We start from the raw sequence: 144179 nt of genomic DNA on the forward strand, positions 1-144179 counted from the left end.
GTCCTGAAGAGGGGATCTGAGCAGAGAACTATGGTGTCCATTATGTTCTCTCACAAGTAATTGTTTTACCGGATATAAAAATATGCAAAACCAGGAAGATAAGACTTTGGAGAAAATAAGAATTCAAAGTTGGATAGTAACTTACAAGGAGAAGATTGGAACTTCACGTATAAACTGAATTTTATCTATGTCCTTCTTAAAAACTAAAGTGTCTAAAATGACACTATCCACTATAGTGACAACTAGCCACATGTGTTCATTGAGCCCTTGAAATATGGCAAGTCCAAATTGAGATGTACTACAAGTGTAAGATGCACAAATTTTGGAGACTTAGTAGGAAAAAAATAATGTGAAATATCTTATTAACAATTTTTACATTGATAACATCAATATAATATTTCTGCCATTCAAATTGATTGTTACACCAATATAATCAATAGGACAATATAATATAAATAAAATGTTATTAAAATTGATCTCACCTGTTTAAGTTTTTCAATGCAGCTATTGGCAAATTTTAAAGTAATTTTGTGTATCATATGTGTATTGGACAGAGCTGGTCCAGAATAATCTTAAATCCCGACAAAGTGTCATGATCTCAAGCCACAGCCTAAGACAGAGCAGCACTGGAAAGGGCCACAGAATGGGGAGTGCAGAAACCATCTCCCCCCCTTACCAGAAATTCATTTCCCACAGGCACATAGCACAGGGAGATGAGCTTGTTGCTTTGTGACCACGTAGAGGGGTGGGATACGGAGGGTGGGAGGGAGGGAGATGCAAGAGGGAGGGGATATGGGGATATATGTATATGTATAGCTGATTCACTATATTATACAGCATAAACTAACACCATTGTAAAGCAATTATACTCCGATAAAGATGTTAAAAAAAAAAATAAATAGATAGATAAATAAATAAATAAATAAAAGAAATTCATTTCCCTAGCCTTACTAACACGGGGACCCCAAAGCACCTTATTTAGCTCTTGAGAGACCAAGATAACACCTGGGTCATACAACCAGTTGGGCCTCATTTGTAGAGTGGGAGTGGATGGAGGAAGTAAGCAAGATCCATTGTGCCAGCGTCCTTGGGAACCAGAGCCTCTGGCAAGTAAAAGGTTTTGCTTTATTCACAAATCAACAGATTCTGACTCATTTCAAACCTTTTCCTCAGGACAAAGGAATTGTATCTACCACAGCTCAGTGATCCGTTTGGGTGGACCAGGGAACAGCTGGAGCCCAGTGAGCAAGCTCTTGGATGTTGTGAAACAATTACTCCATATGCCAGGAACATGACCACACGTGGCACTAGATGACGACCAAACAGAACTGAGTCACACTGAGAGCAAAAATAAGGTAATGTAAAGAAGTGACTTGTATTTGTTTCTATCACCAACTGTGCAGTCCTTTTGTACTGATTGTGTTGATTGCCATCGATTCTATGCCAGCCGTGTTTTCCCCAGCTCGTGATTTTATTTCAACATCATCCAGAACCACTCATTTCTCTCACTCTCACTGCCAAAGACCGTGTCCAGATTTTCATCACCTCAGCCCGAATGACTGCAACCAGCTCCTTCCTTAATCTTTTCCTTCCAAGTTTTCTCTCTTCAATGTGATTTAGCTTGTTAACTCCTTGTAGACCATCTTTTCTAAAACACGTCACTCCACTGCGCAAAAAACTAGAATGACTTCATTTGTATTGGTCACCCAGTCAAACCCAAGCTCAGTCTGGCATTCCAATAGATGTGCAAAGCACATTCATTTCTCTTCTTCCTTCTTCCTCATTACCTCCATTTGTAATGTATTTCCTACTCTTTCCCTTTTAAAATTATTTTAAAGAACTATGGACATCTATTATACACAAGGCATTATTCAAATTCCTTATTTACTCTAATTCAGAAGCTTTTCTCAATCCCTGGCTTTTCAGAACTCTACAATACCTATAATTTGTATACCACCCAATTGTTGTATACTCATATTTTTCCTGATAATTTTGTGCCTATAATCTTTGAACTCTCAACCTATTTGTTAACTCCCCAAGGTCAGAGATTACTCCTTATACTTCGTCAGGAAAGGAAATTAATATTTATTGAATGCCTTCTTTGTGTCAGTCACTGTAAAATGTGTTCAACATTTGTTATCTGCAATTTCTCTGTATCCACTTTTCCTTGTATGTGTGCTTTCCCTTCATTGTTTCCGTATTTCCCTGCCAGACTGCCCCAGTGCCTGATGCCAAATAACACCGACTCAAGTAAGAAGCAGATTTACTTGTGTTTTGGGACAATGATGGTAGAATTTCCACCGGTAATTTCTACTTGGGCTGCAGCCTCCTGCCTTGCTCCTGGGATTCCCTCTCTCTTCAACATTTTCTCCCTTCTTCTTTAGCTCCTTCTAAATGATTCTGCTTTATGCAAAACTTTTAAGCTATTTCTTTGACTCATGACCAATGCCGTAAGAAGGTCTCATCTTCAAAAATAAGCACACACTTTAGCGGGGGCTTTCTAAAACCAAGGTAGTTCTCTCTCTCAGAGTTATTCTGTGAGTTTTAGTTACTTAAAAAAATATATCATACACACATTTTCTCGTTTCATCCTCTCAACAACTCATTTCACGGTCTTTCATGTAAGATAGGAATTTGAGGTTCAGTTATTGGTATGATAAAACTGATTGTTTGGGTTCAGAAAATGAAATTATTTAGTGATAAAATACATTCTGTCCTGTTTCTAAATTTTTTGGTTAGAGAATTGGTCAGATGCATTTGAATCATTTCCTATGTGAAATTCAATGCTTATACATAAGAGAACATAGCTGGATATTTGAAAATTATAACTTCTTATGACTAATTCTCTTATTCCTTTAGATATTACTGTATGAGTCTGAGTTCAGTCTAGTTGGAGAAACCACAGAGTAATTTAAACAGGTAAATTTTAATATAAACAATTATTAACTATGATGGGATTGGAGTAACAGAGCATTAGCTAAGAAGAAGTAAAAAGAACCCTAAAGAATATCGAAATAGCAGACATATGAAGCAGCCACTTCCCTTGTGGCTGAGATAGGGCACCCAAGGCTGATTCAGACCTTATTGGATAGGGCAATTGCAGGTTACTGAAAGCAAGGAAGTTGCCATGGTGCCACCAGAACTTGCCAGAAGTCTGTCTACCTTTTGGAGCATACTGGAAATGTGCTCTCTGGGGACCAGGGAAAGCTGTTAAAGGGGAGGTGTCTTACTGGAGGTGCTCTACACAGAACTGCCTGGGAATATGCGGTTGCTGGTCACTGAGTGCTGTGGGCTGCCATGCAAGACGCTGGTGCTGGAGAAAGCCATGTGTACTGCAGGAACTGGATGCTAGAGAAGCCACTCAGGCTGCCGAAGCCTGAACCAGGAAACAAAACCGTTTCTTTCTGCACTGCCTCTCCAGCACCCTCTACAGGCAAACTTTAATGTCATGCCAACAGGCAAAGCAAAAATGTTTAAAGGGCCCAGATGCATCTTTAGGGAACAGATAAAAAGGTTGAATTTGGAGATAAAAAGCAACAAATTGATAATTGTCACTGTTATTTTCTGATATTCCAGGGACTAAAAATGTTAGTATGGATATTCACAAAAATACCCCACCTCCCAGTGCACACTTCCAAGGTGGAAAAACCCTTTGTGGTTCAGGCATCCATCAAGCCTAGGATAATGAAGGGAGAAAAAGAAATGAACACAGTAAAACAATACTGATTTACATTAAAAGGAAGAGACTGGGAGAAGGAGTAGGGAAGATAAAAGGTAATACAGGATGATATAGGGAGATAATTTTGAGGAGTTTGGAAAAGAGAAAAAGAGGTGGTGAAGTAGTTCTCATGTATAATGTTTTTGTTCTCATGTATAATGTATAATGTTCTCATGTATAATGTGTTTCTTTGGGAAACAGAGTTTAAAAGATTTGAAGATATTTTTATAATATGCAATTTCCATTTGGATTTTTTTTGCATGCCAGAAAAAAATATTTAAATTAATTTTTAATTAGTCTGGCTGTTGATGTTAGGTTTCTTGTAATACAACTTCATGCTGAGAGAAGCTATAAACAGAACCAGCTATATTTGGGTTACACTGACCATAACATTTTAAAGCTTTGTGAGTCCATCAGATTTTTAAACATTCAGATTTTTTTCCTTTTACGCACCAAGAATAAACATAACAGAACTTAGTCTAACATCCTGCACATAAATATTTATTAAAGTATTATTTCTACATTTATTATTTCCAATTAGGTTAGTCCTGATACTGCGTGGCAATCTTCTTCTCTGTTTCTAATTAGTCAGTTTGCCTTCATCAAAGCATGTTTAAAAATCTTTACTACTTTCTTTATGTCCCCAATGTCCATCCTCAAATCCCAAACCCAACTCATCAGATAGCCTAGTGATTGATTCCAGGGGAATAATTCCATCAGCCTCCTACTTCTGTACCTTTAAGCTGTATCTTTTATGCATATTTATGTTTCTCCTTCTTTAGAAGCAGCAGCAACTATCCTTCCACCAAACTTAGTCTTTCCTGTGCTCTTGGTTTCATCTTCTTCCTTCTTCCCACACATTTTGTTTCAACAATTGTGTCCTCATCTCTCCCTCTTGAATCTTGACTCTCTCCTTGTTTCTTGACTCTAACTCTTTGGCCTGTACACAGGCTTGAAACTTTGGATTCCCTTTCAAAATTTTTCCCCCATCTCGTTCCCTCTTTTGATTAATTTTTTTTACAATTCTCATTTAAAGATCATCTATGCTTATTACATCCATTTCTTCACCTCCCCAAATTCAATCTTTGTTGAAGAATGTCTACCAAGCTCACTTGGTATAGGTCAGTTTTCCTTAGCCCAAACACATAGTGCAGTCAAATTGAGCACTCTTTACAAAGCTTTTTAAAGAACATTTTTTAAGTATCCTAATCATTGGATATTGTGATTAAAGATGTACATGGCATCAACTATCCATCCCTCCATCCATCACCTTGGTTCCAGAGCAAACTATGATTGTCTAGGCATTCTTTTCCTCACACTGCTTATGAGGTAATGACCTTACCTGGGCCAGAAGATGACTCTGCTGGGCCAGTTGCTAAGGCCTTTGTCTTGGAGAACGTTGGAAAAATAGGATTGTGTCTCGAGGCATCTTTTGGACAGGATGGATATGATCAGAGCACAGGCATCTTACAATTTTCCTGCTGTGTCTAGCTTCGTTCAGAGAAGTCCTGACCTCTCCCCATGACTGTTACATCAAAAGTTGGCATCTTCTTTCATCAGTCTAGTCCTTTTTCAAACCGTTACAAAGGAGTTGAATCTTTTAAATGCTATTTTATAATTACTTAGGTAGATAAAATGATGTTTTTAAATTAAATGTTATGTTATCTACAAAACTCTCTGAAAGTTATTATATGTTTTAAACCAAAAATATTTTATTCTAAACATAGCTAGAACAACTTTTCCTTTTCTAATGGGAGGTTATCTAACAATATTTGCTAGTAAAATTCTCTTTTCTAAATTGTTACATGTTCTTTTTTCTTATTGTTGTACTATCCATCCTCGACACACACTCCCCAAGATAGGATAACCCCCAAAAGGACTTTGAGAAATCTCCTGGACACTCCACAATCCAATGCAATCCTCTATCTTCCATCCTTGTTGGAAATAACCTCTCTTTCCCCTCTTTTATGGCACTGAATCACTGTCTTTCATATATTATTGATATTTATGAATGTGGCTAATCTCTACAAGTGAATCTTAAAAGAAAAATCCTTATTCTACTCATTATGGAGTAAAAGATCCTTACTCTTGGGTAAAAGATCTTGTGGGCAAGATCCTTATTTTACTAACTGTTCTCTGTGCCTAAAATACGGTACCTTACAAATAGCAGGACTTAAAAATATTTGATGAAATAAAGATGTTAAAAAATTTGATGAGTAGATAAAGAGATAATTGGCCATTTATTAAAACTATACATATCCCTCAGTAAATTCATGTTTCCTTCTTCCTTTCTCATTTCTTTGTCTACATGTTTTAATGTGGGTGTCTATTTAGCCTCTATGCTTCTGTTTCTATTTTTTTCTTCATTTAGTTTCTATTCCCTTTTTACCTTCATTTTCTCTTCTTTTTCCTCTCCTGCTTGGAAGACATTTTAAATGGAATGAAACATTATTTTTATTTGTTTCTTGCAGTTATTCGAGTTCTGCATTTTACCGCAAAACAAATGAGTGATAAAAATAAAATGCTAAACTAAACTGTTTATTACAAAATTTGGAGAACCTTAACTGATCTTTTCCCATGAAGTTAGTGGCTTTCAATAGAAAAAAATATTTAGTCTAATTAAACACAAGAAACATCAATGTTTTAGAGAAAGATATGGGATTTATTTGTCAAATGTAATAAATGCTTTGAAAGTTATATTAAGCTGCAATTTTGAACTCAACAGATTATTTAGCATGAATTGTGCAAAGTCAAGTCATGAAATTATAAATCTGGGTCAAATGCTAAATTTAGTAGTAGAAACCTTGGTGTGGTACTGAATTGATATTAATCTCAGGTGGGCAACCCTGTCCAAGATAACACTAAATCATTTGTTCTGGTCATTTTAGCGATATAAAAATCCTTACATCTTAGTGAATTAAGATCATTTCCATGCCTGTTAAGAGATTCAGAATGAAAGAACTAACAACCCAACAATCCATTCATCCTATGTGTGTACAGTAAAATACAAGCACTCATTAAAGTGAGCAGAAGGCAGAGTTTGAAGGAAATATTTAAGCTGAAAAAATGCTCATCTTTGGTTCATTATTATTTTATATATATATAACTGAATTAAACATTTAAATTTCTTTCCTAAATGTCAAAATAATGTCCAGTTTTTAAATTAGTATGTAAAAATTAATATATTTCATCAAATATATTCAACTTAAATAGTGGTTGAAATGTATTCTAACAACTGCATGTTTAAATATTACTTCCTATAAACAGTCTGCTGCTCTTCTCACCTAGAGTGTGGGCTTTAATTTGGATTTTAACTTATAAACTAATAGGGCTCAGCACTATCTAATGTCATCCTCAAATGAGATGCTTATGGGATGATTAATTTCCTGTAAAGAGGGACTTGGTAATACTCTGTGTAGAAAATATCTAAAAAATTTAAAGAATATCTGCAATGTTTTCCATATATATTTCATATTTTATAATCTATGATCTGAAAAAAAAAGTTTAGAGATTTAGAAACAAATAAAAAACCACCATCATTTGTGCTGGACATAAATTACTGTTTATATGTTACAGTGGAATCTGTCTCTCTCTCTCTCTCTCTTTTCAGCAATTGCTGGCCTGCTCAGTGCAACATTATTATATTATTATTTTTTAAATTTGTATACAATTTTAAATGTTACTTTCTATTTACAGTTATTACAAAATATTGGCTATATTCCCTGTGTTGTACGATACATCCTTGAACCTCTCTTACACCCAATAGTTTGTACCTCCCACTCCCCCACCCCTATATTCCACCCCCGTCCACTGCTGGTAACCAGTAGTTTGTTCTCTATAGCTGTGAGTCTGCTTCCTTTTTGTTATATGCACTAGTTTGTTGTATATTTTGTATTCCACATATAAGTGATATCATAGTGTATTTGTCATTCTCTGTCTGACTTATTTCATTTAGCATAGTGCCCTCCAAGTCCATCCATGTTTCTGCAAATGGCAAAATTTCATTCTTTTTTATAGCTGAGTAGTATTCCATTGTATATCTATACACCACATCTTCTTTATCCATTCCTCTGTTGATGGACACTTAGGTTGCTTCCATTATTATATTCTTCTTGAAGGTGAAGACAGACTCTAATTAAAATTGTATCTACATGACAGACCTACATAAGTCCTACAGCCACTTAATAAAAAAGTGTTGATCTTTCTATTTATATTGATACCTATCTTCATATTGCAACTATAGAAGATCTGGACATTAAATCTTTCCTCTAGCTACACTGCATAGCATATTGATAGCAATCATGTTTCACCACAGCTACTACTTACTTCTTGAGATAAACCCTCTGGGCTAAACATTGAGTGTTTATAATACTCATAATCAAACATAGGTCTAAAATTCACAATTATTAAGCTATACCCACAGTTGTGCTTCTAATACTGCTTCTGCTTTTCTGGAAACTCTTACTAATATATTCTATACATATATTATATTTGGAAATTATACAAGAAACCAAATGCATTTGACAACTACTGGGTGTGTTTCATATAGTATCCAAAGTCTCATGACAGTTCCTCAAGGCTGTTATTAACTTCCTATAGTCTCAGAGAGATTAAGTAACTTGCTCAAGTCACAAAGCTGGTGGGGATCCAAACCCAAGTTTGTCTCACTTCATGCTCTCCCCATAAAAACAAAGATATAAAATTCTATATCTAGTATGACTAATTAAGGAGAAATTCACAAACTAAAAAAGACAAACATTCACTTCAAATTAACTTCATAACTCTTAGAAGAAAATAAAATAATTTTCTTGTTTTTTCTTTATTGCTATGATTCATGTAATTGTTTACCAGATTTTGGAAATGAGCACTTTGTTATGCTCAGCATGCGTGAACATTACTTTCCAGGGATGTGCTCTCTGTTCTAGTTCTGAAAACATGAACTATGCTAGACGCTGGGAAGTGACACACGGATTTTGTCTTTGAAAAACAAAGGATGTCTGCTGAAGAGGTGGCAAAGAAGGACTTATACCTCTGTGGAAAGGCATCAGGGTGAGAAAGGATCAGGGTGAGCAGAAGATTCTGTAGCAAGAATATTTGGTAGGAAATATCAGTAACACCCAATAAGCAATTTACTTTGGGGCTGAACATTGCTAATTTTCTCACTTCTTGTTGTTCTTTCCCATTAGCACCTAAAAGTGTTCAAGTCTCTCACAGCTTAAAAGCAACAATGACAACAAGAGACACCAAATCAATCCTCTTTGGCTTTAGGTTCAACCAACTGAAAACAATGCCAGAAGCTTTCCTTTCCCTAAGCCTTCCTTTTCCGCTCTGCTATAGGGACTATTAAATCGCAGAGAGGAAAATATTCACCTCTCTTATAGCGTTTTTCACTTTCAACAATTGCTTGTGACTTGCACTGATCATCCTGTGGAAAACCATTTCTTACCCATTTTTGTGTTGCCTCAATGCCTTATATTCAAAATATCTGTATAAACTATAACTTACTGTATTTTAATTTCATATGGTCTGAAATGATTTCAGATTTTTGGTAGTAAGCCTTTACATTTCTTATGCCCAAGGTTGGCCAATGATTTATTGGCTTGGAAATACTTGTTGTTGTAAAATTCCCTGACCCCTTTGGGCCTTTCAAACCTGCCTTAAGGCACATGACTCCATCCAGTGTACCTGTTCTGTGAGACCCCTGCAATGCCCTTCAGCAAATAGGAGCTACCTTCAAATCTGTAACGTATTCAGTAGATATTTAGCCCACAGCTGATATTACCACAAATCACTAAACAGGGTCTCCGTATGAAAGGAGCCAGGGAGCCAGAAGAATGAACTATGAGAATGCTAGCGTTGTAAGGAAACTTTGATACCATTTAATACAATCTCTGATTTTCCAGGAAAGCAAACACAAGCCCTGTGAAGTGAGGTTGCTCAGTCACCCAACTAATAGAAGGTTTTGTGGGTACTGAAACTCAGGCATCTAACAGGGTGTCTACCTGTCATGAGCATATTCTGTTAAATGACCTTAAAATGTCATGAGTATTAAACTGTTCATTAACAATCAAAACTTTAGAATGATTACAATTATTTTTGAATGCATCGTAGTTTGAGTTCTCAAGTACAATTGCATATTAAGTTTTATGCTACTTGAAACATGTATTTCAAACCTTTGCAGTAGAAATAATACCTCTTTATTGAAAAAAATTACTAGAAAACATAGATGAAAAAAACCTGATATTTGCTGACATCTTAAAAACAGTCTACATATGTTACGGTAGTATATTTAGCTATTTTATGCATTTGGTTTCTTGCATAATTTCCAAAATGTTCTAGAAGACAGCAATATTTTAAATGGAGTCAGCTGGAGCTTTAAAAAGTATTTTAAGAAAACCACAATCATCTGTCCTCTTGACAGAATGTTCTAGAAGACAGCAATACTTTAAATGGAGTCAGCTGGATTTTTTAAAAGTATTTTAAGAAAACCACAATCATCTTCTGTCCTCTTGCATTCTGAAGAGCTCTGACTGGTTAATATTCATCTTTGCTTAGGTCTTAATCAAAAGATTCAAAGCTACCGTTAGATTGAATTTAATTAATCCAAAAACCGCAGAAGAATTTACTTTTCACTCCCTCCAACATTTTGTTTCTCCTTAGTCATAGGAGGTAACTATCTGTGGAGCAGACCATCTGTGAGACGGGGTAAGTCTGGGTTAAAATGGTCAGCTGTGGTTCTGTCTTGATCATGTGGTTCTTCCATGACAAAAGAGGCTGTTTATTTGCTGGGAGAAGGTTCTGTTGTACTGGGCCCTGTGTCTATCTCCAAATGATCACACTTAGTTCAGGAACACTGACCATGTCCCAGACACAGAGATGTTACTCTTCTGCTTAGGACTAGGGAGTGGTAGAGGAGGGCATTTTCTATTTATTCTCTAATGACATCCAGCATCTGCTGCCTGCTCAACCCTGTGTGAACCCTGGACATCTCCACTGACACAGGTAATCTTCTGTGTATTCATAACTAGTCTGGATTTAGCCTCCATTCTTGTTAGGTAATTTTTGAGCATAGTGTTATGATCATGGAGGGCAAGCTGTGGAAGTAAGCCTTAACCTGCCTGATGGCTGCTTCTCAATAATACCTTGCCTTTCATGGTGCTTCATGTTTTTCAAAGTGCTTTCATATATACACATATATGACTTAATCACAAAAACTGGGCAAGTGGTGTGGGAAGCAGAATTCTAAGAAGGCCTCCAAGATCTCCGCCTGCAGCGTATATTCCCTGAAAATTCCCCTGACCTTGAGTGTGGGTGGGACCTGTGAGTATGATGGGATTACAGTTAAGACTGCCTTAGCAGACTTGAGACAGTCTCCTGCTGGCCGTGAAGAAGCAAATAGCTGTGAGAGGCCCCGTGAGCAGGCCACGCGGTGAGGGGGCCCTTGGAGCTTAGACTGATCCCCAGTAGACAGCTAGTAAGAAAACAGGAATCCTAGTCTTCAGCTGCAAGGAGGTGACAGCCAGCAACCTGAAAGAGCTTGGAAGTGATTCTTCCCCCAGTGTATCGATGAGAACATCATCTGGCTGACACCTTGATTTCGGCCTTCCGAGACACTGAGCAGAGGACCCTGCCTTGACCTCTGGCCTACAGAACATGTGCAATAATAAACGGGTGTTGTTTTAAGCCACTAAATTTGTGGTAATTTGTTATGGAGCAATAGAAAGCTAATAAAAGCAAAGGCAGATAATACCATAACCATTTCACCAACAAGGAGACTAATTCAGAAAGATGAACTGATTTGCTTAATTTTATTCTGAAAATTAGTGACAGGACTGAGATTAGTACCTCAGATTTATATCCGAGCATTCTTTCCACTGTACTATAATGCTCCACACTAAAGAGTTTTACTGGTAGCTTTTCTTCACCTCTGCCCACTAACAAGGTAGAAATTGAAAGTATAATATATTGTCTTCTTGAATACAGCTCAACACAGAGTAAAGCAATGATTTTTATTAATTCTCACATCAGTTCTGTAGTATAATGAAAACAATCATCAAAACCATGTTAAATGTCAAGTTGATAATATTTTAAAAGAATCTTGAATCAAATGTCAATCTTCATCACTAAACAAACAATATTCTGAATAGTTAAGATCGGGAAATGTCATGGGTAACTCTACCCACTTTTTGTACTGTTTCTTTGGTAAATTGTTTTTGAAAACCACTACAAAATTCTTTATTTTGAGACAAGGCAAATCCAGGCCTTTGTGCACCATCATCGTTCCCCAAGCCTGGAAAACAAAAGAGAGAGAGCAAAAGGAAAAATTAAATGCACATTCATGGGCTTCCCTGGTGGCACAGTGGTTAAGAATCCACCTGCCAGTGCAGGGGACACAGGTTCAATCCCTGGTCTCGGAAGATCCCACATGCCGTGTGAGCCAACTACTGAGCCCGCGAGCCACAACTACTGAAGCCCGCATGCCTAAAGCCCGTGCTCTGCAAGAAGAGAAGCCACCGCAATGAGAAGCCTGCGCACTGCAACGAAGAGTAGCCCCCTCTCGCCGCAGATAGAGAAAGCCCGCGCACAGCAATGAAGACCCAATGCAGCCAAAGATAAATAAATAAATATATATATGTGTATATATATATATATATATATATATATATTTTAAAAAGCACATTCAATTAAGAATTCCTTTTGGCCAAAGTAAAATTAAGCCCACAGCAATTTACTTACTTGGCCACATTCTTTGCAGATTATCTCTCCATTTGTTTGATAGTCAGCAAACTTTGTTTGCAGTGCTTTGTTTCCTCTCACAATGTACAGTTTCCTAAAATTATCAAGGAGTCAGAATCACCCCTGAGAATTCACACAGGACCAGTATGCAGCACATGGTATGCATTGCCACTTGTCCACATGCATGCACCAGCCAGCACCTCATCCCTTCTTCCAGATCAGCAGGCACCTCTCAAGGGGTATGTTGCCTTTTGTAGCTTCTTTCAAGTCTGCTGATTACTTTAACTAGACTTAAGTTGTTCAAGAAGTTGAGAACAAATATGAGCATTCACAAACTGATGTGCCTTGGATGAAAGTGGCTTTCACTTCTCCTTTCCTGCCCCAGTGCATATATTTGAAAACTGTACACAAAATAGGGTTTATAATTTGGGGGCTGAGAAAGGAAAGGTCTGAAAAATAATGTATCTCATTTGTACTATTTTGGAAGTATAGTTACAATACAACCTGCTTCATCCCTTATAAAGAAACTTAAAATTAAGTCTTCCTGGACTTACTTGAACTCTGGTGTCATATTGACATGGTGCATCTTCTCAATTACTTGGATATCTTCTCCAGAGCAGGCTAGCACACTACAGTTTTTACAGAGAAAACTTATTAATGATGGGTTGTCCTTGAACTGCTTTGCAATACTTCTCTTGATTTTCATTTTCTTTTCCAATATACTTTGCATCTGTAATTCCAAAATCTGCATCAAGAAAAGAATATTCAATGTAGTCTTTTTCATAGTTTCACTGAAGTAAGCCTCCTGGAATTCAGAGATCTTAGACAGTTATGAAAATGTACACTTGGCTCATTAAATTCTACACTTGGTCTAGAAATAGAAGTAATGAGGTGATGGCCCCCAAAGAATTTAGTATAGAATCTTCTCCTGTAATCACAGAAATATGGAATCCTCAGGTGTTCAAAATATAGCCCATTCTGTTGTGAGAAAGTCTTTGGCAATATTTACAAAAAAAAAAAAAATCCCTCTAAGCCCCACCTCCATTAGTTTTAATTCTGTCTCATAAAATAAGTCTAATTTTTCTTCCACATGGAGTCTCTTTAAAGAACTAAACACTGTTGTTTCATCACCCTTAGTGGTTTCTTATCCATGATAAGCCCCCGGTTTCTTTCATTTTTCTTCATATGTTGTAATTTCCAGACTCTTAGCTATCTTTATCTCCTCTATACATTTGTGACAGAAAATACTAGTTTCCCACTCAGCAGCCATTCTTCATAGGAACAGAACTATAATTTTATTCTGAGTGGAAATATGCCAGCTAAATGAAGACATTTCCAAGCCAGTGGCCTTTGAGACATAAGAAGATGTTGAGTGAAATTTCCAGGAAAGTCCCTTAAGTATCAGATAGTTGGCATGGGCACTGTTGCCTTTTCCATCTTCCTATTACTTCCTTCTTAGAGTGAACATGCAGCAGCTGAAATTCTAAGAGCTTTGACCTTGAGAATGGAAGCCAAATAATAAAAGGGCAGAGAAGAGAGAGAGAGGAGTTTTGGCTTCCTCATGACGTCATGGAGCGATTTTATGGGTGTAGATTGCCCATTGCCCACATTCTTTATATGAGAGAATAAGTCCTTAAATTTTTATATCCCCCATTCTGTGGCTAGTAGAGAAACTTATCAATATTTCATAACAGAGAAAATATAGTTTATGAGACATATAAAACTTGAGCCAGTTCTCATACCTATACAATTTCACAATAGAAAACATAGTTCTTAAATAATTTACTTCCAAACTAAACCTCTCAGAGATGACAAATTTATATTAAGTTGTGGAGGAAGCCATTGTTTTCCTTAAGATCGAAGGAAAGTTTTCAGTAAAAGTAAAATATCAGTGCTGAGGAGCAAAGCTGAATGGCCCATCTCTGTGGCTCTCGCCTCTGTGTTTTAGACCTTGATTTGAGGCAGTCATATTTAGCAGAGAAAAGAGAAGAAAACCTTGCAAGTGTGCCTGCAGGCTATGACCTAGTTTAATCAGACAAGTATGAAGACTAATTTCCCATGTAAATTATAACAATGTAATGAATTGAAGTATTCTGTTCTTTAAAAGTTTAATTAGGTTGTTCTTGCAAGCTATTTACAGGTCAGGGAGCTGGTGCAAAGATGATTTGGCATACAGGAACAAATACATGTGGGCAATTAAGAAACACCTATGAGCTCGACAGAAAAAAAGACAGCAAAACCAAGGTCAGTGTTTGGATATGTAATCAGGACACCAGAAACCAAAAGAGTAGCTCTAAACTAGTAAAGAATATGAAACAATTAGAGGGGCAAAAAGAGAAAAGAAATCATAACAAATATATGGTAGGCACAGCTATGATCAAAGCCCAAATAAAATGTAAAAATGTGGCAAATGTTGTTGGGTGAAAGCCAGGGAACATGTTTAACATCTTCAACTTGCTCCTAGAAGTCTGATTTGATTGAAGAAGCTATCGGTTATGTATAAACTCAGTATAGGACATGGAAAATAAACCTCCCCTTATGTGTCAACTCTCACCACTAATTAGTGGTTGCCTGAAAGTTGTGTTGAGGAAGTTCTTAAATCAGAAGGAAGAAGTTCTTTGACCTGGTGGCAATGGGTGCTGGGGGCTTTGTACAGAGTAGTGGTGGCATATACCCCACGTCATTGCCATCCCTTCTCTGGGTTTGTCTACCTGGAGTAGTTTCAGGAGAGTAGGTCTCTTAGCCAAAGGAGACCTAAAAATATAGTCCATTCTGGGGCCCCCAAAGGAACTGGGTCTTTTTCTAGAGATTATCTGGAAAAATGTGACTCATAAACTCCAGAGATGGTTCTAGAGTTTATACAAAACAACAGGTCTTGAAACATCAACCTTTGAAAACATCCCGCTTGACTGATTTATTTAGGACTTTAAATGTAAAACAATAACTTTCCAGGGGTATTATATGGCCACAAATGTTTGATCTGACACCGCAAAATGTTTGGTTTGCCTTATATTTAAAGGGGTTTTAAAATATAAATTCATGTAGAAACCTGGCCAGGAAACCTTGGAGTTGGTTATAGCAATGCACACCAATTTGAAAGCATCCCTTTTGTGAAACTCTATTTAGGGTAGAGCCAATTCCAATGTTAAGAAACTAACATTCACACCCATATGCAAGGGTGTGAATTTTCTTCTAAATGGATTGTTTGCTATTATAGTAGTTACAGTCTTTAATTCAGTGGTATGGGGGATTTCCTGAAATATTGTAGAAATACATTCTTCCTTCACTGCATTCCTCTCACAACTCAAATGACTCCATGTTAGTAAACTGAGATGCAGCTAGATGATACATGATGTATTTTCTTACCATTCAGGGCTAGCCTCAATGTCTCTCCCTCTAAGAACCTTTCCCAAACACCTAACCTAAAGTGCCCATCTAGAAGCTTGTTTCACATTGTCCTGTTCTAATTCTCCAGCTCTTCTTTCCATTCGATGTTTTAGTTGCCTTATTTCTGTTTATTGTTTCCCCTCCTCAAATCTCACCATGTACGTACTCGAATATAAGTTTCATACAGCAGAGATCTATCTGCGTTGCTTGCCGCTATGTTCTGTTTCTACAATGTTGCCTGACACACAGTAGGCACTTCAAAGATATTTCTGGAATGAAAAAATTGTACCTGTACAGATTAGACCAGACCAAAATGACCAGGTAGAGTTGAACAAGTGAGCCGCACTAGTCTTTCTGGATTAGGGACAACCTAAATTTATATTATCAAAGTTTATAGAACAGTTCCCTGACAATTTCTGCCCACCATGGATCTTGATTCTTTGTATGTGAATCTGGACTCAGCACAGCTCATCAAACAGGAATTTATAATTCAGCACAATTTCTATCTGGAGACTTAGCCACAGAGATATCAATGGTAACCACAGGCGGCCATTGTAAAGGGAAAACCAAAATTCAGTGTTGGCCCAAAACAATACCTTACGAGCATACTCCTCTGGTTTCATATTTTGAACACGGTCTATAGCTTTATACATCATTTTCTCTCGGAAATCATTAACTGTCTCACGTTCAATAACTCCTGAGCCTCTCTGGGCAACCAGGACATAGGTGCTCTCGTCAGCTCTGGCTCGACCACGGGCCTGAGAACAGAAAGAAATCAAGTCAATGAAGGACTATGCCTTGCTGTGAATGCTCCCATTTTTGTCCTGGAATGATATTCACTGCTCAGTATCCCAGTCCTTAAATGATCCCTCTATTCTCTGTAAAGTTAATTATTTTTCATTCTTTATTAGTCGGCTATTTCAAACTCAAAATGTACCTTAATGCAGAAAAAATGTTCTAGAATGAGGGTGGTTAAATCCCCACACCAGCCTTCAAAAGCCACAATAACACAAGACCGTCCTGTCCTGCCTTTCTCTTCCCCGGGGCACCCCTCTCAAACCCTGTGAACCATCATCAGTGATTTGGGGTGGAAAAGTCCCACTGCCCCCCACCTCGTAGAAGGGATGAATGGGGAGAAGGGCATCTCTGACCTTGCCACCAGAGCTGTGGAGAGTGCTGCTCTGTTCCTGGCATCCTACCTTCAATGTTGAGCACATATTTCCATGAAAACATGCTCAACATGGTGATACATTTCTATAGTCTTCTGTATAAAGTGCTAATATTTAGGTACATTTTCTTTTTTATTTATTTATCTATTTTATTATTATTATTATTATTTTTGCGGTACGCGGGCCTTTCACTGTTGTGGCCTCTCCCGTTGCGGAGCACAGGCTCGGGACGCGCAGGCTCAGCGGCCATGGCTCACGGGCCCAGCTGCTCCACGGCATGTGGGATCTTCCCGGACCGGGGCACGAACCCGTGTCCCCTGCATTGGCAGGTGGACTCTCAACCACTGCGCCACCAGGGAAGCCCTAGGTACATTTTCAGTAACAGAAAATGTTATAGCCTTGCCCAGGAACCTCACTATCAACTATAATATCATCCTCATGAAAAATTCATTCTGAGTAGTGAGGCACTGAATAACACATGGACTCCCGAAATCCAAGTATTTCTTAATGTGGTGGCTGTCTGGTTATCTGGTTGATTTCTCTTTTCGTAGGAAAAGATATATTTTTAAAACTATGTGTGCTGTTTTACTAAAAGAAAACAAAACAAGAACACAAAATCAAAAATTAACATAATCGAGGTATTTGAATGTACCTGGACCATGGCTATTTCGTTAGTGACGAGACCGTAACGGATAACGATATTACATTCTTTAATATCCAGACCTTCTTCTGCCACTGTGGTAGCGATAAGCAGATTTATTTTTCCCGAGCGAAATTTACTAATGACTTCTTTTTGTTCATTCTGAAGAAACATTTTAGTAAATTAAATGTTGTAACACTAAACACATTAAAATCTCCTAATTAGGAAAAGAAATATTAAATTGCAACTGGTCAGTGTAAATTAAAGGATTAAATCATACACGGATTTGCTGCCATCTGTTTTTGGCGTTGAACAAAGACATGATGGTGAGACAACATTTGATTTCCAATCTGGGATTACTACACAATGACAAAAATATTTCCATCCTCCAGTCTGGAGGTGGGAAGGCCATCATTTATGCCAAGGAAACAAATTGATGGGTGACTTGGGAGGAAGAAAGGAGATGCTTTCAGTTGAGAAGAGGATATAGCAACGAGAAACGAAAATAGGCTTTGCTTTTTACTATTGATACATTAATTTCAGACTCTTTAACAGAGGATAAGATGCAGTGACAATTTTAAAGATGTAGTTGAATTTTGAGTCACAGAGAAAATACACACAGTATACTGCATTTGGTCATTTTAAGAGACAGTCAAGCAAAACAAAAAAAAAGAAGGAAATATTCCTGGAAGAAACTGAAAACATTGGCTGCCTCCAGCGAGGGGAGCTGGGAGACTGGAGGACAGTGGTACATCCTGTACCTTATTAATTTTGAAAGAGGTAAATATATTATCTGTTCAAAAGGATATAAATAAAAATGAAAGAATGTTATTAAAAACATAATTAAAACAGCTATATTTGTGAAAAAATCTGAATTTTGAAAGTTAACATAGGTAAAGAAATCAAATATGCACTCTGGCCCTTGCATAGGAGGAATGATTGAGCATAATCCTAGCTTGACGTGGCCAGTGGAGTTTTATTTTCATAACCATTCTTATCAAAGCTGTTGGTCCAGTGGCCTTTGGTGCACATTCACTCTATCTTTTGCCCCCAAACATTAAACAAAAATACACCTGTCAGACAAACGTATGTTCTCCTATTCCCATCCCTTTCTTTTCAGAGGCAGCATGTCAGGTGTCTTTATTTGACTCCTAACTGCTGGAGAATTCTGCAGAAAGATAGCTCTCCAGTCTTCTCTGATAATTTCTCCTTGCACTCATATCCACTGATAAAAAACTTACATGTCTTTGGATTTTAGCAGATGTTTGTGCCTTCATTCACAGGAGAAACTTTAATAAGGAAAATTTCAGACACAGTGTCAGACCCTCAAATCATATCGCATAGATGCCTAAGTCCTCTTCCAGTAAGTCCAGCTCAGTTTACAGGTGAGGATGTGGGGAGTGAGGAAGGGGGCATGTTCTAAATTTTGGCATGCAGCCACCAAGTCTGAAATGGATAAGGAGCAAAAACTAGCTTGAATGCATACCTTCCATTTTTACCCCATCTCTTTTCAAAGAGGAGCTGAGGCCACATAAAATCAGTCTTAACACTAAAGTTAATAGAATAAAAACTTAAAAACAGGACCAAAAGTGAAAGAGTATAGGTGTATTACTTGCAAGGATTAACACATAGGCTGAGAAAATGAACTTCAATTTTGCCTGTGAGTTTCCTGGAAGCTAGGGCAAAAAGGGAAACATATTAAGTAAACCAGCTCTCATCATAAAAAAGGATGTAAACTCCTTATCCAACAAGGAGTTTGTTTTTTGAAAGAAAACAATGCTTTCTCTGGCATAAACTTTAGAGGCAACTTTAACATGAGTACTTGTAGAGAGTATACTGAGAGTTATGGTGGACAATTTCAAGAATGACTTTTTTCATCAAACATTAAAACAGATTTAATTTGCTCCAGTGGACCAAATGATGATGAGCATAACAGAACTGAAGTGTCCCCTTGTCCAGCAAGACTGAGGACCAATATGACTTCAGAAGAACATTTTACTCTAAAAGCTATCCTGGTTTCACCCATGCTTATAATCTCTATGACTGTCTTTTTTCTCTCCCAAGTGTTTTTTTAATACTGTGCACAAAAGTAGTATAATGAATTGAAAACAAAACAAAACAAATCTTAAAAAGGAAAAGAAAATCTCTCATAGTCCCAAATCTCTAACACATCAAATGTCTTAATTTTTCCAAGTTCCCTTAAAGATCTCATTCTATGCAAACATATTTTACATAATTCTAATTATAATGCACACATTTTTGTGGAAATTTGATTTTTCCACTTGATATTATACTGTAATTGTTTTCCCATTTTGTTACTAAGTTTAAATGTTTATACTGTAATTGTTTTCCCATTTTGTTACTAAGTTTAAATGTCAATCATTTTTTGCAAAGGAAACTCAGTCTAGAAAGTTCCTCCAAGAATGTGGAAAAAATGATTCCTAGAACAATGGTTAGCCTATCAAATACCACAGATTGATTGCTATTAAACAATTTTCTTTCAAGAACAAGTGTTTCATTCCATTAAAGTATTGGTGGGTTGGTGGGAAGATTGATGAAAAAAAGACTACAACTAAACTGGGAAGGGAAATAACGGCATAAGGAAAAAAAAAATCCAAAAGGATGTTTTCACCTGTGTCATGGGCTTGAACTCACTGCTGTGTCCGGCTCCAATCAGATGGTGGGCTTTGACTCCTACTTCTGCAAATTTTTCATTTTCAGTAATCCACTGGGAAAGGGCATATGCACTTTGTCGTGTTTTTGTGAAAATTATTCCTCGTGCTGATTCCTCGGCCTTTGTATATTGCTCCATTATGGTGTTTCTCAATTTGGTCAGCTTTTCATTTTCATGTTCTGGGTTTACAGCCAGCTTTTTCAACATTTTCTTATTTTCTTTAAGAAATAATTAGTTTATTTATTTTCTTTGTTATTGAAGTATACTTGATTTACAATGTATTAGTTTTGGGTGTACAGTAAAGTGACTCAGTTATATATATATAAGTATTATATATATATTCTTTTTCAGATTCTTTTCCATTATGGTTTATTACAATATATTGAATACAATATTACAAGATATTGAATATAGCTCCCTGTGCTACACTGTAGGACCTTGTTATTCATCTATTTTATAAATAGTAGTTTGTATCTGCTCATCCCAAACTCCTAATTTATCCCTCTCCCACTACCTTTCCCCTTTAGTAACCATAAGCTTGTTTTCTATGTCTGTGAGTCTGTTTCTCTTTTATAAATAAGTTCCTTTGTATCATATTTGAGATTCCACATATAAGTGGTATCATATAATTATTTGTCTTTCTGACTTACTTCACTTAGTATGATAATCTCTAGGTCCATCCATGTTGCTGCAAATGGAATTTTTTTCATTCTTTTTTATGGCTGAGTAGTATTCCATTATCTATCTATATCTATATCTATCTATTTATCTGTCTATCTATCTATACCACATATTGTATCCATTCATCTATTGATGGATTTTTAGGTTTCTTCCATGTCTTGGCTATTATAAATAGTGCTGCTATGATTGCAGTGTTTGCATCTTTTAGAATTAGAGTTTTCTCTGGATATATGCCCAGGAGTGGGATTGCTGGATCATATAGTAACTCTATTTTTAGATATTTGAGGAGCTTCCATATTGTTCTCCATAGTGTCTGCACCAATTTACATTTCCACCAGCAGTATAGGAGGACTCTCTTTTCTCCACACCCTCTCCAGCATTTACTATTTGTAGACTTTTTAATGATGGCCATTCTGACTGAGTGTGGTGATACCTCATTACAGTTTTGATTTGCAAGAAATAGTTTAAATTAGTAAAATATGTGAATAACTAACTGGAAGATTTTATATAATGAAGTACTAAGATGTTCAACTACAGTTACTCTTGTGCCGTATCTAATAATTAGGCTAGTTTTTAAGATAAATTTATTGCAGTCATCTTGACAATAAAACCAGATGACCAAATGATTAATTATGATCATACAGCTCATGGCTACTTAATCCCATCAATCAGAAATAGCCCCAATATGAGGGGGATTTCTTCTTTCATAATGAAAGATTATTTTAAGAAGGACTTTTGGAGAGCTCTTGAGAAGCAGTGGGTTCATGCCAAAGAGGTAAATGCATGAGACCATGCAAAAATGTTACACTGATTCTTACCCCAAAATAAAGTCATGAGAAATCCATCTGTCTCATCCAGCTTCAAAGGTTTCTTTTCATCACCTGCATCTTCATCATCATCATCACTCTCATCACTGTCATCTCCTAGGACTGCAAACTTCTTTTCTTTCTCATCGTTGTAGAAAGTTTCAAGGTGATTATATGCATCAATCATTCGGATTGTATCATTAATTTGTAGGGCCTCATTGTACTTCCTCAGATGTTCTGCACAAACACGATCTTTGCGATTTCCTTCTCTTGCAGCTATGAAAAATATGTTATGTAGAGTGAAATAATGATAGAACACCCCCTCAACTGTGCTGTGGACTTGAAAATGTTTATGATACTGACTCGAAAATAGGTTTCACCATGTTTTTGAAATGAGCAAATTAAGGCTCAAAACGTGCCATGAGCACTAAAAGGGGGCAAGTTTTTTGACTCCTAGACTTGCTACTTGTATTCTGCGTCAGCAAGAAAACATACTTGACTCGTGCTGACTCAGAGGAATGGCATGAAAAACATATTGTTTGCGTTTGCATTTGGAAACAGAGACACTAATATTTATCTTAATATTTTAAATATACAATAAGTGAAAGGCTCTGGAGATAAAGAGAAAATGAATTGGTGCCTCTTTCCTTAGATAAGGAATTAGAACGTGTTTATCCTTGTCCTACTCAGAACACAGAAATTCCATTGGCTCTTACACTTACTTTCAGTTTGCTTGGGAATATGTGATCTGGAATCATGGCATAAACATGGGATAAATTGTGTTATGTCAAAACCCAAATTACCTTTTTTTTCCATTTGAATGAGCCATTGTTCATAGGGCTGAGTTCCAAAATCTGACATTGGACTAATTTGGCAAAAAGTTTGAATCTTTGTCATTATTTCTAGAAGTTTATCTTTAAATGGATCCTAAAAACAAATTATACACTTATTCTTACATGTTTATATTGCTGAATGAATAACATTATCTTTGTTAAAATGATTTCCATGTTATAACAAATTTGATTCAGAATCTTTGTCTATACAAAGTAACAAGTCACTCTGATCACCTCTTTGTACACTGATTTTTTTTATCAGCTTCTCTTTTACTTCCACCCTCGAGCCACACCACACCAATACCAGGTATCCCTGCTGGAATTTCCAATTTAAAAGTTTGCAAAAATAAAATTAATGAATGATAGACACTTTGAATGCTAATAGTAATTTTTAAAATATATATTAAAGTAATGCCCCAATTATCTAGAAAGCTTGTAATTTAATTTAGAAAACATTCCTTTTTGAAGAATTGGTTTCAGTATTATTTCTATCAAAATAAAAAGTTAAAAGGTAGAGTTTTGAAAAAAGCCAGACACAGAAGAGTACATACTATAGGATTTCATTTATATAAAGTTCAAAAGCAGTCAAAAGCCATCTTTGGTGTTAGAAGTCAGGATAGTAGTCATCCCATGGCGGGTGGGTGACTGGAGGGGAGAATGGGAAGTTTTGAGGGTTGTGGCAGTGTTCTGTCTCTTGATCTGGATTTTTCTTTTTTCTTTTTTTGGCCGCACTGCGCAGCATGTGGGATCTTAGCTCTCCAGGAATCGAACCGGAGCCCCCCTGCATTGGAAGGGCAGATTCTTAACTACTGGACCACCAGGGAAGTCCCTTGATCTGGATTTTGGTTATACAGGTGTGTTCAGTTTATGAAAATACAGCAATCTGTACACTTACGAGTTTGAACTTTTCTGTACGTGTGTTATGCTTCAATAAAAAGTATGACCAAAGTTAATTAAGGTAAAAGGTAAGATAGCAAATTCTTTTAAAATATACCCTAAGGGGACTTCCCTGGTGGTCCAGTAGGTAAAACTCTGCACTCCCAATGCAGGGGCCCCGGGTCTGATCCCTGGTCAGGGAACTAGATCCCACATGCATCCCTCATGCATGCCACAACTAAGAGTCCGCATGCTGCAACTAGGAAGTCCTCATGTCACAACCAAGAAGTCTGCGTGCCACAACTGGGAACCAGCACAGCCAAAATAAATAAATAAATAAATAAATTTAAAAATAAATAAATAAAATAAAATATACTCTGAGGATGTTGTGGATTTTTTTTTAGACTGAAGGTCAAATATATTCATTATCACATACATATAAATGAGATAAATATAGCAATTAAAAGGTAAAATGCTGTGAGATTTAAAACTCAGGTATGTCCTACATACAAGAATCAAACAGTTATAACATTCTCAAAATGAAAAAATTATATACAAGAGATAAATTATATAGGAGAACAGATTAATAACTATTACTTTGCTTTTTTATGGAGATATAACTGACATATAACACTATATTAGGGTTTTTTGACATCACTTTTTTTTTCACACACACACACTGTATTTTATTTTTACGAGATCAATAAACTGACACCAAGCATTGTAAATGGATGACCACAGATGTTGTGGATTTTTTTTAATGATTACAATTAGAAACATGCATTTAAACTTATCAAATAAAACTGAATAAGTAACAAAAAGTGAAGAAAAATAAAGTACATTCAAATGTGCCACTTCAGCTGGAATAGATAGTGCTGTTTTTCAGAATTTCCAAAAAAGAATGACCTATGGCAATTGGTTGCTAATGTTAGTTCAGTTCCTACATTTCAAACACAATGTTATCTGTTCTGCATATTTCATAATTCAACGTCCTTATGAGGTAGATTTGCAAAGATTACACTTATTATCAAGTACACACAGCTAAAATTTATGATGCTTTTTATATTTTACAAAAGAAAGTACTGACATAATGTACTGGTTATAATGTTCAAACTGACTCTCAGTTGGTTTTTATAATCAGTGAAGGTGTTCATCACAAAAATACCATTAAATTAAATATTTCACTGCTTTACTGTAAGTAATTTCATAAGAAAGTAAATGTGTCAGGTAGGTAGGATTCCCATTATCATTGCCAACTGTAATCTGTTGCCTCTGTTCAATGTCAGGAAATCAATTCTGGAATTCATCAAGAAAGTAAAAAGAATAAAAGAAACTATGGTGATCCCTCTAGTTTAGCCTTACAACCCTCCTCATCCCCTCTGCCACCCCTACCCCATTGTGGCTCATATGCAGTCAACCAACTACTGAGCTACTCTTCATATAAACTAGAAAACTGAAAGGAGAATTGAAGAGAGACTTCACAGCAGTGCTTTGCTGCCCAGTATCAATAAAAAAGGAATAAAACTGTAACTTTTTTGCTAAAAATTTAAAATAACATTCTTCAGATGGTCAGTATAAATAATCTTTGCATTGTTCAGTTGTGTACCGTATCATCCATCAAATGAATATAAAAATTTAAGCACATACTTCTTTGGTGTCATCTGCGATTACGAACTTTTTACATGGCTCCTTTATTTGGTCTTTAAGTTGATTAGTATTTTCTTTCACGGTTTTAATGGTAAATGCATCAAGATTGGCACATATCTGAAAAAGAGACATTTTTCGATATTCAAATACTTTTCCCTTTCAATTGATTCAATGTAGAATTCTTTCTCATGTAAGAAATAGGTAGCATGATTTGCTAAACATAGCATTTTAGTATTGCTTTACTGTGGATCTGACTAACCAAAAACATTTATCCTGATAGAGTAAAAAAAGAACTTCTAAATCAAGTTCGTGAAAAATTCCAGAACAAAAAAGTATTTATTTTCATTCCTTACATTCCATTTTCCAGCTGGAGAGTACAGAAAATTGCAGAGATGGGAAGAGAATGGTTATGAGCTAACCATATTACATGAGGCATTTTAAGGCTCATCTTGACATCCATGGATCATATTACCACTTTCTTCTACATATAAAAGAGGGCAGTGCAAAGACAGGAGCAGCCAAAGCCCATGTGCCTGGATTTGGATTGGAGTTAGTCCTAAATGCTAGTAATTAATTATATGTTGGACCCAATAATTGTGCTTTTGTCTACTCTATATGATTTTTACTTACTTCAACTTAAAGGGACTTAAAATACAAATGCAATGCCTTGGTGCCAACATACTTTGTGAGTTACTCTGAATTCATTCAATGCTTGAGATCAACAACAGTACTTTATGTGTTGTTACCATTTGGGGGCAGCTGACAAGAAATACACCTTTAATTAAAGGTTCTCATATCTCCATTTTCCTATTTAATTTGAATTGCCCAGAATCTGAGTATCACACAGAACAAAAAAAAGGCACAGAAGAAAATACAATTTTGAAACTCATGGAATGTGTATAAAAATTAGAAACTTTCATAGTTTATGCATATTTCTATATCAAGTAGATCATTACGTTTAACAATAGGGGTAGATATTTAAAAGAAGGTATTTCATTTGTCCCAATTTTTCACTAATTATGTTTGCTTTCCACAATTTTTGTGATATTTTTCTGTGTCATAGTTATTTATTAAGGCACTTACTGTTTTGTAGAAGATTGAGTGTATTTACTTTGAAGTGTATAGATTTCACTTAAGTGATGATCATGGAATACCATCTTTCATGCATGCCATGGCACTTGGACTTAATCTTACCCAAGAAGCACTGGCATTTTCTTTAACTTTGGTTTTCTTGGTTATGCATAAAGTTAATGACTTACTTACTTTTAAAATGTGTTCTTCAGCTTTGGCTTGCTTTTGGGCTCCTCCAACACCTGGTGATGCTGTCAGTCCCAGTATCTGAGGTAAGGGAATCACTGGTTTGTTTTCTTTCTCAAGTCTGTTATTTTTCAACTTCTGGTTCAAATAACGCCTCATGATGTTATTATAGACTGCTTCTTTGTTGGTGTGATGGCATTCATCAATAATGATGAGAGAAAAGTCTTAAAAGAGAATTCAAATGGTTCATTTGTCCATCTTGGCAAGGTACAGTGTAAAAGTACCTTTAAGCTAGGAAACTGAGCAGCCAAGCACCTTTCACCTTTTAAGGGGAAATGTAATATCCTAGCCACCTGTATATACAGATGTTTGTGTATATTAATCATGAAACTATCCCTGTTAGACACTATCCCCACTTAATAGATGAGTTTTGGAAAATTTATAGATCTAAAAATTGTTATGGGATGGACTTCAAACCCCGGCTTTTTCCTCAAAACTCTCAGGATTACATTTTTGTTCTTTAAAAAATATTTAATTTTAAGTTGGCGAATTTTATTTTCATTCTATCAAATGAAAAACATGATTTAAAAAGGAATAATTTTACCTTGTTTTAACATTGCATTTAATTATTATGATTATATATACTTCTTTCCCTACCTTTTCTTCCCATCCCCCACAAAATAGAAAGGATTGTATTTATTCTATGGAGAAGAAGGCATATCTAACAGGATCCACTAATATGTAAAAAGAACTTGTCAGTAATTAAAAATACAGAGTAAATGAAAAGTCCAGTAAGTGTTTGATTTAATGATGATATTCTTATGCAGAATAAAGTGATCTAATTAAGAACTTATCCAACTTTTTGTTTGCTTCCCTAAGGAAGAAGGGTTTGAATGAAAACTTAAGCAATGGAAGACAATCTAAATCAAAATTAATGAGTGGGATGTTAGGGTTAGCAGATGTAAGCTTGTATACCTAGAATGGATAAACAACAAGATCCTACTGTACAGCACAGAGAACTATATTCAATGTCCTATGATAAATGATAATGGAAAAGAATATAAAAAAGAATGAATTATATGTAGAAATGAATCATTTTTCTGTACAGCAGAAATTAATACATTGTAAATCAAGTATACATCAATTAAAAATTGATAAAAAATAATAAATCAAAATTAATCAACATTTTAAAAAGTATGTAACTAATACAGCCTCTGTTACTTCCTTTAGTATTACTAATTATTTTTACAAAAATAAACATTTCAACCAACCTGACAACTGTACACCATCATCTTCGCCTTCTTCTAAGTTTAAAAGTGAGTTTTCAAGGATTTGAGCTGTACTGATAATAACATCATGAGACTTGACAACTTCTGGAAATGTTATTTTCAATTGGATATCACCACTTAATCTAGTAACATGATACCATTTCTTCAAAAATGGTTCGAACTCTTTGCGGAAGAGCTGTTCAACTAATGGTACCTTTAAAAATGCCAAAGTTAAAAAGAGAGAAAGAGCATTGTCAAACAAAAGGAGTATTGATCAAAGGCCTACTATGTGTCAAGCATTAACAGAGGTGTTTGCATTATCAGTTAATTAGGTGTAACAACCTATCCATCATTCCATTCATTCACGTGTCAATAAGCATTTACTGAATGTCTATTAGGTGTAGACATTGTGTCTGGGACACAAAGATGTTTAAATTATGGTTGACAAATGTCAGGAACTCATTCTAGTTGAGCACATGGACCAAGAATCAACAAAACAAAACAAATTATCACAACGCAATGTGATCATTCTCCCTTGGAAACACATAGAAAGTGACAGCAAAATGGAAGAAGCAACTGACCCCTCAAAAGAGGGGTTTAGGAGGAATTTTAATCATGTAAACCATGGGTCAGTGAAGAGATAAACTGAACTAAGGCTGAATAAGAAATAAATTTTGAGATTGTAAAACAGGGTCAAGCTATAAAGGGCTATGAACACCAAGCAAAGTACTTTAAATTTTGTATAACAGTTCATAGGACTCTTATGAATTGTTCTGTAGAGTTATTTTTTGGGAATCAGGCCAGAGGCAACCTGCCTAAGGAATTGGAGGAAGCAGAAAACCAAAGGTGAAGAGGCAAGACATTGCCTAAGGGAAAGGATGGCAGTGAAGGGATGGACTGCTGGACTAATTTTGGTGGCTGAGAAAGAACAAAATAGTAGGTTCCTTAAAGAATAAAAATTCAGTAACCATATGATTCAGCAATCCCACTCCTGGGTGTATATCTGGAAAAAATGAAAACCCTAATTTGAAAAGACACATGCACCCCAGTGTTCATAGCAGCATTATTTACAATAGCCAAGACATGGAAGCAACCTAAATGTCCATCAGAAGATGAATGGATAAAAAAGATTTGGTATATATACACAATGGAATATTACTTAGCCATAAAAAAGAATTAAATAATGCCACTTGTAGCAACATGGATGGACTTGGAGATTATCCTACTAAGTGAAGTAAGTCAGACTGAGAAAGACAAATAATGATATGATATCACTTATATGAGGAATCTTAAAAAATGATACAAATGAACTTATTTACAAAATAGAAATAGACTCACAGACATAGAAAACAAACTTATGGGAGTTCCCTAGTGACCTAGTGGTTAGGATTCCGGCCTTTCACTGCCATGGCCCAGGTTCAATCCCTGGTCGGGGAACTGAGATCCCCCAAGTTGCGTGGTGCAGTCAAAAAGAAAAAAAAAAAGGAAAACAAAAACAAACTTATGATTACCAAAGGGGAAAGGCGGGGGAGGGATAAATTGGGAATTTGGGATTAACAGATACACACTACTATATATAAAATAGATAAATAATAAGGACCTACTGTATAGAACAGGGAACTATGTTCAATATCTTGTAATAACCTATAGTGGAAAAGAATCTGAAAAAGAGTATTATAATATATATACATATAAAAACCTGAAGCACTGTGTTGTACACCTGAAACACTGTAAATCAATTATACTTCAATTAAAAAACAAAACAAAAACAAAAACACCAAATCAGTGAGAACTCTTTCAGAGAGGCTGTCCAGTGAGTGCGTTGGCACTGAGGTGACTCCACCTGATTGGTGACTCACAGTATTTTCACATTCGCTAACAGGAAAATGCAAATCTCCGTGAAGACCCTGACCTGAAGGACCATCACCCTGGAGGAGAAACCCAGTGATATCGTGGAAAATATAAGTGAAAGCTAAAATCCAGAATAAAGAAGGCATCCCCACTGGCCAGCGGAGCTCATCTCTACAGGCAAGCAGATGGAAGATAGCCTCACTCTATCTGACTACAACTTCCAGAAAACATTGCCCTTGCACCTGCTCCTCTGTCGGAGGGGTGGCTGTCAATTCTTCAGTCTTTCATTCACAATGCCCAAATGATGTCATTACTCTTCGCTCTACCCCAATTTACATTTAGAAATTACCAGCTTTGGTAATAGCTGAACCTGTTCAAAGTGTTAATAAAGATTTTGTTGCATGTAGAGAAAAAAAGAGCTGACTCTCTATATGTTGTAGTGCCTGCTGAAGGTGGCTGAGTTGACACCTCAAGGCTACACATCACTAGTCATTCAGAATAGCTCCTATACTGGGGAAAGGCCACCTTGAAAGTCATATCTTAGGAGAATTTGTACAATGGAAGCCCAGGAGTGTACAGTGTGGCAAATAGAGTTGGCAGGAAGAGTTTCAAGGGCAAACATCAAAGAATGTGCATTATACTCCTCATAATTTAATTACCTGATAATGTGATCAGTGGTTATCTTTCCACTGGTCTGCAAGGTATGCATTATTCTTTCTTTTCTTTTTCTTTTTTTTTTTTTTTTACTTGAGATGAACTCCACTTAAGTGAAAAATAAGGGCTGGCTGATCCTCCTGGCTGGAGAGAACCGTGTAGGAAGAACATGTCTTTGTATTATTATTTAGTCAAAATGTTGAGGGCTTCTAAGAGTGAGTGTGAGGGGAGAAGGGGTTAAATGGAATCCATGAATTCCAAGGAAACAAAGTGAATCAATAACCAAGTTTGGTAAGTGAAAGAGCATAACACAGGGTAGAAAGAGAACTTTTCAGTTAGTGGTTCCTGCCTATCCACCCGCCTCCAACCCCAAAGTGAAGTCTCTGGTCTACTTGCCACAAAATCAACTCAGAGATGTGGAAAATACAGACTCCTGAGCCCCACCCAAGAACTACTTAATCTAGGGACCGACCATCTCTGGGGACTGCGTCTTGAAGCTTGTGCTTTTTTTTTTTTTTTTTAATTTATTTATTTATTTTTGGCTGCATTAGGTTTTCATTGCTGCGTGCGGGCTTTCTCTAGTTGCGGCAAGCAGGGGCTACTCTTTGTTGCGGCGCACAGGCTTCTCATTGCGGTGGCTTCTCTTGTTGCAGAGCACGGTCTATAGGCGTGCGGGCTTCAGTAGTTGTGGCTTGCAGGCTCTAGAGCACAGGCTCAGTAGTTGTGGAGCATGGCTTAGTTGCTCCGCAGCATGTGGGCTTTTCCCGGACCAGGACTCGAACCCATGTACCCTGCATTGGCAGGTGGATTCTTAACCACTGAGCCACCAGGGAAGCGGAAGTCTGCCCTTTTATGAAGCTTCCAATATGACATTTAGGTCTTTTTAAAATTTGAGAACCACAGTTCTTCTCTTTCTTCCACAAAGTCATTTCCAATTCACTTTTCTAGAACTATTCTTTTCCTTCTACTTATAAGAAAGAGGAAATAATCTAAGAAGGAACTCAGCAAAAAAGATTCTGGGGAAGAGAAGGAAAATTAAATTTAGTGGAGATAGGATGCTCCAGAGGAGAGAAAGTGAACTCTGAAAACAACTGCTCCAGCTACTTGCTTATTGTGTGACCTTGGACAAGGTTCTTAATCATCTCGATTTCCACATTAATAAAGTCAGGAAAATATTAACCTGTGGTGGAATTGTTATGAAAATTAAATGAAATAGAGGCTGACATATTGCCAGTACTCAGAAAACTTCCCTGGTATTTCACCATCCTTTTATTCTAGCAGTGGAGAATGACAGAAGGGAGGACCAGTTCATTTCAGAAGAAAAGCATTCAAGTCTCAGCTCTGCTGCTGATTGGCTGGATGACCCCTGACAGGCCAATTAAAGCCTCAAAGCCTCTGTTTCCTGATTGGTAAAATGGAGATAATTATGGTTACTTCAAAGAATAGCTGTGTGGTTTTAATGAGATAATATAAAGTGTAATATAATATTTATTATTATATTAATACATATCTCTCATTTCCTAGACTGTAGATTCCTTGAGGGCAGGATTTGCATTTGATTTGTCTTTAAATACTCTCATGTTGTTGAATGATTTAAGAATCTCTACACTATGGAGTGGCATAAAAACCTGAGGTTCTGCCCATAAAGGGTGGCCCGAGATCTTCCAAGGAAGCAGCATCTTCTGGTCTACAGAACAAAAAGACATTGTCACAGGTGGTAGCAGGTGTTGGAAATCCTGAGACTCACTTTGGGTGGTGTTGACTTCCTACTGAAGGACACAGAGAGAGCCAGATGTAAGCCTGACATGGCCAACTAGGAGGTGTGTGGGCCTCTTGGAGCCTTTTCCTGAGGTGTGACAGAGTGCCTGCCAAGACTAATCAAACCCAACTGCTACCCACTTCTGCTGAATCATATGGGGCTGCATTATAGCATCTGAAGGAACCTGGGACTTCTCTCTCATGATGTTGAAGCCCTAGATAGGAAATAGAAAGTCTGGGAACACAGGTGGTGTTTTCATTTTTCCCTGCATCTAAAGGCGATAACTTTGGAAAGGATGGAGGGAGATAGAAGTAAATGGTGTTAGGAACAGGATTTCTCCTTCCTAGATCAAGGGTTATAACACCTTGCCACTGGGCCAAATACAGAATGCAGGTTATATTGACTTACTGGGCCTGAGATTACCTGACTCAATCAAAAAGAATTAAAGCTGAAATTACTTTAAAATTCAAAGAAATGGGATAATAAAGTAAACGATTATGATATAGATGAAAGATCTAGTGGAGGGATTTCTAATAATTCTTAGGGAAAAACAACAGGGAAACAGATCAGGAATTAGACCCATGTCCTTAAATGTCTACACAACAATGCAATGAATATGAGTAACTAATGAGGATAATTTAACATTTAAACGTGGCTGCAAATGTGCATTTGTAAGTATCACCTCGATCCAATGGGATGAAAGATTCGCAACCAGAATACAGCACTGAGAGGATAAGGAGTTATACAGAAAGGAAGGTGAGTGAGATGCATACAAAAACATGAGACCTGAAAAGATCAATCAAGATGAATAATATGAAAAAGATAAATGTAAGTATTTGCATTCAGGCTCAAAATTAACTGCACAAAAATAACAAGAGAGGCCTAGTTTAACAGATTTTCAAATGAAAAGGAGCTGAGGATTCTTAGGTTATAGAAAACTCCAGATGAGTCTGTGGTGCCAGAACTGGTGACAAAGGCAAACCCAGTCACGGACCAAATGTCACATCTCATCTCTCCTATACTCTGCACTAAGACTATATCTATAGTATTTTGTCCAGCCCTAGACACTGTGTTTTAACAGGGTTTTAGATAATGTCTGGAAAAGTATGAGCTCTCAGGATGATGAAAAGTCTGGAAACCATGTTATATGAAGATTGTATAAAGCAACTGGAAGTATTTATCCCAGGAAACTAAGAGAAAAATCACTTTAGAGTCACATGATGCAAGCCTTCCTTCTCTATGTGAAGGGCTGTCATAAGGCAGAAGAATTAAGACTCAGCTTACTCTGTATAATCACAGAGGAACGAACACTAACCAATGAGTGTGTATTCCAGAGAAACAGATTTTGATGAATGCAGGTAGGGCTTTCCAGAAGTGACAGTTGTTCAAAGAATGAATTGAGCTGTCTTGTTAGAAGGAGGACCTCCTTGATATGAGAAGTTACTCAGCAGAGGTGAGAGAACCACTCAGTAATGGATAAAAACTGGATCTCGAAGGAGTCTTTCAACTCTAATAGTCGATGATGCTGTGACCCGATAAGGGAAGAAAAGGAAGGTGATGAATCAAAAATAATTCATAGGTTTTGAGGTTATGTGCTTCAGAGGAGGTAATATAACCAACAGAGAGACAGACAAGTAGGGAAGGAGAGCTCTTTGGGAGAGTAGATGAAGGGAATGAGTTTGAGGAAATGGCAGAATGTTCAAACGGTATCAAGAGCATCAGCTTAAGTGGTTTCAAATCCAGTTAACTTTGTTCTCTTCTCTGGACCTGGCACTTAAGACCCTGCTCACTGGTTAAGGAATTCCACTTTATTAGTTATAAAGGTGAGGAGAAAGGGACGGAAGAAAGAACTAATATTTACTGAGTCACTCTTAGGCTTTAGATAGATTATCTAATTTAAACTTCCAACCCTGTATAGGGTAGTATTCTTTTATTCACTTTACAGATGAGGAAACTAAAGTAAGAGAAGTTAATGATTTGCCCAAGATCAAATTACTGGTAGGTAGAAATTGTATTAACACCTGGATTTCTTTTATTTCAAAAGATAATGTCCTTCATAAAGGAAATACATGAAAAGCTATGGAAAAAAATTCTAACATATCACCATTACCACACACACACACATACACAAAAACTGTTCTAATAGTGGGCATGTAAGAATAAAGGAGCAGTCTTTAGGCTTAGCATGTACATACAAAGTGCATTTGAAGCTACATGACATAAATCATTAAGATAGTGGATTCTGAGTATGTTTCTTTAGTACTGAAAAGCAGGTTGCAACTAAAACTTTCAGCATAATAGAAATCCAAAAAAATAGAGGAAAGTTACATATATAGTCTATTACTATAATTTCTGTAAAGGAGTAAATGAGAATCTAGTTACCATAAGTAATGGGAAAAAAGACTATTTCTGGTCATGGAAAAGTGTACTCAATTTTACTCCATAAAATGGTAAAGACTAATATCCCCAATTTGCAAATTTATAAAGTAATAAACTCTGATGTATCTGAATAAAGCTCAGATAACTAGATTTTGTTTAAAATGAAGGAGACCTATCCCTGTTTATGAAGATAGGCTTCAAAAATCCTAAGATATAAATACTAAAGAAAATCTCAGTTGCATTGAATGATATATGTGTATATTTACATATACAAAACATCTGAAAATTATTTATCTATTTAATTTGATATAAATCAGCCAAATATTCACTTAATTTTCTCTTCATCTTCAAACCAAATTGCATATATTCTGAATAAAGAGCACTTGCCACTTTTGACTAAGGGTCAGTGGTTAAAGAGATTCTAGAACACAATGCTTAAGCCTAGATTCCAGGGATATTTTGAGGTCATTTATGTTCATATGTAGTGATAAATTAGTACCAGTTCACCTTAAAGAAAATCTGGGTAAAATACTCTTTATACCTCAGTTACAGCTATTTAACTTAATGTTCTGGCTTAAGAGAAAAAAAATCGACTTTAACGGCTAATAACTGAGATATTACATATAGCTAGAAAAGCAAAGATTTAAAATAAATTACTTATTTTGACATTTTTCCTAATTAAACTAAATGTGTGATCCATTGTTACAAATGTCACTATACAAATGCCTCAGAAAAATAAAATGAAAATAAACCATGTTCTATTTATGTGCTGTTTGAATACCTTATTGACAAGGACTATAACTTTTCCAAGTTCAGATGCTTTTTTCTTCTTGTCCAAGTGATCCTTGGCAATGTAAACGGCCACTCTGGTTTTCCCACTCCCTGTAGGGAGGCATATAATGATATTCTTCCCCTCCAAGGCTGGCTGGGCCACTTCCAGTTGGTAAGGCCTGAGATGCATTTCTGGCTCAGGGGATGCTCTTTGTACCGCATTCTCTTCATCTGAAGGAGGTGAAAAGGAAGAAAAATAAGGAAATAGGCAACAAAATAACTAAGGCTAGGAGGTCTGAAACTGAACATAAATATTGTGGCTTAAATTCCCTTTCATGTGTGGTCCAAACCAAATTTCTATCTTCTGTACCAAATGGGTGCCAGCTCTCTGCATCTGCAGGATACAACCCAAGCACTATGGAAGTGGCCTGGGGAGATGGGGGTACAGAGGGAATGAATTAACAGGATGGAGGCTTAGGAGGGGGCAACACAGAAGAGTCTTTTCACAGAGTGGGCAAAGCCAAGTGGAAATGACTGTGGTGCAGACTTGGCAGTTTATGGTTCTTAATGTATCAGACTTGCCATTTCTCTGTGGAACCATTCTGCCCCACTTTTTTCTCTTAGCCTTTCCACCAACAGATCAAGAGGAACTGGGAAAGTAGGACTCATTAGTCCTCCTTGTTCTGTATTTCCCCTCACTTTTTATTGCAAAGAAATATTAGAGCTGATGCTACTTTCCTTCATTTGAAAAACTTTACCTGACAAACCAAATACCAAAGAGCACTTTATCTATCTATCTATCTATCACCTATCTCAAATATCTAAAAATGGTTCTCCCCAAATCCCATTTTTGCCATTTAAGACAAACAGATTAAACAGAATATTTAGGGAAAAGGAAAACCTCCCGTGCTAGCCTTTAATTTTTATGTTTTCACTGAAAGATGAAAAACGATTTTGTTGGTTTTAACTGAATTGTAACTAATTTTGCCATTTGGTTTTGAATGTGATTTTTATCACTTCTTTATAAGTATGTCTCCACATATTCATATTTTCCTGAAACTCAAAGCACAATATATTAAAAATATTTCCAATTAACATAGATTTCTAAATTTAAAGTACTGATAAAATAAGTACTAACATACATTAATTTTATAAACATTAGAATCAAATCATTATAATATATCTTGGTTTAAATATGTTTTGTTTAGAAGTGACCATATTTATCTAATTAGTCAGGGGAAAAGATCTAAAAATGTATAGCTTACCATGTGGAATGCAGTAAAATAAATATTACATCAATTTAAAAGCCCATCTGATGCTTTATGTAATTACAGAAAAAATGAAATGACAGCACTTATCAGTATTTCATTACACGTGAAGTAAGCGTTCTTTCTCTTATCAATGATTGCAATAAAACTAAACTAACATAATCCCATTAACTTCAGAAAAGTTGCTGATTTTTCCATTTCAGGAACTGGATGATTCTATTTAACTGGGTTTTAACTTGTTGTTATAGCACTATCTGAACAGGTAGGAAAATTCACACCAAATACCACTTAGTAAGGGTCATCTACTAACCTGGCAGGAAATTTGCCTTCTATATGGATGAGTAAACACATATGCAATACATTTACATTATCATTGGCTCATCTGCTGATTCATTTACTATGGCTGTCAGGAAAAACTCATTCAAGATCACCAGCTTTTAAAAACATACATTGACAAGTTTTCTTTCCATGCTTGTTTTGAACTCTATAGCAATTATAATTCATCTTTATTATATTTATGTAAGATTCAAGTTGATTTAAGAATATCATTATTTCTCTAAGTGGCTTTTATAGATTATCAAAATTCTAATATTCCACCTATATTTTGAGCATTTGCCACCTAACTTTTACAAAAGAGCCAGAATGTTTGCAAAGGAAGATGTATTTTAAATTGTGTTTTAACACCAAGATCCAGGAATCTACTTTTGCTAAATTGTCATTTGAGGTAGGAAATTTATTAAAAGATATAGCACATTCTCTCTGTTTAATTTCACTCTAGGTACATTTTTTCATAGATTTAAGAAAATAATAAAATTCAGCTTCCCTCAAAATAGTTGCATGTACTTTTTTAAATAATCATTTTCCCCTTTTGTTTTTCATGCTTACTACTACATCCTTGGGTAAAAAAATTAAAAAGAGAAACTGAGACCAATTTTCTAAGTCTCTTTTCCAGGAATCTAAAATGAAGTCAAATGAGTAAGACATCAATATCACTCATGTATATTAGATATTTGTTGTACTAATACACTTAAGAAGAGTTAAGAGCTATCATGTTCAAAATTTAATTCTTGAACCAAATGCATGATGTTTACTGTTATTTATCTAGTCATGTACCACTAATTCATTCCGAAGTAAGCATTTACTGGGTGACTACTAAATGCCAGGCACTCCCAAGAACACAGTCCTTGTTTTCAAGGACTTCAGAGGCTAGGGCACTCCGCTACTGCCACTGAAAATATCTGGCTAGTGGACAGCTCAATATCTTCCATACTTTTTTGAGTCAAGTCCAGGAAACCTGATGGGTGCCCCCAAGTTTAAAAGAGAGGCACAGAGTGAATATGGAAAAATTAGAGCTGGATTCATTGTGAGGATAGCATCCAAAGAAAAAGAGCTGGGTGAGTGCTAAATATTCAGCCTGATTCTTGCCTTATCACATCCTCTGACATAGGGATGGAAGAATGTATCCACATAAGCAACGAAAAGAGAATTTTCTCTTCTCTGCCACCAGAAGGAGAGAATTGGGCTGGTATCAAGGAGCCAGGAGCCAATTTCCTTTATAAAAAAAAAAAAAATGTTTGGGTTTTGTTTGTTTGTTGTTTTTGGCTCTCTTTGAAAAGCAAAATCAATTAAATGCAACAACGAAAATGGTATTTAAAATATGCACAGGCTTTGAATAACACTGTGCCCATCCTCTACGACAAATATTAATCAAAGACCTTAATGTTATACTATACCATACAAAAGGTCAAAAAATGAAATCAAATAGGGCTTAAATAATAACATTCTATTGGAACTACACCATGTGGCAAATTTCATTCTCACATTGATTTTGACAGCTGAGTTATTCTTGGAGAGAAAAGGTCTGTCACTGCATGTGTTTGAAATCGACAAAGTATTCCTTTACCTATAGTATGTAACCCCAGAAAATACACCATTCCAGCTGGAGAAATATTAACAGATATTACCTCGAAATAGTAAGGAAACACTTTCTATATATCAGGCCAATGTGCATTGCCAAAAATATTGCCACTTTGAGAGAAGCAGTATATCTCTCTGAGAATGAGAAACAGAGAAACAAAAAAGCCTCCCACAGTATAATTAGAATATTTAAACTTTAAAAGTGCCACTAATTATGCTTTACTAGGGCATAATAATATTTCTAAGAAGGAACATAATGTCACGTCCATGATCCTTATGGCCCATCATGTAACCTTTGAAGGTGGACAAAGGGCATGTGGAATAGGGTCCCTTTGATGTCAATCTCAAAACATAATCCCAAACACTGCAATGCTTTCAGTGATTCAATATGTGTTTAACAATTCACAGTTTACATAAACCTGTTTTTGAATTGATTTCCACTTCAGCCTATATCATGCACCTGAGGGAAAGGAATTTCAGAATTTTATAATTTCAGAATTTTTCTACCCACTATGCAATTTTATACCCACTAGTCTTTGTTCCTAAACACTGACCATCCAGAGCTTCAATGAGTGCCCTTTAAAAATTTGTTTGTCTTCAAATGTATTTGCCTTTGAAAATGTATTTGCTTTTTAAAAGTAGGTTGCATTCAGATTTATCATGTCTTTCATGCCACATTGAAGACTGAAAATCAGTAAATAGTTACATTTGCTAATAGCTCTAAACTGACAAAATTCCCGGCACACAGAGAATATCCATTAAATATTTATTAAATGAATGAATATTGTTGAAAAGCCCTTACTTAGACAAACAAAAATTAGGATGAGGTTCAGAAGCTTAAAGCAACCATAAAGATGTTAAATATTAGCTAAAGTATATTTTGAGTTCTAGCATCAATAGCATTTAATAAAAATGTTAAATATTAAATTTAACAGTTGTATAACAAGCATAGAAAAAAGAAATACAATCTACAGAAATATGCACATGGCAATAACTTAATAAACACTGACTAAATTGAACAGAAAATTAATTAACCCTTTTTAATTAACATTAAAGTTATGACTGACATTTGGTGAATTGTGTTTCCTCAAACCAACTTGTTCTAAGAGATTCAGGGGTGTTACTAAGAGAAAAGGGCATTTAAATAAAAGAGGTGGTACATTCCAATTGGGAAAGCTTTTAGGGCAGATGGCCATCTTTATGTAAACTGTTTTGCCCCTTTAGGCCTATTGTAGATGTAAATTTCTAGAATCCTTCTGACAATGAAGGATAATGTAAAGTACACAATATTTTCTCCGTGTTTTCTACAACTCAATCACAGAACGAATGAAGAATGAAGTAATTTGTTCTTAATTTGCCATTTTGCTGCTGCTTCTTAGCTGGCCACATTGCAAAACATTGTTTTTTGTTTGCGCTCATTTGTTAAGTTTAATTATAAAATATTTCAAACATATAACCAAATATTAGAAAGTTGTGTAACAGACATCCAAGGACCCATCATCCATTCTTAAAAGATGTTAACATTTTACCTCAGTAATAATAATGGAAGTGCACATTCAAAGAACAGAAAGAAGAGATTTGAAATCGATCAGACTGACAAAAGTTGGGGAGTCTGATAACAGGAAGTCTTGCTAGAGTGTGGGGATTGGGAAGTGGCACTCTTGTTTATTGCTGGCGGGATATTCAACTGATATGAGGAACAATTTTGGGAAATATTTAGTAAATTTCTCATTCAGTGATGAAAATATTTTGCAAACTCAATTAAAGAGGTGTTTATACAAATTGAAATTCTTTTAACTATATGTGTAAATTCTAGCTCTTATTTTAAGAAGGACTCATTAGATGCCATTAACTACAGTCATACTATGACTACAGTCATACTCATCTTATTGATAGTAATTTTTATTTATTTTATTTATACATAATTTTTATTTATAATGTATTTTAATTTTAAAAAATTAGGGGTTGGAAATAAATGTACAAAATTGAGTACATAATTTGAAAGCAGTCAGATTAATTGAAACAGATCACATAAATAACATAGATTACATGATTCTATGGAACGTGGCATATGCCAGACCAAAAAGCTATGTGCTGGATCAAAATTAGAGAGCTTGATTCTAAGACTTTTGTAAGTTGTACTTTTAAAGAAAGTGAATGGCAAAGTTCCAAAACTACTTCAACTGTAGAAAAGAATTGCTTTAATTGCATAAATACATTAGGGAGGGTATGAACAGCCCCCATGCTTTCCACTATATGGTGTCTTATTTCACACTTTTTAAGGTTTACACAACAGTTAGGCAGTACCTGAATCACTTCCCATGGTGCCTGAATCACTGCCCATGTTGCTGTTATGTCCAAGACTTTCATCTAAGCAGCTGACACTTCCTTCTGCCAAACTTGTGTCTGATTCTGCAAAGGAAAACATTTTAAAATATTTTAAAAATATTTCTGAGAATAAACGTATTTTAACTGCACACCTCTACAGCACACAGTACATACAGTTCAATGCAAGTTGAGAAGGCACACCCAGATGACTACGAATAAAAGGTAAGACTTTCTGGCAAGCGACGTTTAAAAATTCCACTATGGATGAGCAGCTGGCGGGGACTGAATCAAATACATATATCTACCTACTTAAAGGACCATTCATCCAATATGAGAGGTCATGTAAATTTGTAAGGGTTTATGACTTTTGTCGTCCCCCATGTGTAAATTTTGTCCAAAGAAAGAAGATCTAGGCCTGATAATGTCATTTAAGCAAAAGTACTATATAGAAACCATTGAGTCATTTCCATGTAAAATGGTAGAGAATTAATGAATTATAGAAAAAATTAATGAAGTACATGGTTCTACTGATAGGTTATGAAAATAGCAGTTCAGTGATACACATAAAATCTCACAAAGAATTTACTCGGGAAGAATATCATCAAAGCCTGGCATTGCAGTGGCACTAGGAGCTTATGTGAAGTTGGAAATAATTTCTTTTCTTTACTGTACTTAAACTAAGCTTCCATCAAAGAATTACAATTAATATGAGGGGCAAGGGTACGTCTTTCACTTATTAATCCTGATTTTTTCTTTTCAGTACTCAGTGTCAATTCCTTTTGAAAACCTTCCTTCCCTCAAGGGAAAACTTCCCTCCTTACAGTTTATTTCCAAGGATTTATGCAATCCCACCCGCAAGGATCAGAACTATTGCTAAACTGGTAAAAATAAATGAAAGATGGTTACAGATGTTGGTTTTGGAATTAGAAAGACTTGTGAAATTTGCTGTTGGCAATGCTGTGAGCCTAACTTCCTTCCCCTTATTCAAAATGGGGCCAGTAGAGGCACAAGCTATTATAAAATACCTTATTACAAAATAAGCTACAGGATATATTGTACAACACAGGGAATATAGCCAATCGTTTACAATAACTATAAACAGGGTATAACCTTTAAAAATTGTGTACTCCTGTAACCTATATAAATATTGTGCATCAACTATACTTCAATAAAATAAATATAAATGAATAAAATAAAAAATAAAATGGAGCTAGCACAATTTATCTCACAGGATTTGACAACCATGGAGTAATATTAGGTACAACAAGCTCTTTGCACTTTAATTGCTGGTGATTGGAAAATGAAATAAAATTCAAGTAGTTGGTGGATTACTAGGGCAATATGTCATTTAAAAATCTCTTGGAAATTCCCTGGCTGTCCAGTGGTTAGGACTCCATGCTTTCACTGCTGGGGCCTGGGTTCAATCCCTGGTTGGGGAACTAAGATCCTGCAAGCCATGTGGTGCGGCTTAAATAAATAAATAAATAAAATATCTTTACAATTAATAATATTTCATAATATTTATATGTGTTAGATAATTATTATTTTATGCTTAAGCTTCAAAATACACTAAATAAATTATATTAAAGAAGGCTTAAGCTATGTAAAACTAGTCTGAGTGTCACATACTTAAACTGGAAATAGAAACGGGTGAAAAACAGACAGATAGTATGTTATCAATAAAATGTCTCTGGAAAGGGACAGCATACAACTCCTTAAAACTACAAGTATCTTCTTTTTCTTTAACTGGTTATTTCTTTTTTTAAGTCAGGTATGTTGAGGTATAATTTTCATACTGTAAAAAATCATTCTTTTTAGGTGGATAGTTTGATGAGTTGACAAATGTATAGTTTTGTAACCACCATCACAATCAAGATTTTTCCATCACCCCAAAATCTCCTCAAGCCCCTTTGTTGTCACTGCCCTCCTGCGGTCCCCTGGCAATCACTGATTTGGTTTCTGTTCCTAGAGTTTTGCCTTTTCCAGAATGTCATATTAATGAATTCAGGCAATAGGTAGCCTTTATGTTTGGCTTTGTTAACTTAGCATAAGACATTCAAGATGCATTCACATTGCTGTTTATATCAGTAATTTGTTCCTTTTTATTGACGACTACTATTCCATTGAGCATCTGTGACGTGTGTCTGTGACATCTCCCTTCCAACTTGGATAAGCCCATTTAGCTTGGGAAATATAATGAAATTACAGCCAATGCCAATTAACTATGTAAGATAGCTTTCTTAAAAGTTAAAAGAAAGCTTATAAGAAATTTGTAAAAAAAAATTGTCAATGGACTTACATACTGTTTAAATATATTAGCACAACACAAATATACTCATGTGAAAATACTGTGCTTATCAGTTGTCGTAGATTAGCTTTGAAACTCAGATTTGAGGAATCCCTTATGATCACACGGGAAAGCCTGTGTATCTCACTGAGAGATTTTAAATATGGCACTCTGCAATTCCCAGAGGTATGCCTTGTTAGGAACTCAGAGGCGAGTGTGGGATAGAACTGTCAAGTAGGAGAGCATTTTGGGCAGATATAATGATGAAAAGAGAATATGAGTTGTAAGGAAAAAGCAAGGTGTAAAATGAGATGGGGAAAATGTCACTGCAAGGATAATTCTAGATCTAGAAAGAGAGACCAAGATTTTTAAGGCAAAAAAAGTGAATTTTGACTTGCTTTTCACTTGTTTTAAATGTGGTATTGAGAACTGAAGACAATGCCAAAAACACTGAAAAACACTAACAAATATTATCTAAAACTGAACACTGTATCTTTAAGTTTTCCACTAAGTATAGTCCAGATGGAAATTATACTTGATTTTCATTTCATTTTCTAATCACTAGCAGTTAAACCACTGTCTTAGACCTCCTCCGTGTATATGTAAAGTCAGGATTTTCCCCAAGCTTTGTACAAACATACATAAGGTTTGGGAGAGCTGCTTAATGCAATGTGCATGAATAATTTATGAATAATAAAGAAAGGTACTACCAAAATAGGGTGTTATTAATTAAGTTCATTATCTGGATTATTTTGATTTAGCAGACAAATCTACAATGTGTCAGAGGACACTGAGCTCAGTGCTTTCACAGATGTAATATAAGTGATATTTTAAGCTCTCAACATCCTATGTGGTAGATACCTATTATCACCTCAGTTTCATAGGTGAGAAACCAAGTCTCAGAGAGGTTAAATGATTTATCCAGGTCACACAGCTAGAATGGAGCAGAACTGGGAGTCACATTTTCTGAATCCAAGTCTAACATTCCAGCGCTTTTTTTTTTCTAAGCAACTTAAAAAGTTTATTTTCAAAGTAATAAATGAAAACTTTTCATGGTTAAGATGAGCAACTCCAGTTTTTCTCTTCCTGTGACTTCTGAGGTTTGTTTTTTTAATAGATGTTTATTGGAGTATAATTGCTTCACAATACTGTGTTAGTTTATGTTGCACAATAAAGCGAATCAGCCATATGCATACACATGTCCCCATATCCCATCCCTCTTGAGTCTCCCTCCCATCCTCCTTATCCCACCCCTCTAGGTCATTGCAAAGCACAGAGCCGATCTCCCTGTGCTATGCTGCTGTTTCCCACCAGTCAGCTATTTTACATTCGGTAGTGTATATATGTCGATGCTACTCTCACTTTGCCCCAGCTTCACCCTCCCACCCCATGTCATCGAGTCCATTCTCTATGCCTACCTCTTTATTCCTGCCCTGCGACTAGAGGCCAAGAGGCACATGAAAAGATGCTCAACATCACTAATCATTAGAGAAATGCAAATCAAAACTACAATGAGGTATCACCTCACGCCAGTCAGAATGGCCATTACCAAAAAATCTAGAAACAATAAATGCTGGAAAGGGTGTGGTGAAAAGGGAACCCTCCTGCACTGTTGGTGGGAATGTAAGTTGATACAACCACTATGGAAAACAGTATGGAGTTTCCTTAAAAAATGACCCAGCAATCCCACTACTGGGCATATACCCTGAGAAAACCATAATTCAAAAAGAGTCATGTACCACAATGTTCATTGCAGCACTATTTAAAATAGCCAGGGGGCTTCCCTGGTGGCGCAGTGGTTGAGAGTCTGCCTGCTAATGCAGGGGACACGGGTTCGAGCCCTGGTCTGGGAGGATCCCACATGCCACGGAGCAACTAGGCCCGTGAGCCACAACTACTGAGCCTGCGCGTCTGGAGCCTGTGCTCCGCAGCAAGAGAGGCCACGATGGTGAGAGGCCCGCGCACCGCGATGAGGAGTGGCCCCCGCTTGCCACAACTAGAGAAAGCCCTCACACAGAAACGAAGACCCAACAGAGCAAAAATAAATAAATAAAATTAAAAATAAAATAAAATAAAATAATAAAAAAATAAAATAGCCAGGACATGGAAGCAACCTAAGTGTCCATCAACAGATGAATGGATAAAGAAGATGTGGCACATATATACAATGGAATATTACTCAGCCATAAAAATAAATGAAGTTCCAGTGCTTTTTGCCCAATGTCTAGCATGGCTGATGATCATTGTAAAGCTTTGTAAACAAGCAAACAGTACTGTATCCATAGTGTTAAGTGAAATGAATGGGTTTTTTTTTTAAGTTTTCATTGTAATGTCAAGTTTTCTATCAATCTTGAAGTAGCTTATCTTTCCAGGAAAAAGTTAGAGATTATTTTATTTTGCTAACTAACATCTCGGATTTCACCCACAAACTTTCATTTACTTTACTTTAAACATCCACAGTTTCTTTTTTAATTTTTATTTTATATTGGAGTATAGTTGATTAAACATCCACACTAAGTTTTAAACTTTTTTCTGCACACAAATAAAAGAAGAGCATTTCTATCTTCCTTAAAAATTAAAATTAATTAAAATTAATTGCAATAATTTGGCTAGAGGTCATTATGAAAATGAACATATAGAGGTCTATTTTTAGTCTTTTTTTTTTTTTTTTTTTTTTTTTTTTGCAGTACGCGGGCCTCTCACTGTTGTGGCCTCTCCTGTTGTGGGGCACAGGCTCCGGACGTGCAGGCTCAGCGGCCATGGCTCACGGACCCAGCCTCTCCGCGGCATGTGGGATCTTCCCGGACCGGGGCACGAACCCGTGTCCCCTGCATCGGCAGGTGGACTCTCAACCACTGCGCCACCAGGGAAGCCCTATTTCTTTGTCATTTTAAGGATATATAAATCTCCAGTTTCTCAACACAAAAATAATTTTGTTTCCTTGGCAGCAAATTCTTATTCGTTTGATTTTTTTTTGATTTCATAGAAATAGAAGTACTAAAGGAAATAACTCTAATAATTAAAGAAAATATATTGTCTCTCCAGCAGCATTGAGAATGGCTTTTCCAGATATTTTCTTCCTGCAATTACCTAAAGAAATCATGTTACACACACACACACACACACACACACACCAAAAAGTCAGATCAAAAATGTGTTATGTGGGGCTTCCCTGGTGGCGCAGTGGTTGAGGGTCTGTCTGCTGATGCGGGGGGCGCGGGTTCATGCCCCGGTCCGGGAAGATTCCACATGCTGTGGAGCGGCTGGACCCATGGGCCGTGGCCGCTGAGCCTGCGCGTCCGGAGCCTGTGCTCCGCAGCGGGAGAGGCCACAACAGTGAGAGGCCCCCATACCGCCAAAAAAAAAAAAAAAGTGTTATGTGATGACAAAATTAAATCAACCTATTGAGTTTATAAGCCAAGAATTCCTACAATTGATTATATAGGATTATCATGTTTCATTCTTTGTATCACTATTTTTCACACTATCAATCTGGACTTATGTCCTAATGAATAGTCATGTGTCTATGATTTTAAAATAGATCAGATAAATAGTCAATTGGAGACTGGGTGTTCCCATGAAAAGAACATGTGCTGTGGAGTCAAACAGATCAGTCTCCAGATCTGAGCTCAGCCACTGATAACAAGTGACTTAATCTTTAAAAATTTTTTAAATATAGATAGCAGTTTCTACTTTCTCCTTTATCGTGAGAATGATTCTGTTAGATCAAGGAAATAAATCTTTAAGAGAAACAAATCTTAAATTCTCATGAAGTTGCTGTTTAAATGAGCTTTGAATATTAAAGTTAGATTATATAATAAGTTTAGTTAACTTTTAGATAGGTGTCATTTCCTCTAGGAAAAATATCAAAGCTAGCTATGAAACAGATTAGAAAACACTGGTGATTCCTGTTAAAGAAAAGCAGTTATTCCTATCAAAATCTATTGGAATGAAGAAAAACAATACTCATCCAGTTAAAAGATAGGATTTCTAGAATAATTTTGTAAACAACACAATACAGAACAGCTTTGCTTACAATAATAGTGTCTAAGACCAGTCCATAAGCCATGGAAAAAAACTGCCTCATTTTATAATCACATCTTGAATAGCTTACTAATATGGCAGAAATATTAACTTGAATCTGAGAAATTTTATATTTAACATCTTCTGGAACTTTAAATACTTTAAAATATTTTTAAACCATTTAGAAGCCAAAGAAAATTGAAATTAAAAAATTTCAATTGAAAAAAACCTCTTCCTTGAAAGCCTTTTTAGATCTATTCCAATGTAAAGTATGCCCTCTGCTGGAGGAATGCTATTATAACAATTAGTTGATAAGTATGCTGTTTATTCAGCCCAAGAACTGAGCTTCATTAGATAAGATACAGATTGGTTCTTCTACCCCTACCAGGTAGTGACCCTCCTATTTTCAGCCTAAGATGCATGTCTAACTCCACAAAAGATTTCTGCTCTTACCCCTCGCCCTCAGGCTGTCAGTCTCTTTGCTGGAAAATCATTTTGCATTACATTAGGAAGGGGGCCAAGCCTCTGTGCTACTGAGAAAGAAGAAGGGCACCAACAGATCCATTTTCCTGAGAGGTAGTGCTTACAGGGTCTGCACATAGTCTACTTTCACTTGCCAGATAACGGTATATTTATTCCAGTTCTGACCTCGTGACGCACATCAGCTTCACTTCTTCAACTATCCCCACCTTCCCTCCAGTTGCATAATCCCCACAGTCTGGAACAGCAAAGACCACCCTATAGCTTCAAATACATGTGCACATATGGGCACATACACAGACTCATGAGCTTCTTAAGTGTGCTTATTGTCATACTAATAATACCTAATTCCTTTCCTTTTGAAATAATCTTTTTTGAGAGGAGATAGAGGACTTTTATTTTCAGCTCTATGTATATGGATTTGTGTGTGTGTGCGCGCGCACACACACACACACACACACACACGCTAACATTTTGGTCTGTCAGACTCTGCTCTCTGTGCCGGGGAACATGTGTTCCCACAGAATGGAGAGAAGCCACCTCCACCCACCTTGCATATTCTCTCCTGGATCCAAGCTTCTAGGAAATGAGTTCCCCAAAGAGAAAAAAAAAAAAAAAAAATCTCCTAGAGCCACAGGCCCACGTCGCTATCCATGGAGCTCCTGTGCTCCTGTTTATAGAATTCACACTGCTGAAATGTTTCAGCCAGAATTAAATTGGAATTGTGTATATTGATGTTGGCTGAAATTGTATCATCCATGCCCTTTAGCCTTTGGACTTGGGTCTCAAAGGGAAAGATGATGATTCAAGTACAGGGTTGTGGGGATAACCATACCCACTAGAGTGACCCGTTCATTCATTGCTAGTCAGAGGCAGAGGCAAAAAGTCCAAGAGCAGAGTCAGTTAAGAGTGATAAGCCTGATGACCACATGGGAAGTAAGTCTTGGCAATTCAAGGTGGCAAGATAGAAGATGATGAACTGGAAACCTCTTTGGCTGGTAGGCACCCTTAAGGAAGAGCTATTCAAGTTAAGTAGACCTGAGGAAAGTATGGGGAGAGATTTGTTTAAAGCTATCCTGGTAATTATTCAATAGCAGCTCTTGGGGAGAAAAAAAGCGACAATTTTAAAGTGTTTGCCAATATTGATGGTATTCATATTCCCACCATGGCTGATTTCAAGCTACCAGCATGACCAGTCACCAAGTGGAACTGGGAAGACACATGCACACTGGGCTCCTGCAAGCTGGAAGGAGCCCATTCCAGCACCCTGATGGATACATCCCTCTAACTAAGGACTTTCCCACAAACACCATCTGAAATAATCACACATGCTTTGGGCTAATATTCCATAATTGTCCAAACAACGAATGATAAACACTTAAGTATTGTTTTGCCTTAGGACAAGGCTTTGTAAAAGTCATAGTAAGAGAAACCCACTCATTCTCATTGATCCTAGAAGTCTTATCTCCAACCACCCTCCTCCATAAATGTTCCCCTCTAATCCAACTGTTCCCCTACCCACATTTTTTATAAAACTTTGCTATGTTTATTACAGCTGGATTTTGATGTGTTTATTATAGCTGGATGAATTTTTTATAGATTTTCTTTCCTAGCATTTTAGTTTTGCAGCAAAATTGAGTGGAAGGTAGAGAGATTACCCATATCCCCCCACTCCCACATAGGGATAGTCTCCTCCATTATCAATATCCCCCCAACACACACACACACACACACACACACACACACACACACACACACACCACATTTTGAACTTTCCTATACCTGCACTTTTGCTCATGGTGTCCATGTAACGGGAAGTGTTGGCTACCACTTCTGTTTACAGGTCCAACACAGGACCTTCAAGGTGAAGATGAACTGCCTCACATTCCTCCTCTCTGATAAGCTTTCTCTAAGTCTTCCTTCTTTCACCAGGCTTCTTCCCTCATCCTTTAATACTTTCTCTTTTGCTAGAGATAGATTACTGTCTCTCTTTGAGGACATGAAACTTGTTTTCTTGAACGGGATTATAAACTCTCTGAGGGTGAGCACAATACCCCAGTGCTTGGTTTTCTCAATAATATGACCTGACGAGCTCATTCTCATCTTCTAGTCCTCATTCATATGCCAAAATAGAGAAGGTAAGATCTAACGATCAAATTAAAACCACTGCTTTTGTTAAAACTCTGCTAAAAAAGCTTTAGGCTCGTAGTCATAAAAAGATGTCAAGAAAATAAATCCAACGTGTATTAGCTGAGCAGTAAAGAGGTTTCTCTCCATCAAAATACTTACATTCTCACTCCTGAGATATGAACAGTCACCCTCCTAGAACTATTATGCAATTGGAGGTCATATAACTAACCTAGATGACTCTTGGTGGGTTTCATATAAAATACAAACCTATATTATCCTTTAACAAGCACCAATATCAGCATCTGTAACAGCATCTCTTCCTCCCTCTCCCTCTCTCTCTCTCTCTCTCTCTCTCTCTCTTTCTCAGCTCACAATAATATTTGCCTTTTGGATTGCCGTAGTAGTATTTCTACTTCACAATAATTAATGTAACTAAATTTAGAAAATATATAGATGTAAAGGAGAGCTATCTTAATTCAGAGCAATCCTGTAACAGTATGGGTGATCTCTCACAGTATTATTGCAGACTGCTACATCAATTATCTTTCCCACTAAGCTCTCAAGGTCTATGTGGTATGTATTTCTAGAGATTCTAAAAATCTCTAAATTTCTAGAGGTTAGTACTATAGAACATTATTCTTGTCCTCAAGTGCAAGGATAAATTTTGTGGCATTTTTACAGAGATTACTATAGACCAAATCTAAGATTGGACTTTGGTCTATAAAAAGGGAAAACAAAACAACAACAAAAAAAGTGCACTAACAGATTGGGCCAGAAAGAAGGAGGCTGTTTTATAAAGGTCAATTTTTAAACCCCTCCTACAGAAGATGATCTATGCAAAATATATCCACAATATATTCCAAAGCATAATGTCACCGGATAAACCTAAGGAGTGGAACATATGGGGGAATATGAAAAAGAAGGTACTAAAGTCTGAAAACAAGCAGGTTGGTAAGCTCATTAGCTTGGGTGGAATTTTAAAATCTTCACGTGAACGAATATATAAATCAAAATATACACATGCACTCAGTCATGCGCACTGTGTATTCACACATGGCACACTCACCCTGTACGTTATAATCGTCCACCCTGGAACAGTGACATTCCAGTCTCTTTATAAATGTCAAAGCGCCCTCTGCTGACCAACCTGCGGTACTTGCATTTTCTAGTTTCATAACAGGGAGATCAACAAAGATGATAAAAGAAATTTGGGGGATTTTCTGTGGAACTCTGCATAAAAGTAAGTTCATTCCAAATACAGTAAATTTTATTATTTCGTTTTGAACCTCATTTGCTTTATTTTTTATTTTATATATGTCATTAGTTCCTAAAATAGTATATTAAAAAGGTCAATGTAAAATAACCACTCACTTGTTTTAACAAAGCAACAGTAGCAGACAATTAAAAATGACTGCATAACCAACTTTACTGTAAGCCTATAGAATTAACATAAACCAGATAACTGTGTATTTGCTATACTTAAAATATTTTTAATAGAAGAAAATGAATGTGGACATTGTGTCCCTCTGATGTTTTCTAGGGAAGTGTGGTCTAGAGAAACACCAAAGTTTTCCAATAATTTCTTGTTAGAAAATGACCAGTGACCTCAGAAAGCAGAATTATTACATCCAGCATTAAAATTCTATGAATAGTCTGAGAACTATTCAAATATCCTTTAGAAATGGTTGTATTAGTGTGGCAAAAGCAAATTTTTAAAAATGTGGTATATATTAATTATTAACCACTTTTTAATAGGAAGAAGTTGAAAGGAGAAAGGAAGAAGAAATGCCAGCCTCCGATGTGGAGGCATGACAAAATCCCTGTCCAGAACTGCCCACTAGGGAATTCTCGTCTATCACCCCAGGCTGAAGGAGAGATTAAATTTGGTGATTAAATCACTGATTTAATCACTGAAGGAGTGATTAAAATTGGTTTCAGGGTGGGCCATTATTACTAATACTAGTGTGTCTTACCTGTCAGGTGTGTTAAGGAGTAAAAAAGGCTAGAAACAATATACAAAGAATCTTTGCATTAAAACTATAAATAATTAACATTTGTATCCACAAAGACTATTATGCACTGAAAAACAGTATTTTAGAAACTGATTTGGAAATAAAAATTAGAGAAGTCTTAATTTAAAATTAGAAATAGGGCTTCCCTGCTGGCGCAGTGGTTGAGAGTCCGCCTGCCGATGCAGGGGATGCGGGTTCGTGCCCCGGTCCGGGAAGATCCCACATGCCGCAGAGCGGCTGGGCCCGTGAGCCATGGCCACTGAGTCTGCGCGTCCGGAGCCTGTGCTCCGCAACGGGAGGGGCCACAGCAGTGAGAGGCCCGTGTACCGCAAAAAATAAATAAATAAATAATTAGAAATAATTCAAGTCACATTTTTTTTGCCTATGAAAATTCATATTTATAGAATGTGTGTAGCTTAAATAATAAGTTTCTTTCAATGCTACCTTGGTAACTGTATTTGAAATCTTAACCCAATGTACTGAAATTCAAAATAAAGATTATATTTTGTAAATATCATTAAGATACACACAAAAAATTATGCAAATAAATATTACAGATTATTGAATATTATCTTATTTATTTTGATGGTTAATCCTGTAAAAGAATGCCAACGTAGGCAAAATCCTTCTACAGTTAATTTTGCAACAAAAACTTCAGTCCAAAGAACTACAATAACTTCTTTGGGTTAATGATACTTTACAAGTCATTTACATCGGTAATTCTTAGTTCTGAAGAGCAGCAAGAAAAGAAATGAATACCTGGGATGATCCACAACATCTATCAGAAGCAGAGGCAAAGGCCTAAAGCAAAAGCACTCCATTTTCATATATCAGTTACCTTTTCTTACTGCTCTGGAAAGAACCAGAATGCATTGGACGAACCTGTTCCCTAATCCACATGAGAAGTCCAGACACCACAAGAATCTTACAGACTAGAAGATTGTTAAAGTCTGTGAATTGGATGGAGTCCTCAGATTACTGTACAGTTTGTTGTACCCTCACATGTTCTCAGACTAGTACACATTTTAATAGTCTGTACTTTTCTTTCACAGCACTTACTGTGCAGCTATATAGTGACTACCATTTGACATGCCCATCATTTGAAAGCTCCATGGGAGCAGAAACCACATCTGGTTTGCTCCACCACAATATTTACAGTGCTGAACACTGAACAGTGCATGCCTGGCACACGATAGGAGTTTAATAAGATTCGTTAAATGAAAGAAGTGAAAGGAAGGGAGGGAGGGGACCCCAAGAGGGAAAAACAAAACCCCTTTCTGTCCCTTAAGGCCATTATTAAGGTCTAGATTTTTTTCACTTGATGCAGCTTTAAGTTTTATATTAAATAGTAAGAAAACAGATTTTTTTAAAAAGGTTTTGTCTTTAATTTTGTCCTTGTTGAGACTCAGAATGCTCCACAGATAAATAAACTACAGGCTGACAAGATGCATTAGGTTGGCAACCTTGGATGAAAAACCTTCATTTGAGATGCAGGATCAATTCCCAGCCTCAGTTCTGGCTTCAATTCTTTCTAGTGCGAATTTAGAAAATAGCCAGTAACCCACAGAGATGTCAGGTAGCCTACCAAGGAAGTTTATTAAAATGTGAAAAACCCACATTCAGGTAGTAGAGTTGGCATTCCTATGCAATCATGATTTCTGAAAGAAAGTGCAGCTGCTCAAATGAAAAAAAAAAAAAAAGGCCCTCTAGAATTCAGGTTTAAAAGCTTTGCTATTCTGTACAGTAAACCTTGCTACTTAAAGTGTAGTCCAAGACCAGCAGTAGCAGCATCACCTGGGAGCAAGTGAGAAAGGCAGAATCTCAGGCTCCATACAGAACCTACTGAATCAAAATCTGCATATCAGTAAGACCTCCTCTTCCATGTGACTCATAAGCACATTAAAGCTTCAGAAGTATTCCACTAAAAAAACAAACACCTTAAACAAGGCTAAATAGCAGGCAAACTATAAAAAATCTTGATACTATTTTATTGACAAAAGATTGCTATCCTGTATATTTAGCTAATTCACATAAACCAGCAAGAATATAAAATACCGTAATAGAAAAGTAGGCAGTTAGCAACAACAAAAGGAATGAACTTGTAAAAACATTTTTCATTAGAAAAAAATTCAAATTCAAGTAGTAAAATACCAAATTGGCAAAGTTTAAAAATAATATTACCCACTTTTATAGAATAGACTTCAGGGCAGTAAGTACTCTCCTATACTGTTAGAGCACATGTAATTTGGTACAAGTTCCTGGAATGAAATATAACATTAAGTATCAAATATCTTAAAACTGTACAAATCATTGATCCAGAAATTTCAATTATGTAATATGTTTTTAAGAATTAAACTGGGTGGGGTAGGAATGGATTGGGAGTTTGGGGTTAGCAGATGCAAACTATTATATAGAGGATGGATAAACAATAAGGTCCTACTGTGTAGCACAAAGAACTAGAGTCAATATCCGGTTATAAACCATAACAGAAAAGAATGTGAAAAAGCATGTATATATATAACTGAATTACTTTGCTGTACAGCAGAAATTAACACAACATTGTAAATCAACTATACTTCAATAAAATAAATTTTAAAAATTAAAAATAAATTTAAAAAGAATTAAACTGAGAGATAAATATGAAGAGAGTTATGCAGCATTATTCATGATGTAGAAATTTAGAAACATCCTACATGATCAACAATTGGTTAATTAATCATAAAGCATCCAATGGATGGAATTATTATTCAATTGTTAAAAACCATGCTGTAGAAGAATATCTAATGAATACAGGAGAAATATCATTATATATAAACATCCAGGTATGTAAAAAAAAAGGGATACCCAAATGTGAAGAGTAATATATCTTACTGTAAAAATGTGCGTGACTTTTTCTTTGTAGGTTTCTATGTTTTCCAAATTTCCTGCAATGCAGCTATATTACTTTTCTGAGTTGAAAATAGTATACTTTGTAATAGTGTGATGGAGTCAGCTCATACTGCTCATACAGCACAAGAACAATTGTTAAATTTTCTAGAATTTCATGAGCCAGTTGTTAATGTTAAGCGCAGGCAATTTTAAAAATTAAATTATATGGACTTACTAAAAAATTATATTAAAACAAAGGTAAAGAATACTTAAAACTCATCAATTTCTAATCATTTTACTAGATTTTACAATCATCAGTGATGTTGAGGCTATTTAAGCCCGTTGTCTCCGTATAATGGAAATGGCAAATAGTGGTGTGCTACTGCACATCTATTCCTGACTTAGTGGTCGATGACATTATGTGGGCACTTGAAAGTAGCCTTAGTGGGAGTATTTACACCATGAAGATTGGCATATGCTACAAATCAGGGCTTTTTTCTTTTCCCCCGAGAGCCACTTGGTAAACATTTACCAGCACACCAGACTTCAACCTATTTCTAGTGAAAAATGAATGTGGCCATTTGGGGGAAAGAGGGAAGGAGAGAAGGATTCTCCTATTATGAGCAAATTAAGGAGGGGAAATAATTAAATTAGTTTGATTCTTCCAGGGCTGTTTCATATCTAAAAGGTGGACATGGTGGATCTAGTACCCACACCAATTAGTTACTGAAATTCAAACCAACTCCTGTTTAGCACCCATTCATCTTCTTTTCTAAAGCCTTGTTTTTGGTCTCTATAACCCAGTTGAACCTCTCTGTGACACACCAGTCTGTAAAAAGAGGAAAACGTAATGGCCTCATTTAATTCTCAGAAATTTGGATGAGTCAAACTAATTCATGGGGACTTCCCTTGTGGTCCAGTGGGTAAGACTCCATGCTCTCAATGCAGGGGCCTGGGTTCGATCTCTGGTTGAGGAACTAGATCCCACATGCTACAACTAAGAGTTCACATGTTGCAACTAAGAAGCCCACATGCTACAACTAAGAAGTCGCATGCCACAACTAAAAGATCCCACATGCCGTAACGAAGATTCCGCATGCCACAGCTAAGACCCGGTGCAGCCAAAATAGATAAATAAATAAATAAATAAATCTTTTTTTAAAAAACCCACTAATTCATGTATTTGAAAGTACTTCGAAAATCATGAAATGCAGGACTTGCTTATGATATTTACCACATGACAAGGACCACGGATATCTTATAAAATAAAATTAGAACCCAATGTGTTCATGTTCATAACATATTAATATTGCATTAGTTTTAAAACATTTTTAGACACAAAGAGCAATTATTTTCATTTAATCTCCTCCAGAAATATTATTTTAACACAAATACTCACAAAACCCCAAAGCCCAAAATTTCTCCCTCTGTTTAATAGATCCTAATGTCATCAAGGCAGCAACTGATTTTTCCAGAAGTAGTTAATTAGTGCATGTAAAAGTATGTGTGTGTCCCAAGTACCTGAAGCTACAGAAGAATCTGCAAAAGACGGTTCCAATGAATTATTCTCTGTGCCCCAGACCTCCAGACTGGGCTGATCTGTGACTAAAAGGAGGGGCTCTTTGACTTCAGGACCATCTTCTGGTGATAAATTCTCAGACTCTGTGAATAAAAGTATTAGAATGTAAACAATAGTGCCATGCAAGTTTTTTTTACAGTATACATAACTGTCATTGTTATTTTGAAAACAGAATAGGGGTTCCTAATAGAGATTAACCTGAATATACTTAAATACTTTGAAATTCCAAACAGAATGCAAATTGTATTGCAATGCAAGTTTTTATACAATATAAAGAGCTGTTATTTTTATTTTGAAAACCAAGTGGGGTCCCTAGTAGAGATCTGCCTAAATATACTACAATACTTTGACATTTTGTAAGGCTTGGAACATGTTTTTATGTTGTGACAAAGTATTTTTATTTTTTTATGTGAACACAGTGAGTAATTCTTTTGTGATGACTAAATTTTATCTAAAAAGCCAATATAATAAGTATTATGTTAATCATAAGTGTGACGATTTCCCATCTGACCATCAACTTTAGGAAGTAAGCCACTTGTTCAGTGATACAAAGTCACATGTAAGGCTGCATTAATGAAAATGCAAACTTGGTGGTAATTTTTCTTCAGCTTGTGCTCTAGCCTTTTTGTTCTCTCACTGCGTGTTCTACACGAGATGTACATATGCTTTAATGTTAGCCTACATTCATGTATTCTGGATTTCTGGAGATTTTTTAGAAATTTAATGAAATATTCTGAATCCTTCCTTTCTCCTTCCCACCATTTCTTCCACCTGACCTTTTTTTTCCTTCAGCCAACACGTATTGAGTGTTTTCTTAAGGACTTTTGAAAGAAAGTTACAAAGAAAGACAAGAGTTTCTGCCCTTCTGAAGTACAATGTGTCATAAAGAAAATTTCTTAAAGTATCATTTTCGATTAACCCATCTTAAAGAATAAGGAGAAGATGTGTGCTGTGTATGGAGAATTTCCTGAAGAAAACTGTTCTGACTTTGGAGTTTGTCTTTAGACAAGATGATTTTATAATATTTGTAGGTACATATTAAGTATGTTTGGGGTTTATAATAATAATAGTCAATTTATTTTGTGCTTTACAAATGTTAAATCTTTTAATCCTCAAAATAATCCTGGGTAATCAGTAATATTATTATCACCATTACACAGAGGAGTAAACCGAGGCACAGAGAGGGCAAGTACCCAGTGAAAGTCACACATCCAGGGACATGAAGGAGCCAGGGCTCAGTAAGTGTCAGGATCCAGAGCCCAGGCTCCTGTGTTAGTCAGCATGGGCCAACATGATAAAGTACCATAGACAGAGTGACTTAAGTCACAGAAAAGTATTTTCTCACAGTTCTAGAATTAGGAAGTCCACGGTCAATGTGCCAGCAGGTTGGTGTCTGGTGAGAGCATGTTCCTGAGGTTGCAGAATGTCACCTTCTCACTGTGTACTCACATGGTGGGGAGAGAGAAAGAGACAGAGATCTCTCTTCCTCTTCATATAAGGCCTCAGTCCTATCAGATTGGGACCCAAACTTTGGATCTCATTTAACCTTAATTACCTCCTAAAGACCTAGCTCCAGATACAGTCACATTGCAGGTTAAGGCTTCAATATATGAATTTGGTGGCAGGGGGTCTCGATTCCATCCACAGCAGCTCCTACCACAGCTAACTTTGAATAATGACAGCTAACTTTGTTCTGGGCATCAAGACCTGCTAGAAAAATGGTTAGAATCCCTTAATAATATATATAGGTTAGCAAACAATATTTAAATTCCTGACTCCCCTGATTGGATTTTCAGGGGAGGACATGAGAAGTAAGCCCTACTTATTTGGAATGAGTTGGTCAGGAGCACCCTGACTGCTGGTAGGGGTAGTGAGAGTGTAAGGATGCTGAGTCCCAGAAGGGGATTGCATCTTCCATCCAACCTTCAAAAGAAGCTTAGAAATCCCTTTCTACTGGGCTCCCTGTCTTTGTAAAAGCCCACATATCTGGGGCAACATCCATCATCACCCACTTTGGCTGAAAGAAAGAAAAGCCCCAAATGTAAGAGGATCCTGTCAGGGGACCAGGGAGGGCGAAAAGAATGATGGATAATTGGTGCCACTTTTTTCTTTTCAGAAGGGCTTTATCCCTTTTATAAAGTGTTTGGCCTTGGCCAGCCAATATTATGTGCACAGGCTACGAGAGTTTGGATAAACTAGTCCCCAAGCCATTCTGAAACAGACATGTAAAGACTTAATCATAATACAAAGTTATGGCATATAATAAGGAAAGTAAAGAGGAAGGCATGTGAATATTAGAGGAGGTATATGATGAGGTGTGTTATTATACAGGTATTACGTGTATATACTTTACCTAGGATTGCTATCGTTCAAAGCATTAGAATTTGAAAAATCACATTAGCTTCCAACAAGGCACCTTGTAAAGTGGAACTTAAAAATATCTTAGAAAGAAATATGTTGTATGTAACTTGTTGCTCCGCTCCCCCCCAATAAAAAAAAGACAGAAATATGGCGAGACATTGTCTATGTCAGGAGAAGCTAGAAGACACTCAGAGTTGGTCTTCTAGACTTTTTCCTAAACTAGTACACAACCATAAAATGGGTAAGTACCCTCTACTTTGGGGGATGGATATAACAAGGTCTTTTGTGATCTGCAAGGCTGCTCTTTCTAATATCCCTCGATACACTGAGGCCAAAATGTCGCAGGGAACAAAAAAATTGAGACTGTAGCCATTTCCCTTTGAAGTTCAAGTCCTAGGGTGTTTGTCATGGATGGAAATGGTCCCACGAGGTCTTGAAAGGGAACTCATCATGAGAGGGTGTGATCTGCGCTGGGGTCCAGCTCATCCTTGAGGTATGTAGGAGAAATTTGGCCCCATTATTGTATGTAAGTTTGGCCTGAAGTCCCTTTAGAATTAGCAAACTGGCATTAGAGTTACATTGTGGAAATAATAGCTGGGCCATAATATATAAACGCAAAAGAACCCATAATCTTGATGTTGCAAGAAAGTGGCACCACTGAGCTCACTCCAGAGGACTGAAGCAAAATCAAGGTGATTCTACTGAGAGGGATTTTTTTTTTTTAAATACAGTTACACTTTGCTGTGGAAATAGAAACAATGACAGTAGAAACTGGGGGACCTGCTAGTGGACAGATCACAGAATTACTGCTTGGCTTTTGAAAGCTGGATTAACCACATTTGGCTGAATAAATCCCCCTCAAATCCCTAGATAATCTCAAAAAGGGGAGCCTCTTGAGCTTTTCACTTTGTGGCCATCTCAAACATATGACACCATACAGCATTTGCTTTGGGCTGAAGCAAGAAGACCTTCCTTAAACATGGATTACACTTCACTCCCTGTGATTCATTTACACACAGGTCCATTAATACTATTTTGTAATTCTTCTGGGCTTTTCAATATTTCATAGTAAAAATATTTGTGTTTGTTTGTGTTTGTCTCTCTCTCTATATATATACATATACACACACATACGTACACAATGTTGTGTGTATGTGTATATATACACTATATATATATACACACAGATAATATATGTGTATATATATTGTGTGTATTTCTAACCACTGAGCAAAATTAAGCTATTTCATAAATAATACAGCATAAAATCATAATATGCTGTTTACTCTAATAATTTAGTAACTATCTGTTTTTCTTTTGCATAAGTAGGTTAGAAAATTGTTCACTGTATTTCTTATTCCATTAGGAAGTGTGGTTTATGGGAATGGGGACTTTGTATGTCTCATTTAAATCCATATCCCCAGCACCTAGAACAGTGTCTGGCACATTGTTTGTATTCACATGTTGATTGAATGACTGACTGAATAAAAGAAGTGAAGTAAGCTTGAAATGATTATAATCATTTAAATTATATATAATTGTGAATAAATTATACCAATTATAAATTGGTAATCATTCATTACCAATTAAACTTCAATTTGTCTTACATATGGTATTTTTTTTTTTTTTTTTTTTTGCGGTATGCGGGCCTCTCACTGTTGTGGCCTCCCCCGCTGCGGAGCACAGGCTCCGGACGCGCAGGCCCAGCGGCCATGGCTCACGGGCCCAGCCGCTCCGCGGCACATGGGATCCTCCCAGACCGGGGCACGAACCCGCATCCCCTGCATCGGCAGGCGGACTCTCAACCACTTGCGCCACCAGGGAGGCCCCATATGGTATTTTTAAAAGCATAGGATACATACTCTGTAAAGAAAAATAAGATGGCAGATTATATTAGATTTACAAATGATATATGTGAAAGAGCTCTAAACTGTTATTTTATTATTATAATTGAATACTTTTAAAAACTCATAGAAAGTAACACTGTGATATGTTAGCAATTACAGGCCTTTTATCAAATGTTTAATAAATTCCTTCAAAATTTATATAAATGTCCAGAAGACTATGCAGCAGTTGTAATAACCACTAAAATATTTTCTTCCAATTTATTTGTCTAGGCAGTGTTAAAATTATCTTGATAAAAATCTCAGACAATCACTTTGTTTCCAAAATAAGATGGGAAATGGAAAACATGTTGGACAAGGAGTCAGCTGCCAATATTCCAGCCCAGCTTGCTGAGTGCTGTGGTCTTCGGAAGGTTCATCTTTTCCCAAGCAGCAGTTTCCTCATTTGTAAAAAGAAGAAAACATACCTCTCAAAATCGCTTGAAAATTTGATTCTAAATACCCTAGTATTTGGCACTGTGTCTACAGGTTTTTAAACTCTCAGTCACTAGGCGAAACACAAAAACCCTTTGCAGAATTAGCAATACCTGCATTGCTTTCATAGCAATCGGTGCCTGTTAACTCCTGGGCAAGCGCGTAGTTTCCTGTTTGCCTCAGAACAGTCAGAAACGTAGAAAACCAGTTTTCTTTCTGCACGATCCTTTTCAGTAGCTCTCTTACCCCTGCTTCATTTCCATTATTTTCTGCAGCAGAAACCTGTTTTAAGAGAAAAGTAGAATTAAAGAAGTCCAACTATCTTATGAATAAATTTAAACAGGAACTAGCCTTTAGAAAAATTGCACAATTAAGCATATGTATAAAGGCTCATATTCAAATACTAAAGAAAACAGCAATGCCGCTTACAGAAATTTTGGATTCTAGGGGGAAAAAAATCCCTGGGCCAATCCCCCTTTTAAATATACACTATTTTTTAAAGCTATTGAGATATTCAAAGCTGACACTTAGGAAACAGATGTTTTACCTCCGCCATTCTGAATAAGGGGTGCAAAAGAAGGCGTCTTTAATGTCTAGCCATGTTATGTCTATTTGCATCAATTTCTTTCTGTATATCTAGGGCTTGCTATTTCTTTTCAACTCATGTGGAGTCTATAAATAGGAAATCAAACATTTCTTATCCGACCTCTCTTTCTTCACTATTACCATTATGGAATAAGTAATTACTATCAGAGATTTATATTCTTTAATATTTGTATTATTTATTACTGCTATAATACATTTTAAAAAAATTTGTATTTACTTAATATTATAAGACAAATTTATTTCTATATTCTTTTTTTAAGTATTGGGCAGAAGCATTTCTATATCCATTCATTACTATTTTTAACCTTCATTTAATTTCTCCTTTAGATTAATCTAGTAAATCTTTTTAAATGTGAATCATTAGTGTAATCATTATTACAGTGCATATCCCCAGTTCTTAATACAGCACCAGACATTTGGAGAAAGGATCACATTTAGACCAGAAAGAAATTAGGCAGGACACCATCACCTTGCTGGGCCATTAGTCAAGCCACTTCCTCTACAGACCTCAGTTTCTACATGTGTAAAATGAAGCAACTGAAATGAAATTACAGCCTTTGTCTGTCCTAGCTGCATGTTAGAATCACCTGAGGAGCTTTAGAAAATACTGATGTCTGAAATCTACCCCCAGAGATTCTGATTTGTCCATGGGGGGAAACCAGAAGGTTTTTTTCAAAAGCACCTCTTGATTCTAATCAGCAGCTTAGGTAAGAAGTACTAACTTATATACTCTCAAAGGTCTTTCTCAACATTTGCCCATCTTCTGCATGTATAATATGGACTATTCAGCTAGATTAATTGTTTCCTACGAACTTGTGTATTTTCTAGTCCTCTAAATATATCCAATAACCATTTAATTTCAGGAATTCACATTTTTGGAACAATGTCTGGTACAAATTTAGTGTTTATTATTATGATGACCGGGAAAAGCATCTATCTTTACAAACATTTCACCAGCAGACGCTACTTAGTACAAGATTATACCACATGATTTCTACCCAAAGAATATGTTTGTTTCATTAGCTAATAGATAATTATGCCATTATACGTGTTTTGCATGTATCAACCCAACAACTCTGAAGAAGATACCGATATTAACCCATTTTACAGATCAGAAATCCAAGGCTCAGAGAAGTCCAGTTACCTCCCTAAGGCCACAAAGCTAGTAAATGGCAGAGGTAGAATTAGATCCCAGACATTGGCTTCAGAGGCTGAATATTGCCTTACTGAGCTATAATTATAGCTGGTAATTGTCTCCAATTTTAAGATCATTTTCTGACAAGAGGTGGTTAAAATGACTACTTGACTTAATAAAATTTAGGCTATTTCAGTCCATCTCCCCCACAGCATTTCTAAGCAGATTCTTGCTGATTTCCTACTTTTCTTTAATTTTGTTAATTTTCTAATGGAAATTCTTTGTCTTCTCTGATGTGTAACATCTCTATTATTATCTGCTAATTTAAGCAGTAGTCTCTAAAGATGCTAAATGAGACTGGTTTGAGCACCTTATTTTAACTCAACCATTTCCATTTTTAATTATCTCAGCCTTTTATCAGCTTTAAACTCATTCCACAGAAGTAGTCATCAGAAAGCATTTCTCTAAAATGAACAAGTGAAGCACTGTAATAAATACTTATACTTAAAAACCTAACCATATTATATCCACTAAATTTTCTTTGACTATTGACCAGTTAGTCGATCTTTACTGTAGAATTGTATTTGTCAAGCTTGCTTTGTCCTTACTGAGTTCAGGCATTTGAGAATCATTATGCCATTATTTCCTGCAAATATTTTTATTATTTGAATGTGGAACTACATATAATACCTGTGCAATTTTAGCAGGGTCATCAAGATTCTGAATTTTTAAGGAATCTTCCTAGTTTGGGTTCTAGAAAGTACATCAATTCCCTTTAAAGCAGTCACACAATGTTTTTTACTTAATCTGTTCTCCTATATATAAGATCCCAATATATACACTTGATTACTGAAATTCTTGGGAAATGAATATTTAGACTTGAGCCTGAAACAGGACATATAATGATTCCCACTCATGTTCCTTCCCCACTGAATGTATTCTCTGAATATGAAGTTAAAAATGTCTATGGATACATTGTTAACTAATTTATACAGTGGAAAATAAATATGAATTTGTGGGTAATACAGTTCAATGCTTTCATATCCTGAATTCTTTGATCTATGTTTTTTCTAACAGAAATCAGTAGAGAAACCAAAGATATTTCGTTTAAGCACTGGCTTGCCAACACAATTGTAAAGTTAGATAAAAATGCTTTCTCCCCCCTCAGAACAACCGTAGATAGCTATTTAAATATAATGGTGACTTTTTAATATAGCAGAGCTCAACCCTCAGTACCAGTAAATCAGGAAGCAAAACTCTTATGTTAAAAACAAAGAATTTTTAAAGAACAAGTTCCCTCCAAAAGTTAATGTCTTTCTGAATGACTATGTATTGTCACAATGACATAACTAATTTCTTATTTGTACTTTTTGTTGCTAATAAAATTCTTACCCATCCTAATTTACCTGACATTACAATGAGCTAGAAGGAGATTAACTCTAATACTCAACTTCATATAGATGGAACTGGAGGGTTTCTAGCTGGACTGGTGATATTATCTGCAGTTCTAATGTGTAAATGAAAGGTACAGAGGGTCTTCTAGGACTATAGATATTTGATGCTTTGAACTGGGCAGGGCTGAAACATGAAGCTTACTTAAACTGTTCAAATTGATATTAAGACACTGTGGAGGGGCTTCCCTGGTGGTGCAGTGGTTAAGAATCCACTTGCCAATACAGGGGACACAGGTTCGAGCCCTGGTCCAGGAAGACCTTACATGCCGCGGAGCAACTAAGCCCGTGAGCCACAACTACTGAGCTTGCGTGCCAAAACTACTGAAGCCGGCGTACCTAGAGCCCTTGCTCTGCAACAAAAAGAGAAGCCACTGCAGTGAGATGCCCACACACCACAATGACGAATAGGCCCCGCCCGTGGCAACTAGAGAATGCCTGCGCAGCAACGAAGACCCAACACAGCCAAAAATACATAAATGAATAAACAAATTAATTAATTTTTTAAAAAACACTATAGAAATGTTTATATGATCCACGGTTCATGGTTGTCTAAGTCATGGACGTGCTATGATGTCACTTAGCATCCTAAATAGAAGCAGGCCAGTACAGGGACACCCCCTTACTGTTAGGGAGCGTTCTATTATAATGATCTATAAAGTGATTCTTGTATTTATTGCTGAGTCCTCAGAGTTTGCAATAGTGCTTCACATATACTAGACATTCTTTAATTATTTGTTAGAAGAATGAACGTTGATCAACACTGCATCGTAAACTCCATGAAAGCACAGACAGTATTTGTGTTATTCTCCAATCATTTCAGCACTAGCATGGTGTCTGATGCAAGGTGCTGCTCCATAAATTTAAACCGAATGAATGAATTATCAGTCAATTAAATAAATTTCTTCGGGTACCTGCTGGTCACAAAACTAAATCTAGGATCATGTTTTTAGAAGTGCTTATGTAAGAGGGGCAGGGGTTGGGAGGTGGAGGTGAGAATCCAAGACCAAGTAGAAAGTGTCAACTGGAAAACCGGAAAAGCATTAAAATAAAATGTTTTTTAGAAGTTCTGATTTCTTAGTTAAATGCAATTTTAAGGTGTCAAAAAAGCAGATTTGGAGATCTTATTTATATTCATCATCCACCCATCCATTCCCCAATGCCTGGCAAGGCAATTTATTACTCCAAGTGTTTTCATTTCTTATTCCAGACAATTCCTTGGAAATAAATCCAACCAATCAACACTTATTAAGCACCAATATTATACTTAGTCCTAACTGGGTTCTGGTTTCATCCTTAGATGAAAAACATTGTTTCTTCCTCAGATCACAGTTTAATCCAGGGACTTTAGGAGACAGATCTCAATTTCAACATGGGGTATTTACCTAAATCCCTGAAACTTTAAATTCACAAGGAAATGTGACCAAATAAATAATAGAAGTCATCATCATAACCAAACAGCTCTTTCTTATTTATAAAGCTTTTTCATAAACACTATTTCTCACTCATGTTCAATAAAATACTGTGAATGAGAGAGGAAATTATTATTATGTCCATTTTCATGGGTACACTTAGGATCAGGAAACAAATAATTTGGTCCGAAGTAACACAGATGGTAAGAAACAGAGATAGATCTCAAATCCAGGTCTTGCCATTCCAAATTCCCATGCTTTCCCCACTACACTTGGCTGTTGTACGATAAACATTCCTCAAGGACCCCATATCAACATGCTGTGGATTCTTCTAAACCTCAAGGTGCCTTTCCATCATCCGCCATTGATTCCTTTTGAGACTGATGGTACCTGTAAAATGACGTGTACAAAAACTATTCCAAAGTTTCACACAGACACTATTGCTCCTTTGAAAGCCTCAGATACATAGCTCCTCTAGCTTTCAGGGCCTCCTTTGAAATACAGCTCTGAGGGAGAATTTGGGTTGCTTTGGCCTTAACTGCTACCACTACACAAATGTCCCTTTACTCTATATCTTCTTTGTGTCAAATCCCTTGCATTCCTGCTAGCTGCCTCCAAGCTTGCCAGAATCAAGAACTTGGATAAAAACTAGCTGGCAGAAATTCAATCCAGGCAAGACAAAAGTGATGCTGATAGGCAGACATATTTAGAGTAAATAAGGAGAAGTGCTGTTTCGCTGGCAATCGGGACATCGTACCCACCAAACATAAACAGCTTTGTGGTGTTACTGGACTCTGTTGCTTCTGGACTTCCTAACAGCTACTGTGGCTGGAAATGCCATCTTCCATCTCCAGCTGGCTTGAAGGCTGCATACTGTCTTCCAAATTAAGTTTCTGCCACAGTGATGTACACATTTGTCATATCCAGCTGGACTACTATAATGCGTTCTAGCTGGTTCTCAATACACAAAACTACATAAACGTTACCGACAACAGTGTAAAGTAATTTACTAGTTGGGAAAACCAGTCATCAAAATTAGATGCATGCTTGAGTCTTTGGACAGGCCCTATGGCTGTCAAGTGGACAAAGGAGTATTAACTTTAGTCACCAGAGACTAAGTCACATCATACGCTGATAGGAATCCCGTGCCCAGAACTTTGTAACAAGGATACAAACAGTTGATGAATTAAAAAGAAAGAGAGAAAGAAAGTGTCAAAAATCATAGCATGTTAGACTTTGACCCCCAAAATGGGTTTATTTGCCTACATGCCTTTCAAAATAAGACTTCTGACGCACACCCTGAGTAAGTCAGATTTAAATAGGTAAGCATTTCTATACTCCACAGTACATCCTCACTCACTGAAAGACAATGAACAATAAAACATTAAGTGTAAAGTCACCTGTAAAATTCATCCTGTCAAAACGCCACGTAAAAAAATCCACTATTCTGGGCTTCGCTGGTGGTTTAGTGGTTGAGAGTTCGCCTGCCGATGCAGGGGACACGGGTTCGTGCCCCGGTCCGGGAAGATCCCACATGTCGCGGAGCGGCTGGGCCCGTGAGCCATGGCCGCTGACCCTGTGCGTCCGGAGCCTGTGCTCCGCAATGGGAGAGGCCACAACAGTGAGAGGCCCACGTACCGGAAAAAAAAAAAAAATCCACTGTTCTTTTATTAATATGGAAAATTGCAACTAGCAACATATTTTTTCAGTTATCTCCAATTTTTGATTCCCAGAGAGTTGAAACTTTGAGTAAAGAAAAAAAAAAGTGTGTGTCTGTGTGTGTGTGTACTATGTAGTTTCCCCATTTGGACCAAAATTAAATGGTATAGTGCATAATATAGGCCAGAAATTGGCAAAACTTTTGTTTAAAGCCCAGATAATAAATATTTTAGGCTATACGTCTCTGTTCAAATGCTCTTAAAGTGCAAGAGCAATCATAGCATGTAAATGAATGAGCATGGCTGTGTTCCAATAAAACTTTCTCTATGAACTGAAAATTTAAAAATGTAAACACCATTCTTAGGTTTCGGGCTGGATTTAGCCCATGGATCATGGTTTGCTGATCCCTGTTCTATGGAACTTTATAAAATAAGCTATAAAATTTCACACCATCAGGAACTAAATCCCTAGCTCTGCTAATGTCTTCCTGGGAGAACTCGGCAAGTTATTTAAACTGCCTCAGTTTTCTCATCTGTAAAACGGCACAGTTAATAACATTAAAAAACCCCTCAATAGATTATTGTGAGCATGAACTCTGATAATACATTTTGCAAGTGATACCAACTGCAAACAGTAAGTGTTTAATAAATGTTGTCTGTTAGCATACATTATTATTCTAGAGTTAACTCCTCTTTAGTTTATTTCAGTGAAAGAATTAGAAAAGTAGCCGTTTTCAAAATTATGTTTTTAAAAGCCTAGATATTCTCTTCTCAAGGAGGGATCCAAATTTACCAAAAGATATCAAAGAACATTTGGAATGGGGCAAATGGAGGAACAACCCCGAGTTACAATACCTGTATCTGCCTACAAGTCCAGCTCCATTTGAACTGACACCTACCCGATTTCTGTCTTCAACTGTCAACAGCTCCGCCTCCACACATCTATCCAAGACATCTGTAACCAGAAGCTTGTCCACCAGTGTGGGCTGAAGGAGGTTCAGCAATTGGAGACATTCATCGTGAGCATTCTCAAAGGATGGAGAGGGCAAGTCGTTGAGCTCAGGGTTCACGTAGCGGGCGGCTAAGGGGTTGCCTGCTAGTCGGAGGGCGTCCACAAACATCCTAGTCCAGCCGGGGGACCAGACCCCCTTCTCCAAGGTGTTCAGAAGCAGATCAGCTGCCTGCATGTTCCCGGTGGTGGCAGCCGTCCTCTGAATCTGCTCTTTCACCTCTGCAGGTAGAAAGGTCAGGTAGTCCAGTACTGGCTCTACCTGGATGTACATTTTCACTCGGGCCCTGAAACACGAAATGAGATAGCAGAAATTCTTGTCTGCGGAATACCCATCCGACGACATCTTTCCTTCTCAGAGGCGGGAGAAGATTCTCCCCAATAGACGGACAAGTTGCTGTTCTCAGCTCAGCGGACGAGATGTGCGGCCCGCTGCTTTGGAGCTGCAGGGTCTGCAGCGATGCTCCTGGCAATGACGGGGTTGCCTGCACGACGCCCAGGCGGGCGCGCGAGGGCGCGGTCGCACCTGGGCAGGTGAGCAGGTAGGCAGGACGCGGCGGCGGCGGGCGCTCGCAGGGGCCAGGGACCGGTGCACCTCGTGGGCGCACTGGGGTGGAAGCTTCGGGGCCAGCTTTCCGCCAGGTAGTTATATCGTTTGCCTGATTTCGGTTTCTGTTTCGATTCTCTTCTTCAGGACTTTCCACACGTAGTCCGCCGGGCGGGGAGTGTCTGGTCTGGGAGGAGCCACCCTTTGGTCGGTTCCGGTACGTACAGTCCTTCGATCAAGGGCCCTGTGGGAAAAAGAAAATGAAAGGGAATTCTCTCTTCCAGCGAGTAAGACAGCAGCGCTCCAGCAATGCCAGCGGGTATTTCGTCTACCTTGCAGGGTTCGGCCTTAAAATTCAGACTTCTTTCCCAGGGAAAAAAAGTCCCTCGCATCACCCCTTGTCAGCTAAGATGTGGAGGGGGTGAAAGCGCGTGACTGGGGGCTTCCCAGCCCAGAGGGGAAGAGAAACTGCCACAGACCCTGATGTCAACAGCAAGGTGTTAGCGTTGGCTGGTGAATGCAGGCAGCCCCTGGCCGCGCCTGAGTGGTAAGATTACAGGGGACAGGCAGAGAGATGAAGCTAAGAAGACATCTTTTCAGAGATGTGTTAAGCCCAGAACCCCAGGATGAAGTGACCTCTGTACCCTTTCCAGAACAAACCTGCCCTTCTGTGGGTCCCCAAAAAGTAACTCTTTGGGAATTTGTGGGTGGGTATGCAAAAGAGCAAGTAATGATAAACAATTAACTGTATTGCCTCATGCATAGATAGTAGTATTTATTTGGCTTTGACCAAGGCCTGGTGACAGACGCTGAAGGACTTGAACCACCAACTCAGCTTAGGAGGAAGCCTAGACTAAAGGTTTCCCATCTCCCAGTATGTAAGAGCCCCATATTCTTTAATATACAACTTTCCTTTAATAAAACAAAACAAAATCCCCAACAACTTATTTTTGATGTAGCTGCCATTCTTTTCTTGGATTCAATACAGCAAGTTTTGGCTGAAGCAGCTAGGAACTTAATTAGCAACTAATGTACCAACTTGTAGTAAACATCAACATTTGTCTATGTCATGAGGGAAAAGAAAAGACACCCACACTGAAAAGTGGCAGCTTTGGGGGGCTTCCCTGGTGGTGCAGTGGTTGAGAGTCCGCCTGCTGATGCAGGGAACACGGGTTCGTGCCCCGGTCCGGGAAGGTCCCACATGCCGCGGAGCGGCTGGGTCCGTGAGCCATGGCCACTGAGCCTGTGCGTCCAGAGCCTGTGCTCCGCAACGGGAGAGGCCACAACAGTGAGAGGCCCGCGTACCGAAAAAAAAAAAAAAAAGAGGGGGGGCAGCTTTGGTTCAGTACAGAAGCCACATAAATGTGAGTCCTTCACGTTGCTACTCATTCAGGTGTTCTGCAGCCCTGGATGACTGTGGGTGGTAGTTTATCTGCTTCATAATGAGAACCTCATGGTCCAGAATTATATGGAGGAGGAAGGGGTCATTTAGGCTATCAAAAAGATATTTTTAGGAAAAGGAATCTGCTAGCAATGCACATTCAATGAAGTTTGGATAGGCCAGGGAAGCTTGGTGGAGTTTTGGACTGGATAAGTGAAACACAGAATCTTTGTATTTACCAGAGGCATAGAAAATACCCAATTGAGTACTTTATAGCTGTCGTCTTATATTATTTGCTAATTATATTATGTAGCTAAGCCTTTTTTCTTCCCCAAGGATTGTAAGCTGCTTGAAGAAAGGACATATTTACACAGGACACAGGACCAGTACAATATTCTACAAATAGTAGGCCCTTGATGATTTTCCCCCTGAATGGGAATTTTATTTGCCTTGACCCAGCAGCTGGCTTAATGTCAAACACACAGTGAAAGTTCTTGAAGTGAAATAGAACCTTGGCCTTGCAGATGAGCCTGATTTATGCTATTCTTTGCTGTCTCTTCATAAAATATTACCATATCTTTATTTACTTTGGAGAGTTTATCTTGTAGGTAGAAGATAACCACATTAGACATTTCTACAGAAGTATTCAAATTATCAATTTTAGTTATGTGTCTACAAAGATATCTGTTAGGGCTGTTAAAGTCCCCCTCACCCCCTCAGGTACTGGCAGGTTTTATTCAGTATGTTAAAGCAAGAACAAACAAACAAACCAAAAAACATTCTGTCCCCTGTTACTCATCCGTCCATCCTTTAGTTTCAAACATTGGGGAATAAAAAGGGGTTGCTTATTAAATATGGGGAAATAATGACATCTTCTTAATGCCACAGAATTGCTGTCCTGGTGAAAGAGGGTCAAAAATGGAAGTTTAAATGTTTGGTATTTAGATTATATCATTCATTCATTCATTCAATCACTTAAAAAATTGTTATTTTTAAAAAAATTGTTATTAAGAACCTACTATGTGGGGCTTCCCTGGTGGCACTTAAGAATCCGCCTGCCAATGCAGGAGACATGGGTTCGAGCCCTGGTCTGGGAAGATCCCACATGCCGCGGAGCAACTAAGCCCGTGTGCCACAATTACTGAGCGTGCGTGCCACAACTACTGAAGCCTGTGCGCCTAGAGCCCGTGCTCCACAGCAAGAGAAGCCACCGCAATGAGAAGCCCTCGCACTGCAATGAAGAGTAGCCCCCATTCACCGCAACTAGAGAAAGCCCGCGCACAGCAACGAAGACCCAAAGCAGCCAAAAAATAAGCTAAGTAAATCTATTTTTTTTAAAAAAAAAAGAACCTACTACGTGACCAGTGTTGCTCTAGGGGCAGTTTATAAAACTAAAGAAAGTTCCTACTTTTATGGGTCTGACATTCTAATGGGAGTGGGAAGACAGAAAATAAATAATAACTAGAAAATATACAGTGTGTCAGGTGAGGATAAGTGCTATGAGGACTCTGGTAAGATCTAGCTAATAATGCACATGGCAGTTTCACTGGTTGATTTTCCATATAGATGCCCTCTCCTGACCCTCACCGTTAGCATCACATAATACCCATCAATAAAAATTATCAATTCATATTTACTTTCAGGTAAGAGTCACTTTGCTGGATGAAGATTGAGTGATGAGGACTGATCCTGAGGGAAAATAGAAACCTCTTCTTTTTTAGGAATCTACCATAGTCTTGATAGGGTCACTGCTGGAGGAAGGAAGTTGAGGAAAAAGAAAGCCAACCTCTCAAAATGTATCCTTTTTCTTCATCTATATTTTTGCACCATGGTTGAGTTTATTTTCTTCTTTTTGTTTTAATAGGGATTTCCTCTGTCACATTTCTTCAGATAACTTTTATTATCATCCTCCTTATTGTTTCTAAACATAAGTTTCTGTTTCCTTTCTCCTTTGAGGGGAAGTCATACTGAGCTATATCTTTTCTTTTTTTCTAGAGCTGCCTTTTCTTTTTAAACCCAGAAGAAATATTTCAGTCTCCATCAGTTTTAAAAGTCACCTTTTAGTATTTTGTTTTTTAAATTGTAATTCAGGAAGATACTAGGTAACAGATTCTTGCTGTTATCCAACTTACCATTTGAGTTTTCTACAGCTAAGTAAAAATCATAACTGCCACTTCTCTGACAAACTAGAACTACAATTTAATGGCTACACATGGCAGTAATGCCTTTTTCAAAGAAAATGACAATAAATTTAATTTGATGAGGAAATGCTTCTAGAATTGTTGCTCTGTTTTTTTCATTTGTTTACTAAATTGTATCAATAAAGAGCCTATTCTGTGTAATTTACCGTTAGATGCCCTTTGACTAGCAGAATAGAGCTGTGATTAAGCTTAGAGACTGTGAGCTCAGGATATCAGGATTCACATCTCAGCACTGCCTCTTAATTGCTGTGTGATCTTAGGAAAATAACCTCAAATTTCTCAGTTGTAAAACGAGGATGATGATGATACCAGTACTATGTCATAAGGTTGTTGGAAGCACTTAGCACTAATCCTGGCATGTTATACATGCCCTATACATGACTGCCAGCATTTTTATACAAACGATGAGTAAGAGATGTTGCTAGCCCTCAACAAATGTACAGCTGATAGAGGAAATAACTTAATTATACACATAAACATTATATAATAACTAGCCATCTAACGGATACTTACACAGGATCCCTTTTTGCAAGAAACAAAAGCTGATAGGCTGATTTAGCAGAAAAGTTTATTGAAAGGATACCGTCTCTATGTCAATGCTACTCTCTCACTTCGTCCCAGCTTACCCTTCCCCCTCCCCGTGTCCTCAAGTCCATTCTCAAATAGATAGCTAGTGGGAAGCAGCTGCATAGTGCAGGGAGATAAGCTGGATGCTTTCTGACCACCTAGAGGGATGGGATAGGGAGGGTGGGAGGGAGGCGCAAGAGAGAGGGGATATGGGGATATATGTATATGTATAACTGATTCACTTTGCTGCACAGCAGAAACTAACACAACATTGTAGAGCAAGTATACGCCAATAAAGATGTTAAAAAAAAAGATATTGTATATATTTCAAAAACATAAATAGGTCCAAAATAGAAAAACATTCTAAGTTTACTAGATCATGATACCCATTTCTTAATTACTTCCAAAAATTCAGTTATAAACTTTTGGTTTTAAGTGTGCACATGTGAAAGCTTTTCTACATAATGAAAAGTTTTGGCAAAAAAATCAGGTGTCAGTGAAATATTTTCCAAACATCTATTTTTCTAAATACTTCCTCCATAGCTTAAGTCCTTTTAAAAGCAGTTACTTGCATATTTTCACACCTTTAAAACAACACCTTTGCCTCAAAGGCATATATTGGCTGAGCTTTTCTTTTTCTTTTACTTTATTTTACAATAAATGCTCAAGAACAAACTACTGTCAAATGTAGGTAGAGTGCAATTGTCTTTTCCTTGAAATCCTGGTTGACATTTAGCTGATGAGCACTGTGGGGTTAGATGTCTCGGCCTGTGTCCATTCTGATTGAGGAGTGGCTGCTCTAGAGCTTAATACCCACCCCATATACTTAGTTAAATATTTTCATTTCACCTCTGCTCCTATATAGCTGACAAAGTCTTGAAGTAGGATTAGGAGACATGAGTTATTGCTGTAGAATGAGTTATTGAAGTCAAATATTGAGATAAATTGAACCAAACTTTTGAGCTGCTAAATCACATGGTTACACTAAGATTTAAAAAAAAAATAAAGCATTGTCAATTACAAGTTATTTTTATTATTAATACAGTAGATTATATCAGTTGCATTTTAAAATCTTATTTCACTTTTGTCTGATCCCTTACTTTTAAGTTTGTATTGTTGTTTGTATTTTAGGATATGTCATTATATTTGTACATGTAAAGAGTTTCTAAATATATATATATATATATATATATATATATATATATATATATTTATTTATTTATTTATTTATTTATTGGGGTCCGTGTTCAAATATCTTAGCTGATAGGGATCAAGAACAAAGTACTTGGGGCTTCCCTGGTGGTGCAGTGGTTGAGAATCTGCCTGCCAATACAGGGGACACGGGTTTGAGCCCTGGTCTGGGAAGATCCCACATGCCGTGGAGCGGCTGGGCCCGTGAGCCATGGCCGCTGAGCCTGCGCATCCAGAGCCTGTGCTCCGCAACAAGAGAGGACGCTATAGTGAGAGGCCCATGTACCGCGATGAAGAGTGGCCCCCGCTTGCCACAACTAGAGAAAGCCCTCGCACAGAAACGAAGACCCAACACAGCAAAAATAAATAAATAAATAAATGTATTTTTAAAAAAGGAACAAAGTACTTGGAGACTACAGCTCTAGAGAGCTTTCCAAGGGCTAGAGATTGTGTTAAATTTGAAGAGCAGTATTAATAAGAATGAAGGGGGAAGGTGTGGAGGTGAAAGAAGAGAAAGCTCTGGGAGGAAAACAATTCAACGTTTAGATCTTAGAAGTAGAATATTCCACATTGCTAGCATTATTATTGCTTTGTGACAAATGTTGGTATATTAAGTTAATTCATGGAACTTGAATATATTTCATAGGCTATTGTCAGACATGCTGTCCAGCAGATTTGTTCCAGAATTGAATCCTTTTTAAAAAATTAATTTTTATTTAAAAAACAGTTTATATTCACTGTAGAAATTTCAGGGGGAAAATCACATCATATTGAAGAAGATTATATGAATTACTTATAATCCTATCACCGAGAGATAAGCATTATTAATATTTCAAATGCACTTCCTACCAATATTTAATTGCACAAATATATGTGTAAATGCATGTGTGTGCACATACCTATACACACTCAACATCTGTTCATCGGAGAGTGAGCTGAGGTGGGATCAACTGTGAGGAAGAGATCTCCAAGGAAGAGATCTCCATAGGTAGATTGCATTGACATTCCAAGGGGAGAAAGAATCTGTGAGAGATTCCCTGTGGCAGGGATGGCCAGGATATAATAAGTTCATTCCTGAGTTGCCTTTGCTGTACTGACTCTTCTTAGTCCCAGGTCTTCCATGAAAGGCTGCCACATGTAGTAGGTTTGTGTTGTGGTGCTTTGGTTAATAAAGGAGAGGCAGTGGCCCCATGTGGTGGAGCAGAGCTACATAGAGAGAAAAGTGTATCTGTAGAAAGTGAGACAGGGAGCATGGATTGAGAATTCCGTCCAAGAGAGACAATGAGAGCATAAGCCCTCTAGGGATTGTCAGACATCTTAGGAACCGTGCCAGACTTACCATGCTCTATAGGATATGAAGGGCCATCTCAGTAGGCATACTTTCAGCTGCAACATAAAGACGATGCCTGAGTAGGTGTGGCCCAGCAACAGGAATTGATTTTTCTAACATAACAAGAAGAGCCAGTGATTCATTGAGGTCAGAACTCTGGGATGTGTCCTGTAATTTTCTTGGCTTTTCTCTTATGGTTGCAAAATGGCTACTACAGCTCTGAACATCATTTCTTCCTACAACTCCAGTTAAAAGTAGGTTGTAGGGCTTCCCTGGTGGCGCAGTGGTTGAGAGTCCACCTGCCAATGCAGGGGACACGGGTTCGTGCCCTGGTCCGGGAAGATCCCACATGCCGCGGAGTGGCTGGGCCCGTGAGCCATGGCCGCTGAGCCTGCGTGTCCGGAGCCTGTGCTCCGCAATGGGAGAGGCCACAAGAGTGAGAGGCCCGCGTACCACACACACACACACACAAAAGTAGGTTGTAGCAGCATGGAACATAGAGTTTCTCCCACTTGCCTTCTCCACAGTGAAGGAAAAAAATAGTGTCCCTGGAGTCTCACAGCAGAATTTTTTTATATGTCTCATTGGCTAGAACTGGGCTGTGACACCTCCCCTAAAATAAAGTGATACCTGCTCAAAATACTAAAAATTTCTGTTTTCTAATAGTATGGCACTGTTTGTCATAGGAGCTCAAGCCATTTTATTTGACTATTAAAATACAAAAATAACACAGAGAAGCCTAGAAAAATTTCTTTTTTAGATGCTTTCCTTACCTGAGCACACACATTGCCCTTGAAGAGCATCCCCAATAGGAAGTACCAAAGCAGCCATTCAATTCTTTGTTGTGGTGGCAAAGTGAGCTAGAAAGTTGTTCTCAAGCCTAGTTGTATATTTGACTCACAGGGAGACATATATACAATTATTTATTGCATCAGAATCTCCACGATTGGAACTTTATTGTCAATTATTTCTCCTTTCAATTCCACCTGTGATTCCACTCTCTAGCCAGAGTTGAGAACTAGAGATGAAGGTCTCTGCTAGCTAGGGCCAACAGAGAGTACAGTGGAGTCTCGTTACTCGCTATAAACTCACCCTGAATTAGCAAATACGGAACGACTTCTCCTGGGGAAGTATTAGGTTCTTGAGAGCCTAATTCACAACATTTCTAAAACTAATCAATGCATAACCTTGCTTTGTGTGTGTTTCTATTTAAAGATCCCTTATTTAATATATATTGTTAATTCACTGACATTATACTCAGGGTCAACAACACTGTAACTCACACCTGAATGAAGCTTATCTAACACATATTTCTCTTTGAGGCACATCACAGCCTTCCAGTGCTTGGATACACTAGATAACACTTCAGGACTATGCTTGGGGCCATTTAAAACAGTGAAATCACCAACAAAAAGCACAAATATATAAAAAATTAGCACTAAACATATGATGAAAAGGACACTGGTTTGCAAGATGAAAACTGAAGCAAGTAGATCATCCCCTTGTTCAACCTCAGCTAGGAAAATTAAATTTTGTAATATTTAAAAATATTTAAAATAAAATATTTCCTGATATACACCTAAGAGAATTTAATTTTTCTCCTCCAAATTCCTAATTAAGAATGTGTAGAGCTGTGTGTTGCACTTGTGTGTCTATATACATATTTGTGCTGAGGGTATAAAGATTCAACAGCTCTAGGGGAGCTTGCATGGTCCTTCCCACCCCTCAAAAGTGGTACACAACTTTAGAACTTAATTAGCACAGAGGGTTTCATTTCATTGATTCTTTCTCCCTCAAATGCAATTTAAAACCTCAAGAGGGATGTATCGTACCATGTGGGAGATTTTTAAAATTTTAATGATAACATGGTCCAAATTATTTTGTTACTACAAATGATCTCTTTTAAAATACTTTAAGATGAAGGATTTATGATTTTAACAGATGGATGACTGTAAATAAGGCTGCAAGCTTGGACTGTAAGTGATGTTTTACATCTCAGAAATATTTTGTTTTTCAGGAATAGACTGCTTATGTGCACATAAATGTGCTGTGTGTTGTTAATTAGGGATTAAGAATAATAGTAACATACAGTATTAGGAGAACATCACAATGAACTGTAGAGAAAACCTGAGCTTCCTCACAAAATGAATTCTAAAAGCTGGCCCAGAATCTCAGGTGAGGCCAAGCACAGACTGTGGCTTAGTAAGTTCCCTGGACCCTAGATGACCCAGCAGACCCAGAACAGCACAGGCCAAGTCCTAGACATTCAGGTGTATGCACGCCCCTCCCAGAAAGGGACTTGCCTTGCTTCCTTCCTTAGGCTCCTCTGTAGAGCTGCTGGCTGCTGATGGTGTTGCCTCTGCCGCCACCTTGTGGGGTTTTAACTATCAAATCTTAATTGTGTCAGAACTGGTTTGGCTGGTCTCAAGTAAATAAAACTGTAACTAGGTACAATTATACCAGATAACAGAAAAGGGATATAATCTACATTTCCCAATGGGCAGCTAATTTAGTATAAAGTATTATATCTTATAAAAACAGAGAACAGAAAGAGGACGAATTTATCTGCTAGTAGGGAATTTCCCCATTTTGCAAAGGTGCACCAAGATTCATAGAAGTTGTATTATTCTGCCCAACGTCACACAGCCAATAGATGAACTTGGAGTCAATTATCAGGCTCTAAACTATTTATTGCACAGTTCCTTCAAGAGTTAAAGTAGACAATAATGACTAGAACCAATTGTTTTAAAATGCAGGTTTTATTGTTATTCCAGTATGATGAGGACAACAGATCAGGGGATGATTGCCATTGAAAAAACAGTTTGTTACGGTTTCCAAGAGGAGGGGGCACACCAGACCATGCAGGACCACATAGGGAAGCACCAGGGTCAGTCAGGAGGTAGAAGGAGTAAGGGGAAAGTCTGGGGTGGGAGCCTTGATTTTGGTTTCCATGGGAATGGCCAGGCAAGGCAGGGTACGCAGGGTTAGAAGTGGCTGGTTTGGATAATTTTAGCAGGCTCTGGGGCAGAGAAGCTGTTTCTTCTAGGTGCCTGGTATATGGCCCCAGGAAGATGAGTGCAGGGGATACTGCCTCTTGACAAGTAAGAGTCAGAGAGAGGAGATAGTTCAGAGTTTGGGCTCTGGATTGGCTAGTTTGCTTTGAAAGACACACTCCCTGTTCAGTCTTTTGCTACCTCTAAGAAGTGGTTATTCCTGGGAGGGACAGTCAGTGTGGACCCAGATCCCAGAACATCAAAAATACAGAAAATAAGAAAATGTAGTTAGTGTACCAATTAACATATTCCCTTGAAGTCAGAGAGTGTGTCTGAATGAATGAAATCAGTAAATAAAGGGAAATTCTTCTGTTATAGGTATTAATTTATTATCTGCATGATATGGTTAGCTGATAGTTTTCTGCATGAATGTTTCTCAAATATCAATCAGGAGGAAATATCAAAATTGATCTAAATAGCAACTATTTTTTTCATTCTTGAATAACTATCATAGGGTCATAAGCTTGAAGATACATGTTTGCTTAGTTAATACTTTAAGGTGGAGATTATAATCATTTAATTTTTCAAATTTATACTGAAAAAGCTCTATTTTAGGCACATGCATTTTCCAATAGAAATCAGTTCTGTTTCCTTCCAAACAGTCTTTTACTTTATGTGTACATGTATTTAAAATACTATACAGAAAGACATTTTGCACAGGAATTTTAATTTTAAAAAAATATTTGATCTTTCTCACTCATATACCTAGATATTTGCTAAATCCTCACTCATACCTTTTTGGTACTCTCTCTTGATTTAATTATGTTTTCTGATATCACTAACTTCCATTTCGACAATTTATGAGCAAACTGCAGCCTAAAGATTCTGTTGCTAGGTTACATCCTCCTTTCTCCTCCCTGCACCAACCCACCTCCTCTTCTGGGCTGGTTGCCACAGTGCTTCTTGTAAGGGGTGGCTCAAGTCTGTACTGGAATCATGGTGGCTGAATAAAAACCTAGCTTCTCTCTCACTCTCCCTCTCTCATCTCCATAGCCTAGTTGCTCAATCAAGCATTTGGATTTAATTAAAGAGAGATTCACCATTTGATATAATTATTCTATAAATACTAACTTTAGGCAACTTATCTGGATTTTTGCCTTACAGAAAAACTACGTAAGTTGAGTCTCTAACTGAAGAGTCATTAAACTTTGGCAGGATTATAAATGTAAGTTATGGGATTTATTTTTGTTCACTGTGTTTGATCTTTTCCACTTGCCTCTAAAGATCCATGCTCCACCCTCCTCTACATTGAACTGTTCCCTGGGAAGCTAACCTTTATGAATTGTGTCCTTGAACTCTCTTTTCCTCTGGCTTCTGATTGGGATCAGCCAGTGGAAGCACTGAAAGGAGATCGGAGGCAGGCAAGAGAGTGAGGCTGTGGTATTTGTTCCTCAGTTCCCTTCCATCCAGTTCACTGTGCATCCCTCTACTGAAGGTCAGGTCAGGTGGCCCTCTCCACACAGCTACTGCCTCCAGGTTTCAGTGGCTGCTTCCTTGCCTTGCCCCCTCAGCCTAAGGGTGGAAACGGATTCTCACTGTTGCTTGCACTGAGATGCTATATCATCCCTCTTATTTTATTTTATTTTTTTTGCGGTACGCAGGCCTCTCACTGTTGTGGCCTCTCCTGTTGCGGAGCACAGGCTCCAGATGCGCAGGCTCAGCGGCCATGGCTCACAGGCCCAGCTGCTCCCCGGCATGTGGGATCCTCCTGGACCGGAGCACGAACCCGTGTCCCCTGCATCGGCAGGCGGACGCTCAACCACTGCTCCAGCAGGGAAGCCCTATCATCCCTCATTGATGCCTCTTAACTATGTCAACACCTTTGTAAATAGTGACTTTATCATAGTCCCTCAATTACTGTGTTTGAGTGTGCCATCTGCATTTTTGGTAGATGTGCCAACAACTGAGTTTTATGGGTAAAGTTCAGAAAGCAAAGCAAATGTTTAGGTAGGCTCAGTTGAGAAGATCTTGTGGATGGTGTATTAACTGGGTTCCTTCTATCTACCCAGGTTGTTCTGGCACCATCACTGATCATGAGTCTTCATCTATGTTAATATATGTCATAATTCCTATCCTCTGGGACCTTACAAGGAGAGTACTAAACTCTTTCCTTTTTCTTTTACCTTATAAGTGCTTTATAGCTTAATTCTTACCTTAGAAAGCTTTAATCATGGGACTTCATTCATTCATTCAAAACTACAACACTGTGGGTTGTCATTTTCCGAACATGAAAATCATTAGGTTATATTTTGTTTTAAAAAGATTTTGCAACTCTTTTGATCTGTGCCTGCATTCGCAATGCATCTTATTACTCTCTTAGGTTTCTCTTAAAATGTGATTGGTGCTACTTATTTCACAAGATTGTTGTGAAGATCAAATGTAATAATCTGAAAAATAGCTGTGAAAAGTATTATGTGCTATATGAATAGATTATATGGGAATTCCCTGGTGATCCAGTGGTTAGGACTCTGCACTTTTACTTCCAAGGGCCCGGTTCAGTCTCTGGTCAGGGAACTACAATCCCACAAGCCGTGAGGCACAGCTAAATAAATAAACAACAAACATTTATCTTAAAAAAAGATTGTAATTTTTTCATTCATTCTTATTACCAGGTCTTATTTCCACCAGCAATTTTATCTTCACACATGCACAAAACACCTGAAGATTACTGTGGAAGTGAGATGATCTCAGCTTTTAGCCAATCTATAATCTAAAAATTTAAGAACTGGACCACTTTTATGGTTTTGATTAAATTATTTTAGTTTTTGGTAACTTAAACTCACATGATACATAATCAAGTTACTTACTAAAGGGATAAACACCAGCCAGAAGTATCAGTCAAAATTATTTCATTTATATCTTTCTAGAAAGTCAGTTTTGTGAGTGTATGATCTCATGTTAATCTCATGTCTGATATTCATGAGCATGAAACCTGGATTTAAAATCTAAGACAGGAGGGACTTCCCTGGTGGAGCAGTGGTTAAGAATCCACCTGCCAATGCAGGGAACACAGGTTCGAGCCCTGGTCCAGGAAGATCCCACATGCCGCGGAGCAACAAATCCCGTGCACCACAACTACCGAGCCTGCACTCTAGAGCCTGTGAGCCACAACTACTGAGCCCACGTGCCACAGCTGCTGAAGCTTGCATGCCTAGAGCCCATGCTCTGCAACAAGAGAAGCCATGGCAATGAGAAGCCTGTGCACAACAACGAAGAGTAGCCCCCGCTTGCCACAACTAGAGAAAGACTGTGTGCAGCAAAAAAGACCCAACGCAGCCAAAAATAAATTTTTAAAAACCCAATAAATTTTTAAAAATAAATAAATAAAATAAAAATTAAGACAGGTATTTTTCCACTATTACTCGAGTCACAGATTACTTTACCTAGGCTATTAATTATAGTGTTGCTGCTTTTATTGAGCATTAGTTGTAGACACACATTGTGGTTAACATTATATATAGCATTTCTAAAGATGTTTGTGTTGCATCCAAATTCCTTAATAGGGCTTAGCAATCCAAGTGAGGATGTATATATTCAGAAGCTACCATTCCTCACCTTTCTGAAGAGCCCTGTTGACACTCTTCATATATGCATTACTGTTTATTAAATTGCTTTAATAAATAGTACTCTTCTGCCAAAAGAGTAGTTAATATTACCAGAATTAGAAAATTGTGTTGTTGAAAGCCTAGCTGAATAAGGTCAATTCGTCAAGTGGTTGGTCTCAGTAACAAATGGTAAATAATATTCATTTTTGTCTTATTTGGGAAGCTTATTATATCTCTCTGTCCTCACCAGTGGGCAGAACCCTTAGGCAGTTGCTAAAAGGAACTGAAAGTTTTGGACTTTTAATGAAATTATTACTGAATGACTTCATTTTATACTGCCATATTTTTATGCCTTACTAAATGAACACATATAGAGCCTTCATTATTGCGTGTTAAAAAGACAATTAATAATTTCTGAAGAAAGTATGATAATTATTGCATGTATATCAATTAAAGCAATGGCATGAAATCTATGTGAATACATTTTAGCATGAAATAAATAAATTCTAGGGTGGATCCAAGGTGACAAAACAACAGACACTTAGGACTAAGTGTCTCCTCTTCCTCACCTTTCAGGTCTTGTATGTTATAGACAACTGTGTCCCCCTAAAATTCATTTGTTGAAGCCTAACTCCCAGTGTGATGGTATTTGGAGATAGGGTCACTGAATGGTAATAAGGCTTAGATGAGGTTATGTAGGTATGCCCCTCATTATGGGATTAGTGCCCTTATAAGAAACACCAGAGAATTTGTTTCTCTGTCTCCCTCCAACAAAAGGCCAAGCATGGATACAGTGAGAAGGCAGCATCTGCAACTCAAGGAGTGTGATCTCACCAGACTCCAACCCTGCTGGCACCTTGATCTTGGACTTTCAGTCTCCAGAACTGTGAGAAATAAATTCCCATTGTTTAAGCCATCCAGTCTATTGTATTTTATGGCAGCATGAGCTGACTAAGACATTGGGTGTGCATAATTTCTCAAGCTATATGGATTTAAAGGTTGCCAGAATCACTTTGCATATATAATAAGCTTCACCTTTAATCTACTAGGTCATAAGCTATTTCTATTACTCATTAATTTTTATGGACAACAATGTCAAAGAAGCATTAATTTCTTAGGCCTCTCTCACTTTCATTACTGCCAACAGCAATTAATTTTCATTTTAGGGCCATTTTGGAGGAACACCTCTCACCTCCCACTGAATTCTTCACTACTTCTCAACAGTTGTTGTATATGTATCAAGTGGAGAGTAGCAAGGCTCAGTAAGAAGCAGATGCTGGATGGTTGGTAGGCACTGTTCACTCCAGCCAGCCTCTTAGATCAACAACCTACATGACATTGTCACTTAGTCTCCTAGGCGTCTCAAATCTAACGTGTTCAATGTTGATTTTTGATTTGGCCATCCCAAACAGCTCTTCCTCCAGTTGCCACCACTGGCAAAGATATACAAAACTGGACACTAGTTAAAGTGGTAAGGATGATTTAAGTTGGTCATATACTATTAATAATAGGGAAATAATAATAATAGGGAAAAGAATTCAGCATGAACTCGACTCAACTTTGATTTGTATGGAGGTGACTGTGTATTTTAAAGGGAGGATGAGGGAATAAGGAGGGGGTAAGTGGGGTCTCTGTAGAACCAGGGAAGCGAAAAAATTACAAAAAGCAGGAAGAAGGGTCTAGTCCATGTGAAACCCATGTGGGTTTGTAACTGGCACTTATGGAAGTTAGGCTCCTCCCCTCTCACAGAGCCTGGGAGACAGGAGTTCTATCTGCAGGTGTTGGCTGGACCAAACAGTAAATTATTTTGGAAGCCTTGAGTCTTCTCACAAAGGCACTTTAAGGGGGTGCTAGTGTCATCATAGGGATACAGCCTTGAGCTGCCAGGAACTAAGTTAGTGTTTGTTCAAGTTTTTATTGGATAGGATTAAGAAGAGAGCTCAGAAGAACCTGGCTAGGGTTGGGTCAAGGAGAGAATCTTTGTCACCAAGCCATTAAGGGGTAAATCCAAAAACATCAGTAAATCCTGAAGGCTATACCTTAAAAGTGGAAAATGATCTCACCGTCTCAACTGCTGCTCCATAGTAAGTCACCATCACCTCTGAATTATCAACAGATCGCTAATAGATCTCCTCGCTTCTTCACTAACCCCCTTCAGTCTATTGTCAGCACAGCCAAAAGAGTGATGCTTTAAAAATTAAGTTATATCAAGTCGGGCTAAGGCTCCAAACCCTTCAGTGGCTCCTTATCTCACCCAGAGAATGAAAGAAAGTCCTTGCAATGGCCTATAAAGGCCTGGCATGATCTGCCCCAATGCCCCTGCTCTGTAACCACTCTATGACTCGTCACTGGCCTCCTTGCTGTTCTTTAAACAGGTCAGAAGGCTTCTGCTTTAGGATTGTAACTCCAGTTCTGCCTGGAATATTCTTCCTACAGATAATGTCATGCCTAACTTGCTCATGTTCTTTAAGCCTTTACGCAAACATCTCCTACTTTACAAGGCTACCTTGGGCATCCCATTTGATACTGCCACATACTCTGTCACCTCCCTACACCTACCTCTGCTTTCATGTTCCTTTTGTTCCACAGCATTTATCATCTTCTAACATACTATATAATAATTTACTTATTCATTATCTTTACTTATTATTGTCTATTCTTCCTGCTAGAATATAAGCTCCACAAGGGCAAGGACATCCTTCTCACTCCCACTAATGTATATTTTTTCCATCTAAACTAGTACTAGAGTATAGACATTCAATAAGTATTTGTTGACTAAAATGAATTAGTCTATGTGAAATTCTTTAGTGATACAAAATAAGCTCCATTAATGCTGTTTTTCATTAGCTGGTATATCTTGTTATAGTATTTGGCATATGAATGATTTCTATGAGAGGGGGCAGGCTCTGGCTCTGGAACTGAAGTTTGCTGAGGAGCAGTAAATATTTACTCTTATCTTTCGTGTCCCTGTTTCTCCACCTGTAAAAAGAGGGGGAGAAAGAAAAATTTCATTTAGAAGGAAAGAGAAAATGAGGCGGCAACAGATAGGAAAGGGAACCATAGTTATTTCAGTGTTAATTGAATATCTAAACTTACCCTAAGACCAAAGACCACCAAGATTTGGAAGGAATACTCTAGGTAGTACTATAGTCTTGAAAACTTTATGGTCACCAGAAAGCATGTATCCTGTGTAAGAGAAGTAATTATTGGCTAATCTTAGTGAAAACCATGCATTTTCTCGTTTATTTTTCTAGTCATTGGTGAGCCATTTTTCTGCTCTTTAAGCGCTCTCCACTTATGGTATAAATAATTTTTATTACATTTTAAAATACTATGCTTGTGGGTGGAGAGAGAGGGGCAAATGCATTGTTTAACAGACCACATTCTGCAGCCAAATTTCCTGGATTCTAATCTCAGCTTTGCTACAAACTGTGCAACTATGGATAAGTGATATACAGCTCTCCACCTTATGTTTTGCATTTATAAAATGGAGGTAATAATAGTGTATACCTGATGGACTTCTTTCAAGGAATAACACCTCACAACACAATGCCTGTTACATACTATTCACTCTAAAAATAGCTATTTTTATAAAATAATGGAGTTTTTTCTGAAAAAAATGTATAATTTAAAGTTGTTTTTTTTAACATCTTTATTAGAGTATAATTGCTTTACAGTGTTGTGTTAGTTTCTGCTGTATAACAAAGTGAATCAGCTATATGCATACGTATATCCCCATATCCCCTTCCTCTTGCATCTCCCTCCCACCCTCCTTATCCCACCCTTCTAGGTTGTCACAAAGCATGAGTGGGTCTCCCTGTGCTATGCAGCTACTTCCCACTAGCTATCTAGTTTACATTTGGTAGTGTATATACGTCAATGCTACTCTCTCACTTCATCCTTCCCCCTCCCCGTGTCCTCAAGTCCATTCTCTATGTCTGTGTCTTTATTCCTGTCCTGCCCCTAGGTTCTTCAGAACCTTTTTTTTTTAGATTCCATATATATGTGTTAGCATACCGTATTTGTTTTTCTCTTTCTGACTTACTACACTCTATATGACAGACTCTAGGTCCATCCACCTCACTACAAATAACTCAATTTCGTTTCTTTTTATGGCTGAGTAATATTCCATTGTACATATGTGCCACATCTTCTTTATCCATTCATCTGTTGATGGACACTTAGGTTGCTTCCATGTCCTGGCTATTGTAAATAGTGTTGCAATGAACATTTTGGTACATGACTCTTTTTTTTTTCTTTTTTTTTTTTGCGGTACGCGGGCCTCTCACTGTTGTGGCCTCTCCCGTTGTGGAGCACAGGCTCTGGACGCGCAGGCTCAGCAGCCATGGCTCACGGGCCCAGCCACTCCACGGCATGTGGGATCTTCCTGGACCGGGGCATGAACCCGTGTCCCCTGCATCGGCAGGTGGACTCTCAACCACTGCACAACCAGGGAAGCCCCTACATGACTCTTTTTGAATGGTTTTCTCATGGTATATGCCCAGTAGTGGGATTGCTGGATCAAATGGTAGTTCTATTTTTAGTTTTTTAAGGAACCTCCATACTGTTCTCCATAGTGGCTGTATCAATTTACATTGCCAGCCACAGTACAAGAGGGTTCCCTTTTCTCCACACCCTCTCCAGCATTTATTGTTTGTAGGTTTTTTAATGATGGCTATTCTGACCGGTGTGAGGTGATACCTCATTGTAGTTTTGATTTGCATTTCTCTAATGATTAGTGTCATTGAGCATCTTTTCATGTGTTTTTGGCAATCTGTATATCTTCTTTGGAGAAATGTCTATTTAGGTCTTCTGCCCATTTTTGCATTGGGATGTGTCTTTTTTTGATATTGAGCTGGAAAGAGCTGGTTGTATAGTTTGGAGATTAACCCTTTGTCAATTGCTTCTTTTGTAAATATTTTCTCCCATTCTGAGGGTTGTCTTTTCATCTTGTTTATAGTTTCCTTTGCTGTGCAAAAGCTTTTAAGTTTCATTCAGTCCCATTTTTTTATTTTTGTTTTTATTTCCACTTCTCTAGGAGGTGGGTCAAAAAGGATCTTGCTGCGATTTATATGATAGAGTGTGCTGCCTATGTTTTCCTCTAAGAGTTTTATAGTGTATGGCCTTACATTTAGGTCTTTAATCCATTTTGAGTTAGTTTTTGTGTGTGGTGTTAGGAAGTGTTCTAACTGCATTATTTTACATGTAGCTGTCCAGTTTTCCCAGCACCACTTATTGAAGAGGCTGTCTTTTCTCCATTGTATACTCTTGCCTCCTGTATCAAAGATAAGGTAACCATATGTGCGTGGGTTTATCTCTGGGCTTTCTATCCTTATCCATTGGTCTATACTTCTGTTTTTGTGCCAGTACCATACTGTCTTGATTACTGTAGCTTTGTAGTATAGTCTGAAGTCTGGGAACCTGATTTCTCCAGCTCCATTTCTCTTTCTCAAGGTTGTTTTGGCTATTCAGGGTCTTTTGTGTTTCCATACAAATTGTGAAATTTTTTGTTCTAGTTCTGTCAAAAATGCCATTGGTGGTTTGATAAGTATTGCATTGAATCTGTAGATGTTTTGGGGTAGTATAATCATTTTCACAATGTTGATTCTTCCAATCCAAGAACATAGTATATATCTCTCCATCTGTTTGTATCATCTTTAATTTCATTCAACAGTGTCTTATAGTTTCCTGCATACAGGTCTTCTGTATCCTTAGGTAGGTTTATTCCTAGGTATTTTATTCTTTTTGTTGCAATGGTAAATGAGAGTGTTTCCTTAATTTCTCTTTCAGATTTTCCATCATTAGTGTATAGGAATGCAAGAGATTTCTGTGCATTAATTTTGTATCCTGCAACTTTACCAAATTCATTGATTAGCTCTAGTAGTTTTCTGGTAGCATCTTTAGGATTCTCTATGTATAGTAACATGTCCTCTGCAAACAGTGACAGTTTTACTTCTTTTCCAATTTGGATTCCTTTTATTTCTTTTTCGTCTCTGATTGCTGTGGCTAAAACTTCCAAAACTATGTTGAATAATAGTGGTGAGAGTTGGCAACCTTGTCTTGTTCCTGATCTTAGAGCAAATGCTTTCAGTTTTTCACCATTGAGAACGATGCTGGCTGTGGGTTTGTCATATATGGCCTTTATTATGTTGGAGTAAGTTCCCTATATGCATACTTTATGGAGAGTTTTTAATCATAAATGGATGTTGAATTTTATCAAAAGCTTTTTCTTCATCTATTGAGATTATCATATGGATTTTATCCTTCAATTTGTTAATATAGTGTATCACATTGATTAATTTGCATATATTGAAGAATTCTTGCATTCCTGGGGCAAACCCCACTTGATCATGGTGTATAATCCTTTTAATGTGCTATTGGATTCTGGTTGCTAGTATTTTGTTGAGGATTTTTGCATCTATGTTCATCAGAGATATTGGCCTATAGTTTTCTTTTTTTGTGACATATTTGTCTGGTTTTGGTATCAGGGTGATGGTGGCCTCCTAGAATGAGTTTGGGAGTGTTCCTCCCTCTGCTATATTTTGGAAGAGTTTGAGAAGGATAGGTGTTAGCTCTTCTCTAAATGTTTGATAGATTTCACCTGTAAAGCCATCTGGCACAGGGCTTTTGTTCATTGGAAGATTTTTAATCACAGTTTCAATTTCAGTGCTTGTGATTGGTCTGTTCATATTTTCTATTTCTTCCTGGTTCAGTCTCAGAACATTGTGATTTTCTAAGAATTTGTCCATTTCTTCCAGGTTGTCCATTTTATTGGCATAGAGTTGCTTGTAGTAATCGCTTATGATCCTTTGTATTTCTGCAGTGTCAGTTGTTACTTCTCCTTTTTCAATTCTAATTCTGTTGATTTGAGTCTTCTCCCTTTCTTTCTTGATGAGTCTGGCTAATGGTTTATCAATTTTGTTTATCTTCTCAAAGAACCAACTTTTAGGTTTATTGATCTTTGCTATTTTTTCCTCATTTCTTTTTCATTTATTTCTGACCTGATCTTTATGATTTCTTTCCTTCTGCTAACTTTGCAGGAGTTTTTTGTTCTTCTTCCTCTTATTGCTTTAGGTGTAAGGTTAGGTTGTTTATTTGAGATGTTTCTTGAGGTAGGATTGTATTGCTATAAACTTTCCTCTTAGAAGTTCTTTTGCTGCATCCCATAGGTTTTGGGTCATCGTGTTTTCATTGTCATTTGTTTCTAGGTATTTTTTGGTTTCCTCTTTGATTTCTTCAGTGATCTCTTGGTTATTTAGTAGCATATTGTTTAGGCTCCATGTGTTTGTATTTTTTAGTTTTTTTTCCTGTAATTGATGTCTCGTCTCATAGTGTTGTGGTCAGAAAAGATACTTGATATGATTTCAATTTTCTTAAATTTACCAACTCTTGATTTGTGACCCAAGATATAGCCTATCCTGCAGAATGTTCCATGAGCACTTGAGAAGAAAGTGTATTCTGTTGTTTTGGGGTGAAAATGTCCTATAAATATCAATTAAGTCCATCTTGTTTAATGTGTCATTTAAAGCTTGTGTTTCCTTATTTATTTTCATTTTGGATGATCTGTCCCTTGGTGAAAGTGGGGTGTTAAAGTTCCCTACTATGTGTTACTGTTGATGTCCCCTTTTATGGCTGTTAGCATTTGCCTTATGTATTGAGGTGCTCCTATGTTGGGTGCATAAATATTTACAATTGTTATATCTTCTTCTTGGATTGATCCCTTGCTCATTATGTAGTGTCCTTCTTTGTCTCTTATAATAGTCTTTATTTTAAAGTCTATTTTGTCTGATACGAGAATTGCTATTCCAGCTTTCTTCTGATTTCCATTTGCATGGAATATCCTTTTCCAACCCCTCACTTTCAGTCTGTATTTGTCCCTAGGTCTGACGTGGGTCTCTTGTAGACAGCATATATACCAGTCTTGTTTTTGTATCCATTTAGCCAGTCTATGTCTTTTGGTTGGAGCATTTAATCCATTTACATTTAAGGTAATTATCGATATGTATGTTCCTATTACCATGTTCTTAATTTGTTTGGGCTTGTGTTTGTAGGGGTCTTCCTTGTCTTGTGTTTCCTGCCTAGAGAAGATCCCTTAGCATTTGTTGTAAAGCTGGTTTGGTGGTGCTGAATTCTCTTAACTTTTGCTTATCTGTAAAGTTTTTAATTTCTCCATCGAATCTGAATGAGATCCTTGCTAGGTAGATTAATCTTGGTTGTAGGTTTTTCCATTTCATCACTTTAAATATGTCCTGCCATGTCCTTCTGGCTTGCAGAGTTTCTGCTGAAAAATCAGCTGTTAACCTTATGGGGATTCCCTTTTATGTTATTTGTTGCTTTTCCCTTGCTGCTTTTAATATTTTTTCTTTGTATTCAATTTTTGATAGTTTGATTAATACGTGTCTCGGCGTGTTTGACTTTGGGTTTATTCTGTATGGTATTCTCCATACTTCCTGGACTTGTTCACTATTTCACTTCCCATATTAGGAAAGTTTTTGACTATAATCTCTTCAAATATTTTCTCAGAACCTTTCCTTTTTTCTTCTCCTTCTGGGACCTTCTCCTTCTGGGACCTTCCCAGAGGTCTCTGAGACTGTCCTCAGTGCTTTTCATTATTTTTTCTTTATTCTGCTCTGCAGTAGTTATTTCCACTATTTTATCTTCCAGGTCACATCCATTCTTCTGCCTCAGTTATTCTGCTATTGATTCCTTCTCGAGTATTTTTAATTTCAGTAATTGTGTTGTTCATAACTGCTTGTGTGCGCTTTAGTTCTTCTAGATCCTTGTTAAATGTTTCTTGTATTTTCTCAATTCTGTTTCCAATATTTTGGATTTGGTAGTAAAATGATTTACTATCATTTCTCTGAATTCTTTTTCATGTAGGTTGCCTATCTCATCTACATTTATTTGATCTTGTAGGCTTTTACCTTGCTCCATCATCTGTAACTTTTTTTGTCAATTTTTTTTTGTTTGTTTGTTTCTTTTAGTGGGTGGTGCTGTACTCCTGTCTTATTGGTTGTTTGACCTGAGATGTCCAGGACTGGAATTTGCAAGCAGTTGGATAGAGCTGGGTCTTGGTGCTGAGATGAGGACCTCTGGGAGGCCTCACTCTGATTGATATTCCCTGGGGGTCTGAGGTTCTCTGTTAGTCCAGCGGTTTGGACTTGGAGCTCCCAGCACAGGAGCTTGGGCCCGACCTCTGGCCTGGGAACCAAAATCCCACAAGCTTCATGGCACAGTAAAAAAAAAAAAAAAAAAAGGAAGAAAGAAAGAAAAAAAAGAGCAGTACAATATCAAAGAATAAAAAAAATAAATTTAGAAAGATAAAAAATATATTAGGAAAAATAAAACTATAATTGAAACGACTACCACAAGGAAAAAGGGGGGGGGAGGGGGGAACAAGCCAAAAGTAGAGATCACTACAAAGTATAAAGAATAAAATAAAATCAGAAAAATAAAAGATTTATTAGGAAAAATAAAAATATAAAAGAATCAACAACAATGAATCAACAAGGTAAAACAGAGCCCCAATCTAAAAGAGGAAAAAGTAAAGGAAAAAAAAAAAAAGAAAAAGCCTTGGCTATGGAGGCGGAGTTTAGTCGGGGAGAGGGGGCCGGGGGGGGCCGGGGGTGGAACTCAGGCAGGGGCGGGACCTTTGCAGGTGGGGAGTTGACGTTTAGGACCTGCTGAAGAAGGTAGAGGCAGCAGGTTGAAAGGAGGGCCTCCGGAGGGTGGAGTTCTGGAGTTTGGAGGTAGGGCCCTGAGTGAGGGTGTGTGGGTGGGGTGTAGGCCCAGCTCGTTGGAGGGAGTCTTCGAATGTAGAGGTGGGGCCCTGGGTGGGGGTGTAGGGGTGGGGCTTGGGTTCTGCACAGCAGGAGGGAGGCTCCGAGGGCAGAGGATTAGGCCCAGGAGCCCAACAGGCTTCCCCGTGCCTGAGTGGACAGGGAAAGCACTGGCCCCTTTCCCTTCTGTTCCTTTACGCCCTGCCGTACTGTCTCCCCCAGCATCTCCCCCGTCGCTGCTGGACCCCTAACCGTGGGTGGGTCCCGCTGGGTGTAGGAACTCCTCCCCTCCCCCAGCTGCCCCTCAGGGGTGCCGGTCCCAGAGGTCCGGCCTTTACTTTTGCTCCCCCTTCCCTCCCTCCCACTCCCTCAGGACCTGTGCAGCTGGAGGGGGCCTAGGTGGGCGGAGGATCAGGCCCCGGATCTCAACAGGTTCCTGGGGGTCCGAGTGGGCAGGGGAATCCTGGCCACGCTCCCTTTTGATCCTCTGCCCTCCCAGTGGTTCCCCAAGTTCCCCCTTCAGGCGTGGGATCCCTTCCCCTCCCCCAGCCGCCCCTCAGCAGCGCCAGTCCCATCCCACATCCACTTCTCCTCCCCTTCACTCGCCCCACGCCCCACGTCCTACCCGGTCGCTGGGGGTTCCTCCCGTCCCCTTAGGTGTCCGTGGCCCCCCACCGGTGCCTGGTAGGTGCCCTAGTTGTGAGGAGACACGAATTCCACATCCTCCTAATATGCCATCTTGAGTCCGCCCCTAAAATTGTTTTTTATACATTACAGTTTCATAAGATGATATTGTTCATACAATGCTCACTGAATCAGGGAGCAAACTTTCATTACTATTACTGTTGGGCTGCACTAAGCAGCCCTGCAAGCCCTGTAATTACCCAGTTTCAAGACGGAAGAAAAAGCCGGGAGTCAGCAACAGAGACATCAGTGGTTTTTTTAATTGGGGAACTTAGACATCTGAAGCAAGGTCCTGGAGCGACACCCCTCCATGTGTGGGGGACAGTGGGAGGACATGGGGCAGTCTTTGCTCCGGGGACAGTGGGTTACCAATTATAGGGGGAATTGACATCAGGTTGGCTCATTGGTTACCAGGAAAACCAGCAGAGGAGCACGCTTCTCACTGCCCCTTTGATAAGCTATCACAGCGGCTAAAGTAATAGCCATTAGCTAAGGCCTGGGGCAAGTATGTGGGGAGGTTAGTCAGGTGAGTAGGGTGTAGGTGAAACAGGCCTGGTCAAGCAGGGGGTGTACAGAGAGCAAGAGAACAGCCATCTTGGGTGGCCTGATCATACAATTACTTTAAAAAAATACTCTTTATTGACTTATTGTAAGTTCCTATACTAGAAAATTTATAATATGAAATACTAGGTTTAGAGACAGATACAGCAGACTATAGTGTAGAAAATCCTCTCTGCATCTCACATGATAGTGTATGGGAGGTAAAATCAATTTCCCTTTACCCTTCTGAGCTCTTGGCTGAGATCTCTATGACAAAAAACAGATGAACAAGAGAAAAAAAAAAGCCCAGAGGTTTATTAACACGAATCCTCATGTATGCATAGGAGATACCCAGAGAAAAATGAAAAACAAATAATTCTCAGAGGTGGCTTAGAACTTCAGCTTAAATACCATCTTCAGCTAAAGAGAAAAGAAAGGTGTGGGGAAACTAGCTACAGGGAGGTTACCAGGAAAAGAAAGATAAACAAGCATAAGATTTGTTATGCAGATTTAAGTCCCTGCCTTCTTTATTGATAAGGGACTAAACTTGTCTCAGAGTATTCATTTCTGTCCTTGGTAGAGAGGGGAAGAGGGACACTTTGGTCCTGTTGTTAGGCAACTGGAGAGTAGAGAGCTTTTCTTTTATCTGTTTCTTCTCAGTTGCCTTCAGTTCAAAATAATCCTTATGCCAAAGTGGCATATTTTGGGGTGGCATATTCTGCTATCCTTCAGTAGGAACTTCCCTGGATAATTCTTTCTCTAAGAAAGAGACACATTGCCTAGAACTTCAAAGGATCAGATATTTTACCCTACTTGCAAGCTAACAAGTAGCCTGCCACAATTTCATAGAAGTTGACAGAAGGCATGAGATTCCTCTGTCAGAGACAAAGAACTTTGTTACTTACAGCACAGGCAGCATGAGCTTCAGGTTCTCATGCGTTCCTTTTGCTCCCAAGTCCCACTGAGTGAAATGGAGCTCCTAGGTGGGGGATGCAGAAGCAGTGGGTTTGAATCAGCATGAAGGAACTCTAAGCTTAGGAAAGTCCTGCTAGCAAACCTAAGCAAACTTTGCCCTGGAAGGAGAAATTAGCTTTGCTATCTTGCAGCAAATCTTCTCTCTGCCCTTGAGGAAAATACTATCCCTATCTTGAAACTACATATGTAGAAATGCAAGGAACCCATGGAGTTTTGAAAAAAATGTAATGCATCGGTAAGGCTAGTATGATGAAAAGAAGATGCACAAAAATTCTGACCAGAGATTTAGACTAAGATTGTAAATGTAAAACACTTGATCCTCTCTGAGTATTTCTTTGAATACGCAGTTAATCAATTAGAATAAAACTTCACAATGATTTGTTTTGCTTTGTAATGCTTTATCACTTGATGCTTTAATGAGTCAAATGTTCTTTCTTCTTACCAAATAGGTTTTACCATCCCCCTTTATTTATTTATGCCAATAATTTAACCTCACTGGCTAAAGTATTTCTTATTGTGTTAGGGGAACCAATGCACATTTTGTCAAGAGTGGCTTGTACCTTAGCAATCTTCCTTTCTCTCTATCTCTTCCTGAGAAAATTAGGTTTCACAAAGTTCAACAGGTTCCTCCTCTGTATGTAACTGACCAACAGTTACTCAGCTTTGCAAGGTTGATTTACTCTGCTAATAGATGACACTTTCTTCCACATCCTTATTTTTAAGAAACATTTTAGCAGTAGTCTTATTCTTCAAAATAATATCATTATGGTCTTTTTGTTTGTTTTTAAACTAAGTCTACAGCTGTCTGGTCCCTGTGTGTCCTGTCCTTTTCAAGCTGGAGCTACAAAATTCACTTGAGCTCCAGAGAAAAGCAGAACTGTCAATGACTATTACTTAATAAATCAAAGTAGTTGAGCATTTAACTTTGGACCGAATGATTAAAAACCAAGCTGTTCCTCGGTGGATATAATTAGGAGGCACAACTTAAAGAGTTAGCCCAAATGTTGAGTCATTTGTCGGGTTGCCAGATAATATATAGGATGCCTTGTATATTATCAGCGTGTAAACAGCGAATAATTTTTTGGTATAAGTGTATGACCCATGCAATGTTTGGGGCATACTCATATTTTAAAAATTTCATTTTTTTTTTAGAATAAAATTTAACTGGACATCCTGTATTTTTATTTGCTAAATCTGGCAACTTCTGGTCACCATTTATCTAACAAACTATGATAACCTTTTGGTAAAACTTGGTGTCAAGAGAGTTTTAGCTCAGAAGCACTACCTTTGGAGTAGAGGTCAAGGTTTCATAGTTTTGATGATGTGACATCAACGCTACGGAAAAATAGATGTAAGTAACTCTTCAAGTTTTGAAATTCACAGATATGTATTCGGTAGCCCAGCTTCAAAAGAGTGGAGGTTAAAAGAAGTCATGCGCTTGCTGGTCTGAGGTTTCTAAGGAGAAAAGAAACCGACCTAGAGAGCCTTTCCAAAGAGGGTGGAAGTTACTGTTGCAAAGGGTTCTCGGTTTAGCGAGGAAAGAGCGCAAGACCCGATCCAGTCAATAAAAGAGGAGTAGGAAAAGACTGGGCGCGTGAAGCCAATCAGAGACGAGATGGATGGGACTAGCCTCGGGGAAGGGGCGGGCTTAGGTGCTATAGGCTCCGAAGGGCCGGTCTCAGCCAATCCGAGCTGAGTAGGGCAGAGCTGGACTCCGGGAGTGGTTGGTCTCGAGGAAGTGAACGGCGCCGCCGGGGAGTCTGTCAACCTCACCTGCGCCTGCAGCTGTACCTCCGCTTTTCTCCCAGCCTGGCGGACGCTGACTCGAAGGGTGACAGTTGACGTTCGCAAGATTGTCATGGCCTACCCGGGATACGGAGGAGGGGTGAGTCCTGGCCGCTTCGGCGCGGCCTCTGCCTCCGCGGGGTGTGGCGCTCCGGCGGGCGGTGCCAACGTGCCGGATCCGCCTTCGGTCGGTCCCTGCTAACTTCGCCCGCCTCTGGTACTCGGCGGCGCCGGGACTTCGCGCCGTGCAGGAAGCCGAGGCTGGGGCCGAGCGGGGAGCCGCAGGTGTTCTGGTCCCTGAGGAACCCTTAGACGAGTCCTTGTGGAGCCAAGGGTGTGGAGTGTTTTTAGAAATTTCTTCCCTGGAATGGAGGAACAAAGCCTCCTTTTTCTTGTTCCGGTAATCTTTTGTGGTCCGCCCTCCGTCCAATTCTCCTAACCCCCTCCTCCCCAGTTTTGCTAGACATCCTTTTCCTGAATTTTTTGACCACTTCTTTTCTGTTCTCTGTGTTGCTTATGAATAAATTAAGGTATGCTAAATGTCTTGTAATGTTTACTATTCTACCAAGGACAGTGTTCTTCCAGACTTTTTGGGTGGGGATGGGGGAGTGGGGAGGTGGAGAAAATTATACTTTCTTACGTAACTGTTTATCCTGCATCACTTTTGGGAGTTGGTAGTTGTGACTGTAGTATCCGTTATGGTAACAGGAAATAAAACAAAATTTAAAATTTCAATTTACATACATATTTTTATTTTAGGTAAGTGTTATAGTGTGATCAGTATTTTCAAGCATAATGATACATTTTAAGCGTAGAAAGCTTATACAGATGAGGAAGAAATAGAATAAAAAATAAGTTCCAAGAATAAAAGGAAAAAGGTAAAATTTCTAAATGTTCCAGAAGGGCCTTTTCATTTCTCTTAAAAAAAAAAAAAAATGGGTGGGAGCAAGTATCAGATCATTATAGTATGTAGATAGCAACGGATACTTTCCAAAGAGTGATGTAAGACATCATTTGTGAATGTCAAGATTTACAGCGTATTAGACATTGCATTCTTTACAACTATTTAAACTTAAGAACGTCATATGTCAACATAAACTGTGGGGAAAGGTATATAACTTTTCAACATTGTTTTAGGGATAGGGAAGCAAATGTTTGAAGAACACTGACATAAGGTACAGCTGGTATCCTGAGGTATGAAGTGGAGTTCTATGCAGCCTGTTGTGACTTATTACACAGTTTATATGTGCAGAATTCTCCAGGGTTACACATTATATGATCTAGTTTAACCAAAGTAACCCTCACAAAATGGACAAGTAGTTGAAAATTTCTGGGACGAAACTAGGGATCAAAGATAATACTAAAGATTCAGAAATGTGCAAAACTACATGAAAATGACATTGCTGACAGTTTTTTTTTTATTTTTTATTTTTATTTTTTTTTTTTGCGGTACGCGGGCCTCTCACTGTTGCGGCCTCTCCCGTTGCGGAGCACAGGCTCCGGACGCGCAGGCCCAGCGGCCACGGCTCACGGGCCCAGCCGCTCCGCGGCATATGGGATCCTCCCAGACCGGGGCACGAACCCGTATCCCCTGCATCGGCAGGCGGACTCTCAACCACTTGCGCCACCAGGGAGGCCCTGCTGACAGTTTTAAGTCCAAGGTTTTCTTCAGTCGCGTTACCAGGTGATGACATTGATGACCTAATGATCAGTTTTGATTCCTTTGAAACTATTGGGAAGACAACTTGAAATATGAATTTATTATAAACTACTTTTCAGGGTTTACTTTGTAGGCTAGGGGTCTGAGTTTCCCTCCATATGGGCCCTTCCACATGGGGCTTGAGCTTCTTCATGCTGGCCATGTTCTAAGAGAGAAACTAAAGCTGCCTGTCCTCTGAAAGTCTTAAGCCTGGAATGCATGTGGTGCAGTTTCTACCAGATAAAGCTGAAACAGGCCCAGCCCAGATTCAAGGGATTAGAGAAAGTCTTTGCCTTTGCAGGGGAAATGTTACAAAGAATTTGCAACCGTCTTTAATCTGGCCACCATCAGGCTCTGACATTTTTGGATTTTGGAGAAGTTGATATTGCGAGACAGGAAGGAAACGTAGATAGAAGGTTATTCCTAAGGCCAGGTTCTTCATATAATACTGCTTGCCTGACTTTGATTAAAAAACATGTGTGCTGAACCCTCCAGGCACACATGGAGATGCCACAGTAGCGGGTCTATAGCCAGTCTCCTGGCACCACCTCAACATGAGCTTTTCGCTAATAGGCTTATATTTAGTTTGGCCTCTCTTCTTAGAAAAAAGTTTTTTCTGTTTTCCTTCTGTGAAGCTTAAGGTGTGAGGGTCTCCAGTAAGCCTTAATTTCTTGGATATGCTCCAGGCCTTGATTGCCCTCCACGTCCTTGGAGGCCTTGGAACCAAAATCTAGGTGTTTGTTTTTTGCCTCAGAGCAAAAGCTGCTTTGGGAATTTTGCTAATCCTTTTACCTCTGGGTCTAGACTTGTCCCCCAGTATTGGCCTGGAAGTTTCCCCATATGAGTGAGGAAATTTTACCTTTTTCCTTTAATATTAAAAAGTAATATTTTATGAAAAAAAATTTTTTTTTAGTGAAGATTGACCTTATCCTACTTACCCTTATTAGAAATAGGAAGTTTTTTTTTTCTTGAGTCAATATTTGTAATTTATAGAATTTAGGTACTTTTAGAAGGCCCATTTCATTTACATTTTCTTTTTTTTTTAAACTTTATTTATTTTATTTTTGTCTGGGTTGGGTCTTCATTGCTGCGCACGGGCTTTCTCTAGTTGGGGAGAGCCGGGGCTACTCTTCGTTGCGGTGCGCGGGCTTCTCACTGCGGTGGCTTCTCTTGTTATGGAGCATGGGCTCTAGGCATGCAGGCTTCAGTAGTTGTGGCTCGTGGGCTCTAGATGCGCAGGCTCAGTAGTTGTGGCCTATGGCTCGTGGGCTCTAGAGTGCAGGCTCAGTAGTTGTGACACCCGGGCTTAGTTGCTCTGCGGCATGTGGGATCTTCCCGGACCAGGGCTCGAACCCATGGCCCCTGCATTGGCAGGCGGATTCTTAACCACTGCGCCACGAGGGAAGCCCCTACATTTTCAAATGTATTGGTAAAGAGGTGTTCATAAGCATTTGTTAATATGTATTTTTTAATTTGAATTCTCTTTGTGGTTATATACACTTCTCTTTTTTATTCCAGAAACTGGCCTGTCCTTTGACAGTCTGTCTCTTTTCAAAGAATAACTTTTAAACAATCGCTTTTTTTTCAAATTCATTATATTGTTTTAATGTTTATTGTTCCCTTTCTTATACTTCATTGCTTCATAATCTAGTTTTTGATCCTTGGGCACATTTCCTGGAGCTCCCATACTTCCTGCATACCTTTTGTCTTTACCATATCCCATGCTGCAGCTTTTCAAACTGCCACTTAAAGGCTCCTACCTTTTGCCTTTTTCCCCCTCTTAGAATTCTTTTCTCTTTTTGCCCATCAATCTCTGCTTATTCTTCAAAGATGCAGATCAAGATTTTTGTTCCAAATGGAATAATGAACAATCTTGATACTTCTTCCTCCTCCAGACTCATTAAAAACAGTGAGTAAAATATCTCTCTAAGATATAAAAAAATGTATACCAAGTTCCAAAGTGAAAAGGAGACAGTAACCAGAGCCATAGCAGGAAACAAACAGTATGTAGTCTCTGGGGTCAGCTTCATATTTGAATCATGGTCTACTTCTTACTAGCCATTTGACCTTAACTAATTCAGGAAACCTCTTGAAGTTACACATCCTCAACTGAAAAAAGGATAGTACTTTCACATCTCACTGAGTTGTTGGGAAATCAGATCACATGGTAGATGGAAAGTAGTTAGAACGGTACCTGCAATATAAAAAGCTCTCAATACATATTAGCTGAGTACTCTTATTGTTGGTATTCTCGTTGTTGTTATTCTTATCAGTTTTGAAGAGGACTATTGTTGGAATTATCACTTTATTGTTCTGTTCATTGATATCTTGCTTTTTAAAAAATAAATATTTTCTAGTGGAGGGGATGTTTCAGCCCTATGCATCTTCCCATGATTCATTCACAGTTTTGTTGTTTTGTATTTACCATGTATTCTATGTATGTGTCTTTAGGTATACCACTTCTTAGTTTTACTCTAGGTGAAATTTTCTTGTATTTTTTACTTTTTGCTTCTTGTATTTTTTACTTTTTTAAAGTGTGCCTCATTCTTAGAGGCTAGAGACTTATTTTTTCTTTAACACTTTAAAACATGTTGGATAACATTTGTTAATGAGCTGAATTAAGTAATGCAGGGCATCTCGCAGTTTGTAGCTAACAGCTTTTGTGATAATTTGGGAGCTTTCAGTAACTCGATTTTTGCTTTTCAGTGAACTTCTCATAAGTATTTTCTTTTAAACCAACTTCAGTGGATAATGGGTAATATTTGTATTAATAACCGTCTCCTTTTTCACTCTTGTAGCTTGGAAATTTTGGCAATCAGATGCAAATGGGACAGCCAATGCCAGGAACAGGGCCAGCTGTGCTCCCTGGTGGATACCCTCCAAGCCCAGCTTATCCGGACAGTTACTCCTCAGCGGGAGACCCCATGTGGACATACTTCACTGCTGTTGCTGACCAGGTAAAATCCTAAATATATAGCACAAATATCAGTTTTAAAAAATGATTGCAACTTAAAACAAATGTCAACTCTTTTATTTAGTGTGTCATTTTAAATGTATATGAAACTTGCATTTTAAACTTATCTAGACTAATTTTCTTCTTGCGATCAGAGATGAGGGTAGTCATAATTATCTCATTAAAAAGTCTGTTAGTTTGATGTCTGACACATTAGGAGTAACCAGGGTGGTGCGTGGAGACTGAGCCAGATAGGATCTGGGAAAAAGAGACCTGTATGTAAATCTCCTTGAGGAAGCTGGGGCAGAGTATCACAAAGGAGACTTGTAAATTGTGGATGTTTCTGGGAGAAGCTTGATGGTAAAGCAAATCAGGAAAAGATAAAGGAAACAAGGCAGAATGAAGGGACAAATACCAGACTAATGAGCAGAGACAGAGATTTATACTTCCGTCTCAGTCACAGTCTATGTCTCTTTTCTTTTATAGTGGTCAAGAATTATTTATTGAATGCATAGAATTTCATAGAAGTTTGATAACATTTTCCATTCATTATTCAATCACTTAAATGTTCACTAGGTCCCATATGCCTTTCTAGAAATAGAGGATATGCCCAGAATTATTACATGTGGCAGACACTTTGTTTTGGCTACCCAAATTTCATTCAAAACCTCCTTTTCCCTTTTCACGTGTGGTAGCGGTTGGAAAGCCCTAATACCATCTCAGGCACCTTTCTATAAAGGTAACCATGTGCCATAAGACTGGCCATTGAGATGTAGGTGTAATTTCTTTGGGATGCTTTCCTTTTCCAAATGAGGAAAGCTTTCCTGGAACTAGTGTTGGCCCTTTCTCCGCCTTCATCCTACCTGCCTGGAAAGGGGACTTGCAGTATGGAGGTGCTGCAGCCATCTTGTGATCTTGAGGCAACAAGCTTGAGATAAAGGCCTATGGATGGGGAATGTGGAAACATGGAAAGAGATTGATGGCCTCATTAAGTTGCCACAGAGTCTTGTTCTGCATAGCCCCAGACTTCTTGTATAAAAACAATAAACATTGATTTGTTTAAGCCCCTTTTATAACATTTTCTAATTGTTTTGCAGCTAAATGCAATCCTAACTGTTGCATTATGCCACTCTTAGCTGCAAGGAACTCTTAAGTATTGATAGTATAATACTGGGAATAAGTATGTTATCTATAGCTGACTATATAATAAATCCATTTTATAAAATTACAACTTAAAACGTAAGAACCAGACATATATATTTAGAGACTTTTTTTGACTTAAGAACTATTTTATTGTAACAGTTGTCAACAATGATTTGCTATGATTGTACTATTTGATACTTTCCTTAAATTTTTCAGTCTTGTGCTTTTGAATAATTAAATTCCATAAGGCCGTGGCCCTTGTCATATTGTCTCTTACCCAGGAGGCACTAGGATTATATTAGTCATTGAATGGATGCATAAACTATCTCATTTTCAATTTCTAGTCCGAATATTTAGACAGTTCTCTTATATGATGAATTTTGTCTGGCTTTAAGGGTTCAAGTGTAGTGTCAGATTTATACATTATGATCCTAGAACCTAGTTACCAAACTCACCTCTGCAGCTATATTCTTTTTTGATAGGCCTCATAATTAAAGATACTCTATGAGAAATGTCCAATTAAAAGTTTCTGCAGGGCTTCCCTGGTGGCGCAGTGGTTGAGAGTCCGCCTGCCGATGCAGGGGACGCGGGTTCATGCCCCGGTCCGGGAAGATCCCACATGCCGCGGAGCGGCTGGGCCCGTGAGCCATGGCCGCTGGGCCTGCGCGTCTGGAGCCTGTACTCCGCAACGGGAGAGGCCACAACAGTGAGAGGCCCGCATGCCGGAAAAAGAAAAAAAGTTTCTGCAGTGTCCCTTTTTATAGGAGGACGTTTTCCTAACACGAATGATTCAGTCATCAATTGATTCAGGGAAATTCTGGTTAGTACCTTCATAAATACACACAGGCACACACACGTATACACACAGAAGTATCTTGATAATACCAACAACTTTAACTTTAATGTGCTCCCTGCTTGCATTTTTCCACACAGCAGCTCTGTGAGGTAGGCAAGGTGGATGTGCTCTTTTATTATAGATGAGTAAGTAGAGATTAAGATTGATTAACCTAACAAATAGGACTTGAACTTGAATATCATTTCAAAATCTTGCTGCCTATCAGTTAACCTAACCAAGGGCAATTGAATTTTTGTTAATTATCTATCTAAAGCTCAATGTTTAATTAGAAAATGCAGTTTTCTACCACTAATGATAGGTAGTTTAGTTGAGGGTTTAGATAGTTGATCACAATCCTCCGCTCAAACTGCCTGTAAAGAGATCCAAAATGATCACTTGGATTTTCTCCTTATAATTTAGGAAGACACTGCTTGTTAGTTAATTAAGATAACATGTTTTTATAAAATGTATGAAATACGAGTATGAAGTAGTGTATGAAATACGAGTATGAAATACGAATATGAAGTAGGGTACCAGGATAATGCTTTCTGATAGTGATAAATAACTTTTAGCAAAGCTATTCAGGTTATTAGAAAAACTCCAAAATTCTATAAAAACGCATGTAAAATAGAATTTCATTCGTTAATTAGGTTTTAGATTTTTAAATTTAATCCATACTTGAATGAGAAATTGTAATAGTTTCAACCTTTTGAAATAGTAAATGAATATGGCTACAAACTGTCAGAAATGACTACAGTTTAGTGAAGAACGAAAGGAATTATCTTCATTCCACCAAACAGCTAACTTGCTTTGTACTAGATACTGGGCTAGGGTCTGGGGATGAAAGGTAAATGAAACTCAGATACTGACCTAGACGATCTCTGTCTAGTCAGGGAGATAGACCTGTGGGAAATGATAACGGTACAGGGAGAAGCGTGCTCAAGGTGAGTGAGTGAAGATGATAGCAACACCAAGAACATCCTCTGACCCTTATACTTGTTCTCTTTGCCTAGAACTGCACTGTCCAAATTAAATAGAGTGTGAGCCACAAATGCAAGCCACATGTGTAGTTCTCAAGCCTCCAAGTAGTGCATTTTAAGGAGTAAAAAGAAATAGGTGAAATTAATTTTAATAGAATATTTTATCTAACTCAGTGTATCAAAAAAGATTAACATTTCGACATGTAATCCTGTAAAACTTGTTAATAAGATAATTTACTCTATGTCGTGGTTACTAAGTCTTGGAAATCTGGTGTGTATTTTACACTAACAGAACATCTCTGTTCAGACTAGGCACATTTCAGTGCTCAGCGGAATGTAGGGCTAGTGGCTTCTATTTTGGACAACTCGGTCCTAGAGCACTCTTCCCTCAATGTCTGCATAGCTCGCTCCTTCACTTTCTTCAAATCTTTCTCAAAATTCACCTTACATATGAGGCTCTGCTTTACCATCTATGTAAAATACCATTGGCCTCCTCGCCGTACTCCACAACACTCCTTCTTAGCACCTTTACTCTGCTGTATTTTTTCCCTCAGCACTTAACTACCATCAGATGTAATTTCTGCTTTACCGCCTCTCTCCCACCACTAAAATGTAACCTCTATGAAGGCGAGGAATTTGTTTTGGACACGGCTTGGTACTTAGTCCATTTAATGGTTCTTGAACATGTTAGGTTGTTCAATAGATATATGTTAAATGGATGAATTTCTTATTCTTTCTAAATGGAAGATACCTGCATTTTCTTAGCATACTTGTTTTAATGATTGCTCTATAAAATTCTTTCATCCTGTATGAATTCGTTCTGAAATGTTTCATTCTTGTGGACTGTCTTTCTGAACATTAGATTTTTCCACATACTTTGGAATATTGGTTCCTTAAACTTGCAGTGAGTGGTTTTTGTTTATTCTCCTCACCACCACCCCTCACCTTTTGTCCCCTTCCATGTTTCCCTTCCTCTCCCCATGTCACCCTTCCGTACCTAGTGGTTTTGTGATTTTCCCCACCTAGATTGTGTCCAGAGTCAGATTTTACTGAAATATAAAATCCTTTGCCTTGAGTTAAGTTGTTCTAATAAATACTTGGGTTTATTTTCCAGAAACAAGCAGACTAAAATACAATAAATAAACCAGTACATACTTTAATATCTTAAAAATGTAAAACTGTCAGGTAAATCTAACAGGCTTGATAGACCTAAACAGGGTCAATATCAAGAGACAAATGAAGTGAATGATGCAAGCACAGGGTCAGATCCTTTGTTTAAAAACTGGATATTTATTCACAGAATTTTTGCATTAATTTTTTTTTAATATTGCATTAAAACATTACTGTGACTACTGAGTTTTCTTAAACTTCCTTATATCTAAAGGTTAGTCTCTCACTTGCCTGATAATGTTTATAATACTCCTTAGAAGTGTTTATAATACTTCTTAGAAGTAGTTTGTAAAAGTTTTGGGGGTTTTTTGGGTTCTTACAAATTACGTGTTTTAAATTTGCCTCCTTAATCCTTTCTCAGAGCTGTTGTTTTGAATTTGTGACAGTGTATGTGATGCTTCCAAGTAAATTACTCTTTATTTCTGTAGAAAATAGGATGAGGTACTGAAACATAATGAGAATATTCAACCTGTTTCACTTCCATTGTGGTTACTTGTTTGTGATAAAAATTTTTTTTTTCCCATAAGAAGGTCAAACAAGAATATTTGGACAAAAAATCAGAGGGGACTCTAAAATTTTGCTGAGTTTAATGCTGTGGAGGAAAAAGATATTTTCTCTTCCCAGTTAAAGATTCAGTATCCTTTAGAAATAATCTCCCCTCAAAATGGGCATGAAAGGAAAGTGTTTGAGACTTCTCTGAACGCATTTTAGCATTTTAGGCATTTTTCTAACTATTTGAAGTATAATGATTCTCACAAGGTATTACTTTGCACTATTATAGGACAGAGTGATCATGCTGTTTTTCAGAAGTAGAAAATATAACATATTTGAAATGCCTGAATAATTTAATAGAATAAAATTTTATTGTGAAAAAAGTATTCATGTTTTGTGATGTCCTCTAATGTGCCTTTGCCGTCAATAATTATCTCTATAATTTTGTAGTTGATAATAGAGTAGTGTTTTGAAGATTGCATATTTATTGATCGGCCTAGAACAGTTAGTTAACATTTTAGTATGCTTTTATACAGCTGATTTTATTAATCAGGTTATAATTATTTTGTAACAGGATGGTGAAGTGGATGCTGAAGAACTTCAGAAATGTTTAACACAGTCTGGAATTAGTGGAACTTTTTCTCGTGAGATCTTTTTTTTCCTCTGTTAAAATTGGACTAGGAAATTCATTTTCTAACTTTTTTGTTTCCATACTTAAAATATTAAAAAAAATTTTTAGCACAGATATACATGCACATAGTTCAAAGAGCCAAATAATTCTGCAAAGCTTGTTATGAAAATACTGTTCAGCATGCATTCCTCCCTCCCCGATGTTAACCACTCGCAGAGAAAATCTCTTTAAAGTTCTTCAGCTAATTCTTTTGAAATTTGCCTCCGTATCTCAAAATAGCATGCCTTTATCACTATTGATTTTCAGTTTTAATGATCATCAATTATTATGTCCTGCGGTGGGTGATGAGGATGTAACCCTCTCACCTGTGTCCCTGTACTCCACACAGGAGCTCCCTCATCCATCTGCTGTTAAGTAATTTTCATTAGCTCACTAATCAGTATTTGCCTTATTGTTACTATCTAAATAAATGCTCTTCCTGAGTCTTGTAATAATATATGATTAATTTTCCTTTTAATGTAACTTTTTGCTTTTTCTGAAATTAATCCTCATCCAGGAGCTTTCTGTTGTGCTTCGTTTTCTGTGCACAGCTGTCATGCTTGCACTCCTGGAGCCCTTTCTTCTCTCTCTTGAGTTGGATCTCCCCTTCATTCCATCCCTGGTTGTCATTTTAAATTCGATAAAATATATTGAATTAGCTTCTTAATAAAAGTGCATGGGAGGTAAATTTTTTGAGACTTTCTCTGAAAATGCTTTCATTCTATCCTCAGAATTAAGTGATTGGCCAGGTATAGAACTCCAGATTACAAATCATTTTGACTTAGAATTTTAAAGGTATTGCTCCATTGTTTCCAGCTTCCACTGTTGCTTTATCTTTTTGTTTCCTGCCTGTGTGTCATTTGTTACTACTGTGTGGAGGCTTGTGAGATCTTCTCTTTGTCCCTAGTCTGAAATGTCACAGTGCTGTGCCTGGTTGTGTGGGGAATGCAGTGGGCACTCCTAATCTGGAAACTCATTTGATTTAGTTCAGCTCTGTTCTCTCCATTTTCTCTTTCTGGAATGCGTCTTAGGACTGGGTCACTTTTCTTACCTTTTCTCTCCTACCTCTTATTTTCCTCTACTTTGGGGGAAATTTCCTCAACTTCTTTTTCTTTTTTAACTATGGGACGCTTCACAGAACAAACTTGCGTGTCATCCTTGTGCAAGGGCCATGCTACTTTCTGTATTGTTCCAATTTTAGTATATGTGCTGCTGAAGGGAGCACTCAACTTTATTTTCGAAACCTTCCATTGAGTCTTTCATTTCTCCTATCATGTTTTTAAAATCCAAGAGCCTTTGTTCTTTTTACATGAATGCGATGTCTTTCCTTATCTCTCTGAGATTGTTAATGTATTTTTTTTTAAGCTTTTTTCTTCCTACATAACCTACTTCCTCCAGTATTTTTTTCCAGGTTGTTTGTTTGGCTGTCTTTCATGTTAGGTGCTTTTCTCAGGTGTCTGATGATCCTAGCTTGCTCATATTTAACTAAAATGCCAGTCAGAAGCCCTGAGAGCCAGGCTGGGTGTTGACTGTAGACTTCAGAGTCCGGTGGTTTGGCTGGGCAGTGTGTCCTCCAACACTGGGTATCAAGATCTTTCGGGGTTTCCTTTGGGGCTGGTTGTCCAGTTGATCTTCTGTCTGGAGCGGAGGAGGGAGGACTCATCAGCGTTCTCAGTCTTTTGTAAATTGTCATTGAATTTCCTTGTTTTAGTAGATAGCCCTGTCCTCAGCTGTGCCTGGTTTTCTGCAGTGCACAGTCCTCTCCAGAGAATAAAACCCCAGATGTCTACTGGCGTGGGAGTAGACAGGGTAGCCATCCATGTAGCTGAAGCAAGGAGGGGATTTGGGGCTCTAAAGGCTCCTTAGATAGACATTCAATCAGTCCTTCGGTTTTTGTCTCTACATTCACACCCATTTTCAGAAGTACTGCCAGTTCTTCAATGTTTGGAGTCTCCTCCAGGATAAACCAGGCTGCTTCTCAGGTTGTCTCATTTCAAGTTCAGGAAGCCACTTTCTCAGATCTAGGTTGTCAACTTAGGTCCACCTACTTTTCCAACTTGCAAAATTTTATTCCTTTGTTTCCTCTCTCATTCTCTTTTTCTCTAAAGGATTACAACTTCTAGAAATTCAGTTTAGTTCTGTCCATTCTAATGGGGTGTGTGGAGAGAGGGAAAATCTGTCAACTTTCCTAAAAATTCTCTCCCTCCATTCTTCTGTCAGAGATATTTAATCTTACATATACTTGGTCCTATTTTGAGATTGACTGAAGGTCTGCTTATTTGATGACTCAATTTTTGTCATTTATTATCATCTATTCAGATTCTCCCACTTAATGAATGTGTGCCATGTTAACTTTAAGGGAAAACAGATGTCATTTACTTGACAAAATGATGGAATGCCATTCCAGAGATTTCTCCCCCTCCTTGCCTGAGTAGTTTTTGTATGAAGGAGCACTGGGCTCCAATCCTGACTCTTCCACCTGTTAGCTAGTGAACGTGGGAAACTTTATCTTTCTGGGCCACAGTTGCTTTATGTGTAAAACTGGGGCTAGGATAGGTTTGACATGTTTATGTGAAGTCACAAAGCACACACTACCTGGCTCATAGTAAATGCTATCCACGGTCAGTTGAATTGTCATTCTGAAAATACTGTAACCACCTATTCTAACATTGACACCATATGAAACATTTAAAGAAAGCTCTTTTAACTTTTGGATTGTTTTATAATTTTCTTTAATGGGTCTAAAATTTAGCTGAAATAGTTTTTTTCTTTAGAAAAAATTCAATATATTTTATCAAATAGCATAAAGTAAAATAATTTTAAGCATTTTTATTTATTCATTTATTTTAACGAGCTACTAGTAAGAACTTTGTAAACTTGACTGTACTGACATATCTCCTTTATCAGGACTATGTGTAATTAGTCGAGATAAATCAGCATGCTAGTTGAATGTAATTGTGATAAGGTTTAGAAAAATTAAATTCTGCCTAGCGAGTCCTCATTTATAGTTCTTTAAATATGAAAGTCTTAATATTTCTAATAATCCCTGATTTTAAGATAGCAAACTATCTTGTTATCTTTATTTCTTCTTCCTTTCTTTTCCCCTCCCCTGAGAAAAAACAGTTTCTTTCAGTTCTGAAGCTCATCTTTTTCTTACTTGGTTGATTGCAGTAAACTACCAGATGATTTACCTACATCCAGATCCATCTTACTTTACTCTCTAGTATGTTCTTTGTCAACAACTGTTTCTGAAATGGAAATTTTAGAATTGCCCCTCTGTTCCTTAAAATCCTTTAGTAACTTCCATTGGTCTAAAACTTTAGGGTAGCATTCAAGACTTTCGTGACCTGGTCCTCATCTGGCTTTCTGAAGTCATTACATGCCTCTCCTTCCCATATATCCCAAGCTTTAACCAAATCTCTAACACTTTCAAGTTTTGTGATCTCAGTGTATGACGACTTCTACTTAAACCTGACTTGGCATTTGTGTTAGGAAGACTGAAGCCCTCCTTTTCACTTGTTTAATTTTCAGTATTTTATAATTGCTTATTTAATTACCCAAATCCCCTTACTAGATGTGAGTAGTATGAAGGTAGTAATTTTTATTTTAGTCTCTCTTTTTTTTCTTTTTTTTTTGTTTTTTTTGGTTTTTTACTATGCATGCCTAACATTCAAAGTTTGTTCATTGGGTGATTGTGTATGTTTGGCAATTTGTAAATGTTTTGTTTTGAAAGCAGAAATTGTTGTAATTTTATATAAGTAAAATCGGGCAGAATTTAATTCAAATAATAAATATGTTTTATAGCCTTCAGTTTGGAAACCTGCAGAATTATGATTGCCATGTTGGATGTATCCTTGACTAAAAATAGAAAATATTGGAATATAGAATATTAAGGCAATTGTTAGATATAAATGATCATAGTAAACTAGAGAGTTTAACAATACTTTGTAACATCCTGTTTGAATTCCTGTTTGAATTCCATTCTTTTCCATTTTTACACAGAAATCTATTTATATGCTAAATTTGGCTAACTCTTGCAGAAGTGAACTTAACAATTTTTTAGTCAATTATTTGGAGTTTTGGGTCTGGGTAGATTCTTTGGTATCAAAACTTATTTTTGTTAATAAAACTATCAGAGAGATAACACAGGAAAAATGGGATTTAATGAATTCAAAGAACTTTGGGCAGCTATTAATGCCTGGAAGCAAAATTTCATAACTGTTGATAAAGACGGAAGTGGTACAGTAGAGCATCATGAATTGAATCAAGCCATTGCTGCTATGGGTAAGAATATTAAATTCTTTAGAATCGATCCAGGTCATCTTTCTTCAGATGAATATTAATTGTTTAAATTTGCTAAGTAATAAAAGGGTATATTATTTCACTAGCTGTTGTCCAATTTGATTTCAAGGTTATAGATACATTCTGATTAAACACCCTTAACAAAACCATTTTATTTCTGAGTTTTCCAAAGATGATCTTTCATACACTCTGGTTGATAAAACAATTTCTGAATTTCCTATGTTGAGTATACTTAAATTTATTCTAATTGTTTGTACTCACTTACCATTTATATTGTATTCTTTTGTAACTTGGTAAGATCTCTAATTTGACAGCAAAGGCTTATCTCAATTACAGGTCTCCATACATAGTCTAGCTTTCTAGCAGTAAAAACTGGTTTTTTTTGTTTTTCTTCTTTTTTTTATGTAGTGTAGAACACACAGCAGACACCGAAAAACCTCAAAATGGGAAGTCTACATTTTAGACTATCTTAAAAGACTGTAAATTTATTTTTAGCATATCTCTGATTAGCTAAGGTTCTCAGTCTGTTTTCTTTCAAAAAGTGATAATATAAATGGTGTTTAACTTGTTTACATTAATGCAATTTTAAGTAGTTTTCTTAATTATATTTACTTTTGTGATTTTATTTACACTCATTTTTAAACAAAATTCTTTTGTAACAGAACTAACTTTTTGAAAGGTTTTAACTTTCAGAAATCTGAACCAAGTGCAAATTATCTCAAATTCCAATTTAAAGTCAAAGCCATGATTAGTTTCGTTGTATCAATAGATGTTTTAATAGGTGGTCATTTTAGGGACAGTCCTGGCCATATAAACATGTATAGGTCAGTTATAGAGTCTTAATTCCTAATGAATTAAACTTGGTTCTTAATTCAGCACAGTGTTGGAAAATTAATATAACCAATTGCAAAAAAAGAAAACCACCGAAGAGTTCACATAGGCAGTTGAGTGTAACAAAGAGGTATTCTGTATTTTTCAAATTTAAGGTCTTCAGATGTATTTTAAGATATTCAAATTATTTTTGCTGAGAATGCTATGGAAAATATTACGAATTTTATCAGTCCCACATCCAGATCATAATTCTCTAATAGAAAGCTCAGGGCTTATTTGCATATAATTACACTAGTTTGCATATATGACTTCTAGTAATTTATACCTTTCCTTTCATTTACTTTTAGCAAGTTTCCTGGATTGTATTTCATTATAGCTATGCATAGAATTATCTTCTGTTGCATTTGTTTTTATTATTTTTCCCTTTGACTGGATTAATGTCTTGTCTAAATCTACTAATTCATTAATATATAAAGACAATAATTCTAGGCCAGCATTCTTCACAGTAAAGTGTACACATCTCATTAAATACATAAGACCATCTGTAGGGGTTCCACAAGTGGAATATATTAATTTATATTTTTAATTACTTTTACTCCATTCTTTTTAAATTTTAGTTTTATATATACTTTAAAATGTAAATAATCAAATAGTAATTCATGTATAGAATTTAAAACTAAATGAATACACATATAATGGGAGTGAGTGATCCAAAACTTCTTACTCGTAGAAGTACACATTCAAAAACTTTTGGAGTCCACTGGGCTAGACAGTAAAGAACCAAGGAAATAGTAAGAAGACTGTGGTTAAGATAAAAATCTGTGAAGAAACAGAATAAGGGTTATAGGACAAAATGGAATAACATTTTCCTATTTCTTCCCCCTCTGAGTAACCATGTTGATTCTCAAATTTTCTTTGACTATAAAAGACACTTGTAAGCAATATAGTCAATGGGAAATATAGGTTTGAATGATAGCAAAGATCACTAATAACCTTTGCTTTGATTTTCTTTTTTTTAGTAGATTTAATTAATTAATTAATTAATTAATTAATTTATGGCTGTGTTGGGTCTTTGTTGCTCTGCGCAGGCTTTCTCTAGTTGCAGCGAGCGGGGGTGCTCTTCATTGCGGTGCGTGAGCTTCTCATTGTGGTAGCTTCTCTTGTTGTGGAGCACGGGCTCTAGGCACATGGGCTTCAGTAGTTGTGGCTCGTGGGCTCTAGAGCGCAGGCTCAGTAGTTGTGGCGCATGGGCTTAGTTGCTCCGTGACACATGAGGTCTTCCTGGACCAGGGCTCGACCCTGTGTCCCCTGCGCTGGCAGGCAGATTCTTAACCACTGCACCATCAGGGAAGCCCTCAATTTCATTCCCTTTTATGGCTGAGTAATGTTCCATTGTATATATATACCACATTTTCTGTATCCATTCATCTGTTGATGGACATTTAGGCTGCTTACATGACATGGCTATCGTAAATAGTGCTGCAGTGAACGCTGGGGTATCATTCCTTTTTATGGTTGAGTAATATTCCATTGTATATATGTACCACATTTTCTGTATCCAGTCATCTGTCGTTGGACGTTTAGGTTGTTTACATGTCCTGACTATTGTAAATAGTGCTGCAGTGCATATTGGGCTACATGTGTCCTTTGAGTTATGGTTTACTCAGGGCATAGTAGTGGGATTGCTGGGTCATATAGCAGTTCTATTTTTAGTTTTTTAACGAATCTCCATACTGTTCTCCATAGTGGCTGTATCAATTTACATTACCACCAACAGTGCAAGAGGGTTCCCTTTTCACCACACCCTCTCCAGCATTTATTGTTTGTAGATTTTTTGATGATTGCCATTCCAAAGCAATCTACAGATTCAATGCAATCCCTATCAAATTACCAATGGCATTCTTCACAGAATTAGAACAAAAAATTTTACAATTTTTATGGAAATACAAAAGGCCCCGAATAGCCAAAGCAATCTTGACGAAGAAAAACGGGGCTGGAGGAATCAGGCCCCCTGACTTTAAACTATACTACAAAGCTACAGTAATCAAGACAGTATGGTTCTGGCACAAAAACAGAAATATAGTTCAGTGGTACAGGATAGAAAGCCCAGAGATAAACCCAAACACATATGGTCACCTAATTTATGACAAAAGAGGCAAGAACATACAATGGAGAAAAGAGAGCCTCTTTAATAAGTGGTGCTGGGAAAACTGGACAGCTACCTCCAGTCCTCCCAGAAACACCCAGAGTTCTGATATTCTTTAAAGAACTATAAAATTACAGGGTTGAAATATTGATGCATTAGAAAAACCTGTGACATACACTAGACCTTATTTCAAAATCAAAATATATTTTAAAAACACAAAAAGATAATTATTTTCTTTTTCCGAGCTACCACTTTTTTACAAAGCTAGAATTGTGAGAATTATGTACCACTTCACTATTAGTAATGAAACCTTTGATCAATTTCAATTGGAATGTGTTTTGTTTCTAATGTATATTTTTATGTAATGAATTTTGAATGTTAATTTGTTTTATGACTTTATTAACAAGAATGCATTGTTTGTTGTGTTCTTTTGATGTTTAGTTTTGGAAGTTTTAATCTAGCAATCCCTTTTTCTAGGTTATAGGTTGAGTCCTCAAACATTAACTGCTATCGTTAAACGTTATAGCAAGAATGGCAGAATTTTCTTTGATGATTATGTTGCTTGCTGTGTGAAGCTTCGAGCATTGACAGGTATGGACCATTTATGGGTACCGTATCATGTAGCTTTTTTCTTGAATGGTGTCCCTCACTTTCTTCAGCAAGTTGATGGTATTATGTATTTTCCCCCTTTATTCACTATTAAATCTAATCAGAGCTTTAAGGCTTTAAAAATTTAGGAATATAAATAGTGAAAAATTGTTATAGCTCAGTTTTGGAAAGTTTTCTCCATATCTCAGTTGCCTGGGACATAAAATCACTTAAGATTTACTTGAGTATAAAATTACTCATTTTTTAGTACCTGGGGACACCAAGTATTTAAAACTATAGATTTTAAATTATAACAGAAAAAGTAATTTTTTTGTTTAAAGATTTCTTTAGGAGAAGAGACCACTTGCAACAAGGGGTTGTGCGTTTCATATATCATGATGTAAGTATCCTGTATTACACTTTTGATATTTATACTGTGTTCTGTGTATGTTTACAGTTGTCAAAAAATTTAAGTGATCTCTGGTTTCAGCACTGGAAATAATATATTTTAGAGACCATATTCTTTATGTTTTTCAGCTTAACACAAATGTAAGATTTAATCGTGGTAGATATACCAATTTGACTTTATAGTAAACATAAAAATACTTTTAAATTTTATGACAGACTTTTGGCAGTTTATGTTCCAAATCATTTTTAAGGGCAAAACTACCATTGCTTTTATAAAGAGTAATTTACTTGTGATGGTCTTTCTTCTAAGAGAGATGGGAAATTTTCATCTATGATAGGTAATGGAACTGTTCATTTCTCATTTCAGATGGTTGCTGTTAACCTGATTCCAAGTTTGTTTTGTTTTTAACTGAAGGAGAGGTTATATTTCACATGTTCTTTAGTGTTTCAAGGTTTTGTTTTATTTTTGTTATGTAGGAGTTATAAGGTCAACTTTACCCTACTAGTATAATACTGGTTTGAGTTACAAGCCTTAGAAGCTCAAAATTTCTCCTCTTGTGAAAATGCTTCTGTGGAATATAATTAATCAAAACCAAAACCATTTTGTTGTTACCAGCTGGTGATTTTGCTTATGTATTAGTTTTTGCAGGGTACTATGGCAATTTGAAAGTCTAGAATTTGAAGGCTGAAGAAATACTGTGAATTTCTCTGCTTGGAAGAAATGAACTGAACTACTTTGAATTAAAGCTTTTGGGGCTTTTCCATGTTCCTGTCTGTTAAATCTCTTCTCTTTCTATGTGTTTTTACTTTAGCTCACCATGCAAAGCAGTAAAAGAGATGTTTTTGTATTTGTAATAGTTATATAAATTTATAACTTTAGAGATATCTGCATAATAAATATTGGTATATGATTAAGTGATATAAATACCTCTTTTAATTTTCTTTCTTACTTACAAAATAGATTATATAAGAAGCCAAATGATGAAAGCCTAGATAAGACTAATTTATACTTACCTGAAGGTTACAAATTATACTTGGAAATTTTGTTTGTAGTTGTTGCTATTTGAGGGTGAGCCAGAAGGGGAAGCCTAGATTTTGCACCATCTTTGTAATAGGGTTTGTTCTTTCATCACATAATCAGAGAACAGAAACTCATGAGTCTTTGCTTGTGAAGAAGAAAATCGTAGTTCCTAAAATTTTATCTTAAATCACCTTAGGTGAACCATAAGTTAAACTATGGTGATAATAAAACTACAGGAGGCATTGTTTTTCCTTTTTAAATTTTTTGCAGTATATATTTTCCTTCAATATGTTTTATTGTCTTCTGTGGAAAAAAATTCTTAATAAACATAACTTTTTTCTCTGCACTTTATAGGTAACCTAAAATGGCATCTTTTTCTAAATCTAGATTTTCTGGAAATGACGTATTTTTAATGAAATGTCAATATTTAAATTTGTCCTTTTAAACTAAGTTGTTTATACATAATGCTGTTAACTGTTTAGAAAGTTTAAAAAACTCCAGTAATCTACCACTTTGTTTAAATGTTCAGAAATTATAAGTTTGACTTTCTTGACAACATTAGCCAGTGATTTTGGCATTAGTAAACCAGTAGGTCTTTACCACTAAGTGTAATGTGGGTCCTAAGCATGGTAGGCATCATGGAAGCATTTCTGAGTGCTGTTACTACAAAAATTGCAAAGTGGAGTCACCAGGTCCTTAGCATTTAAGATTTCTGGTATAAGCTGCTGCAGTTAATCCAGTCCCTTTCTGAGCAAACACCCCGAAGTCTTTCTTAATGAAGTTTTAATAAACCACATTTTTTTCTTACACTTTAACTGAATATCTTCCAGCTTAAAGGTGCAAATGGCATAATTTTAATATGGCTCATGACCAAATTAATATATAGTTTTTCATTAAAAAATTTTTCATTAAAAATGGATGAATGGTAATATCTTGAAAAAAAACCTTTTATAAACTTTCACTTTAGAAAAATCCTAGAAAGGAAGTAATGTATATTCATGTTGATAATTTTATATAATTAGCTGTCAAATTCATTTGGTCAGCTTTATAAAAATATGTGAATAAATAATCCATGTAATTTTGTCCTCTAGCTGTTAATTTTTTTTCATGAACATATATTTGATAATGTGAGAGCATGTTAACTGAGTCATAAAATGATATAGAATTCTAATTAGAAGTGTTGTAGGAAAAAGCTAATGTAAACACACTGTATATCATTCATGTTGAATAAAGGTGATACTGTGACTCAGTAGCATGGAATCTTAACATCCGATTTATACAGGTGGTTGTTACTGTCCTATTCTGAGGTCAATTATAATTTTCCTTATTTGGATGCTCATAGTTGAGGTAAAACTTTTAAAATGGCTTGACATGGCTCATATAAGTTTTGCCAAATGACACTTTGTGTTAGAACTTCTTCACACAATTCTCTAAGTCATCCTTTTCCAAAGGTGTTCCTATGACTTTTGGTCATTGGAGGTCTGTGAAGGAGTTTCCATGACCAAACGTATTTGGGAAAGTCTCACCTTCCTCAGGGAGCTTAATAAAGCCTAAGGTACAGAAAATCTCATTTAATTTTATTTGACCCAATTTTTTCCGAACTTTTTTTTTTTAACCACAGAACCCTGCCTTTTAGCAAAACTAATGTTCCATGCCAATCCAACCCAGTTGTCAGACAGTTCTTTTGCACTTTACATTAGATAGATAATCACATAAACATTAGCCTTAGAGAATATATTACTAGGATTTTTTTACTGAAATGCAATTCACATTTTTGATGCTTTAAAATAATTAATGTAAACAGACATCCATTACTAAGGTAAAAATTAAATAGTTTTACAGGGAGTATGACTGGAATATGAATATAGTTTGGTAGTTTGTACTGGTTAACTCATGCCCCAGTTTTCTTATGATGATGTAAATTATTGAATAATGTACACTCTTAATGTCTAAGTGCTTTTATTTATCCAATAAACATGTTTCCATGTCATTTTGAGAATTTTTTTAATAAACATTCAAATAGCTTGCTGTAAAGTTTTGCATCATACAAAATCTGTTACATATATATTATGAGATGCTTCAGTTCAAATAACAGTGCAGCAATTCACCTATGCCTAAAAGACTGCCAAATGATTAAATGTCAGGTATTACACTACTATTTCGAGTGGCAGTTTACACATTTTAAATTACATCAAGGGGAGATTAATACTATTGGAATCTTAATTTGGTCCACTTTAAATGTTATTTCAAGGACTGCGCTCATTTGATCTATCAAGCATGAATTCAGAAACAAAAAGTAATAAAAAAAGTCAAGTGATATGTCTATTTCCAGAAAAGGCATTTACCCTAGAAGATAGTAAAATTTATCAATGTAGTTAAAATCTGTAATTAAGAACATAAAAAAATTAATTTGTGATTATTTCTTTAAATAAAATATACAAATCAAGTTCACCTGTTATGGCATTACTAAATGACAAAAGAAATACTGTTTGTCAGAAATGTGCTTTTCTTTGTCCTTTTATATTTGACAGACTCATAAATGATATGTTTTCTTTGTAGCAGTTTTCTGGGAAATTAATAGGAATAAATTTGTCAAAATCTGGTAAATTAAATCTAGTGAGTAAAATTCAATGCATTTTTCAGGTTAGCATATTTTTCTTTTAAACTTTAAAATGCAACCGTGGGTGTTTGATTACTTTGAAACTTGTATTAAAAGATCACATTTTTGTTGGTCTTAATCAAATCATTTTCATAGGGAATTAAGCATTTTGAAATAAATGTACAATGCTAAGTTATCTAAGAGTATATCTTGACTTCATAATAATATTAGATGATACAAAGAAAAAATAAATAGAACTTCTGTTATTATAGTGATGAATGCAGGCAGGATTTTAAATGACTACTGTTCAGATAATTTGTAGTCTAGAATAAGATCATAACATCACATATGTCCATATTGAATTCAAATTGTCCTGTAACTTAGAATTCTTAGCACAAAACTACTTGCCAGAAAACTGGGAAAGTTATGAAAAATTTCTCTGTCTCACTATGAGCTCATTATTTGAATGCTGGGAAGCCATGTCTTTTTTTACTTATTTGAAAAAACATATAGTAAAGAAAAGAGCCTTATATTAACATTCCTTTTACCCATGTAGCTTGGTAATATGCAGCTTTGTGTATTACATTTTGAGCATTCAAAACTCAGATGTGCTTCTATATCTGAATATATAGTAAGTAGACCTTGGTGGCACTTCTACGCTACTATGATGTGCCACAAAGTTAGGGAATGAATAGGCTCCTTGCCTATGTGCTACTTACGTTTTTAGGTGTGCCCCTTCTGCAACATCAGAGATGGTGGCAATTCGGAAATCTTACAGGGAGTGAGAAGAATTGGTCTAGGTCATTTAATAGCTATATTCAGAGACAAGTATGCCAGGAATTAGTACCCCTTCTGATACTGTGTGTGTGTGTGTGTGTGTGTGTGGGTGCAACCTTTTCCCATAAGCGTAAAAATATGAATATGTAGTTTACAGATATACACATATAGTCATTTGCATTTTAGTTGACTGTACTTAATCACGTTTTATCTTGTTATGATTACTGAAATTGCAAAGGATAACCTGAACATTGCTAGTATGGATGTTCTAAAAACATACTAATTAAAGATCCATATTCTTTTGAAAATTATAGGCCATTTAAAAATGATTTTCAGATTAATTGAACTTGTGGATACATATTTAATTGCCCAAAGCTATCTAAATGCATTACCCTCAATTTAAGGCAAGAGACTAAGTTTTTTAATATTTTGCTTTTTCATACTTTGATTCTTATTTTCTAATCAGCTTCACTTGTAGATATCAATGCAGTGCTTTCTGCTACTCTGATTTCATTTTTTATTTATCAAGTAGGGAATGTTCTCTTGGGTTTTTAAATGTTAAAAGTGAATGGTAGGTATTCTCAACCTTAAACAGACTAAACAGCCCTTAGCTTAGAACATGCCATATTATGATTAACCAATTTTATTTAAAAGTTTTCTTTGAAGATAGTTTGATGTTTTAAAAAATAATAGATAAATTATTCCAGGGGAAGAATTAAGAATGTATGAAACTTAGGCAAATGAAAGTAATATCCCAATATTTTCATTCTAGATGAAAAATATGTATCAAGCATACATTATGAAAAAATTTGTCTCACATGTAAGTTAAAGCCTGATTAGCCATCAGAAAATTTAAATAATCAAACAATAAATGTTTTAGTAAGTTACTGTTGTGTTCTCAAGAGGCAAAAAGTGCATTGTTTTTATGTTTCTTTAATTTGAGATTTAATGCTTTTTACCACTCAGTCCAGCTTACTAGCGCCTCAGGGGAACTCAGTAAAACTGTAGCACTGTTACAATTATGTGATTTTATGAAATACATCAGCACCACCATGCCTGTATCTATCACTGTACCTAGCAAAATGTTGGAAAGAGTTGGCGTCTCTAATAAAAGTATCCTAAGTAGCTAATGAGATTTACTTTCTTTTTCCCCAAAATAATTTCTTTTACAAATTCTTGAATTTTCATGTATAAATAGATCAGAAATTATATGCTTCATTCTTAAATTATGTATATATACTATATTTTCAATACAACTTGTACACTTTTAGCTACCAAAAATTTGCAACCATTTTTACATGAAATTTACAGTTTTCTTATTTACAGTTATTTGTGGAAGGTTATTGCAAAACTAGTGCAAGTAGATTACACTGTCAATATCACATACCAATCTCTGAAGAAAATATTTGCTAAAAAATAAATATTTCTGCACAGAGTATTTCAAAAGCATTATGATCTCATGCTATGTTATGTGCATAAAGACTAGGAAATATACGTGTTTTGGTAGATTGTTTCATTATGTTTAAAGCATTCCAAAGTACTACTACTTAACCAATGTGAGCGAGCTTCTTTATATCAGATGACTGACGTTTTCAAGTAATTACACACATTACTGTTTGAAATGTATTATTTTTTAAACTGGCAAACATTCTGGTATACATATTCCTAACAAAATTATAGAAAACAAATTTCAGCTAAAAATAGGTAATATGCCTTTAATTAAAATTGGCAGGTGCTAGGAGATTAAACACTAGGAATTCCCCAATATTTTTATCCTTTTTCCTTAATATTTGGAAAAAAGTATCATATTATTTCAGTGCTATTGTAATTATAGGGCCATTTTGATGAGACTCTGTGGAGGAGTTAATTATAAGATTACTGATCTTTGAATTTTACACCTAAGTAACATAAGAATGATGGAATTGTGTGGAATTTTCTCAAATACTCAAACTATATTGTCAGTATTAAAAAATACAGTTTAGGGCCTCCCTGGTGGCGCAAGTGGTTGAGAGTCCGCCTGCCGATGCAGGGGATACGGGTTCGTGCCCCGGTCTGGGAGGATCCCATATGCCGCGGAGCGGCTGGGCCCGTGAGCCATGGCCGCTGAGCCTGTGCGTCCGGAGCCTGCGCGTCCGGAGCCTGTGCTCCGCAACGGGGGAGGCCACAACAGTGAGAGGCCCGCGTACCGCAAAAAAAAAAAAAAAAAAAAAAATACAGTTTACATGTTAACAGTTGTGATTATTTGATTATTTTCAACCTAAAAACACCATTAATATACAGACAGTGGACGTAAAAAGAACATAGGTAAAACATACAGTGCTTTAAAACCATGGCTGTGCTAAATTATTTTGTGTCTCTCAAAATATAAATAAACTAATGTAAGTCACAGATGTCATGACTGCAATTCAGGAATTCATCTGGGTTTTGATACTAGCTTTTCAAGAATAATCATGTTAATATTGCCACTTCTCAAAAATTTTATTGGGAGCATTTCTGTAGTAATTCTTGGTATTCTCACTTAAAGTTGGATTATGATTGGAAGAACAATGCAATTGGTCAATTTTATGGTTCTGTGTCCTTAACATTGCATTTCTCGAGATGTGTTATTCTATTCATAGTAATAATGTGTCAGTTTTAAATAAATGTTAGTCATCTCTCTCAACCCCCATTTAATAGTTTATATAAGCTTTGTAATAATTTCTTTTATGCTGTCAATTATTAATAGTTATTAATAATTCATGTCTTCCTGTGAGTTTTCTTTTGTGTATTGCATATTCTTAAAGTGTATTTGTACCACAAGAGCATGTAATGAATTATTCTAAGCTTGGGCACTGATTAATCACAATACCTAATGCTTTATAAAGCATTTAAAAACACAATCCATTTAGTTTTTAAAAGGTTGACATCACTGCATAGTAAGTTAACGAGAACCACAAGAAAAAACACCTTTAAATGAAAACACTTAAGTGAGAGGGAGAAGGGGAAGCTATTGCATACCTAGAAAACAATTGCAATGTAAATGTAGTTTTATGGATCTTGGACAAAGGTAATATTTGACTAATATTGGGGTGCTATGGCAGAGGAAGCTTCCCTAATGCTGGCATTCTCCTGCTCTGATCAGATGCATCTTTGAGAGCTGTGTAAGAAATACCTTATAGATTTTTGTCATAAAGGTTAAATGCAGGCAGTGTCAGGCAGGGGAAAGCACGGAAAGGTTTTTAGAAGACGTAAGTGGTGCTACTGCACTGGTACCACAAGACCACCACCTTTGTGATGATGCATAAGTCACACGATGATCTTATAGTTTTATGGTGCCTTGTGGTTTACAAAGCAGTTCCACAAATATATTTCAGAGACTCCTCAACACCCCTTCAAGATATTTAAGATGTCTCATTTTTATAATATTGGATACTGGGGCTCACTGAAGGTCTGTCTTGACTGAGTAGAGGAGGTAGGATCTGAATTCAGGCTTACCGCACTGAGTCTCTTGCCGTTGCTACCCTTGCACACTAGAGCTTGGGCAGGCTACGTCTGTGTAATGTAATGTCTGTGCCATGAGGGAGTGGGCCTAGATGCCTGAAAAGAGCCATTACAACTGTGAAATTCTATTTTCTGAAAAAACACTATTTTCTTCCAAAATTGTACTTTGAAAATTATTTTTAAATATCCATTTGGGAACTATCATGGATGTAAAGAAGCTTCCTTAATGAGCCAGTCTTCACGGAATACATTCTAGTCATACTGAATTCAACAGATCATCTTTGCACACTTGGCATTTAACATCACTTCAGGGTAGATATGTTTGTAACGAGATTCATAGTCTCACAATTATTATAGTGAATAGTACTACTTTAAAGCTATAAACCTAATAGTGCAAAATACAATTAGGAGAGAGACACCAATAGCTACACTTGAGTTTTTCTGAATCAAAAACTTTAGTCTCGATAACAGCTGTTTAGTTGGAGACATTGCACATTGTGCAAAAGCTAAATTGTGGAAAATTGTTTTCCTGATTGAGCATAATGTTATGTTCCTGGATGAGGGCCAAAGAATCTAGCATTTTTGAGCACCTACTATGTGCCAGGCACTTCCTATATGTTACCTCATTTCCTCCTCAGGTGTCTTCAGGGCAGGTGCCATTATCTCTGGAAAAAGACTCAGGGAGGTTAATTAACTTGCTCAGAGTCACACAGCTATTAATGAACTCATGCTGAGACCCAAGTTGGTCTGACCACAGAACCCTGCATGGGTGATTCTCAAAGTGTTCACGTGCATCAGAATCGTATGGAGAAGGGCTTGTTATAATGTGATTACTGGCCCCACCCCCAAAGCTTCTGATTTAATAGGTGTGGGTGACGCCCAAAAATATGTTTCTAACAAGTTCCCAGGTGGTTGGAGCTAGTGCAGCTAATTCGAGGGCTGCCCTTAAGGATATCATCATCCTGTCTTTCAGGTGCCTCTTTGAACTCACATGATAGACACATTTGTTTTACTGCAAAAAATGTGATTAGAAATCTAATAACATTTAAAATTTTTTGTAATTTATAAACATTTTCATTTACAATTAGAAATCCACTTAAATAATTGATCTACTTTTGGTTTTAACCATGGATAACCCATTTGAAAAACTCCAATTCACTTTTAGTAACTAGTTCTACCAGATTCCTTTTTTTTTAACCATGAAAGGCATTCAGAGGAAAGATACTATGGTTAATAATTCTTATTTTAGATAGGCAGCTCAGGTGATCAATTTTATCCTTAGATAATATATGATGGGATTTTAAAATAACATTTGTATTAGGACTTTGTTCTTTTAGGCATTTGAGAACCACTGCTAAAGATCAACTCCAAAAGGACCTTGTGAGCAACATACATTAAACCCTCATACACACATTAAACCTGACACCAAATTCTACTATGGCCTGACTCGGTTTCCTTATCTTCTGACTAGAAGAGTCAAGTTCAACTCTGATGACCAACCCATTATAATGGACTTAAGAAACTGTACTGTCCCAGATGTGCCCCTACCTTCCCATGTTTGTTGAATGAGTGATTATTTAAAAACCCTACAAGGACATTGCTTCAGCGTTTTTCATTCCTGGTTTTCTCAACTAATCAAGAGTATGGGACTCCTCTGTAGGGTAAACTGATAAGTCTTTCAGATCTCTGCCCAGCAAATAATACCATCAGAAAACATCTAACCCAAATAAACTTTAGATATTAGATGTCATTTTATTTAGGCCTGGAGACCTAAATATTAATATTATATATTATTTTAAATATAAATATTTATATTAATATAAATATTAATATTATTTTTAGGTGGAAGGCAAAAAGGATTATGTTAGTGCTTTTAATTACCTAGAAGGAGAGCGGTTGCTATACTGCTGTTAAACCTACAGCAGTTAAACCTGGCTCTCAGCAGGGGTCCAAGATGGAGGGCTCAGACTGTTTTTGCTACCGCCCATGGGGAAAGTGACAGTGACTTGAGGCATTAGATAGATATTCGGCTAGGACAAGAGGGTGAATCTTTTAAATTAAGATAATTCCTTTGGTTTAAGTCATTGTAACTACTAAGTCTTCTGACTTTTATGCCTGACTCACCACATCTTTATACTGCTTGGGCTCTTTTAAAGCTAATATCCTGTAGGAATGGGCCTTCCTAATCCTGTCCAACTCTCTGAGATTTTATCAAGCAATTCTTTTATGTTGAGGAATTAAGAAGAAAAAAGGTTTATGTTATACTAGAATTTAAACAATCTGGATGCTTGCACACCCCTCCCTATCTTCCTATTTCTTCGTGCTTAGTTTTTATAAAGAAGTATAGAGACTATGTGTGGAAGGCTGAATTTTATGCATGTCATACCAAATGGTGCAGTGAAGCGTTCACTAATCAAACAATCAGATCTAAATTCCTCACCTGCCAAATCCTCTCCCTCTACAAATGGACATTCTCTGGTGAATTCATTCTGAATTTCTCTGGACCTTGGACTGACAATCCTCATGAAACTTGTTGCAGCTGCAAAAATCTGCCTAAATATGGAAGTAAAATCCCTAAGTTGTCCTCTGAATCAGAGGCAGCCATTTCTCTCTTCCCTGCTAGGCACCCATAAAAGTTTGTTGAATGAGGAAGAGAAAGCATCGGTTAGTCCCTAAATTTCTATCTGCATAACACCAAATGGTTTGGAAAGCTGGTTAGAATTATTATACTTCTATTGAATTGACTGGTCATTCTGTCATGTGTACTTGATCGTTTATGTTTTTGTCTGCACAAATTTAGCAGGGACAAGAACATGCCTGTGCCTACAGATTGCATCCCCCCACAGATTAGCAATTTATGGAACCATTAAAAAACATATATGGAGCAATTTAAGGTCGCTTTAATCATATTTTAAGTAGTGCAAAGTTTTGTAAATTTAAATAAATTGCTTGTATCTGAAACTAATATTCTAGTGTCAAAGGTAAAAGTAAGTCAATAGATTATATTTCTATCCTGGAGGGATAGATATTAATCCATTTAATAATGTACACAGACATAATGTCTCTTTAAAAATATATGTGAGTGTAAAAATTAGTAAAGGATAAAGAAACTTTCAAGGATTTTCACAATTTTGTTCAGAAGGAGAGGATACAATGGGCCAGTCCATAAAAAGTTAAAAATTGTATTCAAATGAATTGAAAAATAAAATTTCTCAACTAGAATTTGACTAAACAGAATCTTAAGTTAGCTTGCAATTTTTCTGTACCCTGATTTTATGAGAGGCATATACCACCACTCCCCCAAAATAATCTAACAGTCGAATATATTAAAATATATTCCGTGGTATATTCTGATATTCTGGAGTCAATATATATTCAGCCCAATCCATACAGGATAGATTTTCATTTAATCTTTGATTAGCAAATGTATTTGAATAACCAAATAAAATTAAAATTTTTCTACTGGTTTGTGCATTTTCTTTATACGTAGGTAAATACACATTGTTCTTTTACAGCCGGGATTAGAAAGCCATAGCACGGCATATACTTCATGGAAGCTAGTTTCGCCACACAAATCCACTAAAATTGTACGTTTTTTGGAAAGAAAACAATGTGCGTCAATAAACTCTTTTGATCAAATTCAGGATTGCCCTAAAATATGAGTCAGAAGAAAGCTGTGGATATCAGTTTGCGTCTGTAGCATTTTAGCAGTTCTGAAGAAGAATCCCTCCCACCCCACCCCCGCCACCAAAGAAAGAGAAAAATTAGAGAAACTTGTTTCTGAGCATTCAAGGAAACTTGCCAGTGGAAAATATTTTAGGGAGTTTGTGAATGCAGTTAGAGACAGAATTTTAAATAGAAAGGCCTTTTTGTCCTCATTAAAGCTGGCCTATATTCATGTATTTGGAGATGGTTTCCTCTACTGTCAGAGATTTATAACTCTAAAACTGTGTGTATATATATATATATATATATATATATATATATATATATATATATATATTAGCGTGCAGGAATGAATGTAATTCACTATAAACATCTCAATCCAGAAGGGTATCTGTCCTCAAAAGTGACAAGTTTCCCTATCTCCCCCTTGAACTTCCATGAGTTGAGGATCATCTGAGTTGCATCCATGAACAATTTTATCCTTTGCTTTCTTATTTGCTTGGAAGGCATTTTCATAACAAAGTATGGGTTTAGTAAAAGCAGTAAATAGGAGTCTCCATGCAAGAGAAATTGGAGTTTCCTAACATGCACATGATTTAAAAAATAAAAATAAAAAATAAGGTGCCTTGAGATGCTGGCAGTTTTAACATTTGGAACAAAAGAGTTCATATATATATTTACATCCTAACTGCTCAATTTTACCTTACAAGCTTCAATTTAGGAAAATATACAGTACTTTTGCATATAATGGTAACTTGTGAGCCCCTGAGTCAAGTAGAGAGGATTTAAATACAAAAAAGGAAATCAGCCATTAAAAGCACTTACATTGTATGTGGAAGAAATAGTACAAAATGATTATTTCCCTGGAAGACCAGGATCAGAAACATGCCTATGAAGACCCAAGATTCCTACAGTGCTTAGGGATGAATCTGTCAAAGAAGGATGCCTAATTGGATGAAGGCAAGTCTTCCTTTGCCTCGGGGGGTGAAGCTCTAAAGAGAGATCACTGTCTTGTTTTAAAAGTGAAGTCAAGTTGTCTTCCGAAGCTGTGTTCAGATGCACCCCACTTGAGAGGGATTCTTTGGATTTAAGTTTAGACTTTTCAAGGTCTAGAAATTCAGGACACTGATAGAAAGAAAAGAGAAGAAAACATGTTTTTATAATTCATTTGGACATATTTCTAAAATTACACTCATGAAATCTAAACATGTTTTCTTTTTCCATAAATCTGTATTTGATTAGTGGTATTAACCAATCTTTCCCTCTCAAAGGTGGGTCAAGATACTGAAGGTCAGGTATCAGTTTAGATAATCCTATATAACCATTCCAAGATCTTTAATTTTACTCTGAAGCCATATCAGATTATTATTATTATTATTATTATTTAAAACACAATATTTCACATTGAGTTTTCCAAATGAGTTTTAATTCAAAATTCCCAACAAAACTGGGATCAAAAAGGTGGGTCATTTTGTGAGTACCTTTGGAGAACAAGGAGAAAGAAAAAAAGAAAGGAAGGAAAATCACCCATCCCTTGGCAGAAAATATTATCTAAATCCACTGAAAGCAAAAAACAAAGTACATGGTTTTACATTGTTTCCCAGCCATTCAAAACTCGAGATAAATTAATCTCTACTTTCATATTTTAGAAAAATTGCATTATTTTCCTTTAGTCACATTACTTCGTGCTATTAATATAGTTTCATTCCCCAGAGCATTTTGCACTCAATTCCCAAACTTCTAAAAAAGTTTTTACAAGATGGTTCTGTAAATTCTTATTTAAATCATTGTTCTTAGGTCCAGTTTGGCCACAGTGTTTAAGTAATTAAGAATGATTCCCAAAATAGAATTCCAAAGGAGTTGGACTTTTCCTATTAACATAATTCAAAGGATTCCTCACAGGACTTCAGAGGAAAGATAAGGACACTAACATTCCTCTTACCATCACCAAGGTGAGAAAAGTTTAGAGCTCACTGGTGATGGGTGGGGCACAGATGTGGTTACTAGTCTGATTACACTTGGATCTCAGGTCTTGCTATTGCTTGTTATGGCTGCTATTTCTCTGCCCCTTCCTTCCTGAGACCCTGCCCAAGGGTGCCTCTTGTCACTAGAGCAAATTACAAACCTTTATTTGAAGCATGTTTTGGACCCAGGGCTAATCCTTAGCTTTCAAAGCTCTACCATTTATAAACTTAAGTAGATTGATATTTGAAAAAAAGCTTTTTCTTAAAAAAAAAGTACTAGTGTTTTAAGATCATTCTTCTAGGTCCATTGTTCCCAAAGTTTAAATGAGCAAAAGAATCGGGGGCAAAGGTCGGGGTTGGGGAGCTTGTTTAACATGGAGATTACAAAGGCTCATTCCCAGATGTTCTAATTGAGGAAAAACAGAGACGGAGATGAGAATCTGTATTTTCCACTGCAGCTCGGGTGATTCTGATTCAGGTGGTCCCTGGAAACACACTTTGAGAGACACTTTTGGTTACACGCTATCTATACTCACTTGTGAGGAAGGACTGAAACTTCGATCCGTCTTGATGGATGCTACCGGATGACTGGTTCTCGTCAGGTGGATGACAGGTCTCTGATACTCTGCTCCTGTAGTTACCATACTGTAGGCTGGGGGGACCACAGTGGTTTGTTTCTGCAGCAGCTGTAAGATGGTCTGGACGTCTGCAGTCATTTGGGATTCAAGTCTGCAGGACAGACAGAAATGGGGGAAGACAGTCCTAAAGTTGTCCAGGATTGCAAAGCATTTGAGAAAATTACCCAGGATTGCAAAGCATTTGAGAAAATTGCAGCACCACCAAAGAACAGAATTACAGCCCTGCTTTAAACAAGAAGGACAGGAGAGGGAGCACGGAGATGCTCACTTTCTATATCTCACTAATGGCTCTGATAAAGATCGTTGCTTTCCTGTTCGTTGATCTTAACAAAAAAAACAGCTGAATGAAGAGGCTATGTTTTCACAGTGTACATTGTATTACATCTTTACAATTAAGCTTTATTGATTTCAAAATGTAAAATGCATTCAGAATCCATTTTTTAATCAGTCATTCTCTGTGCTTTTTATCAGGTTTTGGTCAGTTTCTTGTGAATATTTTATTTACTGTTTAAAAAGATGTCATAGCACATTTCTCTTATAGCTGCAACAACTGGATAATTTCTTATGTGTTCCAACTTTATATTATCTATATTTTACTTTGCCTCTCTCCTATAAACATCAAATATTGTATATCATTCATTGTATTCTTTCCTTAATGTTAAGTACCGTCAAATGCTAAATTCCTTTCCCATCTACAGTTTGGAGCCTTTGGTAATTAAGAAACAGACCAAACATAAAAGTTCACTTGCTTCTGTAACCAATCTGGCTTGCAAAATACCAGTCTGATCATTTTTTTTCCCTAAAGCTCACAAGTAGCCTACTGGCCTGTTAATTTCATTCTCATTTTAAATTAAAATTCAAGGGAAAGATAGCAAAATACAATGGATCTGATTCCCCTCCTTTGCATGTGCTAACAGTATTAAAAAAGGATTTTGTGGGTATAAGAACAGAAAATTTGGACCATACGCCTCGTCAGAATACTTTTAACTCTTTACTTATTTGTGCTTACTATTTTGTTTCAGGGAAAAATGCAAGGAAAAGGTAAATCTTACCCAAAATTTAAAATCATAGACTAATTTTGCTCAATTACGTACATGCTGTATTTGTGAAATTCAAAGTGGAGAGAACTTAGCCTTTGATTTGAGAGAGAATAGAATAAACCTGGATAACATGAGAAAAAATCATTTTTTTCCTTTTAGTTTTTAACATTGACACTACAAATCTTCCTTCTGAGAATCATGATAACATATTATTTGTGCAGGTTTTCTATATTTGGTATATATAGCCATATAGCTTAGTGTCTTCTAAACAAATAGCTATAGATTATACATGATTGTGCCTTGCAAATGTCAAAACCACACACTGAAAAAGAAAATTTGAATTATCAACTAGTTTATTTATCTATTTGTTACCCATTGTTCCAATCTAATATTTTTATGGTGCCAACTAAACAGAGAAGACTCGTTATTTTATTATGCATCAATTTTTTCTTTCACACTTCAAGGTACAGCACAAATTTTTATCTGCACCCCCAAATCTTCCCTTATTCAAAATTAATTTCTCTCTCCTCTGAGTCCCCAAGGAAAATTCTACATCCATTGTAAATATTTCTGTATGAATTTATCCCATCATTAACAGCATTTAATATTTAGGGAGTGGCTTACACATTACATGTAAAAGGCTTTGGGCATGGAGAGTGGAATAATAAAAACTGCATCAACAAATGGGATTCAAGACCCAATAGAGAGTCAAAAATTATGATAATGATCTTTTTTTTTTTTTTTTGCAGTACGCGGACCTCTCACCGCAGTGGCCTCTCCCGTTGCAGAGCACAGGCTCCAGATGCACAGGCTCAGCGGCCATGGCTCACGGGCCCAGCCGCTCCGCTGCATGTGGTATCTTCCCAGACGGGGGCACGAACCTGCGTTCCCTGCATCGGTAGGCGGACGCTCATCCACTTGCGCCACCAGGGAAGTCCTATGATAATGATTTTGAGTCCTCACAAAACCTTTGTCAAACAGCAGGGGTCTCCAAGAAACAGGATCTCGGTCTCATAGATTCTATCTATTTGAATAGTGTCGATGAGGGAAAAACCTATTGGAAGTGTGTAATAGCAACATGCTACCATGAGTGGGATTCCCGAACACAAGACCATCACATGCAGGTGGAACAGCTGGTGCAGGGTGAGAACAAGACTGTGCCAACATGACTTAGCTAAGACAGCAGACCACCTCTGTCAACATGACAGTTGTTTCAGGAAAACTCTGCCTGGGAAAAATAAGTCTAAGGGAATAAATAACTTTACTCCTTCAGGAAATTTCTATAGATTAACTCACTGGAGACAGCAATCTGCTCTTTTGAACAAATAAACTTGCTTAATCAAACAAATTTTATTTATCCATACTTGCTTCAAGGCCCTCACTTCACTGTGCCCATCAATTCTGAACTATTATATTATGAACTTTGCCCAGATCCACTCAGTTTCCCACCTTAAAAGGCTCAGGCTCCAAATCCTATAAATATCCTACTTCTTACTTCCCCTTCTGAGATAACACTTTAGACTCTGTCTAGGTGGTGGTCTCTCTTCCTGCAGTGACTTTGAACCAAACCTTGGTTTGGTTTTATTAACCAGTAATCTGATATTTTGGGTAGTTCAATGCAATGGATTGAATGTTTATGTTGAAGTGCTAATGGTGAAATCCTAACCCCCCATGGGATGGTATTAAGAGGTGTGGCCTGTGGGATTTAATTAGGTCATGAGGGTAGAGCCCTCATGAATGGCATTAGTGCCTCATAAACCAGAGCCCCAAAGAGCTCCCTTCCTTCTACCATGTGAGGACAGAGAGAGAAGTCAGCCATCTATGAACCAGGAAGCTGGCTCTCAGTAGATACTGAATCTCCCAGCAGTTTGATCTTGAACTTTCCAGTCTGCAGAACTGAGAAATAAATATCTGTTGTTTATAAACCACACAGTCTATTGTATTTTTGTTATAGCAGCCCAAACAGACTAAAACATTCAACAAAGAAGAGCTTTAGTGAGGAATTTCTTTACTATGCATAGGTTGTATTTTCATGTTTTATGGCTAGGGTCTATGAGCTTAATTGGAATGGACTCTTCTAATGACACAAGTAATCTGCTCTACTCTGGAAGAATTACAGAGAATTTTGAAAAAGTCCAGCTTTGTCTTTAAAACAGAAAAGAATAACCCAATTTTATAATTTTTTTTTTTTTTTTTTTTTTTTTTTTTTGTCAGTGAAGGCATATGTCACTCCAAAACAAGCCACTTTGGCATATTGATTCTTTTGAGCTGTAGGCACTTGGAGAATAGCAAGTGTGGGGAAAAGCTTTCTCTGAACTTCCCTTATCTGCCTAAAGGCAGATTTTCCAGAAGGAACTCAGTTGTCATAAATCCCCTCCCTGGGAGTTTCAATAACCAGGGAAGATTGACTTTTGTCACAGAAGAGGCATCACACTGAGACAAACTTTGTCACAAACTATCATACCTCCCATCTATTCTTCTAAGGACCCATTCACCTTCCTAATTATCTTTCATTCTCCTCTAAGAGACCTACATCCCCCAGCCCCTTTCCCTATTAAGATGGTATTTAATCTTCAGTTCTAAGGCACCTCAGGCAGTTACTAATTCTCCCTTGAGTATCACCCATGTGTATGTGAGGTATACATGTTAATAAATTTATGTTTGTTTTTTTCTTATTAATCTGTCTTTTATTATAGGGGTTTCAGCCAAGAACTCAGAAAGGTAGAGGAAAATTTATTTTTCTTCCTCTACATCAGCATAGCTATACAGCTGTGTAAAATGAATGTTTTCATTCACTTATTCAAAGACCCACAGTGTACCAGGCACAGTGTTCTGCAAGGGATGGAATCATCACTGAAAGCTTTTATATCCTCTAGGGCCTCGCTATGCAAAGCATGCTCAAATCTGGGAGCTTGTTAGAATGCGGAATCTCTGTCGATTCCAGACCTAGACTTAGAATCTACATTTTAACAAGATCCCCAGGTGATTCGAAAGTACATTAAAGTTTGAGAAGCACTGCTTTAGGATCAACAATGAGCGATTTACCGATATATGTATATCTGTAGGCATAATATATAAATATGTAAGAACATTTCTTACATAAACTTTTAACCCTGCATATAGTTTAATTGGCCATTAAAGCAGAAAAGCAGCAGCAGCCAGAATGATTCAAGATGGACCATTTATATTTGTTTTTATTGCACTGTGTACTTAATATGTGTATTTGGGTGAAACAAATGGGATAGAATTCACAGTTCTACTACATTTGAACAGAATACTGAGGCTAAACAGAGTAGACCCAACTCTAGAAAGAGTCCCAGGATTCTTACCTTGCAAAGTTGAAGTCTAAATTGAGCTGCCCTCTTCAAACTTGTTTTCTATATGTTTGCCTTCTAGAGTAAACTGGATGTAAGAGGTTCTTGGAGATGGCAGTGCAGTAAAAATGCAATGTTTTGGATTTTAAATCCAAAAGAGGCTAAGGTGAGTCAGGCAATAAAATGTTTGTGACAATTTCAGAGCTAAATAGGAAGAAGTTAGTCAAAGAAAATAAATATGTTAAAAAACATACAGATGCTAGGATATATCAAAAAAAAAGATTTAGTTGCAGTTTGGCTGTGAAAAAAGTATCATAAAAAATTCATGCTAGGGGCTTCCCTGGTGGCACAGTGGTTGAGAGTCCGCCTGACAATGCAGGGGACGCGGGTTCATGCCCCGGTCTGGGAAGATCCCACATGCCGCGGAGTGGCTGGGCCTGTGAGCTATGGCCGCTGAGCCTGCGCGTCCAGAGCCTGTGCTCCACAACGGGAGAGGCCACAACAGTGAGAGGCCCGCGTACGGCAAAAAAAAAAAAAAAAAAAAATTCATTCTAAAACTAATGTAATAAAGTAATAAGAATTATTAGTATTAAAGTACGGTTGCAAGCCAAATGGGTCCTGGATGTATATGCCCTTAAAAGTTTACATTTTCAGCCCCAGGACACATTAAAGGCAAGTATTTTCAGTAATCTTTGATTTACACTAGCAGCAATGATTGGTATCCATGATGAGGCAACAAAGGAACCTTAAAATCTCAATTTTCATCCAGGAGAAAGGTCCCAATCAGGAAACACAGAAACAAATGAAAAGCAAGAGAACATACTCAGACAAACATCAATAATAGAAGTTAAGTTCATTGTTAATCATACTTTACTGGGGCTTCCCTGGTGGTCCAGTGGTAAAGAATTTGCCTTCCAATGCAGGGGACATGGGTTCGATCCCTGGTCGGACAACTAAGATCCCACATGCCGTGGGGCAACTAAGCCCATGCACCACAACTACTGAGCCCACACGCCCTGGAGCCCTCATACCACAACTAGAGAGAGAAAACCCGCATGCCACAACTAGAGAGAAGCCCGCACACTGAATCGAAGACCACACGCAGCTAGAAAAAATAATCATATTTTATCTAATTACAGCACTTTCTATTTTGTAGCATATACACTCTCCACATGTATTACCTTAGTCTTTACAACAGTAATGCAGGTCAGTATAGGTCAAAGAAAGAAACTGAGGCTGGAGAAATTTAAATGACTTGATCTAGTCATCCTGTTAGTAGTTAAGTAGAAGAGTTATGACTTTAATCTAGGCTAACCAATTGCAAGTGCTGTGTGAGTATCATGCTGAAGAAATCACTGCTGTCCCTGTCATTAATCCATTCATTCAGTAATTTTCCCATTTACTCCAGGAATTGAATGCATACCATATGTTTCACAATAAAGGAATGGGCAGGAATCAAGGAAGTTAAAGTTCAGAGATCACACTTTTATCAATTCTTTTGTGTGTACAGTGTATATTTTGATATATGTTATGGCTAAAAAATCAATGTAGCTTGGTATAAATAGCAGGGAGAGATAGTAAATGTACTAATTAACTAAATATGCTTCTCTGAGCAATAATAAGTATGATCATGTTAAGTTCTTAAACCTTAATTAGGAATTACTGACTCTAAGTAAATGATAGTTTGTTTTAATTTTCTCAGATAAGTTTCAATTTTACAAGACTTTCATTTGGCACTTGAGAATGGGATATAGACCTCAGTTTTTTAACTTTTAAACTTTGATTAAATTACATGAAAACAAAAAATACAAAATTAAATATTTAATTCATACAGTATTGTCATACTTCTGTTTGAAATTAAGGCATACAAATTTATTTCAATTTACAAATTTGTAGGTTTTCTAATTCCTTTTGTCTGTTTTAATTGCTAATTCATCTTTCATGGTAATGTATGTGTGTGTGCATACATTTTTATGTTTACTGTATTGTTTGACACTGTTCAATTCAGGCACAAAGATTTAAAAAAGCAATACAACTACAAGCAGCACTGATAAAACACAGAAGAAACATTAAGCATAGATAGCTAGCTTATGCAGTATAAACAAAACTCATAGAATGTGGTAAGTATAGAGAACAAGTAAGCAAGTAGCTTGTTACACATGGGCAGAATTCATAAGATGCGTTAAATACACACAGCATGGTAGCAACCTGCAAGACACCCCAAAGATAGAATTGAAATATGATGTAACAAACCAGAGCATGGCTTATACATGGAAAGAGATGGAAACAACAAATTATTCTCCTGTCACCTCTGGGTAGACGACTGCCACCCCCAAGTTTGGTCACCCACTGGTGACACACACACAGTGTAAGCTCCTTCTGACTCCTGTTTTTTACCTATAAAGACCAATAAAACACATGGCTGTTCAGCAGGCTAACTGAAATGCCACAACTGTGGCCAGGTGTACTCGGCCTTACATGTCTGTGATAGAGCAAGTGTGCCATCGGCACTGGGGATTTTCTTTATCTGTGGATTTTCTTTATCCCCTTTTGTGCAAACCTAAACTCTGGTCCTCATAACCACACCTTCAGCCTGGAAGGCTGATGAGGTATATATATATATATATAATTGCATAAATCAGGATACAGGTTGTATGGTTCTTTTACCAGGATTGCACTTATTAGAAATGTGTTAATTACCCCATCTGGCATTCCTCATCACTCACTGTGTGTTTTAAATTGATTTAGTAAATCCTGTGATTTGAACATTTTAGTTTAATCCATGCAGTTTTCTGTCTGTGGCTACTGGAATACCTTGCCCAGTGATGTCCTGGAAACTACCTTGACTCGAGGTCACTTTCCACATGTAACACAACTAAAGCAGTATCATACTTATACATCTATTTTTTTTTCCCTGAATGTCATTGATCAGTTTAATTTTAAGGAATCCATGTAGATTTGGGTTAAAGGGTTCCATTCTTCCTAAAACCAAAATTTATTCTTTATCTTAAAAGGTTAGAGATCAAAGATGCAGGGAAAATGGAGAGAATCTGGACTTTAACTCAATCACATTTTTGACAAGTTGGCTGAAAAACTAAATGTTGAAATCATTTTGTCAATATTCTTAAAAAAAACCATACCACATAACTATATTACCATGAACAACCAAAAAGTGCAAAAGGAGGATTGAAAGAGGAAAGGTGTTAGTCAACAAACTAAATATGAATTATTTTGAGGGGATAAAAAAGGTTTCTTAGGCAGCCAGTGCTGATGATATATACTAATTTTATGACAAGTAAAGAAAAAATAGGATTCATGCTGCCAAAAGTGTGAAGCATTCTAAATAAATGCTCCTTGCAAGACAGATTAATAATTCTGTCAACTTATAGTCTTCTTTTAAATAAGTAAGTGTATAAAGAAGTGTATATGCCATCTATGGTAGGACGAATTTGCTGTTTACAAAGAGTAAGGCTAGACCCAGCTAAGGGCTTGGACTATGTTTTCCCTTTGCCTGGCTATTGCGTATACCTGTTAAGCTGTTCTTGGAGCAGATCTAATCTTTGCTCCACTTCTCCATAGGCGAGGTCACTTTCCGTTTCAGAGATCCCCCAGGCAGCTCGCGGAAGCGCTGAGGGACTAGACTCATCAGCCTGAGTTCCGGCAGTTTCTCTTTCCCAGCTTCTGGTGTCAGCGATATCTGTGGGAAAGGGCAAGATGGATGTCAACTTCTTTGGGTGCCCATTTGTAGCTCCAGAGACATCCGCAATACAAGCAGGAAGGGGTCTTGGAGTTTAACGGGAAGACAGAGAACCAGAGTGACCCAGGGACCTGTCCAGGGGCCACAACCAGTTGGTAGCTGAATCTCATCCACCCCGATCCTGTCTGCCACTTCCCACACCCATTTCCATATGAATAAAAACATACAGCCAGTTATGAGTCTTGAGTACAATTTTGTCTTCTTTCTATTTTGTGCTAAGAGGAAAACATGGATGGCTAACCCCGAACTCTGGTTAGAGAGCAATGACTTTGTGCTTTTACATTTGGGAAGAAACAGCACCATTTGTATGTACTGCTGCACCTCAGGTTGAAGATTTTAGGGCTCTTTCACCCAGAATAATTTGCATACTTCATGATTCAGAGTGGGCTCAAGAAGAGACAGCCATGGGGAAGTGATGATCTTCAGAAACCCAACTCAAAGTAGAGCCAAGGATGAGCCACTAAGGATGGGAAGAGTCCTAAAGTCTCTAGTCCTATGACATTATTTCATGTTTTTATGTTTCCTTGTAGCTCCTTCTGCACTGTCCTTTAACATATTCTGTCCATTAATTTCCAATATTTTTTCTTGGGGCTCTTTTATTTAGAATATTTTTATGCTGCTATACTTTAAAACATATTGTTTATCTGTTCAAGTCCACTTTTCAGATGGTCCTCTTGTCTGTTAAGTTCCAGACACTCTGCTAAACATGGGGGAGTTAGAGATGAAGAAAACATAGGCTCTGCCCTTGAAGAATTCAGTCTAACAAGGTTTTAATCATTTTCCTTATAGAACTTCATTTTCTGAGCCTCATTTAATTTACTGTTTGTCCTAAAATCTGTATTTGCAAGTTGTCAATATTTGAGGGCAGATATAATATCTTACTTTCCCTCTCATTTCTGTCATAAACTTTTGATGGCTTTTGCTATGCTTTCTTCCCCTCTACATTTCATGTATCTAGAGAAGTACTTAGAATGATTAAAAGGCTGGGAAATAAAACTCAGGAAAAAATACCAGTGGAGTTGGGAGTTTATTTCAGAGATAAAGAAGGAGCATCTTTTCCTCACTGGGAGGGCTGGTGGGAGGAAAAGCCTGTCTAGAACTGGTCTTCATTTTTACATGGAAATAGACTTGAATAACAAAAAGTGATTTTGCTTTGATAGAAAGCCTTTTTTCCCCCTTTGGACAAGTAGTTATGATTAAACACTGACAAAAGTTATGTAAAGTTAAGGAATTTATATCCTTGGCTATTTTAAAAATTGGATAGAAAGTAACTGATTTGGGGAGGATTAGCTATGATTCTAGAAACAAGGAACAGGATTTGTAGGACTTCTTGAATTCCCTTTCCTAGTTTCTCCAAAAGTACAGTCAGATAGCTCAAAAGCACCTCGTATCCTCCAGCAGCAGACACAATTTCTGTATCTTTTCTTCATGGTTTTTCTATCACTATACTTTCATTACTGAATACACAGAAATATCTATTGAGGTGCCTACAATTTCGGCTTCAAATGGGTGAAGCTCTAACAAAGGGATTAGCATATCCAGAGACACGATTAGAAAAAAATAAGGTCAGGTTTCCCTGTACTACTGAAATGGCTAACAGACCTCAGAGAGCTTGCTATGAATTCCAGAATGTTTCTTTGTGATTAAGCCTTCCTTAGACTATGGAAGCCTGGTGTTTTGTTCTTTTTAAAGTGACAATATATAATTTCCCTTGATACTTAATCAAACACAACAAATGAAAATGAACATCAAAAAATGATAATGCTGAACTTTTAAGTGCAGTAATACATCAGCAGATTTTCACTGAAAAGTGAAACATAAAATAAAAACTGAAAAGTGTGATTTATTATTCACAGACATGTGACTCTATTTAAAAGGCAAAACAATAATAAGATGTCTTAGTACACTAGGTTTTCAATTTTGGAGAATTAATGCCAAACAAATATTCAGAACACACATATTAATGGTTGGATGATGCCAGTGTTTTTCTCCCTGTCTAACCTCTTTCTAGACAATAAAACAAAAACAGTAAAAACTGATAGGATGCGAAGTTACATGTTATGCTCAGAAGTTTTGTGCTGAGAAAGCTTAGAGAATTTCCACTTATGCCTAATAGTTCTCATTCTCAAATCATATATAATAAACTGATTTTTAAATAACAGTGGTGAATCACATGCAATAAATTATGTAGGATTCTATTTTTTCTTCAGTGCTCAAGAAAAAAACCTGATAATCTTCTCTCAACAAAAAAGAATAATTGTAAACTATTGAGTAAAGTCTTCCTTGATTATAATTTACTCTTTTATTAAAATCAGTAATGTGTGATTAGCTTATTTTAACAGCAATATGAAAGAAAAAAGGAGTTCAAAGGGGAAATCCGACTTAGTAGTCTTAATCAAAATGAACATCCTTGTAGATACTTTCTAAATATAGCTCAGAAAAAATCTGCACTTGGTTGCCTTGGAAAATGTTGCTATAGTTGCAAGACACATTTCTAGAAATGGATGAACAGAAAGTAAACTTTCACTTTGCTCTGGGTACACAATTTTCCTACAGTCAAATTTTGACCTCAATCTAAGTAGGATCAGAGTCCATTTAGTTCGATTTTTTCTTTTCAGTTTTGTCTAAAGGTGCTCCTCTGTTGGAATCAGCATGACAAATGCTAGAAATGTAAGTGGCATTTCCATTGATGATAAAACTAAAATTTGTGGGGATTTAGGAGCTCAAGCTACAGCAGTTACTGCTACACCTTACATCTTATTCAAACTCTTTAACATTGCACAGTATCTCACCATAGAAAATCACTAGGGAATGAAATTTGCAGTGAATAAAGTTTTAGAATTCTCCATCGGTTGATCGTATTGATTATCTAGGTTAACCATGTGTCACACTGATAGACTATAACAACATCAATCATGCTTATTCAATTGACATGAATATTTAACTATGAATTTTAAAGGTAATTATTTATTTGAATAGGGAATGCATTGTAAATGTTTGAAAATTAAAATTTGTAGATATTAAAATGATCTGTTAGAATACTATCTTTTATTGTGCATGTAGAATAGCTAATTAAAAATAATTGGAAGAAGTGGCAAAGCAAAATATAAGATGAAGGGCATGAGAATTCACTGTCAGTGAGAGTCATTTTAAAGTCAAATCAAATCCCCAAAATATATCATTAACGACTTGTCACTTGAGACTTTAAAACGCAAGAGGAAAACAACAAAAAAAGTATTTTGAAAAATGTCAGGCCCATGTTATGCTGACTCTTGGAAATAGTAGGATGGTTCAGCAAGTTCTTCAGAATTTCTGCCTCCCATGATACAACCTGTTTCAATTTTTAGTACTTCCCAGAATCCGTTTTCATAAATAACTAAAACGGGACGTTTGGTATCACATCTAATATTCCATTCTTCCACTGTGATAAATGAGGTACTATTTTCATCCACTTCATCAAGATTTTAGATTGTCCAGAGAACATCTGCATATATTCTTAGCTTACTTCATCTTGGGGTCACGGCAAAAGCTGATTTGATAAAATAGGGAAAGTAACTCAGGAAAAATGTAAAGCCTAAACATCCTAGATTCAATAAAACTTTTGTTGTCAGATATAGTCACTTCGAATAATGGTGACAATGATAGGTAATATTTACTTACTCTGTGTCATAATTTTGTATCCTGCCAGGTCAAGAACATCCTATTTTTCCTTCATTTCTGTTATATTCTTTTTTTTTTTTTTTTTTTTTTTTTTTTGCGGTATGCGGGCCTCTCACTGTTGTGGCCTCCCCCGTTGCGGAGCACAGGCTCCGGACGCGCAGGCTCCGGACACGCAGGCTCAGCGGCCATGGCTCACGGGCCCAGCCGCTCCGCAGCATATGGGATCCTCCCAGACCGGGGCACGAACCCGTATCCCCTGCATCGGCAGGCGGACTCTCAACCACTTGCGCCACCAGGGAGGCCCTGTTATATTCTTTTGATTTTTTTGCTACACCTTCTTCATCTCTACATTTTTATATATCTAGGAATATATTCAATGATTAAAGGGTTAGAAAAGAAAAACTGTGAGAAAATACTAAGCAGAGTTGGGGATTTTATTTCAGAGAAAGTAAGTTATGCATGTTCTCTTGTTTCGTAATCACAACAGACTAGTTGGTTAGAAGATATTATTCCTATTCTAAAGATGTGCAAATTGAGTCTTAGTGAGGTCTTTCAAATCACTTACTGAAAGACATAAAGGGAGTAAGTCACAGAGTTGAACTTGGAACCCGAGCAGCCTGCCAGTACCTGTTCTTGCACCCACTTAGAAAGATTTAACAAGATCCATATATCTAGTTCTTGATGAGAAGTTAATTTTTCTTTCATGTGACAGTCCTCAAGTTTTCCTGAGTTTTCCACCCTTTAGCATCTAATCTGGATATACTGATTAAGAACAATTACCCAGTTCATGCATATTTTCTACAACAAAACCCATATATTTGGGTATCCCTTTTAAACAAATGTGTTCAAATGAGTTGGATCAAAAGCATACTTTATTTAGGAGCATTTCTCCCCATTTTCTCATAATTCCCAGTAAACTGAAATTCTTTTTGGTATTTATTGCATTTTTATTGCATTGGTCTTTCATGCTATAAAAAACCAGGTTTGGGGGTGAGGAATGGATACAGAAGATACATACAAGAATCAATGGGTTTTCTCTCTTCAAATACTCATAGATCCCCTCTGCCCATGGAGTCACTACAATAGACATTCCTACAAAGTTCTATGTGGCATTATGTTAAGTCTGCCTGGCCACACAGACTCTCCTATGCTATAATTGGGAATAATGACCATTATTCCAGAACCCTGCAAACACTTTGTAGATGATCTAAGATTTGATCTTTGCAAATATATCACAAAATTGCAGATTAGATTAATGTGCGGTATGTTTCTTCATTTATGCAAAGCTACAATTTTGTGATTAGTCCTGAGGACAGACAACGAGATTCTGGAGAAACTTGATTACCTTTGCAAGAGTGACTTCTTTTATCTATGGGAATTCTTCCTGAGGTGGGTACTGTTTCTTCAAGATCAAGTCCAGTTACTTTCCCTATTCCTGGAGGAGAATCTACAATTCCTGAGAAGAGAGGCTTTTGTTCATCGTCAATGGAGGAGATGAAAGATGAAGATCTGCTTTTTTTCTCTTCAAAGTGTTTCTTGGACCTCTGATAATGTCTTATGGTATCTACAGAGTCTTCAGGATCATTTGTAGTGCTTCCTTTGCCAAAATCTATCAAAGAAAAGTTATTTTATAGAAGAGAATCTATAAAATCTACTGTCTAGCACTACTTAAACTACCTTTGTCATAGTGACAAAACTAAGTTTGTCATAGTGATTTTTATTTTGGAATAACTTTAGCAATAGATTTTTTTTAACTGCCAAAAAAGTTGTTCTTTCTCTTTTTCCTACTGAGAATGTAAGACTTAAGAAGACTTTTTTTTTTCATAATTCACAGTACATTAGATTATCTTAATGAGATACACTATTCATTCCAAAATTAAAAGAATATCTGTGGTAGTAATAGAATTTATATCTCTGAAAAAAAACTTTAGGATAACTTAAACCTTATTTATACATGCTCAACAGTCATTTGTATTCTTTTTTTTTTTTTTTTTTTTTTTTTTTTGCGGTATGCGGGCCTCTCACTGTTGTGGCCTCCCCCGTTGCGGAGCACAGGCTCCGGACGCGCAGGCTCCGGACGCACAGGCTCAGCGGCCATGGCTCACGGGCCCAGCCGCTCCGCGGCATATGGGATCCTCCCAGACCGGGGCACGAACCCGTATCCCCTGCATCGGCAGGCGGACTCTCAACCACTTGAGCCACCAGGGAGGCCCGTCATTTGTATTCTTAAAATATGGTGTACTATTTCTTGAAGGAAATGAAAAAGTGAAGAAAAATGTGTCCCAATTCTAAAATGTCACTGCTATGCAGCTTATTGTTTGTTTGTTTTTAACCTTCATGCCCTCTCATCTGTGGTGGTCATTCCACATTGTGAAGGTCAAAACCGGAAGCCTCTTTGTGGTAAAGGCTGGCAGGCTGAACTTCAACCCTAGTTCAATGCATGTAATGGCCTTGACATTCCAGGCAGTTTGGTAGTGCAGGATATTGCAAAGAATATAAAGCTTAAACACAGTAATTAAGGTAGGTTTAACTAATTACATTAAAGCCAGTAGTGCATATTGGCTGCTTTATACTGAAATGTCAGGATAATTTCAGCCCTGAAGGTTGTGTTAGACATATTTCAGCAGGAAAAACTCCAAGAGAAAAACCCCAGAACTTGTTTCCATTAGTGTCCTGGAGAGACAGTATAATTCTCCATCTGGTTACTGCTAATAACTAACCCACATACTCCAGAAGGTATATCATTTTCTAAAGAAATGTTTAAGACGGTGTCTCCATCTATTCTCTGCCTGGTTGTGCTTACTTTGTTATTTATAGAAGGCCAAATGAACTGATTTAAGGCCACTCCAGAGAAACTTCCAACTGTTTTTTAAATCCCATATGGCACAGGAATTAAACAGAGATCGTTTTCTTTTATTTAAATAAATCATAATTTAAAATATGAGAAGCTAGAAAGCAGCCAAAGGTAAAAATTGATAGAGTTTACAATGGAACAGGATAGAAAGCCCAGAGATAAATTCGCACACATATGTTCACCTTATCTTTGATAAAGGAGGCAGGAATGTACAGTGGAGAAAGGAAAGCCTCTTCAATAAGTGGTGCTGGGAAAACTGGACAGGTACATGTAAAAGTATGAGATTAGATCACTCCCTAACACCATACACAAAAATAAACTCAAAATGGATTAAAGACCTAAATGTAAGGCCAGAAACTATCAAACTCTTAGAGTAAAACATAGGCAGAACACTCTATGACATAAATCACAGCAAGATACTTTTTGACCCACCTCCTAGAGAAATGGAAATAAAGACAAAAATAAACAAATGGGACCTAATGAAACTTCAAAGCTTTTGCACAGCAAAGGAAACCATAAACAAGACCAAAAGACAACCCTCAGAATGGGAGAAAATATTTGCAAATGAAGCAACAGACAAAGAATTAATCTCCAAAATTTACAAGAAGCTCATGCAGCTCAATAACAAAAAAACAAACAACCCAATCCAAAAAAGGGGCAGAAGACATAAATAGACATTTCTCCAAAGAAGATATACAGAGTGCCAACAAACACATGAAAGGATGCTCAACATCACTAATCATTAGAGAAATGCAAATCGAAACTACAATGAGATATCATCTCACACCAGTCAGAATGGCCATCATCAAAAAATCTAGAAACAATAAATGCTGGCGAGGGTGTGGAGAAAAGGGAACACTCTTGCACTGCTGGTGGGAATGTGAATTGGTACAGCCACTATGGAGAACGGTATGGAGGTTCCTTAAAAAACTACAAATAGAACTACCATATGACCCAGCAATCCCAATACTGGGCATATACCCTGAGAAAACCATAATTCAAAAAGAGTCATGTACCAAAATGTTCATTGCAGCTCTATTTACAATAGCCCGGAGATGGAAACAACCTAAGTGTCCATCATCAGATGAATGGGTAAAGAAGATGTGGCACATATATACAATGGAATATTACTCAGCCATAAAAAGAAATGAAATTGAGCTATTTGTAATGAGGTGGATAGACCCAGAGTCTGTCATACAGAGTGAAGTAAGTCAGAAAGAGAAAGACAAATACCGCATGCTAACACATATATATAGAATTTAAGAAAAAAAAATGTCATGAAGAACCTAGGAGTAAGCCAGGAATAAAGACACAGACCTACTAGAGAATGGACTTGAGGATATGGGGAGGGGGAAGGGTAAGCTGGGACGAAGCGAGAGAGAGGCATGGACATATATACACTACCAAACGTAAGGTAGATAGCTAGTGGGAAGCAGCCACATAACACAGGGAGATCAGCTCGGTGCTTTGTGACCACCTAGAGGGGTCGGATAAGGAGGGTGGGAGGGAGGGAGATGCAAGAGGGAAGAGATATGGGAACATACGTATATGTATAACTGATTCACTTTGTTATAAAGCATAAACTAACACACCATTATAAAGCAATTATACTCCAGTAAAGACATAAAAAGAAAAAAATGGATAGAGTTTAAAAACCAACTTCATG

General features: G+C 37.1%; 3 protein-coding genes, 1 long non-coding RNA gene and 1 other non-coding gene across 11 annotated transcripts in view; 2 read left to right on the plus strand and 3 right to left on the minus strand.

The window, feature by feature from the left end:
* Nucleotides 1-1228: 1228 nt before the first annotated feature.
* LOC132494957 (uncharacterized) lies at nucleotides 1229-29888 on the plus strand. Its single transcript, XR_009533186.1, has 3 exons — nucleotides 1229-1355; nucleotides 26451-26510; nucleotides 29575-29888. It is a non-coding gene; the product is annotated as an uncharacterized LOC132494957 (long non-coding RNA).
* Nucleotides 11829-68294, minus strand: IFIH1 (interferon induced with helicase C domain 1). Its single transcript, XM_060106421.1, has 16 exons — nucleotides 67839-68294; nucleotides 60791-60959; nucleotides 55941-56081; nucleotides 40599-40703; nucleotides 35117-35337; nucleotides 27696-27906; nucleotides 26431-26648; nucleotides 25168-25284; nucleotides 22615-22738; nucleotides 21824-22087; nucleotides 20283-20542; nucleotides 17663-17812; nucleotides 16438-16599; nucleotides 13009-13199; nucleotides 12455-12548; nucleotides 11829-12008 (listed from the first exon to the last, which is right to left on the minus strand). The coding sequence occupies exons 1-16, from the start codon at nucleotides 68292-68294 to the stop codon at nucleotides 11829-11831; spliced, it is 3063 nt and encodes a 1020-aa protein (XP_059962404.1).
* A 27158-nt stretch (nucleotides 68295-95452) lies between these two features.
* On the plus strand, nucleotides 95453-115682 carry GCA (grancalcin). Of its 2 annotated transcripts, none has more exons than XM_060106380.1 (8): nucleotides 95453-95626; nucleotides 100024-100182; nucleotides 105373-105442; nucleotides 109273-109316; nucleotides 109605-109752; nucleotides 113225-113338; nucleotides 113677-113735; nucleotides 114384-115682. In XM_060106380.1, exons 1-8 carry the CDS (start codon nucleotides 95600-95602, stop codon nucleotides 114408-114410), a joined length of 648 nt encoding a protein of 215 aa, XP_059962363.1. In that variant the 5' UTR covers nucleotides 95453-95599; the 3' UTR covers nucleotides 114411-115682. The 2 variants fall into 2 exon arrangements, with proteins under 2 accessions (XP_059962363.1, XP_059962362.1); XM_060106379.1 differs by lacking the exon at nucleotides 114384-115682 and adding an exon at nucleotides 114111-114196.
* LOC132495592 (U6 spliceosomal RNA) lies at nucleotides 106585-106693 on the minus strand. The gene has a single exon (XR_009533318.1). It is a non-coding gene; the product is annotated as a U6 spliceosomal RNA (small nuclear RNA).
* Nucleotides 115683-125372: 9690 nt separating the features above from the next.
* Nucleotides 125373-144179, minus strand: part of KCNH7 (potassium voltage-gated channel subfamily H member 7) — a 453243-nt gene continuing 434436 nt past the window's right edge. For 4 of the 6 annotated variants that reach the window (XM_060106825.1, XM_060106828.1, XM_060106826.1 and 1 more), the window contains 4 exons: nucleotides 141005-141268; nucleotides 135771-135939; nucleotides 127787-127979; nucleotides 125373-126411 (listed from right to left, as the gene is read on the minus strand). In XM_060106825.1, the coding sequence (XP_059962808.1) occupies nucleotides 126142-126411; nucleotides 127787-127979; nucleotides 135771-135939; nucleotides 141005-141268 (896 nt within the window). In that variant the 3' untranslated portion in view covers nucleotides 125373-126141. Of the gene's footprint in view, nucleotides 126412-127786; nucleotides 127980-135770; nucleotides 135940-139988; nucleotides 140021-141004; nucleotides 141269-144179 lie in introns of those variants that run through there. The other 2 variants (XM_060106827.1, XM_060106829.1) reach the window with 2 other exon arrangements.

Source organism: Mesoplodon densirostris, chromosome 8 (genome assembly GCF_025265405.1).
Source record: "Mesoplodon densirostris isolate mMesDen1 chromosome 8, mMesDen1 primary haplotype, whole genome shotgun sequence".
NCBI classification, from domain to species: Eukaryota; Metazoa; Chordata; class Mammalia; order Artiodactyla; family Ziphiidae; genus Mesoplodon; species Mesoplodon densirostris.

What these genes read in the sequence shown, in the direction of transcription:
- IFIH1 (XM_060106421.1), bottom strand. Translation starts at nt 68,294, where the DNA reads ATGTCGTCGGATGGGTATTCCGCAGACAAGAATTTCTGCTATCTCATT. An exon ending in TTGCTATGAAAGCAATGCAG is followed by an intron (nt 56,082 to 60,790) that starts GTATTGCTAATT and finishes TTTTATTCACAG; the next exon opens with AGTCTGAGAATTTATCACCA. An exon ending in ACGAAATAGCCATGGTCCAG is followed by an intron (nt 16,600 to 17,662) that starts GTACATTCAAAT and finishes TTCTGTTCTCAG; the next exon opens with GCCCGTGGTCGAGCCAGAGC.
- GCA (XM_060106379.1), top strand. Translation starts at nt 95,600, where the DNA reads ATGGCCTACCCGGGATACGGAGGAGGG. An exon ending in ACCCGGGATACGGAGGAGGG is followed by an intron (nt 95,627 to 100,023) that starts GTGAGTCCTGGC and finishes TCACTCTTGTAG; the next exon opens with CTTGGAAATTTTGGCAATCA. An exon ending in TCAAGCCATTGCTGCTATGG is followed by an intron (nt 109,753 to 113,224) that starts GTAAGAATATTA and finishes CCCTTTTTCTAG; the next exon opens with GTTATAGGTTGAGTCCTCAA.